The following is a 144,179-nucleotide window of genomic DNA, read 5'->3' as shown; positions in this document are numbered from 1 at the left end:
GATTGTGTCTAAATCAAAGAAAATATTGTTTGGAATTATTAAATGATTTTGGAATGCTTGCTTGTAAACCAGTTAAAACTCCTCTTGAAGCAAATTTAGTTATTAAAAGAGAGTCTGATTTGGATAGTTCTGATTTTATTGTTAATATAACTGAGTTTCAAAAGTTAATTGGCAAATTAATCTATCTAACTATGACTAGACCAGACATCTCTTATGTTGTTCAAATTTTGAGTCAGTATATGCATAAACCTTATAAATCTCATCTCAATATTGCTTTTAGACTCTTAAGGTATCTAAAAGATTGTCCAGGAAAGGGCATTCATATAACAAAAACTGATTGTCTAAATCTTAAAGCTTTTGTAGATGCAGATTGGGCAAAATGCTTATTTAGTCGTAGATCAGTTACTAGTTTTCTAATATATTTTGGAGGATCTCTTGTATCTTGGAAAATCAAGAAACAAAGTATTGTTTCTCGTTCTTCAACTGAATCTGAATATAGGGCTCTAGGATCTGTGGCTTGTGAAGTTTTGTGGATCTTGAAATTGCTATTTGATTTTGGAATAACAGGTTTAACTCCTGTGAATGTTTTTTGTGACAATGAATCTGCTATTAAGCTGGCTTTGAACCCTGTGTTTCATGAAAAAAAAAAACTAAACATTTTGAAGTTGATCTTCATTTTATTCGTGAAAAAATTGAAAAAGGTATTTTCAAAATAAATAAGATTGAGTCATCAAATCAAACTGCATATATTTTGACTAAAGCTTTGGGTGTTAGTCAACATGACTTTCTCTAGTCGACTTGGTCTTATTAATGTTTTTAAAAAACTAAGTGATTAATTTAATATAATTAATGTTTAGTTTGTGGGGGGTGTTGAAATATATATTCTCTTATTCAAACTTAACATTAATTAAGAAAAGGTAAGGTTTGTATTTTTTTTACTATTCTATAGGGTGTATTGTGAAATGTAGTGTGTAGGTGTGATCTTCGGATTTACACGCGGGCCTTATTCGGGTGTGGGTGCTCCATGGAGCTGCTTGCTCCGAGAGTATTTAATGTGTCAATCGTGTTCAGTTGCATAAGCTCTCTAGATATTAGTGTTCTCTCTTTCTCTCTAGATTAGGGTTTCTGTAAGGGTTTCTGTAAGAGTATTTAATGTGTTAAGGGTTTCGTTCCAGAGCTTTTGATCTGTAATAACTTGTTATCAGGTTTTTGTTTGAGTGTAAGAGAGTTTGATGTAGTGGGTTTTCTTTTGTATTTGTTTGATGTAAACCAACTGTTTCATAGTGAATGAAATGTTGATGTTGGGAAATTTTGAGTTTATCTTCTCGTACACAACTCCAGATCTTATCATCATAGTTGCAGTGTACGTAGATGATATACTGATCATAGATAATGATTTACAAGAACTTTCCTTATTAAAGGAGTTTCTTAATGATACTTTCAAAATTAAGGATTTGGGGAATATTGGTTATTTTCTTGGATTAGAATTCAATTATGTCCAAAATGAAATAGTTGTTTACCAACAAAAGTTCATAAGAAAGTTGTTATCTTCATATTTTATGACAGATTGTCACTCTGTACTCTCTTCGCTGCCTTCAAAGCTCTCTACTTCTAATGATCAAGATATCATTCTTCCCTATCCAACTGAATACAAAAAGCTCATTGGCAAACTAAACTATTTGGTACGTACTCGACCAGATTTATCATATTCAGTTCAACATCTTAGTCAGTTTAATCAAAAGCCAACTCAGTCACATTTTGATTCTATACTACATGTATTTCATATTCATATTTATCATATTCAGTTCAATATGTGCTAAATTGGCTTGGCTTACTCGAGTATTTCATGATCTACATGTCACAAATACCACTCCAATTTCATTAAAATGTGACAACCAAGCAACAATTTATATAGCAAAGAATCTAGTTTACCACGAGCGTACAAAGCACATCGAGATAGATAGCTATTATGTTTGACAAAAACTTCAAGAAGGATTAATATCTTTGACACGTGTTCCTACTACCAAGCAATTTGATGACGTTTTTACTAAACAACTCGTTGGTCAACATCATCTAGAGGTCATTCGCAATTTGTGTTTGCTTTCACACCCTCCAGGTCAAGGGGGTGTTAGAACTAACTAAGGGCAATGTTGCCATTTTGTATTTATAATTAATTGGTTAGTTATTAATCAGTTAGCCTTGGTAGTTAAAGAGTTAGTTACTCCGATTTTTTCTTTCTCTTGTATAAACATTTATTTGTTGATTCGAATAATGAGATTTGACATTTTGCGATCTTTCTCTCTATCATTTCATCTTTTTTTGTACTTCATGAAGCTGCAAACTCGAATCTTTTCCAGGAGGTGTCGAATCTCACTCGGTTAAGTTATTAGATGTTCCTATCAATTAGGTCTGTCAGAAATAGCATCATCAGTTAAAACCAACAACTCGAATGTTAAAGTGGCTGTTAGCTTGCGTGGCGATAGTGTTGTTCATGATAAAATAAGGTCTTTTTTTCTCCAAAATATATCAACTCATGTGTCCAAAATGCAGTTTCTTCATTAACGAGCATGATCAAGCAATATAATTTGGATGGTATCGACATCGACTATGAACACTTAAGGTCACATGATTAGAATTTGTTGAATGTATAGGAAGGCTTATAACAATTCTAAAGAAAAACTGGACCATCAAATTTGCTTCTATCGCCCCCTATGAACTATGAAGACGAAGGACCAGTTCAAAAAAATTACTTGGCTTTATGGAAGAAATATGGACATGTTATTGATTATGTGAATTTCCAGTTTTATGAGTACGTATTGTAATAAACTGGATCACAACATCATGACTTCTTCAGGTTTAAAAACATCATGTATTTCTACTAAACGATTCTACTCGTACTCCAATTAATTATATAGGATCCGATAAAAAAAAAATAATGGAAACTGACGATCAAGATAAATTCATCAATCTCTAGGTTTATAAATAATAAATAATATCATGAAGCAACAAAAGACAAGCAAAGACAATAATTGTAAAGGTCATGTTATGACAAAATTAAAACTTGGTGTTTGTGGCAATGTGGCGTTGACTACATGGTTTTTGTACTTTTAGGCGGAAGCTCAAACATGAATAAAACAAAAAAAACTTTCATCAACAAATGAATAGAAATTACATGGGATTTGGAATAGATTTTTAACCTATTATTCAAGACAGAAAATATATAATTAAACATATATAACAACAGTAGAAGCACACTTACGCCACGTTAATTAACATTAATTACTGAAAGAAAGCTCCTCTATATAACTGTTGGCTTCCTATTTCTGTTCAACAACCTGGAAGCTTCAACATAATCTGGTCTTTGAAGTTTGATCATTATGGGCTTCTCCAAACTTTTCATTGCTCTTCTAATGCTACAAGTGCTTTTAGCGGTGGCATCATCAACACAAGAAAATATTAATGCACCAAAATCAGACCTATTCCGTGAATATATCGGAGCAGAATTCAACGGTGTGAAATTTACAGACTTACCCATCAACCCGAATGTGGAATTCCATTATCTACTTGCATTTGCAATTGATTATACGACTTCATCTTCTTCATCCCCCACGGATGGTAAATTCAATGTGTTCTGGGATACAGATAATCTCAGCCCTTCTCAAGTCTCTTCAATCAAGAGTCAGCATAGCAATGTCAAAGTAGGTTTGAGCTTAGGAGGAGACAGTGTGGGAGGAGGAAGCTGTTACTTCAGCCCTTCATCGGTGGATTCATGGGTTTCAAATGCTGTTTCTTCCCTCACTAAGATCATCCAAGAGTATAACTTGGATGGGATTGATATCGACTACGAGCATTTTCATGCAGATCCTGATACCTTTGCTGAGTGCATCGGGAAGCTCATAACAACCCTCAAGAACAATGGAGTCATCTCTTTTGCATCTATAGCTCCATTTGATGATGATGAAGTTCAAAGCCACTACTTGGCTCTTTGGAAGAACTATGCTCACGTCATAGACTACGTCAATTTCCAGTTTTATGCATACGACCAGGGTACCACCATCTCACAGTTTATCAAGTACTTTCAGACACAAAGCTCAAACTATAAAGGTGGTAATATCTTGGCTAGTATGTCCACCGATGGAAGTGGAGGTTTATCACCAGAGAATGGCTTCTTCACTGCTTGTAATCGGCTAAAAAGTCAAGGGAAGCTTGGTGGGATCTTTGTATGGTCTGCAGATGATTCCAAGGCTTCAGGTTTTCGCTATGAGAAGCAATCACAAGCTTTGCTAGCAGCCCCTCGTTAGTATGTATGTATATATATTTTGTTGTGTTTCTATGTGGTTGTAAAAGCGTAGATGTATGTACGATATGATTATCTAATAGTGAAATTATACCAATTCATCTTCTCCATCACCAACAAATGGTGAATTCAGCGTGTTCTGGGATACTCATAATTTCAGGCCTTCTGGAGTCGATTTAATCAAGAGCCGGCATTCTAATGTCAGAGTAGCTTTAAGCTTAGGTGGGGAGCTGTAACTTTAAAAATCAATAAACTTTGGGAAAATATAAAAATCACTTTTCTGGTTTACATACAACTTGAAAAACATAAAATTTTCATTATCTTGGAAATTTTTCGAAAAATGAATCAACAAAACACATTTTCAAAATTTTCATTTTCGTTTGAAAATTTTCCACAGTCAAACTCACCCTTAGTGTTTTATTGAAAAACTATGTTTGGCATTTAGTAGTGTTGTTATTGGGTGTACCAGGTTATCAATGTTTTTTTAAGAAAAAACATTAAAATGATATATGATTAACTGTAAAAATAATAATAATAATTTTTAGGTAAAAGGTTAAAAACATAGTAATTTTTCTGGAATTTGTCATTTATTTGTTGTTAGTGTGCTGGTGAATCCAAAGCCTTTGTTTTCAGATATGAACAAGAATCTCAACTAGTGTGAATAAATATCACAACACTAGTGCCTCATACAATATTTAAGAGTTAAAGTAACAATCATCAAACAAGAAAAGACAAGTGAACACATTGGCACCTTCTGTATTCTTTTCTTGAGCAGATAGATATGACAAAATAACTTCGTTTTTTAGACAATGTGGAATCTTAAAAATGGTTTTTTCTTGTTTAAGACTGCAGCTGAGAACATTATTAAAACCAAAAAAAAACTCCTTCATTAACATCTAAACAGAACTTACAAGGGATACCCATTTGCCAGAAAGCTCTTCAAATCTGTTATTTGATAAAAATGGGCTTCTCTGAGCTTTTCATTCTTCTTTTCACTCTACACTCTCTTTTAGCAATGGCATCAAGACAACCTACTGCACCAAAATCATACCTGTTTAGTGAATATATAGGAGCAGAAGATAAAAATGTAAAATTTTCAGATGTACCCATCAACCCAAATGTGGAGTTCCATTACATACTTGCATTTGCAATTGATTATACAAATTCATCTTCTCCCTCACCAACAAATGGTGAATTCAAAATCTTCTGGGATACTCATAATCTCAGCCCTTCACAAGTCTCTTCAATCAAGACTCAGCATACAAATGTCAAAGTAGCATTAAGCCTAGGAGGGGACACTGTGAGAGGAAAAACTTGTAATTTTACGGTTTCATCAGTGGATTCATGGGTTTCTAATGCTGTATCTTCACTCACTAAGATCATCCAAGAGTATAATTTGGATGGGATTGACATAGACTATGAGCACTTCGTTTCAGATCAAGTTACATTTGTTGAATGCATTGGGAAGCTTATAACAGCTCTCAAGAACAATGGAGTCATTACATTTGCATCTATAGCTCCATTTGATGATGATGATGAAGTTAAAAGAAACTACATGGCTCTTTGGAAGAGTTATGCCCATGTCATAGACTATGTCAATTTCCAGTTTTATGCATATGACAAGGGGACAACTGTTTCTCAGTTTATGAGATACTTTCAGACACAAAGAGATAATTATGGAGGTGGAAATATCTTGGCTAGCATCACAACCGAAGGAAGTGGAGGTTTATCACCAAAAAATGGGTTCTTTACAGCTTGTAATATGCTTAAAAGTCAAGGGAAACTTGGTGGGGTCTTTGTATGGTCTGCAGATAATTCAAAAGCTTCAGGTTTTAAATATGAAAAGCAATCACAGGCTTTACTAGCAACACGCCACAAGAATTTTAGTGTGTGATCCTTCAGCTTACAGTTACATATATGAAATTATTATTTAAATGTAATGGTTATAAAAGTGTATTATGTTGATGTACCATTATCAAAGTTATTTGATTCAGATGGAGAAGATGAAGTTGCAAAAGTCCACCGAATGCAATTCTAAATTTGCCCAAAAAACATTTTGATTTTGGAAACATCGAGATAAGTAATCAGTCAAGTGCTTCTATTTTTTGGTAAAATGATTCGAGTCTTACACAGAGTACTAACAACATTTGATTTGAACAAGCAGTAGAAATCACTAACCTAACACCAATACCCACAGACTATTTTCGGACATTGAAAACCCTAACCACCGAATCCATACAGAGTTCGGCCTTGTCTCTTGAGCGCGTACACTACATCCATGGCAGTGACAGTTTTCCGGCGTGCGTGCTCTGTGTAGGTAACAGCATCTCTGATGACATTTTCTAGAAAGATCTTAAGAACTCCGCGAGTTTCCTCGTAGATCAAACCGCTGATACGTTTCACACCTCCTCTTCTCGCCAGACGTCGTATCGCCGGTTTTGTGATTCCCTGGATGTTGTCTCGTAGAACCTTACGATGACGCTTCGCACCTCCCTTTCCCAAACCCTTTCCTCCCTTTCCACGTCCTGACATCTTCAAATTACTCCAAAATCTGTGACATTTCGCGATCAAATAAAATTAAGAACTTCACAAACCGAAGCGAATGAATGTTGGAGGAACGGAAACTAATCTAACAATGTAATTAAGTTTTAATAGAATTAAAACGAAAAAATGGATAAGGATTCATCAAAAGTTGTTAATTAAGATCTGTACCTGAAACTTTGTTGATTCGAAGAAATGCAAATGGAAGTGGTGATGTCGCCAATTGGGGGGTTTTGTATATATAGTGTGCGAGTTGAGGAGTTGGATCCTGGATGTGCTTCTTACAAGCATTTCTAACCGTTGATGAATAGTAATCTACGACTATGATGATATGAATTTTCACGTGGATCGGTAACGTGACAACGGTGTTTAATTGCGGGAAAAATACGCGGGCCAAGGTTTTTAGTTTAATTATTTATGCTCTCTAAACATAATTACAAAAAAAAAAAAAATAACTTACGTATTTATTTAATGAAACATTTTACATGTAAAACAACTCAATTAAAAAATAACGGATAATGAAATTTGAAGGTAATGAAGTTCTTGAATTTCACATATTTAATTATTTTTTATATTAATCTGAATAACAAATTTATATAGATTTTTCAAAATAAATATTATGGTCTATAATTATAGTATCTTTGGTTTTGACAACCAATTATTATTATTATTACTAAGCTTGGTTGTCATAACTTCTTTGTTACCTATAGTTGTTGGATCTTTTCAACTTTCAATCAAAATCAATCTACTTGTTTTTAATGTTATAGCAATTGTCAGTTGTTCTTTCTCTCTCCATGGCGTTAGTTCTCCCCTCTCCTTCTCCGAGCGGTTGAATCTCATAGAGCGTTCACCATCTCACGCCCAACGAATTTAAATTCCGCATGCTAACTAAATTTCCCCTATAACCTCCTAATAATTTCTCATATTGAGTCATTTAAGAACTCCCTCGTCACATCCATTACCAATTACCGTTTTATGTGGGTACGGTTGTTGAATAGGAAAGAAAGAAACACAAACATTGTTGATTAGTGGTAGATAGAGTTATAGAGAATGGGATCGAGACAGGGATATGAATATCAAGAATTAGTGAGAGTATGTGGTTATGAAGGGAATAAAGGAGCACTAGGGGCGGTTTTGTGATGTTGCAACGGTGTTGAGACCGTGAACAACAAGAAGATCAAGTGCATACGTGTAACTTCCCATCATTTGTCACAAAACCACATCGAAATATCCATCCTTCCCAACAATATTAAAGGAAAAAATGAATTTAATATCTTATTAACATATTGTGCAAGTCATGAATGCATAGCTAATTTCCTCCCATCCCACGAACTCCTAATTAATATATTTTTCTTATGTCTATACTTCTGGTTACTCATGTATCCCACTCCTTCGACTCATCCTTTAGTTTGCTACTTAGTTATCCATTTCATTTTTTTATTTTTATTTTTTGTAGAGACCACCCAAAGAATATGGGGAAGTGTTGTATAGAGAGAACGCGTATATGTTCTAATATGTTTCACATAATAAGTTGCAATGTTTTCATTTCCTCATATATTACGAATTTCATTTCATGTTATCGATAGATGGTACGTGTTTTTCTTATCTTGTGGTATTCTATACTAGGTGTGAGACCCATGTATTACATGGGTTTATTTAAAAAAAAAATGAAATTTTAACAATTTGAGAAGTTTGAATTTATAAGAAAAATGAGAAAAAATTTGAATTATTAAAATTAATGAGACTTTAATACATTGAATACATTACATATATAAATCATTTCTAATAAATACTTTACATATATATTACCTTATATATTAAATGTGGAATTTTAATTTAATAAAATGAAAATTACAATAAAATGACAAGTGGAAAATAGAAAATTAAAAAATTCTAGAAAATGTCATGTGTCCAAATGAAGGAGAAGAGGACATGTGGCAAAAAAAACCTTCATTTATTAAGGAGGATGCATCATAACAATTTGCAATTGGAATACCCATTACCATGATTTTTTGAGGGGTAGAACGTGCTACCCCTACCAACCATGTAGTTATGCCCTTGTCTCACACCATAATCACACTGACTTGATCGTCGGAGCGTCCTCCCGGGATCTCCTCCTTGAGAACGGCTAATGATTCTTCTCTTGCCGGACGCGACCGGTAAGTGAAGACTCACCGGAGATACCAAATCCACTTCACATCATGTATAAAATGGAGAAGAAACGAAGAGGAAACAAATAAAAAAACGGTAGAATAGTGGAACACGATTGTAATGGTTTACGTGATAGGACGAGACGAAGTCGGAGCCTAAAGATCGTCGAAGTCAATGTCTAATACACGGTGTCAGTGCTTATGATCGTAGATTGTATTGTCGAAGTTTGATGCAAGTCGTCAGTGCTTATCGGACGAGAGGGACGAGGGTGGACGCCAAATGGAGACTAGGACTCGTAGCCACGAACATGAAGTGAGTGGAGAACGGTTTTACTTTTTTGAGTATCTTTATATTCCGCTACATTAAAACTTTACAATCCTCTTGTATAGTTCACACCAAACCTGAAAATGGTTTTTATCATTGTTCGGTTAAGGAATAGCGTTTGATCATATCAAATCACAATACTCCCTATACTTAAGTCCCAATGTGTATCTCAGGTATTAAGGATATAAATATAATAACTTATAATAAAGTGTCACTCATGAATGTGAACTATGAGTTGATCTTGATGCGGGTCAGTTCAATACCAGTTCTCTGACAAGTAGCTATGAAAGTTGGTTACAACCACCTACCTACTTTCATATATTAAGAGTCAACCAATCCAATTCATATTAGTCTTACTTCATAATTGCTCCCACAGTTACAACCGACTATGAACTTTTAGAATAATAATATTATTCATGGACTAAACATGTTAATATAGAACACAACAAGTATTAATGTGATGATCATATCCCAGTATATCAAAACATTATGTAATAGTTGTTGTTACAATGTTCCAAAATTCAAATACTAAATCCAAATCAAAATTCCATTTCTAGAATAATAAAGTGATGTGGTTGAAGTGTGATTACTCATACTTAGCTCAAAAGGAAATATTTTTTAATGGGTTTGACTAAATTTAATTTGTATAAATTCCACGAATACTATAATCTCTGTATTTAACTTTACTCTCAGTATAATTAAATATCTTGGAGTATATGATTGGTGTTTGTTAGGTGTGTCAAACCCAAAAAATGATAACGATACAATATATTCTAAAAGAACACTATTATATTGCACTAAAAGATAGTACAAGGCAAGCAAAGTCGAACCACCAAGACATGGGACAATCAGTCTATACCTCTTTGCACAATGTACTTTGGTCACCAAAAGTAAAAATGGGGTTTTGTAAACGATAATTCAAGTAAAATATTGAAGAAACAATAAAGATGTTAACTAATTGAAATAAATTCAAAATTTATGAAAAACTCCAACTCTATGTATGACAATCTAGCAATTGGTTCAAAGATGACATGAAATGCACTAAATTCTACCTAAACTAGTACTTGAAAGTGTTAATAAGCTCTAAAACTTCTCATTCACCAAGTTTTCAAATTCAATATAAGCTCTTTGAAAATAACCTAACCTTCTAATTTAATTCTAAACAAACTCTTAGATAAAAATCAAAATGTTGCAATAAGCTTTATGTGAATGTTCCCAACAACATTCGATAATCCTCATAAGCTCGGGAGCGTAAGGGTGTGTGAATAAGATTTAAACTAAATTCATTCAATGGAAATCAGTTTAGCGCTTGTTATTTGGTCAAATTTACAAAACAATTACGGAATTTACAATTAGATAACTAGAATGACCCAACCCTAATTCAAATGGTCAATAAGAATTATAATTAGAATCAAACATTCGATTAAGAAAAAATCAAATTCACTAGATAGAAATTGAAAGTAAACATCAAGTCATATGATTTAAATCACAACTAAAAAGTCAAAACATGAAGTTAGAAAAATTAGGGTTATAGCCACACATGACTAAAACAATCAACATGTCTAGAAAAGATGAAATAAACCACATACGAGACTTAAAAATCCAACGAAAAATGTTTCCAAAGTTATTACAATCGAATCCTTGCAAAGACCTTCGAAATTGCTCTTCTCTCATGCTCTGGAAAGTGAATTCCCCTTGTGTAATGTCCCCAATCCCGTAATATGAAAAATAGGAAAAACTGTCAAAAGTTATTTTTTGGGACGAACATGCCCCGTGTCGAAATAGAGTAAATCAACATGGGTCGTGTTGGGTGGGAGTATGCAAGTGGTCATCGAGTCCTCTACCAAAGTATAATGATAAAAAACGCTCAGTTGGGCCAACATGACCCGTGTCAAAATAGGTTAAACTGACATGGGTCATGGTCAACATTGTCAACAACTTCTTCTTGGTCAAACACGACTTGTGTTCACTTTTCAATGCAAATCCAACACGCCCCATGTTCACTTTGCTTCCAAATTCACTTCTGAAGCATATGGGACACGATTCATGATGTCTCACATAAAGACATGATATTAGACCAGTCTTTTGTTATCATATTTTTGTATCTATTTGCCATGTTCTCAAAATTCAGATTATGAAAAGGGATGTCGTAATCATAATCGAATTTTAGAATGCAAATAATGTAATTATGACTAAATTTGATTAAAAACTCAATCTAAGCTTGTATAATTGAAATGAAGTATAAATTCCTCTCTCTTAATTTTTCAACCCTTGAAACTTTGCAAATTGAAACTTTTGTTTTTTATAATTAACATTGCTAACTTGAAAACACCTAACATAATAATCATGCTCCCACTAACATGATAATTATTAACATAACACTTATGTTCCCACTAGCTTTGACATGTATCCAGAAATCAGTTGGACTTCTAGAAATCAATACTTTATTGACTTTCTTACCAAGGTTCAGATTTCTGATACGAGAAGCTTTGATAAGACTTTATAAAAATCATACACATTTCCTTAGATAGCTCACATGTGTGTCTAAACAATTTTTAGAACTATGAAAAGGGATGTCGTAATCATAGTCTCAATTGTTTAGACCTTTTCCACTTATCATAAGTCCATGTTAGTGTGCCGGTTAACCACACACGCTCCACTAACGACTTTAAGAATGCAAATATCACAATTTATATCTACTTCAAATCTACTTAGCGAAAGCGTTTCCTCACCATCATTTTCATGAATCGGAGAGAAACCTCATGACACTTATATTTTTATGGTGTATGTGTTCCTATCCATGGAAATTTGTCATAACCATAATCACGAGACAAGGTTAGTGGCAAATCCAAACTATATGGACTGAACTTGTTTAATCTTAACTTTTTGCCACCTGAGGCCTACCATTACTTCTAGGTAGTTATGCAAACAATTGAGAACTCATAGAACTCACATGTATAGTCAACTTTAAATGGAATGGACACATAAACAAGAATATCTCAACAAGATAGGTTACAAACCTCAAGTCGTGTGCCAGTGATAAATAACATGATTTATTCTTGATTAGTTATTGAAAATTTTCAAGATCTTTAAGACTCCCACTGACCTCTTGAGATATAAGACTCTCTTTTCAAGAACCATTCCTTGAAAAAACCAATATTCAAGAGTTAGTGCAGATTCTTATCTAGACAAACACTTCACACAATTGGCCTTAATTGGTCTTTGTTTTATCCAAAACATCACAACTTACAAATTTCAAATGTACAAGAGTAATAAAACATTTTATTCTACATTTGACAAGTGTTACAAACCTTCTTAAGATTATGTCACTCAAGTTACAATCTTGGAGTATGAATCTAAGACTTGTTTTGGAACAAAGTATGATTCATCTTTTTGATTTTAACCATTTAAACAATCCATTATTCCCCTTCTTAGCCAAACAAATGCACTAAGATGTCCTTAGAGAATCAATTGTGATATGGTCTCATAATCACTAAGATAATCATAAAACAAGATACTCAAATAATCTCCCATCTTTTTAGATTGGAGAAACTTTTATCTCTGTGCCAAATTTGATTCTTCTTATTTGTTATGCCTTACAATGAAACTTTTTCAATGCTTCATAATTACACTTAAACTTGTAAGTATAACCATATTCACTAAACTTTAGTAAATCATGACGAATAGCCTTATCAATCTTTTTGGTGGACCTGACCAGCGCATAACCAAGTGTACCGATCCTATAGTCCTTCACTTGACTCGCATATACATGTGAACAAGGAATTAGTCTTAATTTCCCAAAGATGAAAATTCTCATTCATCACACAAGTTGCATGAATCCAAGTTTCTATCCAACTGAAACTTGGGTGGGGAGAATCTTTCCTTATTTGGTAAATTATGACACTACCATAAACGAAAGAATCAAATCCATTTTCCAATATTGCTATCAATGGAATCATATAAACAACAGTTTTTCACAAATGCATTGTAAGGATACTTAAAATAAATAAAATCAAAACTTTTCTTTTATTTTAAAACTCACGGAAAAACTTATCCTTACAATGCAAATGCATATGAAAACTATGTTGTTATCTATTCCTAAGCAATCTATCATAACTCTTAAGCAGCAACTCAAAATTATGATCTTCACGATCAGAATCAGCTTACTTTTCTTTTAAGCTTCCTTTGATTCTCCAAAACATCAAAATGTAATTACATTACATCATGTATTAAGAATCTCCAAAGGAATTTAATAGAGTTAGATAGCGGACTCACCTGAAGTAGAGTCATACATTATGACTTTACCATCCTTATGATCTTTCATGTAAATAGGGCAGTTTCACAACCAATGCCCCTTCTCTTAGCAATAGAAACATATGGACTCTTTAGTAATGGTACATGGAACTATCTCAGACTTAGTCTCTCTCTTTACCACTGGGTCAATTCGACTTGACCATGGCCAATCCCTTTCCATTGGGAAGATAAAGCTTTTTTGGACTTCTAATGTCACCATTGTCAATGTCCATGGAAGTTTGGAAAGTAGATCTTCCAATCAAAATTGCTTTACCAAAGTTCAAAATCATTGTTGATTCAGCAGCAACAAGCAGATAAGTAAGATCATTAAAAGTCGTGTCGTGGTCTGTCACATAGTAGTCCTTAATGAACTCACTATATGACTCAAAAAGTGATTGAAGAACCCAATCAATAGTCAACTTCCTTGAGACATCGACACCCAACTCTCCCAGCTTGTCAATATGAGACTTCATCTCCAATATGTAAGCACATATAGACTTTGCTTGCCAATAGGGATTGAGTGACCTTGAACTTTTCAAGAAAGCTTGTTACAAGAGATTTGGGAAGATCATAGTTGTCTGAACTAGACATCTACAATGGGAGAAATTCAAGTTAGTTGATTTAAGTCCTTAATATAACACCCAATATGAAATATTAAGGCAAGGACCCAACACAATATTTTATAACTTGGAAAAGGGATGCCGTAATCCAAGCTATAAAATATTTGAAGGTAGGTAAATGACGATTTACCAATTTCCACCACGAAAAAGAATTTTAGATCTTAAGTGAATTGAAACTCCTAGATCCTTTGAGATTTATTGAACTATTCAATGGCATGTTTAAATCTCGATTGTGCCCTCTCAAGTTTGTGACTGAGATGTTGAGGATCACAAACAAGGTGTCAATAACCATGCAAACTGACTTGCTACCCTTAATTTTCATCACCAAATCGATGTGTCTGTTACCTACACGCACTCCGCCAATCTATGATAAACATTAAGTTACCCTTTGCCACTCTTACTAGTCCATGTTAGTGTGTCGGTTACCCACACACGCTCCACCAACGACTTGGTAAGGTACAAAGTGTAATTTCATGGGTTAGCACCAAATTCATATTTTCCTAAAGTAACGAAGATTGAGAATTTAATAAGGTTTAGTTACTTTATATTTATCATTATACTTTTAATGAAAGGATAATTAATGTCTTGTCAAACCCGTTCGGCTAACGACCCTCCACCAGTCAAGGAAGCGGTGGTTGAGAATGAACACCCATTAAATTGTCATTTTATAGGCAGTAACCTTATACCCCCTTATAGACCGGCTTCGTGAATGAGGCCTACTAACGATAAGACCGACTTTTGTTCTTATACATATATATATATATATATATATATATATATATATATATATATATATAACTATTAACTATTAATATTATAATAGTATAAGGATTGAATTTTAACTTTTAAAATTCTAAGGGTTTAACTTGGAATTAAAGTATTCATGGGGGGAAACTTTACAAATTCCAAAACTTGAGGGCAAGTTTTAAACAATTCAAAAACCTTTGGTTTCCATAACCTATGACTTTAAAATAGTTTTAATGGAAAAACTCTTCAAGTTCCATAACTTGAGGACAAATTATGGAAGACTTTAAAGCATTTAAAAATGAGACTCTTCATTTTCATAACTTATGGAAATCTTATGAATTTTAAAAATCATAAATGATACTTTTCATATAACTTGAGGACAAGTTACAAAAAACACATTTTATGAACAACTTTTAGATCAAATTGGATAGAAAACAAATTATCACATATTTTTTCTATTAATCTAAACTAACTCATAAGAACAAGATAATTTGTTGGATTAGTGTCTAAGTCCATAACTATTTTGGTATGTACTTGACCCGATTATGAGCATGGTCCTTTTGGGTTGCCTTCACCATAGCAATATGTAGGATGATTTAAGGAGAGAAAGGTTTAAATATGATTTATTAATATATTATGAGAATAATATATTAAAGGAGAAATCATATTGTTTAATTAATATTAGTCAAGAATTAATTGATAATTAATTTTGTGGCTAAAAGAGATTAATTAAATTTAGGGGACTGGACTGCAATTATTGGATAATTGAGTTATTGGGCTAAGGAATGCTAAAGGAACAAGGGGTGAACGAAATTATGATGGAAGCCCATCATATTTTCGTCCATGGCCTTATCCAGAAGGTTCCATGGGCTACTTAGAGTTTAAGCTGTCCATTAGGGTTTTGACTGAAACCCTAGCAGCCCACACAAGTATATAAAGGACCCCTTAGGCTCCAAAAACGTGGACAACTGATTCTCTAGGGTTTCTAGTCGTTTTCGGGCATCCTCTCTTCTTCTACTCTTCATCCAAGTTGCATAAGGTGTTTGTGACTCCATTAGAGGTGCAGCACTTGAGGCACTAAGATTTTGAAGCCAATCCAAGCAAGGAATTGATTGTTATTGCTATATAACAATCAAAGGTAATTCTATATACCCTAATTCAGTTTATAATATGTTAGATCTAAGTTTATTAGTATTGGATTCAAAGCATGTACAATAGAGAAACCTAGATCCAAGCATTAGGGTTTGTATGAGCACATAGGATTGTTCTTATGCATAAAACCCATCAATTCATATCATCAATCTTCAAGAAATTAGCATGAACATATAAACTAATACCAATCTTGAAGTTATGACAAGTATCTTTGAAATTGGATTAGCATGATCATTACCACATCAAAAACAGGTTTATAATTTCAAAAACAGTTTAGGGTAATGATCATAGTCCAATTCCAGCCTTAAAAGTCGAAAATCTTCCCTCTGGAGCACCAACTCGTCGAGTGCAGGAACCAGCTCGACGAGTTGGTTGAGTTTACACTTGGACTCAGCGAGTCCACAGTCCAGAAAGCCAAATTTTTCGATTTTCAAGCTATTGCATCAAGTATAATTGAAAACCAAGTCTAGGCTCTGATACCACTGATAGGTTTTGTATACTACAACATCCTATGGTGCACATACAACCTTAAATACCTTGGATCTATGTTTTCACAAATTATACATGCAAGTGGTTTACAAGGCATTAAACATATAACTAACATGCATTTGACATAACCCATATAAGATACTAGTTAGGGTAACATACCTTTTATGTAGCTTGAAGTCTTGATGTATTTGGCCTTAAGAGCTTAGCCCCAATAGTGTGGAAGCCTCAAATGAAGTCACAACACATCATGGACAAAGGTAGAACTTGAGAGAGAATTCCTTCCACACCAAAATCGACTCTATAAGCTCCTAGAACTAGAAGTGGCGATTTTGGCTATGGAGTGACCTATTTATATGTAGGATTCCAAGGGTCATGGGTATAACCCAAATCCATACCCATGGGTATTATGATCCATGGTTCATGTAGCCCAACTATTTATGTATCCATACATAAACTTGGTCCAACATGGATCATAATTCCAACACATATAAATATAACTAATTACCATAAATAGTCCCCATAGATTTAATTAGTCTCTTTTGATCAGTAAATTAATTCCAAATTAATTCTTGATCATTATTAATTAAAACATATGATTTAATATTAATATATTAGAATTTATAATATAGTAATAAGTCATACATAACCTTCTCTCAAGAGTCTATCCTAACAAATTGTCCTGATGATATGCAACCCAAATAGACCATGCTACTCTCGGGTCGAGTATATACCAATAATAGTTATGGGCTTAGACATCTAATCCAACACTCCCACCAGTCTTGGGATATGTCTTTTAAAATACATTGGTCAAAATCTCAATCTAAGCTTTTAGAATTGAAATGAAGCATAAATTACTCTCCCTTAATTATAGCAAAACAACATTTTCAAACCCTGCAACTTTGCGAATTGAAACTTTTGTTCTTTATAATTAACATTGATAACTTGAAACACTTACAATAATAACTATGCCCCCACTAGCATAATAATTATTAACTTACCAACATAATACTTATATTCCCACTACCTTTGACATGTATTCATAAATCAGTTGGACTTATAGAAATCAATACTTATTGCTTCCTGTCTTTTAAAAGACATATCCCAAGACTGGTGGGAGTGTTGGATTAGGTGTCTAAGCTCATAACTATTATTGGTATGTACTTGACCCGAGGGTAGCATGGTCCATTTGGGTTGCATGGCTTCAGAACAATTTGGATAGACATTTGTGAGAATAGTATATTTATGATTTATTAATATATTATAAGTTCTAATATATTAATATGAAATCATATTATTTAATTAGTATTGATCAAGAGTTAGTTTGGAGTTAATTTTGTGATCAAAAGAGACTAATTAAATAAATGAGGATTGATTTGGTAAATCATTCATTCTTATATAGTGGGCTTATGATCCATAGTTTTTCATGTTGGGCTAAACCCATGTGGTGACGCATGGATACTCCATTGAGGTTAAAACCCATGGATCACGAGGAATATGGAAAGTCATGAGTTACATGGTGTAACCCTAACGTGCACACTATATAAGAAGCATCATAGCTCATGAAATTGGCACTAAGGAGTGACTAGTGATAGACACACGAGGGATAGCCGATTTTGAGTGTAAATAATATTCTCTCAAGTTATTCCAATTATTGGTGGTGCTGTGTGAACCATTTGAGGTGCAACACATAGGGCACTAAGCTCTTAAGGTCCAAGGAATCAAGCTACAATAAAAGGTATGCCATTCAGCTATATTTCATATTGTATGTACTCTATAATATGCTAGTTAGGATGATACCTTGGAAAAATTGATATTTGCATGTATAATAGAGAAAACATAGATAAGAGGTATATAGGTTTGCATGTACACCATAGGAGTGTTAGAATGCTCAAAACCCAACAAGGAGGAGGTAGGACATGCCTTGGGAGGTGAGGTGATTGAGTCCATGACTTGGGAGGATTTTGTGACGAGATTTTGGGCCCAATTCGCACATGTGATTAAGGTCCAATAGTTGGCATGGGAGTTTCAAGATCTTTGCCAAAATACTGAGACGATGGTTGAGATCATCGCTATGTTCTGCGAGAGGGCATTGTTGGTTCCTTAGTATGTGGCGGACGAGGAGATGAAGAAGGCAAGATATCATGAGATGTTGAGGAGCGATATCCGGCAGTTTATGAGACGATCCGGTTGTAGGACATTGGACGATACGATTACGAGAGCTAGAGAGTGATTAATTTAGAGATGGAGAAGAAGATGAAGCCAGAACAGGCTTGAACAAGAGGTCGAAGGTTTTTGATTCGAGATCAAGAGGCCAGCAGGGCCGAAGTAGTTATGGAAAGTGCGACAAGATGCACGATGGGGCGTGAAAGGTGCGTGGTTCTGGCTACTTCAAGTGCAACAGGACGGAACATATTAGCAGGGATTGTACTGCCACCACCACCATCACCCAGACATCTGACCTAATTTGCTTCCATTTCAATCAGAGGGGTCATAAGAAGATCAATTGCTTGAGTTTGGTAGCAGCGAGACCAGTGGTAGCACCCGCTCCAGTGACTCTACGAACTACTGATGGCCGCCAGGGCAAGGCGGATGTGACTGTTGCGAGAAGCATGGCTTTTCAACTGACGGTCAAGGAGGTTCGTGCAGTACCTGATGTGGTGAAAGGTACATATCTTATCCTTATCTTATAATTTATGTTGATTCTCTGCCTTGGTATTGTTTGATTCGGGGCTATCCAATCTTTGTATCTCTTATGCTCAACTAGAGGTTTGATGGTGCTCCGGGTGAGCTAGATTATCCATTGGAGGTTGAGATTGCGGATGACCGTTCTGTCTAGGTATTGAGGGTTCATCGGGGTTATGTTTTAGAGATGTTCAACGAGTATTATCCGATTGATTTGGTTTTTATTCCTTTGCACGGGAACAAGGTTATTGTTGGGATTGACTGGTCGAGCCCAAATGGGGAGTGATTGATTGCGAGTATCATATGGTACGCACTCAGACCCCAAGTGCGTGGGGGGGGAGTAAGTAGTTTAAGGAAAGAGTGCTCGGCGTGGACTGATTTTATGTTCAATAGCTAGGTCCAGAATCTATCTTCAACATGCTTGCTCCAAATATGTTGCCTATGTTATGGATACCCGGAAAAAGGGTAAGGCGATTGTGGATGATGTGTCAGTTATCCATGTGCGATTCCGATAGCCAAAGCACCATATTGATTAGCTCCTCCGGAGATGCAGGAGTTGTCTACACAACTGAAAGAGCCATTAGAAAAGGGGTTCATCCGACCGAGCACTGATCTTGTTTGTGAAGAAGAAGGATTGGTCGCATCAGATGTGTATTGACTACTGGGAGCTGAATAAGCTAACGGTGAAGAACCATTATCCACTCCCGAGGATTAATGATTTGTTTGACTAACTTCAAGTTGCATCTTGGTTTGCCAAGATTGATCTACATTCGGGTTATCATGAGATGAGGGCCGGAGAGGAGGATGTGCAGAAGACGACCTTCTAGACTAGTTATGGTCATTACTAGTTCGTTGTGATGCCATTTGGGCTCACCAATGCTCCAACCGTGTTCATTGTAACATCCCCATCTGGCACGTATAACAATATTGTCCGCTTTGGGCCACTCGACACGAGGACTTCCCAGGGGGTCACCCATCCCGGTACTACTCTAGCCCGAGCACGCTTAACCGCAAAGTTCTTATGGGATTTTTTGCCCTCACGGCTTCAAAACGCGTTGTGACAAGGAAGATATCCACACCCTTTATAAGGAAATGTTTCGTTCTCCTTCCAAGCCGATGTGGGATTAGGAGCAACCCACCTTCACCCCCAATTATAGGGTTCGACGTCCCTGTCGAACACATCGACTCGTGCCCTAGCTCTTATACCATTTGTAACATCCCCCTTTGGCACGTATCACAATATTGTCCGCTTTGGGCCACTCGACACGAGGACTACTCAGGGGGTCACCCATTCCGGTACTACTCCCGCCTGAGCACACTTAACTATAGAGTTCTTATGGGATCCATTGCGATCATGGATTTAAAACGATTTTTGACAAGGAAGGTATCCACACCCTTTATAAAGAAATGTTTCGTTCTTCTTCCAAGCCGATGTAGGATCAGGAGCAACCCACATCGCACACATCATGTGTTTGATATGTATGGTATGTGATATTTTGGGGAACTCAGTAGGCTTTGTGCTTACGGTTTTCAGTTTATATTTCAGGTACTTCCGGATCCAAGGGGAAGAGCTTAGGGTGATCGTATCGCACACATCACGATGTTTCGTACTTTACTTTACTATGATGTATTTGATGTTTGATCATACTTGATTTTATTATGGTTTATGGATATGTTTTGAAGGATGGTTTTTATTATAGTTAAAAATGAAATTTTTGGCCTAAATTTTTGGGACGTCACACTTTATGATGTATTTCATAAGTTGTTATTTCTCAAATTAATATTATTTCCATAAATAATGAATTCCCAAATAGTAAAATATTATTTCCATGAAATAATAATTTTCCAATTAAATACAAATGTTGATATATTTATTAATAATCAGATTATACTAATAAATAATCAATTGATGATAACTTGCTATAAGGTGTGATTCTATAAGATAATATATTATTAGCAATATCATTCTATAATAACTCTTGGGCATACTAGATCTTCTAACAAGAAGATAAAGATATTCAAGATCAAGACAACACTTCGTCGAAGCTATCGGAGCCGTCAACCATCATAAGTAATCCTCGACTTTTTGATGAGAAGGGTTTTCGGATCTACAAACGCGATCTTTAGCTCCATCGTGGTCACCGCCACCGGAGAAGTCAAACCGAGATATGAAAATTTAGGGTTTTTTAGTGACTAGATGGCAACACATCGAGTTTTTCTCGTCATCACCTTGAGATCGTTGCTGCTCCAGTGAGAGTGTGCCTACTTTAAGCCAATGGTGGTACATAGAGAATAAAGAAACAAGTTTTGGAAAGGGATCGTTACTAAGGACGATGTTTTCTGAAAGAGATATGCAAATAGGTGCCTTCATCTAAAAGGATATGGAAATAAGATCTTCACAAATCCATAACTAGATCTGGAAATCAATGTAGTTTTTGTCATTTATGTCAGCTCTGAAAGCAAAGAACAGAGCTTCACTGGATTTGCCAAAACCATATTCAGAAAGATGTTGTATATTATCCTTGTGAGCTCTGAAGAAGACCAGATGGGATGACATTTTTTGTCAAATCTATCTTTTGAAAGAAATGAAGCCAATGCACTATGTATCTTTATTTATGTTTATGAGAAATGTAACTTTTAAATGTGATATATGTGTATAGGTTAGAGAGAGAGAGAGACATGGTGGACTTTTTTTAATTATTAAAATGAATAAATAATTATTAAACTTAAAAATAAAAAATAAATACGTATTAAAGTTATTTCAGTTTACGGAATAACTAAATTTTGTAAACAAAATATCTCAAAAAATACCATAAAACCAAAATATGTGAGGTTTTAACTAAACTTCATAAATACATACCACAAAGACCATTTTTACAAGTTTATATATATATATATATATATATATATATATATATATATATATATATATATATATATATATATATATATATATATTTCAATTATTGCGGTGCGGTTATACAACCTAAATCCGAACCGCACCTAAATTTGCAGTTTTTTTAAAAATTAAAAACCGGACCATCGGTCTTTCGGTCCAGGTTTTTGCTTAGCCCTATATTATATTATTGTAAAAAGTTAAGGATCTTACTATTTTTCAATGAACTACGTTGGGAAGTTGCCAATATATCCATTAATAAGGAACCGAGGTACTCGTTGAAATATGTGGGTAGGCTTCCAATTAATCATTTGCCGTTCCCAATAAAATAAGGAACCATTTTATCACATCCGTCTATTTGAATACAGGGTCATCTCTACTGCAGTGAAAAAAAAAAAAAAAAAACATGGCTGCAACAGCAACTATATTAATTTGAACTCTTGATTATACGCAAAGTGATATCTTCTTCTGAAAAACCAAGCATGTCGACAAGGATATGTAATTTTATTCGCTTACAAGTTGGATCTCAAGAGATTGCTACAGTTTCCATCAAAATACCCAAAAGGAATTAGACTGTGCGTCTCAACATCCTAACTCCTAAGCCAAAGTTTGATTTCAGAGGTAATCGATGAAGTAATTCTATTCGTAATAAGGTTGAATCCAAATACATCGCTACACTTTACATTAAGATAGTCAAAACGAAAAGAAATTAGATTGTGCATTTCATCATATGCTAGACCAGCCATTGATTTAAGAGAGAAAAATGAAATTGCTTAATTAGTCAACCGGACATGTATGACAGATTTATGCAAATCAGCAGAAATGTCATCCAAAACTGAATCCAATTAAACCAAATTACACAAATCCTTTACCACAATTATAAAGCAACCAATTTGATTTTGTTTTTGGCGAAACCGAAATAGGAAATCCGTCTATTACTTCTGGTTTGGTTTAAGAAATAGCATAAAACTTACAACAGTTGATTTCAACAAGTAGTAGAAATCACTAAAGAAACACCAACACTAGTAAAACCCTAACCACCGAATCCGTAGAGAGTTCGGCCTTGTCTCTTGAGCGCGTACACCACATCCATGGCGGTGACAGTTTTCCGGCGTGCGTGCTCGGTGTAGGTAACAGCATCTCTGATGACATTCTCTAGAAAGATCTTCAAAACTCCGCGAGTTTCCTCGTAGATCAACCCGCTGATACGTTTCACACCTCCTCTTCTCGCAAGACGTCTGATCGCCGGTTTTGTGATTCCCTGGATGTTGTCTCGGAGAACCTTACGATGACGCTTCGCACCTCCCTTTCCCAATCCCTTTCCTCCCTTCCCACGTCCAGACATCTTCAAATTGCTCCGAAATCTATGATATTTGAAGATCAAATAAAATTAGAAATTTCACAAAAGCAGATAAATTGAAATCAAAAGAATCGAGTAACAGTTCGAACTTCAAATTAAATCAAACGCAAAGAAATAAAATTTAAACCGAACGTAGATTCTATCGAAAGTTGTTAATCGAACTAAAGTACCTGACACTTTGCAAATCTAAAGAAATGTAGATGAAGTTTATGATGAGTGTGAATTGGTGGTTTTGTATATATAGTGGGTGAGCGGGGGATTTAAAACCTGAGGCTGCTACTTAGATGCATTTCTATCCGTTGATGAATGATGACTGACGATTACGATGTCGTGGGATATCATGCGGATCGGTGACTTGGCAACGGTGTTTATGGAGTAAAGTAAATTGAAAAGGTGCGTGGTTTTGTGTGGGAAATTTACGCGGGCTGAGGATTTTAGTTTAATTAGGTTGACTCAAAAATTATAAATCAAAGTTAAATAAATTATATATCGATCTGCCGTTGAAAGTTAAAACAAATTATATATAATAAAATGAATTATTTTTAAAATAAATAAAAATCACATTTATTTATCTATCGTCGATTTAATGATCAGGATTTTTTACACTACTTATCTGGTGAATTATCAGATTTTATTCTTACAGATGTCAAATTTTACTAAAATTAAAACACATTAAAATTAAATATATTTATATAAAAGAAAATCTTTATATAAAATGAACAACAATAAAAATACACATATATCAACCTATTATATATTTCTTGTCCTTGTGCTTCTGTGTCTTTTCCTCTGGTATTAGGCATGGCAAACATGTCGTGTTCGGGTTGGCGGGTCAGAATATACCAACCCCAACACGACCTGTTTAATTATATTGGTCATGGGTTGACATGTCACGAGTCGGCGGGTTTGGAACGTAAAACGTATACGAACCGTCAACTCGTTTACTTATACGGGTTGGTGGGTCAAATTGGGTTTCGTGTGTGAAATTGTAAATTTCTAAATAATTAACAGCTTAATATAAACAAATGATTTTGGAATGCAATATCTTCGTTCAAAGGGTATAAGTCACAGATATCTTAAACCTGAAAATCTGCAAGACGGAGTGTACAATCAAGTCTTCGCTTTTCCGTGATTATCTGAAGTATCTGAAACATATTTTAATCCACAACTGTAAACACAACCGTCATCCTCAAATACACATCTTGAATCAAAGTATTAACCACCCTGCGGGTCAACGAATCGGCCACCATGTGGGCCTTACCCATATGGTACAAAATCTCATAATCGCAGCCATTTACTACGTCAGGCCATCTACGTTGCCTCGTATTCAAGTTAGGTTGATCCATCAGATATCTCAAACTCTTGTGTACCGCATAAATTGTACATCAGACTCCATAAAGGTAGTGATGCTAGATCTTTAGGACAAAAACCATAGCCCCATCTCAAGATCATGTGTAGGATTGTTCGCCTCATGAGGCTTCCGCTTCCTTAGAGCATAGGTGATCACATACCCTCCCTGCATTAGCACCGCACCCAAACCCATGATCGATGCATCACAATATACAACAAAATCATCGACCCCCTATGCGAGGGTAAGCAGTGCCGCCTCGCATAGCTTCTGTTGAAAAGTCTCAAATGTTGTTTGTTGATCAGGCCCCTGATGGAAGGCGGCATCCTTCATAGTCATTCTAGTGAGAGGAACTGCAATCTTGGAAAAATCTCTGACAAATCTCCGATAATATCCTTTCATCCCTGAGGAAACTGCGAATCTCAAATAGAGACTTATAGTTACTGCATGCCCACACTGCATTCTTGATTTCATTGAGGGAGATAGGAGATTCAATATATTGCCTGACATCATATGCTATTTTCTTGAAGTGATGGCTTTTTAGTTTCGGTCTGACAGACCACATTTATTTGAATCTATCAGCAAAAAATGAACGTATCTTCTGTTTTATGATTTTTGGATTCGTACACCACTCACCATTTATTAAGAGGCCATCAATCATGCTCTTACAGTTGTTTTTATTTATATACCCATGGAAAAACTTGGTATTTTCGTCTCCATCAACTAACCATTTGATCCTATATTTTTGTCCAAGATCAAGAGCCTTGATTTTTTCCAACTCAACTATTGATTTGTACCCCCTAACATCTAGCCTCAATCTTATAATTTGTTAGTTGACTTATCTCAGCTTCTGAATTAAGGTGGCCTGCTAGCTTCTTGAGTCAATTCAACTCGTATTCCTCCTTAGGGTTATCAGATGCCCTCCGTTCTTTTAAAACCTTCTTGATGTGCTTAAGCTTATGGGAATGAAAAATAAAAAATAAAAACTAATTAATAAAAACGTAAGGTAAGAAAAAAAACCGATTAATAACACACATGATTGAAGGTGGGGATAATAATAATTAAACATTGTCTATGTAAAAGGATACTATAACTCCTTTATGAAGATGTACACGTATGATTTATTTATTACAAAAACATCATTATTAAAAAAACAAACAAACAAACAAAAAAAGTTACAATGCCAAGGATCGAACATAGGCCAAATTTAAAAGGTTGGAATACAAGCAACACCGTTTGACAGTTGAACTATAAGACAATTTAAAAAATTTATGTGTAATGGGATATATATATATATATATATATATATATATATATATATATATATATATATATATATATATATATATATCAACATATTTACTATATAAGTTAGCTAAAATTTAGGCCCTAGTTTTTTCAGGGACCTGTACAGGTGCACATGCGACACCTCCAAATTCACGGTCATTTTAAAAATTTTATTTATGTTAATTTGAAAATCAGAGTATTAATTTTAAAGACTAATATTGCGGAATTTGTTCCCAAAAAACATGATAAACATATTATCAAAACATTTCCAAATAAATGTATTTTGTTTATATTAAAACTTTGGGATGTCATCGTCAATATATAAACATAAGCATAAACAAACATTACATTCATTTATATTAGTGATATACATCTCCTTTAATCTCTCAGTGTAATGTAACTTCGTATCGACACTTATGATACAATTAAACTGAGCGGGTCAGGTTGGAAAACCTAGTGAGTACATAGGGATTTCAATCTCACAATGCTACACACACACACACACACACATATATATATATATATATATATATATATATATATATATATATATTAAAACTCACAATATATATAATTTCACCTCATATAAGCAATTTTACTCCACCCCGTTGATCCTCACAGTGACACAATCTATACTCTCATATCTAAAATTAACCACTTTACCTAATCCATACTCCCGAATCTAAAATTAACCTCCTTACCTAATCCATATTCCCCGATTCGGTATGTCTAATCCATGCTCTCGGATCAATAACAATGTCCATTCCATACTCTCGGACTATGGATAATTGACTATATCTAATCCATACTTCGGGATTAATGTAACATCCTGTTTCGAATCGATTCTTAGTATGAGTATGTGGCCCGAAGATCGGTCATCATAAGGATTATGACTTTCGAAAAGGTAAGATCTAGGGCCATTTGGGTGTGCGTGATGTGTTAGAAGTGATACGGGTGTTCGGTTCGTGTTTTGGAGCATAAGGGTATGTCGGTAAAGTGGCAGTTCGGGCTTTTGTGGAAAATGGACTTTTGTTCGGAAGGTCTTAAGGAAGGTACGATTTGATAGAATTGTAGTGTTTCTCTTCACCTTTCCATGGATATAAGGATCGTCGTAATCGGGCTTATAATGAAGAAGTTATGGCCTTCAGGAGTTTCGTGTTTTCAGGCTAAGCCGAGTACACGGGGTGTACACAAAGAGTACGTGGGGCGTACTAGTGAGGAAGGAAGTATGTTGGGAGTACCTTGGAGTATGTTAGGCGTACTTGATGGGTTTTAGGTAAAACAAATAAACTAGAAAACAATTCCTAAGTTCACATGCAACCTACTTTGGATCTATGTTTTATCTATTGAACATACAACTTTGAATTGCAAAACAAGAACCCTAGAGGAGAGAGGCTAATTTCAAAATTAACAAGCTAGGGTTTAGTAATTACATACCTTTCAATTGTTATAGTAAACAATTGATAATTCCCTTGATCTTGATCTTGATCTTCTTGGAAGCTTAGCACCACAAGTGTAATGCCTCTAATGGAATCACACCCAAACTAGCAAGAAGGAAAGTACAGGAGAAAGGGGAGAGGGAGTATGCAAAATTTCGGCCCTTAGGGTTTCTTCAAAAGAAAAGAGTGACCAAAACATGAACCAGGAGGCTCCTTATATACCTGAGGGATTTAGGGTTTAGGGGAAACCCTAGTTATCCTTTGCTTAGGGCCTAAGCAAACCCAAGGGCCTTATCCAAGCCCCTATGGACGAAATTATTAGGGTTTCCCCTAAAGATTTCGTCCACCCTTATCCAAGGGGGTTCTAGAGCCTTCCACTCAACTATTAGATAATTGCAAACTAGTCCCTACACTCTATAATTAATTCTTTTAACCCCAAAATTAATTCTAATTAATTTCTGGCTAACAATTAATTAAACAAAATGATTTCTTATTAATATATTAATCTTTTAACATATTAATAAATTCATTTATATTAATTTATTAATCTATTAATAAATTAATACCACTCCTTTCATAATTTCCTTGTCTGGTTGCTAGGTTTGAGGGCAACCCAAAAGGATTGTGCTGCTATCAATTCAAGTACATACCAATTATAGTTATGGGCTTAGACACCTAATCCAACAGTCTCCCATTTGGATAAGTCTGTAACTATAATTGCTAGTATGCCTTCTAAATTTGACCAGCAAATTGTAGCTTCCAAAAAGCTGCTGTCGAACTCTGACCCAGTCAGTTACGTGTCCTAAGATAAGTGATCATATAATCCTTCGTTCTGCTAGATATCCCTAGACAAAAGACATGGAATGCAATCAACCTCTTTGTCCAGAATCTATGTTTCCCGATTCCTGATTTGTGATGATGTAGGACTTCTAATTGAACACATCAATTTAGTCTTGGTTGGGCCCAACACACAAGTCAACACCAAATCATCGAGGGGCCCACAGATATCGCTTTTCCCGTTAGGGCAAAAGGAACGAATAAACATTGACTCATATGCTTGTATCTTTTACTCATCAAACCATACATGATAATACGTTTTATAACACCAAGTTACTGATGCGTTTTCATATCACCAATGCATAGCCGACTTGCAAATCACAACTCATATATCTCTGTTTCAAGATTATAAGATATTATCGTCTCAGTATTACTCGTGATGAATTCCATGAAGTAATACTCTGAGCGAGGGTTTATCTAATACTCAAATCTCAATTTCTGAGTACTCATGAACGTTGCAGCAAATACATTGCCATGTCTATCCTTAGACAATCTACAATCCAGTTCATGACAGTCTTGATTCACTACTTACTTCCAAAAGTACGAGCGACTGTGGAGTTTGAATAATCTCATTATTCGGGAAGTAAAACATGCAAAATGAAACACAATAATAAACAATTGACAAAAGGTAGAACCCAAACTTATAAATAATACTTTATTATTTAATCACCAAAAGTCAATTACATTTACTTTGTTACAAGTTTCAGAAAACTAATCTAACTACTAAAACTAATATCATCTTTCAGTCCTATGCTCCGAGCATGCTGAATATGCTTAGCCCTACTCAGACCCTTTGTGAGGGGATCTGCTGGGTTATCTTCATATGACACCCTCTTCACTATAAGATGGCCTTCTTCTACTCTATGTCTGATGAAATGGTACTTTCTGTCGATATGTCTGGTTTTACCATGATCTCTCGGTTCCTTTGTCAAGGCAACCGCTCCTTCATTATCGCAGAACAGTTCCATAGGCTCCTGGATGGTTGGAACAACTCCGAGATCCCCGATGAAGTTCCTCAACCAAGCTGCTTCTTTCAACGTTTCACTTGCTGCTATGTACTCTGATTCACAAGTAGAATCAGCCACCGTATCTTGCTTGGAACTCTTCCAAGTAACTGCTTTTCCATTTAATAAGAATACCCAGCCTGACTGAGAACGGAAGTTATCTCTATCCGTCTGAAAGCTGGCATCACTGTAACCATCTACTCTCAAAGTATCATTGCCACCAAGTACAAGGACCCAGTCCTTTGTTCTTCGCAAATACTTGAGTATATTCTTCACGGCTATCCAATGAGCTCTACCTGGGTTTCCCTGATAGCGACTGACCATGCTCAAAGCAAATGCCACGTCAGGGCGAGTACATGTCATAGCGTACATGATCGATCCGACAGCGGAAGCATAAGGTACACGACTCATGTCATCTATTTCCTCATTTGTACTCGAGCATTGAGTCTTACTCAATTTGGTATTACTCTGGATAGGTAGCTCTCCCTTCTTGGAATTTTCCATACTAAACCTCTTTAGTACCTTATCCAAGTATGTGCTTTGACTAATTCCAATTAGTCTCTTCTTTCTATCTCTCAATATTCTAATCCCAAGAATATAGGCGGCTTCTCCTAGGTCTTTCATGGCAAAACACTTTCCAAGCCAAGACTTAACTTCATTCAAGGTTGGAACGTCGTTACCAATGAGTAATATGTCATCGACATATAACACCAGAAAAGTTACTATACTCCCACTAGCCTTGATATACACACAAAACTCATCTTCACTTCTAGAGAAACCAAACTCTTTGACTTTCTCATGGAAGCAAAGATTCCAGCTGCGAGATGCTTGTTTCAATCCATAAATGGATTTCTCAAGCTTGCATACTCTATTGGGAAACTTTGCATCAACAAAAACCTCTGGCTGACTCATGTAAACATCCTCAGCCAACTTCCCGTTAAGGAAGGCAGTCTTGACATCCATCTGCCAGATTTCATAGTCATGAAAGGCAGCTATGGCGAGCAATATCCTAATAGATTTAATCTTAGCCACCGGCAAAAAAGTCTCATCATAGTCAACCCCTGGGGTTTGAGTGAAACCTTTTGCAACCATTCGAGCCTTGAACGTATGCACATTCCCATCCATGTATGTCTTCTTCTTGAAGATCCATTTGCACCCAACTGTCTTCCGACCTGGTGCACTATCAACCAAATTCCAAACTTGGTTGTCATACATGGACTTAATCTCGCTGTCCATTGCCTCTTTCCACTTGGAAGACTCTGGGCCTGCCATTGCTTCCTTATAAGTGACTGGTTCATCTAAGTTTACCAGTGTTCTGTCACTTATGAATGTGTCACCATCTGAAGTAATATGAAAACCATACAACTCAGGTGGCACACTCACCCTACTGGATCTTCGAAGAGGTAATGATTTATCAACCGATTCAACAGGAACTGTTTCCTCTGGTTGAGTGCTATTGTCATATAAGGTTCCTTCATTGGTTGACTCTTGAATCTCTTCAAGGTCAATGGTACTCCCACTGTCCTCTTTGAATATGAGCTCTCTTTCTAGAAAGACTCCTCTTCGAGCTACAAACACCACGTTTTCACTAGGTCTGTAGAACAAATATCCAAAAGACTGCTTTGGGTAACCAATGAAAACACATTTCTCACTTCTAGCTGCTAGCTTGTCGTGAGTCTCTTGTCTTACGAAAGCTTCACAACCCCAGACTTTAATATGTGCTAACGAGGGAACTTTCCCTGTCCACATTTCATGAGGTGTTTTGGCAACCTTCTTTGTAGGGACAAGATTGAGGATGTGGGCGGCTGTCTCTAAGGCATACCCTCAGAAGTGAATAGGAAGCGAGGCACGACTCATCATATAACGAACCATGTCTAACAAGGTTCGATTACGCCTCTCAGCTACACCATTTAACTGTGGTGTCCTAGGAGGAGTCAATTATGAGACTATCCCACATTCTTTCAGATAGTCGTTGAACTCGGTACTAAGATACTCCCCGCCTCTATCGGATCTAAGTATCTTGATCTTTCTGCCCAATTGATTTTCGACTTCATGCTTAAACTCTTTGAACTTTTCAAAGGTTTCTGACTTATGTTTGATAAAGTAGATGTAACCATATCTGCTATAATCGTCAGTGAAAGTCACATAGAATCGATTAGCATCCTTTGTGGTTGATCTGAAGGGCCCACACACATCTGTGTGTATGAGATCCAACAGACCTTCACCTCTTTCACAAGACCCTGTGAATGGTGATTTTGTCATCTTTCCCAAAATACATGATTCACACATATCATCTGATTTTAGGTCAAATGATTCCAACACTCCATCCTTTTGGAGTTGGGCTATGCGTTTCTTGTTAATGTGTCCAAGACGACAATGCCACAAGCATGCCTTGTCTACACTATTATACAATTCAATATTAAGTACACTATTTCCTAAGCTATCAACACAAGTCACTGTTTCATACATACCATCACAAGGTAAAGCTTCAAACACAAAAACACCATTCTTATAAACAGAAATTGAACCATTCAAATCATTAAAAGAATATTTAAAACCTTGTTTGAACAATGCATGAAATGAAATAATGTTTCTCGTCATCTCAGACGAATAGCAACAATTTATTAAATCTAATCTAACATCATTACTGAGCAAAAGTTGATAAACTCCGATCTTGGTAACTGGTGAAGACTTTCTGTTCCCCATGATCAAGTTTATTCTCCCATGCTCTATCTCCTCACTTTCCCTTAGCCCCTACAAATCAGAACAGATATGAAATCCACATCCTGTATCAAGGACCCATGAACGAGAAGATAATGAGTTATTAGCAGAAATAGTGTAAATACCTGCCGAGGATGGCTTCACTTTGCCATCCTTGATATCTTGCAAATATTGTGGGCAAGATCTCTTCCAATGCCCCTTTTGATTGCAGTAAAAGCAAATGGCCTCTTTTGGATCAGAAACATGGGGAGTGGAAGCATTGGGCTTAGCCTTCGGGCCATTACTAGATGACACAGCTTGAGCCTTGCTCTTCCAGTTTTGCTTGGGAGGACCTTTCCTCTTCTTCCCCTTTCCATGTCCAATGGCCAAGACAGGGGCACTTGCAGGTGTGGAGGGTATACTTTTACCCTTCATCCCTGCCTTAGCTGTCTGCAACAAGTTGTGCAATTGGGCCAAAGTCTGCTCAGTGTTGTTCAAATGGTAAGTTAAGATAAACTGACCATAACAACCAGGTAACGAGTTCAAGACCATGTCAATGGCCAATTCCTCATCGAAGTGAATGTTGAGCTTGACCAAACGCTCTATGTAGCGTTGCATTCTTTGCACATGAGATACAACCGATTCCCCCTCTTTCATCTTGCAAGCCATGAGTGACTTGACTACCTCAAACTTTTATTGACGAGCTCGCTTATGGTACTTTTCCATAAGGTCCTTGTTCATCTCAAAAGGCCAGTAGTCCTCATAGTACCTCTGCAATTCTGGGGACATGGTTGCAACCATGATGCATGCCACTTTGGTAGCATCATCATAGTGTTTCTTGTAGGCAGCATACTCTTCGGGAGTGGCTTTTGACTCATCAAGTTCTTTGAGCTCCTTTTCAAGGACATACTCTTTGTCCTTGAATCTAAGCGCCATCTTGATGTTACGCATCCAATCGTTATAGTTGGAGCCATCTATAACGACTTTGGAGCAGATGTTTAGTAGAGAGAAGTTGTGGCTGGAGGATGATGAAGCAGAAGTGTTTCCAGGAGTAGACATCTGAAAAGAAAGATAGTTTTAGTTAGATTTCAAGACACCTCAATATAATAACCCAAAGATATCATATCAAGGTTAGGACCCAACTATGACGATTTACAACTTAGAAATGGGATGCCGAGATCCAAGTTCAAATCTCATAAAGGTAGGTGAATGACGATTCACCAATTCCACCATTAGACAAAATAAACGAAGTGAAATTACTAATTCTTTTTGAGATACATTAAAACTATTTAATGGCATGTTTTAATCTCGGATTATGCTCTACTATTTGTGACTGGGATACCGAGGATCACAAACTAGATGTGAATAACCATGCAAATGTGCTTGGTAACCTTATTGTCTTTATCATTACCTATTGATGTGCCGGTAAACCACACAGGCTCCATCAAAATGATAATTATAAGATACCCATTACTACTCTTTATTAGTGCCTTTTAGTGTGCCGGTTAACCACACACGCTCCACTAACGACCAATAAAGCATAATGTGCAATTTCATGGATTAGCATACTTTTCACATTTTTCCTAAAGTAACTAGAGTTGGGATTTTGAAAAATAGTGTTCTAGTAATTTCTTTAATAGCATTATACTTTTAATGGGAAGTAGTTGTCCTATCAAATCCGTTCTGCTAACGACCCTCCACTAATCAAGAAAGCGGTGGGTGAGAGTGGACACCCATTCAACTACCATTTTATAGGCAGTTTCCTTATACCCCCCTTATAGACTAGCTTCGTGAATGAGGCATACTAGCGATTTGACTGACCATATTCTTATACATATATGATATTTAACTTGTAATTATAATATATATATATAAGGTGTGTTTTAATAACATTTTAAAACTTCAAGGGTTTATATAATTTTTTTTCGAAATTTAAACTATTAAATTTTAAATTTAAATAAACCAATTAATTAGATTTAATATTTATCTATTAATTAACTTTTAATTAATTTATTAAATCTTGTAAGGATTATCTAATTAAATTAAACAATTAATTTAATCCTAATCCATATCCCTTCTAGATTTCGAAAATATGGGGATAGGATAATTTCCTTATTTTTTTCAATTATCCAATAAGGCAACTATTATCCAAAACAAAGAAACCCTAATCTTTATAGCATATTTCGAAATTTTCAAGGGAGGAGGCTAGGGTTTTCAAAACCCTAACCCTAATTTCGATTAGGGTTCTTTGGAGGCTAGGGTTTTCAAAAACCCTTTGATCCACAACCCTAAAAATCGAAAAAAATGGCCTTTAGGGTTTAATAGCTATAAACCCTAATTTGCAATTCAACAATTATAACAATTCAATTTTAAACAAACAATGGCTCTGATACCACTGATGGGTTTTAGGTAAAACAAATAAACTAGAAAACAATTCCTAAGTTCACATGCAACCTACTTTGGATCTATGTTTTATCTATTGAACATACAAATTTGAATTGCAAAACAAGAACCCTAGAGGAGAGAGGCTAATTTCGAAATTAACAAGCTAGGGTTTATTAATTACATACCTTTCAATTGTTATAGTAAACAATTGATAATTCCCTTGATCTTGATCTTGATCTTGATCTTCTTGGAAGCTTAGCACCACAAGTGTAATGCCTCTAATGGAATCACACCCAAACTAGCAAGAAGGAAAGTACAGGAGAGAGGGGAGAGGGAGTATGCAAAATTTCGGCCCTTAGGGTTTCTTCAAAAGAAAAGAGTGACCAAAACATGAACCAGGAGGCTCCTTATATACCTGAGGGATTTAGGGTTTAGGGGAAACCCTAGTTATCCTTTGCTTAGGGCCTAAGCAAACCCAAGGGCCTTATCCAAGCCCCTATGGACGAAATTATTAGGGTTTCCCCTAAAGATTTCGTCCACCCTTATCCAAGGGGGTTCTAGAGCCTTCCACTCAACTATTAGATAATTGCAAACTAGTCCCTGCACTCTATAATTAATTCTTTTAACCCCAAAATTAATTCTAATTAATTTATGGCTAACAATTAATTAAACAAAATGATTTCTTATTAATATATTAATTTTTTAACATATTAATAAATTCATTTAAATTAATTTATTAATCTATTAATAAATTAATATCTCTCATTTCATAATTTCCTTGTCTGGTTGCTAGGTTTGAGGGCAACCCAAAAGGATTGTGCTGCTATCAATTCAAGTACATACCAATTATAGTTATGGACTTAGACACCTAATCCAACAATACTGACCAGGATGGTCGCGAATGTTCTTCGGAGTATGTTGGGCGTACCAGAATTACGCTGACGTACGCCAGTCAGATCATAACCTTATTTTAGGATCTTGGACCCTATTTAAGCTCCTTATGTCATAACCTAACCCTAATATCTTCAACATCCACCCTTTAAAACCCTATAAATTGTCTTTAACCATTCATGGTGGCATTATGAGCTTATGGAGTCCATTTTTGGAGTGTTTGGCCCATTTTCAATAAGATAGTGCTTGATGAAAATATGGGAATCAAGGAGGAGTTTATGGATCTGGCTTTTGGGACTCATTCTCAACTTGATGAAGGTATAAAGCTTTGAACTTGATCATTCATCTCTTAGATCTACCATTTGTGAGTTTTTGTTCATTTTGGTCCCAAGTATGAGATCTAGTAGTCTTGATTTCATTTCAGGAGCTTTGAGTTGCCCCTCTTAATGTTTATGAGGTTCAAGGTCCATAAAGTTGGCACCTTTAAAGTTTAAGACCGTCTATGTTGGAGTTTGAGCCATTTCCATGAAAGTATAATGTTATTGGTCTTATTGGGGGCATGCAAAGTCACCAAGTCGGTGACTTTATGGGTTTAGACATTATGTGGTACTCATATTTGTGGTTTGGACTTATGACTTAAAGCATTAAGTGCTTAATGGCAGAAGTGAGACTAGAGGGTAGTACGTTGGGCGTACAAGCCAGTACGCACAACATACAAGCCATTAAGCGAGTACGCCTTGCGTACTCAGCCTGGTTGGGTTTCGGACTTTGGGCTTTGGGTTTGGGCCATCTGTTTGGGGCCTAGATTCTTGGGCCTTAATGGACCATTAGAATGGTTGTGTTTTGGACTAATTGAAGGATTGGATCTTAGGTTAAGGCCCAACAAGGAGCGTGGGCCCAAATTGGAAACTTGGGCCATTCATGGGCCTTTATGGATTTTATGGTTTTGGGCCTTGTTGGGCCATCAGGTTTTGGGGTTGATATTTATTTGTGGAGGCCCATTATGGTTTTGAGGCCAAATTGGAAAATTGGGCCGTGGATTGGGTCTTAGAGAATTTTTAGTAATTAGGCCTCGTGGACTATTAGGTTTGGGCTGAATTTGGAAATTGGGTCGGTAAAGGACTTATGGACATTATAGTGCCGGGATTTTGTTTTGGGATTGGACCTTAGTTTTGGATTATACTGGGCCAGGGGTAGAATGGTTATTTTACCCCATGCATGGATTAAGGATTATGGATGGGACCCAATTGTTAATTGGGTATATTGTTTGGTAGTGACAACTCGGGAAGCTGGCAGGGCAGCAACTAAGGAATTCATGCGGGAAGCTTCTGCAGTGTGAGGTGAGTCTTCTCACCATACCAATGGGTTCAATGCACTAAGATCGGCTCATTTTATGTTATGTGGTACACTAGCTTTAGTAAAGATGTGTGGTATGATTGTTAGCTTTATGCTAAGTGGTATGCTAGTGATTATATGATATTTGCATGGAAGACCTCGGGGGAAGCCTGTGACAGTTAGATATAAGACCATGTGGGGGAGCTCATGGCATTCTAGGTAAAGACCATGTGGGGGAGCCCATGACATGATTATATAAGACCATGGGGGAGCCTACGACATACTTATATGTTTATGTATGTGTTATGTAGTATGATAGATACTTCTGTAGTTCTGTGATATATGATATGCTAGTTTATTATGTGGTTATTGCATGGAAGACCCCGGGGGGAGCCCGTGGCAGTTGGATATAAGACCATGTGGGGGAGCCCATGGCATTCCTAGGTAAAGACCATGGGGGGAGCTCATGACATGAAGGTATAAGACCATGGGGGAGCCCACAACATCTTTATATGTTAGTATGCATGACTTATGTGATATATGTAGCTTTTGTAGCTAATATGGTATGTGATATGTGGATTGTGCGTGGGGTATGCTATGGGGGGCTCACTAAGCTTTGTGCTTACAATTTACAATTTTGGTTTCTGATATAATCGATTTGGAAATGAAGGGCTCAGATTGATCGTAGTGCACACACCTATGATTTCCACAATTAATGATTTTGGGATGAACTCTGATAAATGTTTTACTTAATATTGATTTGAAATGTTTGAAATAAATGGTATCGATGTTTTAGCTATATTAAAAATGAAATTTTTACCCTTGATTTCTGGGTCATTACAATTAATGACAAATAATACTCACAGAATAAGGACAAATGACATGGTCTCACAAAATTAACATGGTGTTAAATGAACTTATATATATATATATATATATATATATATATATATATATATATATATTATATAAGTTAATTTGTTAAAATATGATGTATTCTAAACAGTAACACAAACTACAATGGAAATTTATATAAAACACGAGAAAGATAAGAATAGATTTATTTAAGTTAACAAAAAGTTTTCCGATAGCGGATTCAATTTATATTTTCTACGCTTAAAATAAGCCATCAAAATAAGCATAGATTCAAACTCTGATTGAGGAATGTGTTTTTTCTTATTAGATTTGAGCAAACTGGTTTTGGGTTTTAGATTTAACCAAACTAATTTTGCCTTAATTCTTAGTAGATTTGGGTTTATGGTTTTTCCAGGATTGTTTGAAGTGGGGATAGGGTGAGGCAGCGACGGACACAGAGTGTTTATAAAGGTATTTAATTAATGATTTTAAGTTATGTATTGCTGGATGAAATACACGCCTTATATAGGCTGATTACACTATTGTGGTCATCCACATTTACAGGATAAGTCATAGGAACTATTGACTATACAATTTGACTATGTATTAAACATTTACAATATGATTAAATCTATCTAGATGGGCTTAATGGATCGGATGATCCATTCATAGTAATACGCCCCCGCAAGATGGAGGCTCCATCAGAGACACCAATCTTGGACCTGTTTCGAAGAAAAGGAGCTCGAGAAAGAGGCTTGGTAAGCATGTCGGCTAGCTGATCTTGAGAGTGGACATGAAGGACTCGAAGATGACCAGCAGTTACTTGTTCACGTACAAAATGGTAGTCCAAAGCCACATGCTTCATGCGTGAGTGATAAACCGGGTTTGCACACACATATGTAGCACCTGTGTTGTCACAAAATAAAGTAGGTGTAGTGTTAATGATAATACCCAGTTCCTGCAGCAGATTTTTTAACCATGTTAGTTCAGCAGCAGCATTAGCAAGAGCCTTGTATTCTGCCTCAGTTGATGATATGGACACAGATTTTTGTCTAGTAGAGCGCCAGGAGACAATATTAGATCCAAGATAAAGAATATAGGCAGTATTAGAGCGACCTGCATCGTGCACTCCACCCCAATCGGAATCCAAAAAGGTTGTGAGAGTGATAGGAGAGTTACGGTTTAGGAAAAGACCATAGTGGATGGTACCTTTGAGGTAACGAAGTAGACGTTTAAGAGCTTTCCAATGAGATTGACGCGGAGCATGCATGAATTGGGAGAGTTTGTTGATAGCAAATGAGATGTCTGGACGGGTGAAAGCTAGGTATTGAAGAGATCCAACGAGTTTTCGATAAGGAGTAGCATCAACCGTTGGTGTTGAATCAAGAAGGGTTAAGGGATCTGAAGTGCTTAGAGGGGTTGTGACATCTTTAGCACCTTCCATGTGAAATGAGGTGAGAACATATTGGATATAACGATGTTGGGAGAGGAACAAACCGGATTTGGTGGGAATAACTTCAACACCAAGAAAATGATGAAGCATGCCTAGATCCTTGAGAGATAACTTATTGCTAAGAGTTGTGATAAAGGAGGATAAAAAGGCTGAATTATTGCAAGTAAGGACAATGTCATCAACGTAAACTAGGAAGTAGCAAATGATATTGTTGGAGTGATAGATAAAAAGTGAGGCATCGGCAGATGATTTTTTGAAACCGTAGGTGAGCAGAAAAGATGTAAGCTCATTGTACCAGGCTCTAGGTGCTTGTTTAAGGCCATAGATGGATTTCTTGAGTTTGCATAGGTGTTTTGGAAATTATGGATCAATATAGCCAGGTGGTTGGGTCATATAGACTTCCTCATGGAGAGTGCCTTGAAGAAAGGCATTATTGACATCAAGTTGTCGTAGTGGCCAGTTGTTGGATAAGGGAATGGATAGTATAGTACGAATGGTGACAGGTTTAGTGTGACATCCCCAAAATCACGGCCAGAAAAGACCGGTTTGTTTATGCTTTGTTTAAAAATTAGAGTTACATTTTAAATGAAAGTGTTGCGGAATTTGTCCCAAAACAAAAATAAGATAAAGATTTATCAAAAGCATTTCCATAGAAATGTATTTCATTAAAAGACTCGGGATGTCATGTTCGTACAGATCAAAAGCATAAACAGTACAATATAAGCCTTACTACATTATTTCATATCTACAGGCCTATATCCGTAATCCCTCGTCCAAAACATCACACCTATGCTCATGCGTCACTACCTATAATACATAAAACTGAGTGGGTCAGGCTTGGGAGCCTGGTGAGCACATAGGGTTTTTAATCCACAATAAATAAGTTTATTAATTTCATCGATCAACAATAACCCGATTACCCGTTCCCGTTATCCTCACTTTATGTCCCTAAACACCTATCATAAGGGACCTAGCCTAAGGATCATCATCGGGACGGACACTACTGCTAAGGGGATTCCTCAGCAATAAATGTCCTAAAGGCAACCATGTGGGGGATGGAGTACACCGGTGAACATATCGTTCACAAACACCTACAGGTTGCGAGCCTGCTAGTGTTCCACTGGACTGTCTAGAAGAGTCCGTGGTCGTCATCCATACTCCGTTAGATGACAGAATCAACAACATCAACATCGAGGCCTCTCATCATTTTATCACACATCACTTATTGCATCTACCCATGTTTTACCCCAACATTTTCGTAGATATAAAATACATATACAGTTTAAATCATTGAAAACATGTATAACAACGTTCATCTAGCATAGATAGCAAGTATTCAGATAATATGCACACATAGCACGTAATTTATATAAAATACTTCATATCTATGTGTAAGTTGAAAGTAACTATGCACTCACTTGTTAAGGTGATAATTCCAAAATCGGGCAGCGCTTGCTTCTAACGATTCTATTTTCCTTCGACGAAACCTAGCATTATTATCGCTAAATTTTAGTCTAATATTTACCGTGACCAACTATTAGTCTTATTATTATTATTATTATATAAGCGTTAAACAATATTTTCCAACCACTATGTACAGACAGGGGCCAGACATAAAACACCGGAGGGCAGGACCATTTTGGCATATAGCACTTCTGAAATCCAACAACCCTATGCGGCCCTTTAAACCAGATTCCCCGTACCGCGAGTAGTTAAAAAAAATATTATAACGACACTTATATAAGTTATAATAATAGCTCAAATATTTATTATAAGTTCATAATAACAATACTAATTTTAAATATAAGTTATGTTAAAATAAGGTAAGCATAACTTACTTACAAGGGGGTTTTAGCTAGGAGTCGGGATCTGCAGGGGCAGAACTTCGTCGCTGAATCTTTCTAAGAAAGATTCGTGCAGCGCTTCAGCGCTCACCTTACTATACTAAGCTACAGAAAGAGAAGTCGAATCACGAGGGACCGAAATGCTCGGGGGATAAGGAGAGAAAGACTCTTAAATCAAGAGAATGGTGCAAGAAATATGAGAGCCCAAGGCTCTTATTTATACTAATTGAATTTTCAAAAACTACCCTCCATAATTACTTAATGACCTTTTAGTTATATAAACAACTAAACACCCCTCTATAATACTATTATAAATGGATTTAATGATATTTGTACTAAACTAATGTCGAAAGAACTCAGCATTAGTCTTATAATGACCGCGTCGTCGATACCTTTCTAATGATATATACATATGTATATATATGTGTACGTATACATGATTTATACTTTATTTTAATACGTAAATATGCTATTATAATTTGTAACTCGTTCATACGAACTCCGTTTTTGACATTCTTTATATCCACGCGTAGGTGAAGACGTACTCTACAACTTTCGTTTAGACTCCGTCGGCTAATTTTGACTTTATTTTTAAAGTTATATTTTTAACAAGCCGGGACATGATTGGTCTGTTTAAAATCTCATAACTTCTTCATACGAAGTCAGATTTGGGCGTTCTTTTTATCGATGTTCTTAGTTTAACATATTCTACGACTTTCGTTTAGATCACTAAGGCTAAATCTCGCTCTATCGTAAATTCACTATTCACGCTTCCCGGTATCGTGCCGGTTCTGTCGTGAAACTTCGACGGGTCATAACTTCTTCGTTATAACTCGGATTTCGGCGTTCCTTATATGCACGGAAACCTTGAGACATATTCTACAACTTTATGTAGAGATATCGGGATTATCTCACACTTTAATTTTGACGCTCATTTTTATTCTTTATTAATTTTACATTTATAATTAAATAATAAACACATATAATTCACATAATACTCAAATATTTCATCTTTATTACTTCAAAAAGAGTTACAAGAGTTGACCTAGACTATTACATTGACAAAAATGCTTAGCCCTGAAACCCGGGCGTTACAGTATTATCTGTGAGGAAGTCATCAGCATTAGGTAACAGGGAGGGTGAGGTGGAGTGATACAGAAAGATTGATTCAATAAATTCTACGTGTCTGGAATGGTAAAGCTTGTGGATTGATGGGTCATAACACTTGAAGGCAAATTTGGATGGAGAGTATCCTAAGAATATACACTTGGCTGATCGGGGATGGAGTTTAGTGGAAGCATAGGGTCTTAACCATGGATAACACTGTTGGGTTTTGAGCATTCTAACACTCCTAAGTGTACATGCAACCCTAAATACCTTGGATCTATGTTTTCTCTATTATACATGCAAATAAGAACTTCCAAGGTATTATCCTAATCTAGCATACAAAACAATGACTATAGCAAGATAGAATACATACCTCTTGATGTAGAAAGTCTTCATGAAGCTTGAGTGCTTAGTGCCCCAAGTGTGACACCTCAAATGGAATCACAATCATCAAAACACTTGGAATGACTTGAGAGAATTCTACACTCATCAAAATCGGCTAGCCCTCTCTAGAATCATACTAGTGCCGATTTTGCCAAGAATAATATCTTTATATAGTGTTACAATTAGGGCAAACCCTAATTGTCATGGCTTTCCATTTCCTTGGATCCATGGGTACAAATACACCATGGAGCATCCATGGACCATCCTATGGGTTTTAGCCCAACTTGATTATCCATGGAGCATTAGCCCACTATACAAGTATGGATGATTTACACAATCAACCCATATATTTAATTAGTCTTCTTTTGATCACTTAATTAATCCTAGACTAATTCTTGATCAATACTAATTAAATAATCTTATTATTCTTATTATTAATATACTAGAACTTATAATATATTAATAACCATAAGTGTCTTATTTCTCTCATTCAAGTGCATGATGGTATGCAACCCAAATGGACCATGCCGGGTCGGGTCAAGTCTTACCAATTATAGTTATGGACTTAGACATTAATCCAACAGTCTCCCACTTGGATAAGTCTAAAACTATTATTGCGTATGACTTCAGGAACCAACTGGCAATCGTAGCTCTCAAAGCTTCTGTCAAACTCTGACCTTGTAGATGAACTCTGACCTTTGTCAGTGACTTGTCCATTAGATAAGGGATCATATATTCCTCCATTCTAGATATCATATGGACTGAGACATGGATTATAATCATTCTCTCTGTCCATCTGTTGTTTCCCGATTTCCGATTTATGACGACTGACTAATTGAACAAATCAAATCAGTCCTGGCCCGGCCGAGCACTTCCATTTGTCATCATCAAATCATCGAGGGGCCCACAGATATCGCTTTTATCCCGAAGGTAAAAGGAATGGATAAACTTCGACTCATATGGCTTGTTCTACTACTTGTTGAATCATACACAAAAGCACGTTTTATAGCACCGAGTTACCAAATGCATTTTTCATGCAATCAATGTACTATCAACTCATAGTAACAACTCATATCTCTAGGTTTGAAGAATATAAGATATTATCGTCTCATGATCACTCGTGATAAAATCCATGAAGTGATTCCAATGAGCGCGGGTTGAATCCAATACTCAGAACTTATGAGCACTCATGATTGTTGTAGCCTTGTCCAACACCTTAGACCTCTACAACCCATCATGACAGTCTTAATTCATATCTACTTCCAACATATGACCGAATGTGGATGGTTTGAATAACTTAGTCATTCCGGAAGAATAACCTAGTTTATTCGGGAAGTCAAAACATGCAAAGTGAAACACAATAATAATTGAATCTAATATGGTATCAACCCTTTGAACATAAATAAAACACCTTTTATTTATCACCATATGATTACACATTATTCATTGTATACTGTTTCAGCTATCAACTTTATTCTTGAATTTAAAACAACAGTTGTCCCATGCTCCAAGCATGTACACTATGTTTTCTTAAACACTAGTCATGCCACACACCAAGTATGCATACTATGTTTGTCTATGATCCTTACTTTGTGAACTAGATCAATTGAACATAACTTCAATGATTCTCTTTTCACACCCCCAAATCCTTACTGCAAATGCAAGAATTCCAAATTCATGCCATTTACTGAACTCTGTTAGATTCTAAACTTATATGCATTGATCCTCTTGTAATGATTATGCACAAAGTCAGAAAGACTTGACAACAATCATTACAGAGTATTCCAAAGGAGATCAGCTCCTTGGAAACATCCTTCTTGCATTAAGTTTCCTAATCTTAAACAGATTGAAAATTCTAACTTTGAAACATTTCCAGATTCCATTTTGACTATCACTTCTGAACAAGAGTTGCCTCCTTACAGACTATGTCAATATGGTCCTTCCAGAATTATCACTATACTTCCAATTGTCCTTGAGCAACCAATCTTTGGTAAACCTTAGATTGTCCTCGACAATTGTTTAATCCTTTTAGTCATATCCAGTTCTAAACCCTTTCCCTTCTTAATGCCCCAGGCATTTGGAAAATTTTAGAACGGATGAATATAGCACATGTAATCGATCCTATATCCGAAGCATATGGGACACGATTCATGATGTCTTACATAAAGACTAAACCAGTCTTTTGCTATAATATTTCCATTTCAATTTGCCAAGTTCTCATAATTCAGATTATGAAAAGGGATGCCGTAATCATAATCGAATTTTAGAACGCAAATAATGGACCCATATACAAAATTTCCTTATGTTGAGCCATTCCAACATGAAATTCATATATATCCTTGACTAAATGATTAAAACCTCACGATCTAAGCTTATAGATTTGAGATGAAGCATAATTTCCTCTCCCTTAATTATAGCAAAACAACTTTTTCCTAATTGAAACTTTTGTTTTCTATAATTAACATTGCTAGCTTGCAATACTTAACATAATTATCATGCTCCCACTATCATGATGATTATTAGCATAACACTTATGCTCCCACTAGCTTTGACATGTACTCAGAAATCAGCTGACTTTCTTACCAAAGTTCAGATTTCTGATACTAGATTGTTTTGATAAGACTTTATCAAAATCATACACCTTCCCTTAGATAGCACACTTGTGAGTCTAAACAATTATGAAGAGGTATGCCGTAATCATAATGGTTAGACCTTTTTGCCACTTCTCACAAGTCCATATTAGTGTGCCGGTTAACCACACGCGCTCCACTAACGACTTTGAGAATGCAAATATCACAATTGCTATCTAGATAAAATCTACTTAGTGAAAGTGTTTCCTCACCATCATTTTCATGAATCGGAGAGAAACCTTATGACACTTAGATTTACTGGTGTATGTGTTCTTATCCATGTGAATTGTCAAAATCATAGTCACAAGACAAGGATAATGACAAATCCAAACTCATATGGATTGAACTCAATCTTAACTTCTTGCCACCTGGCAGCTCAAGGGCCTGCCATTGCTTCCAAGTTGTTGTGCAACAAATTGAGAACTCTAAGAACTCATATGCAAAGCCAACTTTAACTGGAATGGGCACAGATATGTCAACACGATAGGTTATAAACCTCAAGTCGTGTGTTAGCGAAGAACTTCAGGTTTTATTCTTGATTATTTCTTGAGACTTTCAAGACCTTTAAGACTCCCACTGTCCTCTTGACCTATAAGACTCCCTTGTCAAACATCCAAGAGATAGTGCGGATTCTAATCAAGAAAAACACTTCACACAATTGGCCTAAGTTGGTCTTAGTTTTATCCAAACATCACAACTTACCAATTTCAAATGTACAAGAGTAGAAAACTTTTACTCTTACATTTGACAAGTGTTTTAAACCTTCTTTAAGACATGTCACTCAAATTACAATCTTGGAGTATGACTCTAAGACTTGTATTGGAACGAGGTATGACTCATCTTCTTGATTTAACCATTTCAACAATTCAAGATCCCTCTTCTTAGTCATAAGAATGCACTAAGATTTCCTTAGAGAACTAATTGTGATATGGTTTCTTAATCATTAAGATGATCACAAAAGCTGATACTAAAGTACTCTCCCATCTTTTCAGATTTGAGAAACTTTTATCCTTCTGCCTAAATTGATTCTTCTTATTCGCTCTGTCATACATTGAAACCATTTTCCAATGTATCAGAGTTACACTTAAGCTTGTAAGTATAATCATATTTACTGAACTTAAGTAAATCATGACGAATAGTCTTATCAAACTTTTGTGGTGGACTAAATCAGGGCACAAGACTATGTACTCGATCCCTTAGTCCATTGCTTGACTCACACATCCATGTGAACAAGTAATTAGTCTTAATTTTCCAAAACTTGAAAGTTCTCATTCATCATGCTATACAACTTGCATGATTCCAAGTTCCGGTCCAATTGAAACTTGGGTGATGAGAATCTTTCCTTATTTGGTAAATTTAGACATTACCACAAATGAAAGAATCAATTTCATATTTCTACTCTTGCTCTTAATGGAATCATATAAGCAACAATTTTTCCTCAAATGCCATTGTAAGGATATTTTTAAAATAAATAAAATCAAAAATTTTTCTTTTATTTTAAAACTTTGCGGAAAAAACTTATCCTTACAATCCATAAGCACATGAAAACTTGTTGTTATCTATTCCTAAGCAATATATCATAACTCCTAAGAAGTAGCTCAAGAATCCGATTTTTCCAAACTATGCGATAGAAATCCATCTATGCGATCAGATTCAACATATTCTTTCTTTAAGTTTCTTCACTTTTCTTTCATTCTTAACACATCACCATGTGACCCAGTCACATCATGTATCAAGAATCTCAGAATAGAAACTTAACAGAGTTAGATAGTGGAATTTACCTGAAGTAGAGTCAAACTAATTGACTTTAACATCCTTAGGTAAATTTGGCAGCTTCGCAACCAATGCCCCTTTCTTTGGCAATACAAACATATGGACCCTTTGATAATGGTACATAGGACTATCACAGACTTAGTTTTTCTCTTTACCATTTGGTCAACCGAGTTGACTATGGCCGATCCCTTTCCATCGGGAAGAGAATGCTTTACTAGATGTCCAATGTCATCATTGTTAATGTCCATAAAGTTTTAGGAAGTTGATCTTAGCAAATAGATAAGATCATTAAGGGTCTTGTCATAGTCGGTTTCATAGGTGTTCCAAAAGAACTCACTATGTGACTTAGAAAGTGATTGAACCACCAACTTTCTCAAGACTTTGACACCCAACTCTCCCGGCTTGTCAATATGTGACTACATCTCCAAGATGTGACCACACCTAGACCTTGCCTTGCCTAATAGGGCCTGAGTAACCTTAAACTTTTCAAGAACTTGTGGGTTAGGGAGAATAATTTGAAGAGGTGAAGAAGTATGATATCCATGGGACATCATCTTCATTAGGAAACCTTGTTTCAAGAGATTTGGGAAGATCATAAGTGTCTAAACCAGACATCTTTTGGGAGATATTCAAGATAGTTGATCTTAAGTCCTTAATATGACACCCAATATGAAATATTAAGGCTAGGACCCAACAAACTATTTTATAACTTAGAAGAGGTATGCCGTAATCCAAGCTATAAAATATTTGAAGGTAGGTGAATGACGATTCACCAATTTCCACCAAGATAAACGAAATGTATTATTAGGTTTTAATTGGTTTTGAAACTCCTAGATCTTTGAGATTCATTGAACTTTTCAAAGGCATGTTTCAATCTCGAGTGTGCCCTCCAAGTTTTGTGACTGGGATGCTGAGGATCACAAAACGAGGTGTGAAGTAACCATGCAAATCACTTGGTACCCTTAATAAATTACCCCTCAATCGATGTGCCGGTTAACCACACACGCTCCATCGATACTATGATAAATATTAAGTCACCCTTTACCTACCTTGTTAAGTCCAAGTTAGTGTGCCGGTTAACCACACACGCTCCACTAACGACTTAAACAAAGTGCAAAGTGTAATTTCATGGATTAGCACCTTATTCACATTTTTCCTAAGTAACTAAGATTGGGTATTATTAAGAGTTTAGTTACTTAGTATTATCATTAATACTTTTAATGAAGGGAGAATTCTAGTCCTGTCAAACCCGTTCGGCTAACGACCCTCCACCAGTCAAGCAAGCGGTGGGTGAGAGTGGACACCCATTAAGTTGCCATTTTATAGGCAACAACCTTATACCCACCTTATAGACCGGCTTCGTGAATGAGGCGTACTAGCGGTAAGACTGACTTTACTCTTATACATATATATATATTATTAACTTATAATATTATAAAGTATAAGGGTTGAATTTTAACTTTTAAAATTCTAAGGGCTAACTTGGAATTAAAGTATTCATACTTGAAAACTTTTCAAATTCCAAAACTTGAGGGCAAGTTTTGAAACTATTCAAAACTTTTCATTTCTTGTAACTTATGAGTTTAATAGAGTAATAAAATGAGAACTTTTCATTTTTCTAACTCTTGTGTTCTTTTAATGGTTTTTTTTTAATCCAAGAGACTTTTGGTTTTTCCATAACTTGAGGACAAGTTATGGACTCCATTAAAACACATTATGATCAAGAATTAAACTACCATATAGGTTACAAATAATTCCTATGATCATCTAAACTTCATATGAACAAGAACATGAATATGAACACTTTCAAGAATCAAAATCACATTAAACTTTGTAATTTTGATAACTAGTTGTTGTAAATGAATTAGCAAAAACATTACACCAGCTAAAACAAGTTTTCAAGTACCAAAACAGTTTAGGGTAACGTTTCCAATCCATTTCCAGCAACTAAAGTCGAAAATCTGCACTCTGTCGACCCTACTCGCCGAGTTGCATGAACCTACTCGCCGAGTAGGTTGAAGATACTCATGAACTCGCCGAGTCCCCCCCATGGACTCGCCGAGTCCATTCGTCAGACAACAAGTTTTCGACTTTTTTCAACTTTTAATTACATGTATAAGAGAAAGCAAGCCTAGGCTCTGATACCACTGTTGGGTTTTGAGCATTCTAACACTCCTAAGTGTACATGCAACCCTAAATACCTTGGATCTATGTTTTCTCTATTATACATGCAAATAAGAACTTCCAAGGTATTATCCTAATCTAGCATACAAAACAATGACTATAGCAAGATAGAATACATACCTCTTGATGTAGAAAGTCTTCATGAAGCTTGAGTGCTTAGTGCCCCAAGTGTGACACCTCAAATGGAATCACAATCATCAAAACACTTGGAATGACTTGAGAGAATTCTACACTCATCAAAATCGGCTAGCCCTCTCTAGAATCATACTAGTGCCGATTTTGCCAAGAATAATATCTTTATATAGTGTTACAATTAGGGCAAACCCTAATTGTCATGGCTTTCCATTTCCTTGGATCCATGGGTACAAATACACCATGGAGCATCCATGGACCATCCTATGGGTTTTAGCCCAACTTGATTATCCATGGAGCATTAGCCCACTATACAAGTATGGATGATTTACACAATCAACCCATATATTTAATTAGTCTTCTTTTGATCACTTAATTAATCCTAGACTAATTCTTGATCAATACTAATTAAATAATCTTATTATTCTTATTATTAATATACTAGAACTTATAATATATTAATAACCATAAGTGTCTTATTTCTCTCATTCAAGTGCATGATGGTATGCAACCCAAATGGACCATGCCGGGTCGGGTCAAGTCTTACCAATTATAGTTATGGACTTAGACATTAATCCAACAAACACAAGCAGCCAAAAGGTTTTAGTTTAGTGTAGGTGGGTGAGTTATTGTAGAGTTTTTCATAGGGAGATATGTGGTGAAGGATTGAAGTAGGTAAGCGATTTATTAGATAAACTGTTGTTTGGAAAGCATGAGACCAAAAGGTGAGGGGAAGTTGAGCATGGTGAAGAAGAGAAAGGCCAGTCTCGACAATATGACGGTGGCGTCTTTCTGCCACCCCATTTTGTTCCGGGGTGTGGGGAGGAGTAGTAAAGTGAGAAATGCCTTGATCTTGGAGATATTTTGTGAGAGCAATATATTCTCCCCCATTATCAGTAAATAGAGAGATGAGTGGTGTATTATGATATTTTTCAACAAGAGTCTTGAATTGAGGGAATAGAGTGGAAACATCTGATTTCTTTTTCATTGGGTAGAGCCATGTGTATTTAGAGTAAAAATCAACAAAAATAACATAATAGACATAACCATCATTTGATTTTTGAACAGGACCCCAAACATCATAATAGACAAGTTCTAATGGTTTCGAGACAGTGAAAGAATTGCTACCAAATGGTTGCTTATGACTTTTATTAACTGAACATGCATCACAATGAAAAGAACTATTGGATATTTTTGGAGACTCTAACTTCAAGCTTTTGAGAAGTAGCTGGAGGACTTTGATGGAGGGATGGCCAAGCTTGTGATGCCAAGAAAGAAGCGATCTAGATGAAGCTGAAACCGAGTTTATTTGAGGAAAACTTTGAAGAGATCGAATAGCTGCATAATAGACATCATTGACGTTCACCCCCCGCATGAGGCACGCCCCCGTGCGTAGATCCTTAACAACAAAGTGATTGGGAAAAAATTCAACAGAAACATGGTTAGTTTTACAGAGTTTAGCAATGGACACAAGATTACTACATAATTTAGGAACAAATAGGACATTTTGTAAGTTTAAAGGACGTGATTGGGTGGGAAGGAAGGATTGACCAGTGTGAGAGATAGAGAGACTTGTACCATTTCCTAACACTATCTCATCAGGTCCGCCGTATTCCGATAAGGTGTGGAACGATGCAGGGTTGGATGCCACATGGTGGGAGGCCCCTGAATCAAACATCCAAGGTGGCGTTGGGGCTGTAGTGCCAGCAGTAGTCATGTTGACTGTTGGAGAAGATGCATTCAGAGAAATAGTGATGTTGTTCTCTTTTAGGAACCTTGCTAACTTTCTGCACTCCTTTGTTTCATGACCTGAAATATTGCAATATTGGCAATAGGTAGAGTTCCTGTTGCCTCGAGGAGAAAAATTGTTACCATTGGGAGAACCTTGATAGCGATTGAACCTGTTACCAGAGGCATTGTTTGACCTGTTAAAGGAGCGATTATTATTGTTCTGTCTAGGAGTGAATCGAGATTGTTGTGTCTGGGTATTGTTGATTGTGGTGATGACCGATGGTTGTTGAGTATCTTTGAGGGTTCTTTCATGGTCCACAAGTTTGTCGAATAAACCAGGGAATGTAATGGATGTATCTCTGATTTTTAGGGCCGCGACAATGTGGGCATAATCTTCTCCGAGTTGGCCCAATATATGAACAATTAAGTCTTCTTCTTCTATTGGGCTTTGAGCTAGGGCCAGCTCATCAGAAATAGTCTTCATCTCGTTGAGGAATTCAGCAACTAGTCGAGAGCCTCATGGGTTATTGGAAAGGCGTGATTTGAGAGATATAATACGGGATCGAGAAACACTTGCGTAGCTGTCATTGAGTCTTTTGAATGCTTGACGAGGTGTTTCTGCGGAGGAAACAATAGGTTGAATCGTGTCAGTACAGCTTCCAAGAAGAGCACCAAGAAGAATCTGATCTTGGCGGTACCAAGGGTTGTAATCGGGATTGGTTTTTGTGACATCACCAGCGAGTGTTTTGGCTGGTGCTTCTTCTGAACCGTCGACATGTTTGTCGAGACCTAGGCCGATTAGAGTGGCCATAACCTGCTTTCTCCATACTGGGAAGTTTGTGGCATTGAGCTTAATTGGGAAGTGTGTTTGTGCTGTGACTTCGATGATAGGCATTGTGGATTATCGGAGCGGAAGGGGTTTGGATCAATTAGGGCTCAGAGGAGCTATTGGAGCTCTGATACCATATAAAGGTATTTAATTAATGATTTTAAGTTATGTATTGCTGGATGAAATACACGCCTTATATAGGCTGATTACACTGTTGTGGTCATCCACATTTATAGGAGAAGTCATAGGAACTATTGACTATACAATTTGACTATGTATTAAACATTTACAATATGATTAAATCTATCTAGATGGGCTTAATGGATCGGATGATCCATTCACAGTAATAGTGTTTTAGTAGAGATGTCCCTTGTACTTCAAGTCGGTGCACCTAATAGAAAAAAAAATTACACTACATTCCAGAAATTGAAAAGTAGCCCGAGACCCCAATGCTCCACTAAGGTCCACCATTGGGGTGAAGTGAGGGTAGATTTCCCTATACGTGAGTTTTCAGTGGAGGTCATTTTAGTAAATGATTGGATTTGATCGTGAGTTTTCAGTGGAGGTCATTTTAGTAAATGATTGGATTTGATCCATAGACTGTATATTTTTGCACGATGTGTGTATTTTTGTGTTTCTTTGTGCCGTCTGATAAGAAACACACATGGTGAGGAGTTATACGTTTCAGATTTGTGATTCACCATTATTGTAGTATATATTTCAAGTGTTCTGAAATGATTTCCAGTTTTTAGAATCATTTGGGTTACATGTTATAGGTTTCAGAAATTTTATTTTTGATTCTCGATTTCTAGAGAAGAACAAATAGAGAGAGGAAGATAATAAGTGGGTGCTGGTGGTTAGGTGTTCAACAAACGAAAAAGAGATACAAATATATTAGGTTTAAAGTTAGATAGACCCACAATTTAAATTAAAATATTTTTAATAATTAAAAATAATCAAAAATATTAAAAACAAATGAAAAATAAAAATGATATTATAGTCCTTTCATGTCTTGCAAAAAATTAAACATGTAAATATAAACTCGCAAAGGATTAAACATGTAAATTTAAACTAAGAAAGGACGAAACGAAACTTTAAAACCAAACAACGATCGAAGTAAAGTAGGACCAAACATTGAACGATTCATGTAATTTACTCTAGATATTGCTATTACTGTGGTATTGACAAATGGGTTCTCGTGAGATTTTGGTAACATTTTTATACAAAAGTTGTTTTATCGTGGGAGTAAATTACAACTTCGATTTTACCAAAGCATCTAGTTCGGATTAATAGGTGATATTTTAATTGAATGGTTTATCAAATCAAAAGACCATAGCTAAAAGGGTTTCTGCACCATCTTAAAAGAAAAAAAAACAACATGACCATTTTCACAACCCACCAACTGTTCGACGAAATGTTCCACAAAAACCACAGGCAGTTTTATAGCAAACAATCATGTAAACTTCCTAAATCTAAGAGCCTAATTGAATAAAAGTTCTTAATATCATAATTACTTGTACAGATTGTTAAACGCCAGTTGATCCAAACCCACCCGCACCTCTTACAGTTGAATCAAGATCATCAACCTCAACGACTTCAGGTGTGATTATCTTCTCAATAATCAACTGCGCAATTCTATCACCAGTTTTCACTTCAAAATCACTATCAGAATGGTTGAACAAGATTACCCCAACTGGACCTCTGTAGTCGGCATCAATCACACCAGCCCCAACATCAATTGAATGCTTCCATGTGAGACCAGATCTCGGAGCTATAAGCCAGATGAATTGTAATCTGTAAGTAACACAACCCTAGTATACTGTATAAAAATAAACCAAAGAAGGATCAAAATGTATACCGATTCGAGCATATGTCCCTTCTGGTACAGCTATGGATAAATCTGTGGGAACCAGTGCTTTACCCCTTGCTGGCACTTTGGTATCAATTGCACTGAACCAATAACAAATCAAAATCTTAAAAAGAATCGTATGATCGTCAATCGAATCCGACTTTCGTTAATTTTCGCAACTAGGGTTTGATTGTGGATTTTTATAAGGAAAAAAGGAGAGGGGATTTACATACCTTGAAAGATCGTAACCAGCGGCAAGAGACGAACCTCTTGCAGGCAAAATAGCTTTCTCAGATAGCTTCTTCACTCTGAAAAGAGGCTGGTCAGAGTTTCCATTTCTATCGTCAATTTTTTGAACCTTTGGGATCGGCCCTTCGATTTCAGGGCTGCCGTTGTTGTGGGACATGGCTGAAACTGGCCTAAGAAAGGATGGTTTTAACGAAAAGTTGAATAGAGAAAAACGAGACGTAGGATGACGATAATGGCGGTAGGGGTAGGGTTTATTAGGAATGAAATAGCCCGCCAAAGAGAGGGTGCGTGGTATGGCGCCAAGAGTTCCCGCCATCTTTTACCTTGGACAGTTGAACTCTTCTTCCAGGTGGTTTATCCACTCCTCCATAAATTTGTAAATAAAATATATAATTTTGTTAGTAAAATACATTTTGGAAAAAAAAATATTTATCTATTAATATTTTCTTCACTGCTTACAAATTGGGTTCAGGGCCGGTCCAATAAGTTTTGAGGCCTGGAGGCCAAAACAAAAAAATAGTCCCTTAAAACATCATAAAATATAATGAAAATTCATGTATGAAATAATGAAACAAAAATACTTACAAAAATTCATATGATTATTCATTCTTATTAGCGATATTTCCCTTTTTATAAATAATATTATGATTTTAGTCGGTTATATTACCATTCATGTGAGTGTTATTTCTATTTTCATTCGTGTGTTATAGATTAGCTTTTTTAAGTTTTCTTCCAACAAGTTGCTAGGTAACTTCTTATTATTTTAGTTATAATAATAATTTATATTAAACAATGTCAATTATAAAACTAGTATTATAAGGAAAACAATATGATATTGTGTCTTCTATAGTTGATTTTTCTCCTTGGAAAATTGAAATACACTTGCGATACTATGTATTTAGTTCTCTTTTGATTTTGCTGCTAATAAAACCCCATTACATAATTTAACTATAATAGATGTTAAAGGAAAACGATAAAACAAAGAACACACATAAACTTACAAATCAATAGTCTCACAAAAACTTGAAGACTGATCAATGCTAGACAAAAGAAATATAGTCTTTGAAGTAGTTATAAAAATATAGTATAAAATAATAACCAAAAACATGAATTCTAAGAGTAGGAATAAAGATCAAATCACATGTCTTGAACTCTAAAAGATTAAAGAAGTAATGTTAACCACAAAAGGACACACAAGAAAACTCATAAGTTACATTTTTGCTTGCAAGAGCACATGTATGAGATTTCACAATACAAGTATGTAAGAATCAAGAATCAGATGTTTTGCTTGCAAGTGCACAAGGCTTACATATTTCAGAGTAACATGATGGCACATCTTCGATTTCTCACTTACCTATTTATGCCTTAATTAACCTTATTTATGCTTCAACAATCTTGAAAATTGCCATTAAGTTGTGTATTACGAAGAGACATCAATATACATTTATTGTTAGGTTTTGAGCATTCTAACACTCCTAAGGTGTACATGCAACCCTAGAAACCTTGGTTCTATGTTTGACTTTCCAAGGTTCTTAACCTATCTAGCATACCATGGGGAACTTTTAAACATAAATGCTAGAAGAAGAACATACCTTTTGTAGTTTGGATTCCTTGAGAACCTTGTGAGCCTAGCACCTCAAGTGTGATGTCTCAAATGTCTCACACAACACTACAACTATTGGAATAGACTTGAGAGAAGCTCACTTACACCTCAAAATCGACTAGCCCTCTATCTTGTACAAGTAGTGCCGATTTTGCTAGACTAAGGGTCTTTATATAGTTGTGGCACAAGTAGGGTTACACCATGTAAACCCTAATTGTCATGACTTTTCATATTCCATGATCCATGGGTTTGTAACCTCCATGAATTATCCATGGAGCACCTTATGGGTTTTAGCCAAATCCATACAAACCATGGATCATTAGCCCACTATATAAGAATAGATTATTTACACAATCAACCTCATATATTTAATTAGTCTCTTTTTGATCACTTAATTAATTACAAATTAATTCTTTGTTCAATACTAATTAAATAATATTATTAATATATTATAACTTATAATATATTAATAATCTTTAAGTGTCATTTATCTCATTTAGTTTATCTAAGTATTGCAATGTCAAATGGACCATGTTAATCGGGTCAAGTACATCCCATAAATAGTTATGAACTTAGACACCCAATCCAACATTTACTTGCTTCTTGAAAAATGAAACGTCATCTCCTGGAAAGACACACAAAATATCTATGTTAAGTAAAATATGAAAAAATTCTAATGTTGCAAAATTCAAACTCAATACCTCAATAATCAAAAGTCTAAGGTCTCAACCATCTGAACTGCAACAATCTTTTGTTATGTATTGCATATTATATTTTATATCATCTAAAACTATATATATATATATATATATATACACACACACACACACAATAATCGTAACTCGAAGGGGTCCTAGTTTTGGTGAAAAGACCTTAGATCAATCAATTTATCAAACAATGACAGTAAACAAGAACAAATAAGGATTCACAAAGAAAAACTTTCACTAAGAAAGATAATCTCACAAAGAGATTATCGTGTGCACAAAGCGGCTATTAGGGTTTGTGAAAGGTGTTACCTTTCACAAACTGATACAAAAGATTATATATTACTATTCTAGACAATCCCTATAAATCAGGGATATGCCAGCTAACTAATTTACGCTAACTATGGAAACAAGATAAATACAAAATCTGTTACAATGCACTGAATAAATCTAAATACACTGAGCTGCTGAAATGTTGATGTTGATGCTGAGATATGCGCTGATGCTGAAAGATTTATTTCAAACATCATCATATTTCAAGGTTTGACCTTACAATATCCCCCAATATGATGATGTTCAAAACCAACTAAATTAGAACACCTCTGGACAAGAACTCTTCATACTCAGCTTCAGCTTCTATTTTTACTGGCCAGTAAGGACTATCCAGCAACTCCTGTCTTCTATTCAGCAGCTCCATAGCAATAAGGATGTGAAACTCTCCGGAGAGATCTTTATGACTCATGCACATTTGCCTTAATCCAACGAGATGAGTGGTTGGAGCCCTTGGAATCTCAACAGTTCGCTGAAAACACATTTTTCTGTTTTTGTCGAGATAGAACATCCCGTGTTCAGGAACTGAGATAAATTTATGTTGAACTGGGTCAACACCGATAGGAAGAGAGTTGTTTATTCCACCAGCACCAAAGTTCAGAACCAACACATCTTCACTGTCAACTTGAAATTTGGTTCTTAGAATTCTAGGAACAGATGACTTTGGCCTTTATGCTGTGGTCGTTCTTTAGGAACAAGGTCCAAATGCTGAACTTTCTTGATCAGCAGATGAAGAGCACATGTCAGTTCAGAGGAGTGAGTTGAGGTTTGCTTGGATGCTAATTCAAGTAATTCCATCCATTCAGAATATCCATATTTGATCAGCTCATCCCTCTTGACAACTTCAGTGTATGAATGTTGTGGACCTTGACGAGTAATCAGCAACGTAAGAATTTTCTCATTGCGTGGTTTGGAAGCTTTAACTTTGATGATTTTATAACTACACACTCATCGTCTAATAACATCTTCAAACCTCTTTCGATCAATCCTGTCTAGAACACTATCAGTCTTAGGCTTACTGTTGCTAGGAGGAGGCTGAGAAGATTGAGATTTGGACTGAAATTCCAAGAATTTCTGCATCTGAGCTTCAAAAGATCCTTTGGCCTGAAGTTTATGTTGAATGAGTGATTCATCAGCTTGAGCAATGTTCTTTAGAAGCTGACCTTGATTGGATTCATCAAGAATTTGTTTAACTTGATCAGGAGACATGTTCCATTCAACCGCCAAATTTGATATACTGACTATGGACTTGGGTTTCTTGCAAGACAAAGAAGTATCAGTGTGTGAAGGAGCCAAGTCAGTATCTGCTGCCTTGCGCTTGCGAGATAGCGGATGAGAATCTTCACTAGCAACGTCTGAATCTTCTCCTTGGACCGGAATAATGGAATCAACAATGGGATCAACGAATTTCATGTCTGGCCTTTGAGATTCATTATCAAGATCATATGAATCTTCTTCTTGGACTGGAATAAAGGGATCAATGAAGTTCATATCTAGTATTTGACATTCATCATCTTGTTCATCATCATGCTCACTATCTTCAACAAGCTTTTCAGTAGCTGCTGGACTATTAGGCTCCGCAGAGTCAGACTCATGCATCGGCTTTGGTGATTCAGTCTGAACAAAGGTGTTGTCAACATGTTCGGTGTCTCTCTCTTTTGGATCATCATCAACATTATCATCATCATCAGCATTATCATCATTATCAGCATTATCATCATCATCAACATTATCATCAGTATCATTATCATCATCATCAGCATTATCATCAGTATCAGTATCTCCCCCTTTTTGAGCATCATCAGTTTGGGGGCTAGAGGAAGGAGTATGCAAGAGAACTTTCTTTAGCTGATGAACATCAGCCTCAATGCGTAGAAGACGCTGACTCATGTCCCGAGTCAGTGTCAGAAGTTCATTAAATGTTGAGGCCGGAATTTGAAGGAATGAAGTACCTAGAGCTGCTTGTGAGTGTGGTTGCATCCCCTGAGAAGGTTGGTCCCCCTTGGGTAGATTCCCCCCTGGGAGGGATGCTCCCCCTGAAATGGTTGCTCCCCCAGAATCAGTGGTTCCTCTTGAGCGGAGTGAACTTTCTCAGTGGCAGAGACTGTATGATGAGAGAGTTGAGGGGAGAAATGACCACCATCATGCGGTTCAGCCTCTTGAACGGCATGATCTGCATGGTTACCATCAGCTCCTTCATCAGTATCAGCGGTGAGTGAAGGAACAGTGTATGGATTTGCAATCCATTCTCTCATCCTATCAGAGATGCCGATGTCAGTATCCAACGGATCATCTTGATACATTCGAATTGACATGCGAGGGCATTGGATGGGATTTCCAGGGTGTGAGAAGTAATCTGCAACAAAGAATTTATTGAGCACAAGAGCAATCTAACGTGGAAAGGGAACGTGATCAGCGCGTACATTTGCACGAAGAAGTTGAACAAGTTGATCAAAGAATAAACCCCCATAATCAAGTCTTTTATTGAGAAGAAGTGAGCAGACGACTTGTTGCTCATAAGTGCTCAGTTGATCAACACTTTGAGACTTATGACCCACACATTTGCACAGAGCACCAGTGAAGAATTTCCATCCTGGGGTCATACATTGACGCAGAATAAGAGCTGATTGAGCACCAGCCTTTGAGTGATCATATCCCAGTTGATCGAATAGACGTCGACAACGTTCAATAGGAGGAAGTTCAGAGAAGCGTTCAAAGATTGGTAACCTGAGTGCAACACTGAGGAGTTCAGTGGTAATAAAGACAGAGTGTCTTCCACGGCCAATAGTCTCGGTGATGACATTGTTTTCATCATTGACTGTTTGCGGTGTAGTAGAACTCACAAACTTGTTCAGGGAAGAACTCTGATGGAATGTCACTGATGGCGTATCGGAGGCGGCAGGAGGCTAAGAAATTAACGAAATCATCGAGTCCAAGACCTCGATGAACATCTGGAATATCAGGGTTGAAAACAACGTTGGTGGCTTTGATGTATATTGGAAGAGGAGGAGAGTTTAGGGCAGGGATTACCCTTCGTGAAGTAGAGGAGAAAGTGAATAGAGATGCCGCCATTAAGGAGTTTTAGGATTATAGGGTTTTGAATATAAGAGAAGGAAATTTAAATTGTGGAAGGAAAGTTTGAAATAGGGGTGGAAAGAAGTTTAAATATGGAACTAAACGGGCTTTTTAAAAGGCAATGATTATCTTCTTCAAAAATAACTGCGTATTGTAACAACCTGTCAAATCAGAAAATAGCCGTTGGGTAAAAAAGAGTCGTTGGACAGAAGATGAAACGACAATCAGTGTCTGCGGAAGCGCTGAGATCAGTGTCTCAAAAGTTACATGCTGAGGATGGGTCTCCGTCAATTCAAAGTACAACTTGCTTGATTAAGGCTAGCAAGGAGGTTGGTGCGTGTGATAGATACTAGTTGTATTATCTAACCATCGGCACAGAGTGTCGTGTCTTTATCAGTGAGTGGTTTATCTTACTGAATCATTAGATACTGAATGAGAAGAAGGCAAAGAGAGGATTGTTGCGTGTGATAAACCTTGGTGTTTTGGTCTAACCATCGGCAAAGATTGTTAAATTCTCATCAGCGTGTGTTTTGTCACACTGAATCACGAAATCAGTGTAAGATTGGTAAGAAGAGATAGTTGCGTGTGATAGATCTTGGTGTTTTGATCTAACCATCGGAAAAGATTGTTAGATTTTCATCAGCGTGTGTTTTGTCACACTGAATCACGGAATCAGTGTAAGATTGGTAAGAAGAGATAGTTGCGTGTGATAGATCTTGGTGTTTTGATCTAACCATCGGCAAAGATTGTTAGATTATCATCAGCGTGTGTTTTGTCACATTGAATCACGGAATCAGTGTAAGATTGGTGAGAAGAGATAGTTGCGTGTGATAGATCTTGGTGTTTTTGATCTAACCATCGGCAAAGAGTTTCAAGTTGTTATCAGTGTATGGTTTAATACAGTGAATCATTCAACTTTAGTTTAGAAGAGTTGAAGAAGAGAGAAAGATAGGAGATCAAACCAAGTACTCAGTATGCAAATATCACCAGCATGTCATCATCAGCACAATGTACATCAGCTTATAAGACAATACCAAACATTAGCAAAAATTAATCAGCAAAATTAATTACAAAGTAATCATTCCAAGTTCTCCAATAATGTAAGCAGTTGTTTGAGAATCCAGTGCCTTGGTGAAGATATCAGCTAATTGTTCTGAAGTCTTGACATGTTCAAGAACAACCTTGCCCTTCTCAACATTATCTCTGATGAAGTGATGTCTGATTTCGATATGCTTTGTCTTTGAGTGCTGGACAGGGTTTTGTGTGATTTGAATGGCACTGGTGTTATCACAATATATGGGAGTTTTTGAGAACTTGATCCCATAGTCTAGAAGCTGATTTTGAATCCATAAGAGCTGAGCACAACATTTCCCAGCTGCAACATACTCAGCTTCTGCAGTCGAGATGGCTACTGATGTTTGCTTCTTGCTAGACCAGCTGATGAGACGATTTCCAAGGAAATGACATCCACCTGACGTACTCTTTTTGTCTAAGTTGCATCCTGCATAGTCTGAATCAGTGTATCCAAAAAGTTCAAATGCTGAGTCGCGAGGATACCATAGTGCTAAGTTATGAGTCCCTTTCAAGTATCGAAAAATACGTTTGACGACCATGAGATGAGATTCCTTGGGATTAGCTTGGAATCGAGCACAGAGAATGGTTCCAAACATGATATCAGGACGACTTGCCGTGATATACAAAAGAGATCCAATCATTCCTCGATATAGAGAGTGATTGACATCAGTGCCAGTTGGATCAGCGTGCATCTTATCAGTCTTGGACACTGGAGTAGAGGCTGGTTTACAGTCACTGAGAGAATACTTAACAAGCAGGTCAGAAATATATTTACTTTGGCAGATAGAAATACCCGATCTTTGTTGCTGAACTTCAAGACCTAAGAAAAAGGTCATCTTCCCCATCATGCTCATTTCGAACCTTTGAGACATGATCTATGCAAATTCCTTGCTTAGTTTCTCATTTAGAGAACCAAAAATGATGTCATCGACATAGATTTGAACAAGAATCATGTATGAGCCTTTGTTTTTGATGAAGAGAGTATTGTTGATTGCTCCTCGTCTGTATCCATTTTCAAGAAGATACGTTGTCAGCATCTCATACCAAGCCCTGGGTGCTTGCTTCAGTCCATAAACAGCTTTGTCTAATCGGTACACATAATCCGGGTGATCTTTGTCAACGAAGCCTGGGGGCTGATTAAGGAATACTTCTTCTTCCAACACACCATGAAGAAATGCTGTTTTCACATCCATCTGATAAACAATGAAATTCATGTAGGATGCGTATGCGAGAAACAATCTGATTGCTTCAATGCGATCAACTGGAGCAAAGGTTTCCCCGTAGTCGATGGATTCAATTTGAGTAAACCCTTGAGCGACAAGCCTTGCCTTGTTGCGAGTAATGATTCCATCTTTATCAACCTTGTTGCGATAGACCCAGCGAGTTCCGGTGATGGTCTTTCCTGATGGTCTTGGAACAAGAGTCCAAACCTTGTGCCTTTCAAACTCATTCAGTTCTTCTTGCATGGCTTTAATCCAGTCAGCATCTTGAAGAGCTGAGTGTATCTTGTCAAGTAAGATCATTGAAACGAAATTAACATACATGCAAAAATTATTAGATACACGAGATCTGGTTCGGACACCATCATGAATATTCCCAATAATTTGATCAACATGGTGATATCGATGTTCAGAAACTGATCCTGATTCCAATGAATTTGACACCGAGGAGTTATCAGTTGCAGGAGAATCTTCAGCTTCAAGGGTTTCATCAGCACCTAATGAATTATTTGATGATCTGGTTGCAGTATCTTGATTCAAGGAACTTGGAACTGAAACGATAGAATCAGAAATAGTAGCTTCATCTTCAGCATGAGGAACTTCATCATATGGGCAAGAGAGAAGCTCTTGAAAAATAGAGGAAGAATGAGTGACTTTTTCATCAGTATATGATTCCTCATCAAACTTCACATGAATGGATTCTTCAATGCACTGCCTGTTCATATGAAAAACATGAAAAGCCTTTGAAATAGATGAGTACCCAACAAAAATACCTTTGTCAGCCTTAGGTTCAAATTTTGATCTTGGGTCACGCTGATTAAGAATATAACAAATACATCCGAACATGTGAAAAAAGGATACGTCTGGCATTCGACCTTTCAACATTTCATATGGTGTCTTCTTGTGCATCCTGTGAATTAGAGATCGATTCTGAGTAAAGCACGTTGTATTGACAGCTTCAGCCCAAAACGACATAGGAAGACCAACATGAATCATTAAGGTCCTTCCTGCCTCAATCAGTGTTCTATTTCTTCGTTCAGCAACTCCATTTTGTTGAGGAGTACGAGGAGCTGAGAAGTTTTGCCCAATGCCTTTATGATCACAAAATTCTTCAAGAGTTGAATTCCGGAACTCAGTGCCATGATCACTTCTTAGCTGCTTAACTTTGAGACCTGTCAGTGTCTCATTTTTACGAATCAGTGAGATGATTTCTTGTGCAACATGACTCTTCTTCTTTAGGAAAACCACCCATGTAAATCGAGTGAACTCATCCACAACCACTAGAGTATACTTGTTTCCACCTAGAGAACGGACAAGAATAGGTCCGAACAAGTCCATGTGGAGTAAATGAAGAGGAACAAATATACCGGAACATAACTTGGGTTTGAAAGATGACTTGGTTTGTTTTCCTTGTTCACAAGCTGAGCACATCTTGTCTTTAACAACGCTGAATTTTGGGAGACCTCTAACTAGATCTTGATTGGATATTTTGGATAGATTCTTGAAGTTCAGATGAGAAAACCTTTTGTGCCAAATCCAGTTGAGATTGGTTTGAGACTTTGTAAAGAAGCATTGCATCAGCGCCTTGTCACATGAGAACATATCAAGAACATATATATCATCTTTTCTACTTGCAGAAAGTACGATGTTCTTGTCAGTGTTGACAACTCTTCCTTCCTTCTTTGTAAAGTGAACTTCATAGTCAGCATCACACAATTGACTGATTGAGATGAGATTGTGTTTGAGACCCTTTACATATGAAACGTTTTGAAAAACTACGTTATTGCACTTGATATTTCCATATCCTTTAGTGAAACCCTTTCCATTGTCTCCGTATGTAACTGTAGGACTAGTTTTCTTGACATAGTCTTCCAGGAGAGACTTGGATCCTGTCATATGTCTTGAGCAACCACTATCTAAGTACCAAAGATGCTCCTGACCCTGCAGTGCTGAGAAACTAGTTAGAACATACTGACCCATTCGAGGATGGGTCATTCACAAAGTTATTTGATAATAGGTTATAACACTCCTTAGGAAGACAGTTTAAAGAATTTGACTTAAGAGTCCATTTTTCATTTCTAACTTTAATATTATCAGCTCTTAAAGATAATTTATCAAATGAACATTCACTGATCTTATGAGAGGTATCACCACATCTGTAACAAACTCTAGTACCAAAGTTCTTCTTGGTGAGCAATTTTTTGAACTTTACACATTTTGACTTGTAAGATTCACCAAGAGAGCTTTGTGTCCTTTTGTTTATCATTGAATCACAACTGAATTCAGTGTCAGACAAATTATGATCAGTGATAGATGATGAGCTATCATCAATGTCTGATTTGGACTTATTCACAAATGCATTGCAATCAGGAAAGTCCTTAAGTTGTTCATGAACAGCGTGAAACACTCCATTAGAGATAGGGAAGGCAATAATATTCTCAGTGAGAGGAGTTGGTCTTACAAGATGTGCAGGGTAAGAGGTTGGATCAATTCCAGTAATTTCAACATTGCACTCAGTGACACCATTAGAGTTAGTAACACAGTATTCATCAATTAGACTCTGATTAATAAAGGAGTTACTGACAAACTTGTTTTTGAAACTGTTTTTCATCTCATTCATGGAGTAAAATTCAGATTTTTTTTTCTTGAGATTTAAAAACCTTTTCAGTTTCTGCAAAATTACCCCCGAGAATTTTCTCACATGAATGTGGAATTTGAGCAGAAATAATATAATTAACATTTTTGTGAGATTTTGCCCAAGTTTGAAGCACAGTTTGTTCTTTGATCAAAAGATTTTTAACATTATCAATTTCAGCAGACAAAGATGAGTTTGACAAACTAGTGATTCTAAGATTTTCTTGAGTGGAGTCAATAATGTTATTTTTCATGGATATTTCAGTTTTAAGAAGATCAAGTTGATTTTGCAAATCCCTTATTGTTTGATTCTGCTTAGAATTAATAACACCCAAATACTCAAACATTCTGATTTTTTCATTCATTGAATAGGAAACAAAGTTTTTGACCTGATACATTGAAGGAGAGTCAGAGTTGTGCTTCCTGGAGTTTTCAACTGCATCAGACATATCAACATCAAATGTACTTGTGCCTTTTTCAGAAACATCAGTGTCTTCTATCTTTACCATCAGACACTTGACTTCATCATCTGATGACTCCTCATCAGTCTTCCATTTTTCTTCTTCAGCAACAAGAACTTTATGTTCCAAGTTCTCTGCTTTCAGTTTCTCAATCAGCTTGTTGTACTTCTGCTTCCAGTATTCATCCGAGCTTTGGGTTCTTTGTTTACATTCCTTTGCAAAATGACCAGTGCTTCCACAGTTAAAGCACTGAGCTTTCCCTTTCTTATCAGTACCATGCTTTTTATCAGCTTCTGATCTTTTTGAAAACTTTCCACCCATCTTCTTCTGAAACTTTGAGAAGTTTCGGCCTGATTTCTCAAAAGTCTTTACAATCAAAGCTGCACTAGCCACTACCTTTTCAAGATCATCAGTGTCGGTTTTAGAGGAATCAGTGTATGAATGGCTGTCAATGTCTGAATCTGACACCAGCTTTTTGTTTGAGAACAAAGCTACAGATGATTCATGCTGAGAATTCTTCATCAGCTCCTTTCTCTGAAGCTTGGATTCCTCATAGTATCGAAGGTTTCCATAGAGACTTTGTAAGTCCATAGTGTTGATCTTCTCACTATTTTTCAGCACATCAACATGGTTCTCCCAACCTGCACCCAGAGAATCCAAAAACTTCTGCACTAGAACAGTTCTATGCTTCAACTGATCTAATCTCCGCAGATCATTAACAAGAGTATTGAACCTGTTAAAGGTTTGAGTCAAAGTTTCACCTTACTTTGCAAAAAAATGTTCATACCTTCTGTTAAGATCATTTATTTGAGTAGCCTTGACTTCTTCAGTGCCTTCAAAAGATACAGTCAGAGTATCCATCATCTCTTTTGCTGAGATGCAATTTTGAACCAGCCCGAAGATATTGTATGGCAAAGCGTAGCTGATTGCAGCACGAGCACGAACATCTAGACCATTTTTTCTTTTGTCATCTGTCGTCCAGTTTTCTCTAGGCGTTTTCTTCATAGCACCATCAGGAACGTTGTTTTTCAAAGGCTGATACATCGGGACGTATGGACCCTTTTCGACGATGTCCAACATGTCTTCATCTATTGACTCTAAAGCATATAGAGCCTTTATTTTCCACATGACAAAATTTGTTTCATCAAAAGGAGGAATTTTAGCGGAAGGATGATTTGATGAGTTTGACGAAGAAGAAGATGAAGCCATTTGTTTGATAAAAGAAACCTGCTCTGATACCAATTGAAAAGACCTTTGATCAATCAATTTATCAAACAATGACAGTAAACAAGAACAAATAAGGATTCACAAAGAAAAACTTTCACTAAGAAAGATAATCTCACAAAGAGATTATCGTGTGCACAAAGCGGCTATTAGGGTTTGTGAAAGGTGTTACCTTTCACAAACTGGTACAAAAGATTATATACTACTATTCTAGACAATCCCTATAAATCAGGGATATGCCAGCTAACTAATTTACGCTAACTATGGAAACAAGATAAATACAAAATCTGTTACAATGCACTGAATAAATCTAAATACACTGAGCTGCTGAAATGCTGATGTTGATGCTGAGATATGCGCTGATGCTGAAAGATTTATTTCAAACATCATCATATTTCAAGGTTTGACCTTACATTTGGTGAGTCCCGGGGCGGTCGTCCAGCTTGCCCATGCCCTAAGGCTGGCCCTGATTGCGATGTTTTAACAAACTCATCTCATAATCATTTTCTACAGAAAATATCACAAAACAAACATTTTTTTTTCACTAAAAGTATTACGAATTTGCAAACTTTTTCAATATTTCCAACTCTTAAAACCAATATTTATTCTTCGCGTTTTTTTAGTGTAGTTCCTGAAAATTCACGAGTGGGTTATTCATATTTTCATTTTGTTGTGAAAAATGTATTTTCAGTTATTTGTAAAATGAATACCTTACACATATACATAAAGTCAATTTTAATGTGTTTGGTATAAAGGTGTTTGGCTTTCAGGTTCTATATTCAAATATCTTTGAATTTTTATTATATATATATATATATATATATATATATATATATATATATATATATATATATATATATATATATATATATATATATATATATATATATATATATATATATATATATATATATATATATATATATATAAGAAGGGCATGAGCAATCCCACTTCATTTTTGTTATTACAATATATATAGAGTTTAGAATATACTAATGTTACAACCAATTCTATTTTATCCTTTATAAATAGAGAAATTAATAGTCACACTCTAAATTTGAAATATAAGTTATATCATCTCACACATTCTATTTTTAGAGTGTACAATAAAATTTAAAGTGGGGTTGAAGAACCACTATAAACTCTATTTTATACTCTAAAAATTAGAACGTGGCTTTTAGGTTCTTATCTTTTAAAACATTTTTCATCAGCATATGCATTTACCCTTTGTATTTAATTTAGTTTGGTTTACATTACAAATCATTTATCGACTTCACGGTTTTATATCTGCAAAACAAATTATTTTTTCGCTAGCTAATATCACGTGTGAAAAACATGTTATGCTCATAAAAAAATTTAATTTGTGAGTTAAGGAGTCAGAAAAAAATAACAACGAATTCATGAGCCTTTTTTTTATTTTATTAATTAAATGGTTATTTTGTGATATTTTCTAAACGATGAGTCAAGGGGTGACATGATGGTTTCATATAAGGTGATTTTAGTAAATATTTAATAACATTATGATTAAGAAATGAGTTTCGAATAGGGTGGGCTTTTTCACATTAGAAATGTGTACGGCGTTTGATTTTCTTATCTTTCTTAAATTTTTTGCTTCTTAGTTTGGTTTAGAGTAGTTATAAGCTCAGATTTTGATTTTGGCGGGCTTTTAGTTTATTAGACGCACTATATAGAATTAGCATGGTATTCATTCCAGACGTTAATGCCTGCGTGAAACATATTATGTAAAATTAGCATTGTATTTATCCTAGAGGTCGAAGCCTGTATGATGAAATAATATATTATGTAAACACGTTTTAACTCATCTAAACATGAAATGTTGATTTTTGAAGACATGTTTAATTTGTTGAAATGACGTTTTACTGTAAAAAAAGTTTGAAATGCACGATGCCTCACAAATAACATGAATTTAAAGCATGAACTTATGATAGAAACCTGAAACAAGATGTTATAACAAAGAAAAAAAATGAGAAAATTACACAAATGGTCCCTATGGTTTGGGGTAATTTACGCGTTTGGTCCCTAACTTAATTTTTTAACTCGGAAGGTCCCTACTGTTTGTTTTTGATACACGCTTGGTCCCTGTCTTACTTAAAATGACTATTTTTCCCTTGATTTATTTATTTATTTAAATAAACACACCCAAAATTCCACCCCTCTCATCTTATCTTACCCACCTCAACATTTTTCTCTATTTAAATAATAGTATTTTTAGGTAGAACAGGGATCAAGTGCGTAACAAAAACAAATAGTAGGGACCAAATGTGTAACAAAAACAAACAATAGGGACCTTCCGAGTTAAAAAAACAAGTTAGGGACCAAACGCACAAATTACCCCAAACCATAGGGACCATTCGTGTAATTTACTAAAAAAAATAGTAATTTTCTTTTAAAGTTCTGAAATATTTCATAAAATGCAAAATAATCTAACACGTATAATATATTATTATTACAAGTTAAATTGTAATATTGCATCTTCAACAGTCTAGCCAGTGAGTATATATGAAAGCACAACGTTCAACTTAGAAATAATTCACATGTACAATGTTATAAGAAAAGATAATAAACATTTCAATGCTATAATAAATTAAAAATGAAAAGTATGCTAGCATTTCTTGCATTTGGCCCGATTTGTCCTTTACTCTTCAACTTATTATTATGGTTTCATTTGAATGTCATGATCTTTACTTTTATATAAATTCATAAACACTAAGTTTCATAAAGTGTTACATATTCTAACTGAGTTTTTCTATCACTGAAAGTTGCAACCAATGCAAAAAAGAAGAAAAGGGAAGCAACACACAAAGATTGCAACAAAGGAAGACATGATAGAACATGGTATTAATATGTTCCAGTTTTGTTTCAAAAACTAATACTGAAAACATAAAGAAAAATAGTTTTCTAATTCTATCAGAAATCAAAACTAGTATAATAAATCAATGCCACAATACCAGGTCTTAAAGATTGCGAGCATTATAAGAAATATCAGCAAGTTTTGTTTTCACTGACTGAACCAACCTTGTGGTATCACTCACTCTGCCTTGTGCTTAGACGATTTTGCCCTCGTTTGTGCCCCAATTGTCCACCTACCCACAAACTTAAGGACCTCATCGATCAAAATAACAGGCAAAGCAACCGCCAACACCAACAGCCACTCATTCAGACTTAAAGGCACAATCCCAAAAACTTGGGCAAGAAAAGGAACATATAGAATCAAGAAATGAAGCCCAAATGAGATTGACATTGCAAGAAGTAACCATGGGTTGACCCATGGTGGCATGGTCAACAGGCTCTCGTCTTCTGAAAGGGCGTTTAGGGAATTAAACATTTCGATTGCGACCAATACGGAAAGGGATAGGGTCATGGCTTTGACTTTTCCGGTATGGAAGTAGTCACAAGGGTTGGAATCGAAATTGAAAACTTGGTCACCGGCTTTGAAGGGCGAAACGGTAAAATTCTCCCATGATTTACACTGGTCCCAGTTTCTGAGCTGGGAGAAGGTGACTAGGCTGTGATTGTCTCCGCTGAGGTCGATGCCCAGGAAAGAGTTGTGAGTGAACCAAATGACGAAGACGCCCACGGTTGCTAACCCTACGTAAAGTCCAATCACCTACACAAACAAAGACATGGTAAATTACACAACATTTAATAATCTTCCGATTCGATTTTTATATCACAATTCCATTATTTTTCAAAATCAAATGCAGGCTTAGGGTTTTAAAAACTTACGAGATATCGGAATAAAATCCAAGGACTAATCAAGGAATCATCACTTCTGCGAGGGGCTTTTTTCATGATGTATTTGTCTGGTGGATTAAAACCCAAGGCTGTTGCAGGTGGGCCATCCGTAACCAGATTCACCCATAGAAGCTGAACTGGAATCAGACCTTCTGGAATCCCAATGGCAGCAGTTAGAAAGATGCTAGCAACCTCACCAATATTTGAAGAAATCATATACCTGTCAGACACAAGTGGGACAAAATGCAATTAGTTTCATTTCAGACTACGTTCAACTATGGTAGTGTTTGGTTAAGATAAACTAACCGGATAAAGGCTTTCATATTGTTGTAAATGGATCTGCCTTCTCCAACTGCAGCCACAATCGTGCTAAAATTATCATCAGCCAGAACCATGTCAGCAGCCTCCTTTGCAACCTGGAGAAAAAAAAAAAAACCAAAAAGATTGGCATTAAATTATGTCTACAATTAGATAATATTTCAAAGCAGATATACCTCAGTTCCAGCAATGCCCATTGCAATTCCAATATCAGCCAATTTCAAAGCAGGTGCATCATTCACACCATCACCAGTCATGGCAACCACTTCACCAGCATCCTTTAGCAGCCTTACAATCTCTTGCTTGTGACGTGGCTCAGCCCTAGAAAAAAGCAGTCCTCCTTTCTGTGCCAAATGACCTTTTTGGTCATGATGTTCCATAAACTGTCTCCCTGTTATACTTTTTGAACTTATATCCTCATTTGGACCAAATACACCTATCTCACGACAAATTGCTTCAGCTGTATTCTTGTTATCTCCTGTTATCACCATTACTTGAATCCCAGCTTCTCTGCAGTCTTCAATTGCTTGCCTCACCTCTTTACGAGGAGGATCCTGGGAAAATAAAACTTTAGAATTCTTTTCTTGTTTCTTTTTGACTTAATGGGTTAAACACTTAACCTGGAGATTTTTTTGTTAGAATATAAGGGTAAAATGGTCATTTGGACACGTATTCACTGCTTACCCGAAGTCCTGCTAAGCCAGCAAAGGTTAGATTACTTTCGATTAAAGGATAAGAGGCAGGATTGAGTAAAAGTTTATGAGCAGCATGTTCTTCATCCCCATTATATGTTGCAAACTCTGAAGGGTCATCTTTGTATGCAAAACCCAATACACGTAATGCACTTGAGGACAATTCATTAAGGCTGTCTAAGATTACTGATTTTGCCTTCTGGTCAAGTTCAACAACAGACCCATCTGACAACTGGATGTAGGAGCTTCTTTCTAACAAGTTCTCAACTGCACCCTGTCAAAAATTTATCACCTATTTCGTTAATACTTTCCATTTGGACAAACATTAGACTTTAAAATGAGAAAAAAACATATGAGATTGTTTCACCTTTACAAGCAGGGACTTTTTCCCATAGTTTGAGGATACAATAACCCCCATAGATTTCCTATCACGATCAAACTCAAGAGTGGCAATCCTGTGCTCGTTTTGGTTCCATGCGTGAGAACAACCTTTATTTCACAACATTACATAGGAACAAATTAGCTCATATCCATAAAAACATTAAAAAAGAAGAAGAAGAAGAGAAGAAAGCCATTGTGACATACCCATAAGGTCGTTGTAATTTTTAGATGAACCAGAATCCAAACCTGCAGGAAGTCCCATTTTCTCAACAAGAACCTGAAGAATAGAAACAGGTTATATATATTAAAAAAAGTGTGGGTTTAATTGGAATAAAGATCAAGACTTGTTAAAGTTACTGTTTACTGTACCTTTAGTGCTGCCTCAGTAGGCATTCCACCAGCAACATACCCTTTGTCAGATCGCTCAATGCTAGCATCATTAGCCAAAGCAGCAATCTTTGCAATTGTTTGAAGGTTAGCATCCATTTTGCCAGCTGGCCAATCTTGTATTTTTCCATCTAACGGATTATATGTGGAGCCTTCCACATTAAAAGATCTAACAGCATTTGCTCTAGGACCCATAGCAACAAGCTTAGCCACAGCCATTTGGTTGGTGGTAAGAGTGCCAGTTTTATCAGAACAAATCACTGTGGTACACCCAAGAGTCTCAACACTTGGTAATTTCCTGACAAGGGCATTCTTCTGGGCCATCTTACGGGTCCCAAGAGCCAAACAAGTAGTAATCACAGCTGGCAAACCTTCTGGGATAGCAGCAACTGCTAATGCTACAGCTATCTCAAAGTAATAAGTACACTTTTCAAATGAAAATTTGAAATTTGTTGGCCAACCATCAACATACTCCCATGTGAGAAAGTACTTCACGTTTATAAGCCAAACCAAAACACAGATTATCCCAATCAGCATGGTTAATTGGTCTCCAAACTCGTTCAACTTCTTCTTCAATGGTGTGTCTTCTTCACTCTGTGAGGCCTCATGGATCTGGGAATGCACTTTTCCTAATTCAGTATTCATCCCTGTTTCTGTAACCAAACAAATACAATTCCCATTTACAACTGTTGTCCCTGCAAATACTATGCACTTCTTCCCTTGGATATCAGTCTCTTCAGCAACAGGTTTGGTGGTTTTACTAACAGCTTCACTTTCTCCAGTTAAAGAGCCCTGTTCCATTCTAAGTGTTGAACTGATTAGATTTAAGACCCTCATATCAGCAGGGACTTTATCCCCTACACGAAGCTCCACAATATCACCTGGAACAAGTTCTTTTGCGGGTAAGCCTGTAACTTTTCTGCCATTACGTATGACAGTTGCGTGTTCTGATTGAATTTCTTTAAGGGCCTCTAAAGCTTTCTCAGCATTACTTTCTTGCCAAACACCAACAATCGCGTTAAGAATTAGTATCAAAAATATTACCAGAGGCTCTACGAATGCTGTGATCTCCATCTCTCCCCCTTCATCACCATCATACCAGGCAAGGACAAAAGAAATCACAGCAGCAACGAGTAAGATTCTAACTAGTGTGTCATTGAACTGATCTAAAATTAGACGGAAAACTGATGGTCCTTCATGCTTCTCAAGTTCATTCAACCCATGGATCTCTAATCGTTTCTCAACTTCTGCATCTGATAGACCATATTCTCTATCCACCTTATATTTCTCTTCACATTCACGTGTTTCTTTCGCCCAAGCAGCATAACTATTTGAATCGGAGGTTGAAGCTTTGCCTGTGTTGTCTTTCTTCCCATAGTTTTGGGCTCCTTTACCCATCACTATTTTCTGAGAAAAAAATATCAACTAAATCACCAAAACTTCCCACAAGCAAACCCCCTGTATGAAAACAAATTCACCAATACAATATGTCAAGCAACTGAAAGCAATTTTGAAAAATTATCAGAAACGATAGAAAAAGACGTCAGATCGCATACATGTAAACCAAGAAGAATTCAACTACTAAACAACATCTATCACATTTACGCTCAGATCACCTACTCCTAACAACTACGATAACCTAAAGATCTAGGCTTATGCCACCAAATTATCAACAAACGCTTATCAGAACTCAGGTATCCAAAACAATCATCGTATTCGTCTGTACCCCATTGTATTACCTAACGTTCTAATTCAATAATACTTTATATAAACATAAATGAAATCAAACAAACACTCAACTACTCAATCAACTTACAGTAATCAAAATCCAAAACCCTAACCGTTGCAAAAATCGAAAGATCTAGAATTTCTTTTAAACAACACCAAAATCACACGCGATTATACAAAAAAACAGGCATGTATAATCTGAAAAGTGATTATAAACGTGTAAAATGTTGATTGAATTACCGGTAGAAGATCGGCGGGTATGGGAGAGAGCGGTGAGCTTACGGTTTTGGCGTTGGGCTTCACTTCTCCTTTTGAAGAGTCTGCGTGAGAGAGACGGGGAGAGTGAGATAAGACGAGATCTAATGATAAAACTTTGTTGCTTCTCGTGATGGGCTTTTGATTAAATTTTGATTGATTATGATTTACGATTATTTGTTAGATTCATTTATCTCAAACAAAACAATTAGGGGAATAAGGTTTTATTTAGCAATATATATATATATATATATATATATATATATATATATATATATATATATATATATATATATATATATATATATATATATATATACACGCCTCTATAACAAAATGACTTATAAGAAAATTGGAAGATTTCATCTTTATATATATATATGTTTTTTTAATAAATTTTACTAGCTGTGAGATCCATATATTTTGTGAGTTACTTAAAAAAAAATATATAAATGTCTAAGTATTTAATAACTTTGAATTTATAAGAAAATAAGAAAAATAATTATTAAATATAAAAACTAATGGACTTTAATTTTGGAAGTTTTAAATTAGAAGGTAAGCTCATTAATTACTATAATTATTACATTAAAATATCATGTAAAATTTAATAAAATAGGAAAACCTTTAAAATTACATGTAAAAAGAAATTAATTCAAAATAACCATAAAATGATATTTGACAAAATAAATGAAAGTATGACATGTGCAAAAAAATTTTCATTTATTATATTAGAGAAGAGATATAACATTTCATAACTTAAGTTTTTATCCATAATAGGGTTATAGAAAAAAAAAAACTATTTCCCATTCTAGTGATTTATAAGAAAATTGGAAGATTTCATCTTTATATATATGTTTTTTTTAATAAATTTTACCAGCTGTGAGATCCATATATTTTGTGAGTTACTTAAAAAAATGTATAAATGTCTAAGTATTTAATAACTTTGAATTTATAAGAATATAAGAAAAATAATTATTAAATATAAAATGTCATTTTATCTTTTAAATTTAACCAAATAATTTAAATAAATAAACTAAAGAAACTCCTGGACTTTAATTTGAGAAGTTTTAAATTAGAAGGTAAGCTCATTGATTACTATAATTATTACATTAAAATATCATGTGAAATTTAATAAAATAGGAAAACCTTTAAAATGACATGTAAAAAGAAATTAATTCAAAATAACCATAAAATGATATTTGGCAAAATAAATGAAAGTGTGACATGTGCAAAAAAATCTTCATTTATTATAATAGAGAAGAGATATAACATTTCATAACTTAAGTTTTTATCCATAATAGGGTTATAGAAAAAAAACTATTTCCCATTCAAGTATACATTCAAAAATATTTAACTTATTAGTATTATTCTAAATTTAAAACTAATATTATTGTTTAAAAAAACGTTTGTCCATGCCTCCTTGAATGAAACATCGAACAGAAAAAAAAAAATGAAAACTAGGGCTTCAATCGTCGTTCCTCAGCCAGTGGCCTCCTCCGCCTATCACCAATCACTTGCGGACTCATCTACACGTCGTCGACCACCTACTGCCTCCCTAACTTGTCGCCGATTTCAAGGTATGCAACCTTTTTTCTTGGTCATTTTTTTTTGTTTAATTCTTTCTATTATGATTCTTTCTTGATTCTGATCCCTCTCCACCGAATTGACGATTTCGCTTTTGTGTTGCTTTTTCTGTAGATAGATTTTATCACAACTTGCTTTTTATATTTTTTTAGATGGAACTTCTTTCTTTATTCTTTCATTATTCTTTCATTATGTTTCTTTCTTGATCAATTTTTGTGTAACGCCCCGTTCTTGAAATATCTATTTATGGGTTCCCGAGATCAAGAGTAAGGGCGTTTCGATCCTTAATGTGGATATAGAGTTTGACGGGAACGGACTTATGATGGAGGAGATGTTGTAAATTAAAGATATTGGCAACAATGGTCCCTAAGGGGGAAGTTTAGCAAAGGGGTCCCATGCATGCCAAGCATGCATGCACGTGTTTGGCTGGGTACGCCCAGCATAAGCTGGATGTACGCCCAGCGTAATGGAGGAAAGGAACGCGGAGGTCTCTCGACGTACGCCCAACATACTGGATGTACGCCCATCGTACGTCTATCATCCAAAAACCTTAAATTTAAGGTCAGCCACTATATAAGGAACATAATGGTTCCCACCCTAGCCTCCATAAACACTCTCTTATCCTCAGAAAACCTAGATAACCGTCCCACCTCCATTGTTGGGTGTGTTTGACCTTGGAAAGCTTGTTTTGGCAAAGGAGGGTCTAGAAGAAGAAAGAGGAAGTTGTCAAAGAAGGAGTTGAGTGACTCGAGCTTGTAGATCTGGAAAGACATCATCTTCTGAGGCCCTTTTGAGGTAAAAAGTCTCTGGTTTGACAATCATATTGTGTAGATCTATGTGTTGTGAAGTTTTGACATCATTCTTGTCCCAAAAACCTCATCTTGATGCATGATTCGAGTTGGTTGAGATTAGCTGTCCTTTTAGACCTTAGGAGAGGTCTTGAGTAAGAAAAATGAGGTCCCAAGGGCTTTGGTTGTCTCATATGTGATATAGATAGGTCTTAATGGATTAAGACCTTGGATTAAGAGCTTTATGGACGTCCCAAGTAATAAAGTATGAGACTTTATGAATCCTAGGCATATTTGGTCTATGGATCTGAAGTTTGGGCTTAAGAGCTTAAGCCATTAAGATCTTACGAGAAGTTGTGGTTTAGCGGAGTTACGCCCCGTGTAAATGGGAGTACGCCCAACGTAGTGGGTCTGTGTCCTGATCCCAATCCACGAGCATCGTTGTACGCCCAGCGTACCAAGGAGGGTACGCCCAGCGTACCAAGGAGGGTACGCCCAGCGTACTCTCTCTGATGGGTTTTCATTTTGGGCCTTAAGAGATTGGGCTGTTATTGGGCTATTAGAGCTTGGGCCGTGACTGGACATTATGGATGGAGTATTTTGGACTCACTAATTATTATGGACCTTTGATCTAGGCCCATTTGGTGAGGTGGGCCCAATTTAGTAAATTGGGCCAATATTGGGTTTTGCTTCGGACTTTTGGTCTTTGGGTCATTAGTGGGCTTGAGAGCTTACCTAGTGTTGGGCCTTTTATATTTTGATTATGGGCCTTAGTCTTGGACCAGATTGAGTTAAGGGTAAATTGGTTAATTTACCCTTAGGAGGATGTTGTGCTTGGACTAATGATTGTTTTGCTGCTTTAGAGAGTTCGAGATTTTTGGTGAGGCGGTGGTTCGGGAATCTGCTTCTTCAGCTCAGAGTTTCGGCAGTTGCGAGGTGAGTTATCCTCACTATATCGACAGGGTCTACGGCACCAAGGCCGGCCCTTTATCGGATTGTAATCCGGGTATCGTTGTTATGTTGTTGCTTTGCTATGTTTGCATCCTGGTAGCTAGGATGGTATATGTTAGAGACCTGGTTAAGGTCGGTATCCTGGTATATAGGATGATGCTATGTTAGTGACCGGTTAGGTCGGTATCCTGGTTAGGATGATGTTATGTTATGTATGTGATCTGCTAGATCGGTTTGATTGGGTGTGAATTATTATATGATTGAATGTTTATGTGCACATGGTTGTTGGACTGGGGTTGGGTTGAGGCGGGTCCTGCTTTGTGTTGTAGGCCAACATACCCAGGGCGGACCGGTTATCCCGAAGGCCCAGCGAGTTGTCCGAATAGGCTGTAGGCCCCAAGAGGGCGGACCAGATGTGCCGAGGCTCGGAGAGTGGACCAGACCGACTGAAGGCTCGGTACGGGCGGACCAGTCATACTGTAGACTCGGAGAGTGGACCAGGTGGATTGAAGGCCCGGTGCGGGCGGACCAATCACACTGTAGACTTGATGTATATGGCTAGACTCGGAGGGTGGACCAGGTGGATTGTAGGCCGGTGCGGCGATCTAGTCATACAGTAGACCCGAAGTGCATGGTTGTTTTGTTCTGTGTTATAATATGTTATGAATTGTGTATGGTATTGTGGTTGGTATTTTGGGGGTATCTCACTAAGCTTTCGGGCTTACAGTTGTGGTTTAAATGTTTCAGGTACTTTTGGAGACCGTGGCAAGGCAAAGGCATGATCGTACCGCTCCTCGTGCCTTATGTGTTTATGATGTGGTCCTGGGAAATACTCTGATAATAAATGTATTGAAAACCTTTTTGTAATAACTTTATGAAGTTGGGTTGTTTTTGAAAAGTTTAAATTGGTTGGAATTTCTAGAGCGTTACATTTTGTTTTTTTATTTGTTTTGTAGATGAATTATATTATAGACATGATAGACAATGACGATTTTTCTATAATCTCCCAAGTTGCTATTGTAACTAATGTGATGAATATAGACAATGAATTTGAGTTAAATGAAAATTTGGAAGATGGAATTGGAGATGAAAATGATGAAGAAGCACCTTTTGACAAGAATGTTCAAGTACCTTCAACTTTTATTAATATGCAAGGAACAAATTTAAATATTGATGACAATCGGAATGTGTCGCAATCAACGAGTAAGAATGATTTTACGCGAGAGTTGGGAAAAAGATTCTTTCAAGGATAAAGAAGAACTTGTTAGAGCAATCAAGATCCATTGCATTAGGACACATAGACAATTTGAGGTCATCAACTCACGCCCAACTATTTGGACTCTAAGATGCAAGTTATACTTAGAATCTGGTTGCAAATGAAAACGTCATGCAAGTAAACGTAAACATAGTGGATATTTGAAATCATAACTTATATCGATCCACATACTTTTTTACACTATAAGCTTTATCAAGATCATCCGGACCTAGATGCAAGCTTGATTGCTATGGAAACTAGGCACCTTATAAAAGCACAACCTTTTATCAGTATTCCTGCTTTGAGAACATAAATTGTTGAAACACTAGGCTATACTCCTTCATATAAGAAGGTTTGGGTTGGAAAGCAAAAACCAATTGAACATGTGTTTGGAGGCTGGGAATAGTCTTATGTCGCTTTACCAAAATATTGTAACAACCAAAACACTCGGTAAAAATTTTTATTTTTAAAAATCAAAATACCATAATAACTTGTTCCCAAAAATTCATTACATCATATTATATCAAATATCATAGTATCAAAACAGATAAGTGAGGAAATTGTTGGAGAGTGAATGTTGTGCCATCAAGCTGAGTCTTTCCCTTTTGTATCGGAAGTACCTGAAACACCCAAATAAATTGTAAACAAAAAATTAGTGAGTTTCCCAGAATATCACATTACATTCAACCACATAATGTGACACAACAAATATAGTTGCCATGGGCTATGTAACGCCCGCAGATCCGGGCTAGTCAATTTAGAGACAATAAGTGTCGAAAATGACTTTTCGGCAAAAGATTATCTATAATAAATAGTCTTAACCAAGTTGTATAATATGTCTCAAGGTTTCCGTACATATAAAGAACGTCAAAATCCGAGTTATAATGAAGAAGTTATGGCCCGTCGAAGTTTTACGGCAAAACCGACATGACACCGGGAAGCATAAATAGTAAATTTACGATGGAGCGACTTTTAGCCTTATCAATCTAAACAAAAGTTGTAGTATATGTTAAACCGAGAACATACAAAAAAAGAACGCCCAAATCTGACTTCGTATGAGGAAGTTATGATTTAAGATTTGGCTTAGCAGTGCACGACCCGAAACTCGAATTTTAGTTCGAGCGGTTTTTGGCTTACGCGACCTAAATGAGAGTTGAAGATCTCATTAATAGGAACTCAACGGTAAAAATATAGACGAAAACGGAGTCCGTATGAAGGAGTTACAAATTCTTCGCAGTCATTTAACAGTCTAAACGTCTCCTACTGTTAAATTTGAGATCGGTCGAGAATTAGCCGACGGAGTCTAAATGAAAGTTGTAGATCTTGATTTTACCTACGTGTGGAAAAAAATAACGTCAAAAACGGAGCTCGTATGCGAGAGTTATGATTTTTCTAAGTTTGAAGGATGATACGCGATAGGGGTGACGTGGCACCACCAGAATTGGACACGTGGCACCACCAGAAGGCTGCCACATGCCCCAACTCAGCGAGTAGGTCCTCCTACTCGGCAAGTCCGTCAGGATTTCACCCTATAAATAGAAGTGTCGGGCTCTCTCATTTCTCACACCTTTCCCCACTTCTTTCTCTCTCTACACTCTCTCTCTAGCCTATCCTAACCCCCCTAAAGTCTAGGTAAACCCCCTAGCACCCGAAGCCTCGAGAAAAGAACCTTTCAGCTCGGGAACGCTGCTCCAGCGAAGTCCGATTTTACGAAAAAACTCGTTGTAAGTGAGCTACGCCTACGCTATTTTTAATACAACTTGTAATTAATTATAGTAACATTATTAGGACCTTAAAATAATTATTTGGGCTATTATTATGAGTTATATTGAGTGTTATTTAACGCTTATATAATAATAATAATAGCTAGACTATTAATTAGTCGCGGTTAACGTTAGACTAAACCCTAGTCATATTGATACTTGGTTTTGTCGAGGAAAATTGTGTTAAGAGTAACGAAGTGTTGTTCAAGCACCGAGTCACCATCTTCTCAGGTGAGTGCATGGTCCCTTTCATCTTACAAATTGTAACGACCCAATTTTCACGTCCAAAAATTTCGTTATAAAACATTACATAAAAGCATCAATAGTTAAAACATTGTTTGATTAAACCATTACACATCGAAAACCAAGTTGAAAACAACAACATTCGATCAATCAAATATCAGAGTATCAATCCCAGAATAAACTCGTAACTGCGGAAACAAGAGAGTGTGTGTGTGTGTGACATGCTGCTACCGCGCCGGCTCCTTTCCCCTAGCTGAGGAGGTACCTGAAACCAAAACTGAAAACCGTAAGCACAAAGCTTAGTGAGTTCCCCCAACCTACCACATACATTGCAAACACATAACACAATTACTGTCAGGCTATTATGGGATGCCTGACTACCTGGTACGGCCATTATGGGGCGCCGACTACCCGTGCGGCCATTCTGGGGTGCCGTCCTACCCGTGTCAAGCCATTCTGGGGTGCTGACTACCCGTCGGTCCTGACAACCGATCCTCGGGGACTAGTCCCCTCTTACTACCTCTATCGCATATAACATAACAAGTCAGCATGCAAACATATCATCATATATTGTCAGACAAATTATGGGGTGTCTGCACCACCCTTCGGTCCTAACAATCGATCCTCGTTCTATCACATAAAACAGGGCACGCTAGCACATAACATATCAGGTAGTAGCAAACCAAGATGATATCACAAAGACAATCATCTAACAACAACTCCTACTGGTGGGCCGGCATTGTGGCCGTAGACCCACCGCTACTGGAAGGTAACTCACCTCGAAGTAACTGCTGATCTGATCGGGAACTGATTGTCTACTGCTGTTGTTGCTGCTCCGGAAATCCTCCAGCTGCAATTCCCACAACATACTCAATCGAACACTGCTAACTGTCCTTTGGGTAAAATGACCATTTTACCCCTGATCATGCCCTAAGTCAAAGTCAGCATCAACTTTCAGTTGACCCGACTCGCCGAGTTGGCTTTCCAACTCGCCGAGTCCCTACCCAAACGATTGTCCTGAATCCCGTTTCTACTCGTCGAGTTAGGTGACGGCTCGACGAGTTCTCCTTCTAAACTGATATTCAAGTCCTTCATCCTACTCGCCGAGTTGTATGAACAACTCGTCGAGTTCATCTTCATCCGATGAACACTTATGCTAAGACTCGCCGAGTTGTATGAACAGCTCGCCGAGTCCATCTTCATCCGAAGAACACTTATGCTGCGACTCGCCGAGTTGTATAAACAACTCGCCGAGTCTGTTCTTGATCTAAGGAGATTGCCTTGAACTCGCTGAGTCAGGGCATTGACTCACCGAGTTCCTCCATAGATGAGTTCAGCTTCCGACTCACTCAGTCACACCCCGTGACTCACTGCTCACTCGACACTACGAAAAGGGGACAAACTCGGAGACTCGCGAACAGACTCGCCGAGTCGTTGCCATGCACCCACTAAATACACATATTTGCTCGATTCTAGTCCATGCCATTCACAGATCTGGACTCCTAGAACACGAATCACACGTAAAGTTTCCAACTTTACGTGTAGATATTCACCAATACGGATTTTAGGGTTCAAAATGTACTTAAAATGGTAGATCCAAGGTTTTCAAGCAATGAGGGTCCATAAAGGCTACAGATCCGAGCCCTTAGAGCCCAAACATGCCTAGATCCGAAGTCCCTCAACATTATAAGCTCATTACACAAAGGTCAAGACTAGAAGAAGCCTTGAAATGGCTATCACAAGCTCTCAATGAGATAATAATGAAGGGACAGAGAGGGTTTCGAGTCCAATACCTCTAGAAGTTCTGAAATGGCACAAAGATTCTGGATCTTCTTCCTCTCCTCTCGATCTACCTTCTTCTTCTCTCCAAAACTTCAAAGAAATGCACCAAAATCACCCAAATTACCAAAAGAGGAGTTAGAGCTTCGAGAGGGAGTGTTCTGGACGCAATGGGGGCGGATATGAGGCACAAAACATCGTTTAAATAGGGTGCAACCCCTGAAACTTAGGGTTTCATCCAACAGCGGTGACTCGCCGAGTCCAGAATATGGACTCGCCGAGTCGCCAACTTAAACATGTCCCGGGTCCCGTCCTTACTCGGCGAGTCGGACCTATGACTCGCCGAGTCCAAGGCTAAAAAGAAGGAAAATACTCAATAAGATTTACATACCAGGAACCATGTAACGTCCAAAATTTCAAAACAATTAAAACTTTTCAAAATCACCCATTTTATTAACGTTGTTACAAAAAGGTTTTCAATACATTATTTAATAGAGTATTTTCCCAGGTTCATATCATAAAACACCAACGCGAGGAACGGTACGATCACGCCTTTGCCTTGCCACAGACTCTTGAGAACCTGAAACATAAAACCACAACTGTAAGCCCGAAAGCTTAGTGAGATACCCCCAGAATACCAACCACATATACGCCTTTCCAGGCCCTGACCTTCCGGTCCATGTGTCCCAGGGGACTTTCGTCCCTACTGGGTAAACCTTCCGGTCCTACCCACGCCGACCTTCCGGTCCACCACACAACGCCTTCCGGCCCATAACATAATCGCCTTCCGACCCATAACATATTGCCTTCCGGCCCATAACATATTGCCTTCTGGCCCATAAGCATAAAATGCATATATAACATAACAAATAATCATATAGCAGTTCATAGACAACAATCGATCAACAGATCACATATCATAGCATTACACTAAACAAGATATCGGTCTAGCCGGTCACTAGCATAACATTACCCTACGAATCAGTCAACATACTAAATGCATACACACGCCTTTCCAGGCCATGACCTTCCGGTCCACATAGCAATGCCTTCCGGCCCATAACGTGTAATGCCTTCCGGCCTATATCATAACAATGACAACTACCCGGATTTCCATCCGATAAAAAGGGTCGGCCTTGGTGCCATAAACCCTAGCGATATAGTGAGGATAACTCACCTCGAAACTGTCGACTGAACAGATAGCTCAAGCTGCTCCGATCACTGATACGATCTCCACCTCTGGACAGCCACCAATGCACTGAACTCAAACAATAAACAACAATTACCAAAATACCCCTGGAACCACTGGTCAATCCTTAGCCAAAGACAAGGTCAAAGTCAACCCCTGACTGACCTTACTCGCCGAGTCAACCCTATGACTCGCCGAGTCCCCATACTCAGGACTTCACTCAACCCGCGATCTAACTCGCCAGTCACCCCAAGACTCGCCGAGTTCAACAACTCTGAGTCCACTCGCCCTTGACTCACCGATTCTCTAAGATTCCCTTTCTACACATCGAGTATCCCCCTTGACTCGACGGGTTCCTCCTGGACAAATCGCGGGGCCACCCCGACTCAACTCGCCGAGTCTGAAGAACAACTCGACGAGTCCCAGTAAATCTTCAAGCTACTCGCCGAGTCTGTTCATCGGACTCGGCGAGTCCATGCCATGCAACCGCTCAAACTGCTTCCTAAGGTCAGAACTGCTCCGACCATTCATAGGTCTGGCCTTCCTACACTGATTCATCACGTAAGGTCCTCATTTCGGTGCTCATAATACACCCCATGACTCATAATTACATTTTGACCTAAGGTATAAGGATTCCAATCCAAAACCTCCATTGATTCCCGAAATACTCAGGCATGGGACATTCTGGACTTCCAAAGGTCCCAATGAAAGGTTCCAATTGCTTGGGGAACTAAGGAGACACTCAATCTAGCCACACAAGGGTTCAATAAACCCTAAATCCATATACACATCAACATAGAAGGGATTAACTCGAAATTATTACCTGACTAATGTTGCTCTGTGTCCTCAATCCTCAGAATGTGGCTTCTCCTGTTGTTCCCTTAACCAAGCCTCCTTTTTCTTGCAAAATAACACTTCCAAGATCAATAATGGTCTTCTTCCTTGCTCCAGGTACTCACAATCGGATTAGGGTTTCACTCACAGAACTAGGGTGAACAATGACGGCCATAAAGTCCCTCATATACGTCCCAACCCTGAACGGTTAGGGTTTTCGCTAAACAGCGCAGACTCGCCGAGTCCATATCCGGACTCGTCGAGTCCAGTCGCGAACCCGCGACCAGATCCGCGATTCTACTCGGCGAGTCTAGGCTCCAACTCGCCGAGTCCCCTCTTAAAACACCCAAAATCATCAATATAACAATACCTGGAATTCCGGGCTGTTACAAACCAGGTGCTACACACATAGATATGAAGTATTTTAATATAAATTACGTGCTATGTGTACATATTGTCTGAATACTTGTTGTCTATGCTGGTGAAAGATTTTTATACATGCTTTAAATGATGTAAACTGTATAAAGTATTTTATATCTACAAAATATGTTGGGTAAAACATGGATAGATGAATGATGAGGGATAAAAGCTGAAATAGAGGAACATTAGTAGTACGGACCTAGTGCCCTATGTAACGCCCGTAGATTAGAGCTAGTCAATTTAGAGACGATAAGCATCAAAAATGACTTTTTTATGGAAGATTATTTATAAGGATTAATCTTAACCAAGTTGTAGTATATGTCACAAGGTTTCCGTGCATATAAAGAACGCCGAAATCCGAGTTATAACGAAGAAGTTATGACCTGTCGAAGTTTCGCGACAAAACCGGCACGACCTAGCGCGACCCAGCGAGACGTAAATAGTGAATTTAAGGTAGATAGATATCTATCCTTAGTGATATAAATGAGAATTGAAGATCTCATCGATAGTAGTGCAACGACGGAAAGACGGACGGAATCGGAGTTCAGATGAAGGAGTTATGAATTTTGAACGGAGTTTTCCTGTCCCGGCCTACTAAAGATAATATATAAGTAATATACTTATAATATATTAAAAATAAAGTCAAAATTAGCCAATGGAGTCTAAACGAGAGTTGTAGAGCATAATCTCACCTTCGCGGCGATATAAAGAACGTCGAAAACGGAGTTCGTATGCGAAGGTTATGAATTTTTGAAGTTCTGACGACCAAGCCCACGACGTGGAAAAAGGTTGCCACGACGTGGCAAGGGCCAAATTTGCCCTATAAATAGATTTGAAGGGCCATCCGTTTAGGGTTGCTATTTTCTCTCTTCTCTCTCCCGTTTTGCATCGATTTGCGTGCCAGAAATACCCCGAAGCCCCGGTATTGTTCTCGAGCCCCGAGGCAAGTCCCGAGATCCCGAAGATCCCGAGATGTGCGGTTCCTGAGCCGAAGCTCTACCCGCGAGAAGTTCGATTTTTGTGGAGATCTTCCAGATCTGCTGAGGATTACTACTTCTGCAAGTCGTAGTGCTGTCCGATCATCTTCTGATCAAGTGAGTGTATACTACCTTTCATAAACACGATAATAATACAAGTATGGTTTGAGTGTATTAAGTATATTGTTGTTTATATGCGTGAGTGTATAGTCACTTTCATCTTACACATAGATATGAAGTATTTTATAAAATACGTGCTATGTGTATATATATTGTTGTTTATATGTGTTAGTGTGTGGTTACTTTCTTCTAACACATAAATATAAAGTATTAGCTATGAAATACGTGCTATGTGTTATATATTATTTGTCTATTTGAAATGGGCATGGAATTGAAGTTTTATACAAGTGTTAAATGATTTAAACTGTGTAAGTATTTATATCTACGAAAATGTTGGGTAGAACATGGGTAGATGGGATAGTTGGTGACTATGGAGTTAGCGCCTATTGTATAAACCTTGGTGACTATGGAGTTAGCGCCTATTGTTAGATAAACCTTGGTGACTATGGAGTTAGCGCCTATTGTATAAACCTTGGTGACTATGGAGTTAGCGCCTATTGTTAGATAAACCTTGGTGACTATAGAGTTAGCGCCTACTGTTAGATAAACCTTGGTGACTATGGAGTTAGCGCCTATCGTATAAATCTTGGTGACTATGGAGTTAGCGCCTATCGTATAAATCTTGGTGACTATGGAGTTAGCGCCTATTGAGTAAACCTTGGTGACGATGTGACTTCGTGCCTGTTAAGTGAACCTTGGTGACTATGGAGTTAGCGTCGCTTGAGTAAACCCCGATGACTATGGAGTTAGCGCCTGATAACTATGGATTTAGTACCTGATAGATAAACTTTGGCAGCAATGGACTTCGTGTCAATTCCTTAGGTAAATCCTTAGGAATGAATGAATGAAGGATAGTGGATTCTTAGGGTAAACCCTTGAGAAAATAAAGTAGATATGGGGATGGGTATTTGGGTTGGTTGTTTGATAATTGAATATAATAATTGTATTATTGTGGGTTGAAAACCCTATATGCTCACCAGGCTCCCAAGCCTGACCCACTCAGTTTTCTTTGCATTACAGGTAATGACACAAGAGTATAAGTTGGTGGACTTGACGAGAGGTTTTGGATTATAGATCAGTAGTTATAAATAACTGTTGTAAGGTCTATTTTATATTGTTTATGCTTTTGGTCTGTATCGGAACATGACATCCCGAGGTTTTATTATTTAATGAAAATACATTCTCCTTGAGAAATTTTTTGATAAGTTTTTATCATATCTTATTTTGGGAACAAATTCCGCAACCTTTTTCTTTAAACGATCACTCTGATTTATAAAACAAAGCATAAACAAATCGGTCTTTTCTGGCCGTGAAATTGGGGATGTCACACCCTATAGGTATACATTGGCAGCAGTGGACCTAGTACCCTATAGATGAGCACTGGCAGCTGCGCCACAACCCGTAGATGATTTAGATCTATGGTAAACGTCGTAGCAGTTGTGCTCTAAGGACAGTATCGGCAGCTGCGCCTAATAGGGAGCCTTATGACCATGACAGTAGCATTTAAAGGTCAATACCGGCAGAAGCGCCTCATAGAAAATGTCCCAATTATGGCAGATGCGCCTAAGTGACAATATTAGCAGTTGCGCTTGACCAATGTGTCATTGGCAACAATGAACTTCATGTTGTTTCCTTAGGATGATCCTTAGGAATGAATGAATGAGAAATAGCTGATTCTTAGGGTAGATCCTTAAGAATAAAGAGGATAATGGGGATGGGTAATTGGGTTGATTGTTTGATTGTTTAAACATAATAATTATATTATTGTGGGTTGAAAACCCTATGTACTCACTAGGTTTTCCAACCTGACCCACTCAGTTTATTTATATCACATGTGTTTATATGAACTCACATTACACTGAGAGATTTAAAAGAGATGTAGATCACTAGTGTAAATGAATGTAAGTTCTGTTTATGCTTATGTTTCTGCATTGACGATGACATCCCAAATATTTTAAAAGTGAATAAAAAATATATTTCTTTAGAAATGCTTTGATAACGCGATTATCATGTTTTTCTGGGAACAAATTCCGCAACATTTTTTATTAAAAGAGATACTCTGATTTTTATAAAGCATAAACAAAATCGGTCTTTTATGGCCGTAAAAATGGGGATGTCACATGCTACCCCCATGGTCTTAAGTGTCGGAGTCCCCTCCCCCCTCCTCGTGGTCTGATATCCAAGTGTCATGGGCTCCCCCCCACGGTCTTACCCTGGAATGCCACGAGCTCCCCCCATGGTCTGATATCCAAGCGCCACAGACTACCCCGATGGTCTTCACACAAACAAACAATCACATAAAAACTATCCATCCTATCTGTCAAATAATGGGCCGACATTGGTGCCTTTGACCCATTGATATGGTGAGAGAACTTGAAACGTCCAAAAATGTGACAACCTGAAACTTTTATTCTGTACGCTTGTTCAAATTTATCAACATTGAACTCGATTTTGTTACCTTTTAACGCCGTTTAAGAGTTCGTTTAAGTGTTCTAAGCTTGAGTACAATCAGGAATGAGATTAGAAATGAGTCAACAAGTCGTATAGAGACAAAACCGGGCCATACACCCTCTTGAGAGGTGTGTACGGCCGCATACATGGGTGTACGGCCGCACACCCATCTTCCAGCCACACACTCACCCATATATATATATATATATATATATATATATATATATATAGGGTGACCCCCTTCACTCATTCCTTTCTTTTCGCTGCACTCTACTTTCTCTCTCTAGAAACTTCATCCAAGAACACTCTAAGGGCCTAAAAACGTGAAGTACTCCACCATTTAGCTTGTTATATTGGTAAGATACCTTGATTTAAACCTAAAAATCTTCATGTTCTTCGTCACTTGAAGGTGTACGGCCGCACACCTTCATAAGGTGGTCGTACACACCTCAAAGACCCTCTAAAGTGAAAGTTTGACCCCTATCTTTTAGTTGGACTTGGTTTGAGCCTTAAAACATTTAAAAATCGACTTTTGAAGCATAAATGGATTGTGTACGGTCGCGCACCCCTGTGTGCAACCGCACACACATCCTGGCCGCACATACACCAAAACCCTTGATTTTGTGGCCATACACCTCCCTCGTTCGATCATTTATGGCTCCGACATTTAGTTCAAGCATTTCCAAGTCTTTAGGGCGGTTTCCCGTCATGTTTTGTCATGGGATACCTTAATCTAATGCATGTATGTGTTACTATATGTTAATAGGATCCACTTGCGTACAAAACATCAGTTGACACTCAGCACTCATAACCGATCGTACACCCGAAACCTACGTTAAACCGTGAGTTCATACCCCTACTCTTTTATAAGATTTTATAATATTTTTAGGGGGGATACAAACCAAACATAAACGTTTTCACAAGTTAAAAACTGATGCAATTACAACAAGTTTCACGTTAAACATTTAGATACTTTATCCCTTTTGTAATATGCGGAGCATAAGGGACGTTTTCTAAACATAATTGCATAGTTTTCAGAACAGTACATGACACAACTTTCCAGTCAAACTATAATATGTATAGTTTGGGGATTTCATTACCGGTTTTACATAATCAAACTTCATGCAAAGTCAAACATATAAACTATGACATATTTATTTTATCCATACACATAACAAGAGTATCTTACTAAATAATTATTTTATGTATAATTATTTATACTCTGCATCAATTACTAACGATTTCGAACTCGAGAACAACCGAACTACACGTAAACTAGTTAATACTGGATTGTGAGACTTATCTTCGTTATGCCCTTGGGGGTACCAAATAAATCCTCTCCGTTAGTATAATCAGAGTCTCTTGGAGGGAGAGCGTGAAATTTATGGATAGATCTATTCGGGACTGACAATCCCACACCTGAACTGTTAGCTATAGTTAGGCGGGCACGCCTGAGGTGACAATTTTTGTAAATCGTACGACGCCTGAAGAAACATCAAGGAGGTCCATCTGTCATATTAGTATGGTTATACAAACTCATAATACTATCAACTAACCTTTGTTTATAGGATCTCTTCTTCCATAGTTTTATTTAATCAATAAGACTACCTATCTACTTACTGAAGGGTATTCCAGGGACACAATCTTGGTTTTATTTTAAGTAATAAAACTACTTTACTTACTGGCGGTAGCCAGGGTTTTCTAACGAAATATACCGTATCTACTGGTGGTAGCCAGGGTTTCAAACAGAATATACTTTACACACTGGTGGTAGCCAGGGTTTCAAACAGAACATACATTGCATACTGGTGGTAGCCAGGGTTTTCAAACGGAACATATCTTTATACAGTAACAAGCAAACATGTTAGAAAATATTGGATTTTCTTGGAAAGCATGCTTACATATTTCAAGACTCGATAACAATGGTTTCACTACAAACGACATTTTACTTATAATGAAAAGAAATCATTTGTACAAATTCAGTGACTAGCTTTCAATACGCACTCATGAGAGCCAAAACAACCGGTGATATTTGCATTGGAGGATTTGTCACCCTTTTAGCCCGCAGTCTTGACATTGAGCTTCCGGACGACTACACGCCCGTCGCCAGCAAAATTCTCTTGGATGAGCGGGTTCTCACAAACATGCATCACATCTGTCGTAGGAACAGGAGCAATTTTACATGGTATTGTCCTCAAGGGGACGGATATCTCATTCTTCCCGACCATCGAGTTGCCAACTTCACCTTCCACGATCGCACTCAGTGGAGACTCGCGAGGACCATCATTCAATCAGTCAATGAGGATGCGCTCCATGATCAAGATGATGACGAGATGCATGTGGATGACTAGCCTGATGATGAGCCCACCCATGGTCCATAACACGCTCAATCCCAAGCACCTCCCGGATATTACACGCTTCCCCCTAATTTTGCCGAACAGTTTGAGACTCATTGTGTCTCCAACCAAATCATGTCCCAACAGATGCACCATATGTGGGGGTGGCACCAATCACAAAACCATTTCGAGAATGTCCCACTTCCTCCTCCCTATCCATACCCTCCACCCACCCATCCTTATCCACCTCCACCTTACCCTTACCCCTACCCCCAATACCCATATCCTCCTCCCGATCCCCCGGTCTAGGTACTTTCGCCTCGCCCCAAGCATTGATGACAATGCTTATTTCTAAGCTTGGGTGGGGTATTCCTTTTTCTTTTTGATTTCTCATGCATTTTAATTAGGTTGCATAGCATTTAGCCTTAAATTACATTCATTTATTTTTATTTTTTTTAAATTCCAAAAAGATTTTATTTTCTTCCTTTTCACTTTTTATTTTTGCACGACATTTAGCTTAGGGCATAAGCACTCATGCATTTTTGTTATCTCTTTATTCTCATCTTCGAACATCTTTACTTGAAAGACACGACACGCCTTAATTACAATTCTTTTGGAAACTCACATAACAAATAAGAATCGCTCTTAGGGACTTTCAGTTGTTGCTTATTCTCTTACATATACGTGGGGAGAGAGTGCAAGTAGTTGTGCATATGAATCGACTCATGTCAAATGTGGCATAAGTAAGGGGACAACTTAGCTCCGTGCCGACTAGTCCCTCACATGAATTTTCCTCACAAGCCACAATCAAACCCCAAAGAAAGGAATAAAAGATAGATTTTGCTATTTTGAGATCTTCAGTGTCTAACAGCTACAATTCACATCATATCTCATTATTTTATGATTTAGACATATTTTTCCCACTTGATCTCGAATTAGCCTTAGTGTAGTTGTGCTCGTTTGGCCTCATGTTTGGGTTAGACTTAGATTCTGTTTCTAGTTGTATATAGTTTTGTATTTTTATTTTCAGGCTATACTTGTAAAACTCCTGTGGTAAACTAAAAAAGTGAGGCTAAGAAAAGACAACAACCTTTTTTTTCTTCCAATTTTGTTTTGTTTTGTGAGTTAAAGTAAATTGTTTCAAAAGTGTCATTCGAAAAATTTTGCGTCAATTTACCAAAAATTTCAATAAAGTCTAGTATTTAGTTTGTGTACGTGAAATTTCATATGTAACCAACTTATTTGGAGAAGTCAATTTTTAATCTTTCGTGAAATTTGAGCCTTATATTTGTTGGTTTGTTTTGTGAGTTAAAGTAAATTGTTTCAAAAGTGTCGTTTGAAAATTTTTGCGTCAATTTACCAAAAATTTCAATAAAGTCTAGTATTTAGTTTGTGTACGTGAAATTTCATATATAACCAACTTATTTGGAGAAGTCAATTTTTAATCTTTCATGAAATTTGAGCCTTATGTTTGTTGGTTATAGTCTTTTGAAGTCTAGTAAAAAAAGGTTTGAAAAGTCGGATATTATTGCAATCATAAAATGCGAATGTAATTATATATTTTTTAGTGTTTTCCTCTTTGTGTCTTAAGTTATTGTATTTGTAACATGTCCTTGGGGTTTTGTTGTCAAAAATAAATAAATAAAAATAAAATAAAATAAATATAATAATCAAAGAAAAGGTCGGGCCACAGAGTTGTATCTGTTAGGGTGCAAAGTCATGCTTGGATGTATTGTTTAGGCTTTCCTCTTTGTATGTGTAAATGAGTTGAGTCTTTTCCTATAAATAGGAAGTGAGTGACTCCCATTATGTAAGAGTCCATATGGAGTGTTAGACTAGAGAGAGAAACTTGTACAAACTCATTTGTATATTCTTTCTAGATCTAATATGAGCTTACAAAGAATTATTTACTCCTTGTGTTCTTGAATTTGTATGATGAATCACTAGATCTTTTCTTATTCCGCACATGCCATCAGAATCAACACCACTACAATTGGTATCAGAGCTTGGTTTTCACGATCAACGTGACTTTTGAAGAACGATTCTCGGTTTGGCAATTTTTGTCGCAACTTGAACAATTTTGGTGAGTCTCTCTCTATGATCTCTCTTAATTTCGTTGAAATCGTGCGTAACGTTTTTGATTTTTGATCGTTTTGATTCATTGGATCTAATTCGTTTCAAACCTCATTGTTGATCCAATCAATTTTTGTTTAGATCAAATCCAAACCAAAAATAAAATCAAAATTTGTTTACTATTCATTGTTCAAATGTCCAAGCCCAATCAAATTGTCGAATACTGTTCATTTCGTGATTTAGCCCAAAAAGTGGATCTTACTGTTCATTCTTTAATTGAGCCCAAATTGTAATATTCGATAGCTCAAATGTGGTTGATCCGATTCCTAAATGATTGAGTCTGTATCAAACTGACTTGTACACAAGCTTTACAAGTTGTACTATTGGATGTTCTGTTCTTCATCGTTTTTGATCTTGAATTCCGTTTTCGATTCAATGTTCCTCTTTATTGATTTGAAGTAATTGTTATTCAAAACCAGTGAATCGATTTTACTTTACTGATTATGATCTCAATCTTGAGAAATCGTCAACTGTTTCTTTGATTGCGATGAACACTCAAGAACATTATGAACAATGATGAAGAACAGGTTGAATGAGTTTTCTTTTTCGATTATGAAAATCAATCAACGATTTGTGATTTTGAACTTGTGAATCGACTGAATCTATTTTGGATAATTATCAGTCGATTATGATCGAGCTGTAATTGAGAACTCAATAATTTCGTTCTTGATTTTGATTTACTGAAAATTGGATTTGGAATCGATATTGAGGATCGATTGGGGTTCCTGTAATGAAATGGATGAAGAGCGAACAGATGAAGAGAATTGATTGTTGAATTCGAATATTTGGAATCTGTGTTCATTGATTGTCGATTTTGGAATACGTCTTGCTCATGAAAAGCGAAGGGCAAAGGATTGATTTTGGGAGTCGATATCGACTAAAATGGTTAACATTCGATTTTGGAACTCGATTTTGATTGAGTGTTGTTCGCATGATTGGAATCGATCGATTGAAGGAGGATGCGAAAAGATAAAAGAAATTGGGTTCGCATTTGTATGATTGTAGTCGATGGTGAACGATAGATGATTACCTGTTAAAGCAAGTCGATTACGAGTGTGTACACGAAATCGATTTTGAGATGTTCGCAAATTTGGGGTTGATCTTGACTGAAACGCGAAGGATCGATTGTCAATAGTCGATTTTTTTGAGAAGTCGATCGATTATGCGAAGTTGATTGATACTGCATTTTAGTTCGCATAAGGTTGATTTGGGATCAATAATAGATTGGCCTGTAAAAGCAAAGTCGACTGGGAAGAAAACTTAGATTGGGAATTAAGTTCGTATCTTAGTTGAGTTCGCATATAAATTTTTGGTTCGCATCTGCAAGGAGTGTTTAATTCGCATTTGGAGTTTTGTATTGGAATCAAAATGCGAATTCATCTCATTATGATTCGCATTTTGGCGATTGAAACATGCGAAGGGATGCGAAGGGTATAAGAATGAAAATGCGAAGTCTGTTATTACCAGTTCAATGAAGAAGAAAGCCAAGAGTTTCGCATTTGGTCCCTGCTCTTTTTAAGAAATGACAAAAATAATCCAACTTCGCAAGTTTGAACATTATGCAGAAATTATCAAAACGAATGCCTGTAGTTTCACATTTTTGACAGTTTGTACCCAACTTCGCAAATGGGGTCATAAAATGCTGAAATTGCAGAATTTTCAAATCTGGTCCCCGCAGTTTGTGTGAATTTACACATTTTACCCAGTTTCGCAAATGGGAGTGTGTTTCGCATATTTGGCTGTTTTTGGCGCAACGGGTCACTGCAGAATTTTGAAATTGACGATTTCTACCCATTTTTGAGAAACTTTGTCAAAGACAATCCGTGAACGAAGCTAAAAATTCAATATTTTTTGAATTTTTCGGATTGAAGCACAATGTTTATGCCACATGTTAAGGGGGAGTTTTAACATGAAAAATTCCAAATAGAGCACGTTCTTTTTCCTTGGAGTTTTATAATCAAATTTCGATTATAAAAAGGGGGAGAAGTTTTATATGGAAATTCGAACTTGAATTTTTCATATTACGCGGATTTGAAGACCGAAGTGATCTTGAAGTTTTTGAAGATTACGAGATGATGCAATTGGAAGTTCGGAAGTGATATATTCGAAATGGGTTTGGTTTATTGAAGATTTTTGGGGTGTGTTTTTATGCGCAACTTTGGGGTGATTATTTGGAGTTAATCATTCGTTGCTGCTTGGTTTGTATGGTCTCACATCCTAGAGCCCAAATTGAAGAGTCATGGAAGAATTGAAGATTGAAGATCATTTTGACATGTGTCACCTTTGAGGCTCGAACCGCGTAGTGCTTGATTTTGGAAGATTTTAAGTGGGTCATTCATTCCTAACTTTGAGGGGGAGAATGTTGGGGTGCAAAGTTATTCATTCATGACTTTGTAAATGTTTGACTTTTGTAAAACCCACTTGCATGTGGAGTATTTGCCTTTAGACCCATTTGTTAGAGAGTGAGAGAGACATGTAAACACCTCTATAAATAGTGGGTTCATACCACTTGTAGAGGTGTGCTTGAGAGATGTAAAAGTGAGTGTGTAAGTGTGTGTTAATTATGTAGTCTAGATCTAGATCCTTTTTTTGTAACACCATATACATTCAATATATCTCTTAAACACCCAAATCACCATGTTCAATTATGCAAGCTTTAATTCCGCATGTCAAACCATGTTCTTTGTCACTACAGTATCAATTTGTTGCTTTTGTAGATGTTTAGCCTTTCTCGGATTTTAGCTCATGTAATTTGTTTCTAGTTTGATGTTTTTCTAGTTAAATATCATTTTTGTTGGCAACTACGATGACACTCTTCACTCATCGCGTGCTCGACTCTTTGCTCTACATGGATCTTATTTTGGTGGAAGCACTTACTCTTCAAGATGATTGTAGTTTGCAAACTCTTGTACATAGCTCGTTCCTTACCATTTTTGGCCTAAGTTATCTTTTTCTAGGTTTTATTTATTGACGTGGGGTTGAAGTTGTGAGGAGTGAGGAACATTCTAACCGAGGGACACTTTCTTATGGCTAGTGGGCTAGATCATACCACGAAACCATGTCACATAAACTATACTAGTGAAGTATGTATGCTCGTTTTTGCATCTTGATCAACATGTATCCCTTGCTAGAAAGGTAACAAAGGCTCGTCCCTTAAAGCGATTCTTACCCTAAAAATGGATTATATGTTTTTATTTTTAGGGCGTGTCGTGAATTTCTACCTAAGATGTTCATTTATTTTTCTTTTTAGGATAGCTCATCTCAAGTTCATTTTAGTCTTGTCTTACTCGATGACAAGTAAGGTTCAAGCTTGGGGTGATTTGATAGTTTCATTTTATTTACTTCTTTTCATAGTTTATTTTTAGTTAAAATCATATCATTTTAGTTAAGCTTCATGCATATTTTCTCTTTTTATTATTTTTTCTTTTGTCGGGTGCTTTCTAGTCTTTTGAGCTTATTTTGCAGGATTTACTGAAGACTATTCGTTACTGGAGGTATTGAAGGAGTACGAGACAATTGGAGGCTTGTAGATTGCTTGTAAACTTGAGGTGGTGCAATTGGGCTCGGTGTCAATTTAAGCAATAAGCGCGTTGGACTTAATCTTTGGACGAGAACTCGAGCTACGGAAGATTGAAGGAGCGTTGGATCATCATTGGAGGCTTTGGAATAACACAATGAGGCTCCTAATAGTTGTGCATGTGGGCTAGTGCATAAATTAGAAGATTGGACTGGATTGTATTTTAATGGGCCAAGGCATGCAATCAACGAGACCCACGCGGTCCGCGTGGATCCATACGCGGTCCGTGTGAATGGTGTTGAGGTGATTCCGGGGGTTGACTTGTTGACTCTATTTTGGGAAGGTTGGTGGATGGCTTCTGTGCAACTTTTGAATCCGAGATTAGCACCTTTTTTGCTAGAGATTGGAGGCATTCTACACATGAACACTTGGAGGAACCACTCATTTTTCTCCCAATAAGGTTTTGGAAGATTTGAAGATTTTGAAGACTAGTGTTATTTCTTTCCATCTTGCACTTAGAACAATGTTTGGTATTTCTAAACTACCTTGTATTTCTTCTATCTTGGCCATGCTTGGCTAAATTATCATTTGGTTGATTAGGGTTTAATCCCATGGATGATTGGTTGTTTTGAAGACTATTATTACCTTGTGTTTGAAGTTTAGAGAAATGTTCTCTAGTTAAACATCTTTTTATGATGAGCTTAGAAGAATAAACATATATTTTTGTTGATCAATTTCTTGGTTAGGTAATGGACTTTGAGATTGGTAAGCAACAAATGGTTTCTATGTTTGTTTTCATTTCATTTAAACCATGGGAACGTTTCCTCCATAATGATAATGTAAGCATTTGATTATCTTATGGGCTTGGTAACTCTTAGAACTCAAAGCTAATTGATTTTCATAAGATTATATGCTTCATTGATTTTGTGACTTTAATTAAGGGAATGTGTTACACCTCCTCTAACCATTTTAATATCTAAGAAGAGTTGAGGTGATTTGTGCTTATGAATTACCATAGTCAAGTTAAACCAATTCACAAGTGTTGTTCCTTTTAATCTAATGATAAGTCAATTATATCATCCATGTGATGTATCCCAAAATCAACCAATTTCACTTCATTGATTTTAATCAGCTTTTTTTTACTTGTTTACTTGTCATAATTACATTCTAGCTAGTTTTAATTTTGTCAAATAATCAAAAAGAATTAAACCCCCCATTTTACTTTCACTTTGTTTTACAGATACTTGAACAAGTGATTTACATAGAGATTTAAATTGAACCAATCTCCATGGATACGATCCCTTTACCACTATATACTATTTTAGTGTGTAATATTTAGGGTATTAATTTTGTTGGCGTCGACAACCACCAGATGTCTAGGTTGTGATTTAGTGAGGTGTTTAAAGTGAGATTTTCAAATAGTATACTTCGTATACCAAACGGACTCTACCTCCTATATGATCCTACCTGGTTGTTCCTTACTTGATAGATCATGAAAGTATACTTTGAGTTAATGATGAATCTAGACTAATAATTAGTCACAATAAAGATTAGACTAAAACTTAGCGATAATAATGTTAGGTTTCGTCGAAGGAAAATAGAATCGTTAGAAGCGAAGCACTGCCCGAGTTTATAATCATCGTTTTAACAAGTGAGTGCATAGTTTCTTTCATGAACATGATTTTAATACAAGTATTAATTGAAGTATTAAATATATGTTTATGTGCGAGTTATTTGATGTTGCTTGAAATACGTGTTAAATAACGTACCTGATTATATATGATGATTTAGGATAAATAGTAAACCTAAATTAATTATGGGAAATATTGGGTAGTATCTTCTTATGAGTACGAGTGAGTTATACACATATAATAGAACTTTAAAATATGTCATTGATCTGGGAGCATGGATTAGACATAGTCATTGTCCCTAGTCCGAGAGTATGGATTGGACATAATCAATTGTCACTAATTCGAGAGTATGGGTTATGTAACAGCCCGGAATCTCAGGTATTGTTAAAATTATGTTTTTGGGGTGTTTTAAGAGGGGACTCGGCGAGTTGGAGCCTAGACTCGCCGAGTAGGATCGCAGACCTGGTCGCGGGTTCGCGACTGGACTCGACGAGTCCAGATATGGACTCGGCGAGTCTGCGCTGTTTAGCGAAAACCCTAACCGTTCAGGTTTGGGACGTATAAAAGGGACTTATTGGCCGTCATTGTTCATTTTAGCCTTCTGAGAAGAACCCTAAATCGATTGTGTGCATCTGGAGCAAGATTATAGGCCATTGTTGATTATAGAAGAGTTGTTGTGAAAGGAAGAGAAGGGCTTGGCTAAAGGAACAGCAAGGGAGTCACGTTCTGAGGATTGGGGACACAGAGAGTACATCATCCAGGTAAGAATTCGAGTATACTCTGCTATGTTGATGTGTTTATGGAATTAGGGTTTATGGAACCCTTTTATGGCTAGATTGAATGTTACCCTAGTCCCCTAAACGATTGTAACCCTGTATTGGGACCTTTGGAGGTCCAGAATGTCCCATGCCTGTACATTTCGGGAATTGATGAAGGTTTTGGATTGGAATCCTTATGCCTTAGGTCAAAATGTGAATTATGAATCATGGGGTGTATCATGAGCACTGAAATGAGGACCTTACGTGATGGATCAGCCTAGGAAGGCCAGACCTAGGAATGGTCGGAGCGGTTCTGACCTTAGGATGCAGTTTGAGCAGTTGCATGGCATGGACTCGCCGAGTTCGACGAACAGACTCGGCGAGTAGCTTGAAGATTTACTGGGACTCGTCGAGTTGTTCTTCAGACTCGGCGAGTTGAGTCGGGGTGGCCCCGCGATTCTTCCAGGAGTAACTCGTCGGGTCAAGGAGGATACTCGACGAGTAGAAAGGGAGTTTTAGAGAATTGGAGGACGTCTAGACTCGCCGAGTCGCCATGGCACTCGCCGAGTCCGGTCAAGTTGACCGTTGACCAGAGTTGACCTATGTGTGACTTCTTAGGGGCAGTTAAACTTAGAAGATAAAAGTGTTAATAAGAGATATATGATGTTATAGGGAGGTTGTAGCTCAGCGGATCGAGCACGAGTGATTTCAGGATTTGCTAGCTTTCAGTATTCACGAGGTGAGTCTTCTCACTATACTGTACCCGGAAGGGTTTGATTGTGTGACCGGATGGTCAGATATGCTATGTGATATGTATGCTATATGTGGTAAGTTATTTGTTATATGTGCTATGTATGTCATGGGCCGGAAGGCGAATATGTTATGGGCCGGAAGGCGATATGTTATGGGCCGGAAGGCAATATGTTGTGTTATGGACCGGAAGGTCGGCGTGGGTAGGACCGGAAGGTTTACCCAGCAGGGACGGAAGTCCCCTGAGACACATGGACCGGAAGGTCAGGGCCTGGAAAGGCGTATGTGCGTAAGTAGTATATTGGGGAACTCACTAAGCATTTATGCTTACAATTGTCATGTATGTGTTTCAGGTACTAGCGAGGACCGTGGGAAGGCGCCGGCATGATCGATACACACTGAAGAATGTTTTTATGATCTTGGGATTTAGACAATTTGTATTTGACATGACACTTAAATTATTTATGCCTTGTTTTGAATGGAAATACTTTATTTTTAAAATGAAAAATTTGTTTGAAAATTTGCGTTGTTACAATTGGTATCAGAGCCTTGGTTTGAGGGATTCGGGTGCACCTTCGGGAGTAACAGAACTCAAACCAAGGATTTGAGGAAAACTTTTAAATAAAGGCATAAACTTTTGTAAATGGTTTTGTGGTAAGCAAGAAAGAAGCAGTGTGTACGATCAGTCAGCGCCCGAACGGTAAAGATCCCCAAAATACCTTACAATATTATATGATATGAATTGTTATGCATGCTAGAAGACTAGGTATTCATGATAGGACTAGAGTGGCCTGATTTGTGATGCCTTAGTCTAGGGAAGTTGCCGATATGAGATGCTTTGCTAGTGTGCGGGTAGATAGTGCATAACAGAAGTAGAGTACTCACTATCCGGGGTTTGGGGAGGAAGATTTGGGATGAATGCTGATGCGGTGTGGTCGGTAGTATTGGGCCCGTACTACCGAAGACACCGGGTCAGTGGGAGACCCAAGTAAGAATCCCTGGATATCGGAGACTGAGTAGGGTTGCATTATCGAGTACGATTATACTCGATGGAGTCTCTGATAGTTTTATGTTGTATTTCAGAGACATCATGGTTAGACCACGCCACGGAGCGAGTTCGAGCGGTGTGAGTGACGAGGAGATTCGTCAGATGATTCACGAGGAGGTAGCTGCGGCGATCCGGGCCGAGATCCCGGAGATGTTTGGGTCTATTAAGACCACCCTGATGGAGACGTTCGAGGAGCGGTACGCCGCATTGACTGAAGCTGCAGCCGCTGCAGCTACCGCAGCTGTGGCCGCTGCCAGGCCACAGGGGGGTGACTCGTTGCTGTTCCGGGAGTTCAGCAACACGAAGCCACCAGAGTTCGATGGGACACAGGATCCGATTGCTGCGATGAGGTGGATCGCGGATATAGAGGGGTGCTTCTACACTTGTTCTTGCCCGGAGCACCTGAGGGTACGGTTCGCTTTGAACCAGCTCCGTCTGGGAGCGAAGGACTGGTGGAAGTTCGTGACGGCGAACTTCACTTTGGCAGAGATTATAGTAGTGACATGGGAGGGGTTTACTGCTATGTTCAGGGACGAGTACGTTCCCCCGGTGGAGAGGGAACGATTGGTTCAGGAGTTCTTAACCCTCAAGCAGGGTACTGATTCTGTTGCGGTGATCACGCGGAAGTTTCATGAGAGGGAGATGTTCTGCCCCGAGCTGGTGTCCACTGATCAGGCTCGGATGAGCCGGTACTTGGGTGTGTTGAGGAGGGATATCCGAGAGTTTGTGTCAAACTCCACCTACCATACTTTTGCTGAGCTTCAGGCGAATGCCAGGAAGCGCGAGATCGAGTTGGAGACCCAGGCCAGGGAGGAGGCCGAGTCTCAGCGGGTGGACCGGCGACCGGCTCACTCCCAGCCGGCAGCCAAGCGGATAAAGTCCGCCGATTCGAGGACAGGAGGTTCGAAGGGCCGCACTTGCGGAAAGTGCGGCAAGGGTCATGATGGGGCATGTCGATCTGGTGCTTGCTACAAGTGTGGCAAGGAGGGGCACATTGCTAGGGAGTGCCCCAAGGGGTTTACGGTTTGCTTTCATTGCAACCAGACAGGCCATCGGAAGGCCGAGTGCCCTCAGCTTCTTCAGGGATCTACACCTGCTGCCAGAGCTACTGCGACTCGACCGGTGAAGGCCGAGGCCCCGAGGGCTCGGGGGAGAGCCTTTCAGCTGACTGCGGAGGAGGTCCGCGCTGCGCCCGATGTTGTGGCAGGTATGCTGTAATTCATGTAATTATTTTAATGTCGAGATGTTATGCTTATGTTATTATATGCGTAGGTACTTTCCTTGTGAACTCTGTGCCTGCCTTAGTGTTATTTGACTCGGGTGCGAGTAGGTCCTTTGTGTCCTTAGCCTTTAGTCAGCATATCAGCGTTAGTCGTGAGTCGTTGAGTCGACCTTTGAGAGTTTCTATAGCTGACGAGAGAGTGATTTGTGCCACGGAGGTTCTTCGGGGATGCGTGCTAGAGATTTTCGGGGTTGAGTTCCCGATTGACCTGATTCCTATTGCGATGGGTGACGTCTGTGTCATCGTGGGCATGGACTGGTTGAGCCGATTCGGCGCTGTCATCGACTGTGAGCGTCAGCTGGTGACTATACGAGACCATAGTGGGGGAGTCCTTTCGGTGTACGGCGAGGGTACCCGTTCGGGATCAGCTTTTTGTTCGGCCGCTAGGGCGAGGCAATGTCTACAACAGGGCTGTAAGGGTTTTGTGGCGTATGTGATGGATACGCGGGAGGTTTCCGAGAGACCGAGGTCAGTTGAGGAGGTCCTAGTGGTGCGTGAGTTTCCAGATGTTTTCCCCGAGGAGCTGCCGGGAGTACCTCCTGTGAGGCAAGTAGAGTTTGGTATCGATCTGGTTCCGGGGGCCGCGCCTATTGCTAAGGTGCCTTATCGTCTTGCACCTCCAGAGATGCAAGAGTTGTCCTCGCAGCTCCAGGAGTTGCTGGGGAAGGGATTCATTCGGCCGAGCAGCTCGCCGTGGGGAGCACCTATTCTGTTCGTCAAGAAGAAGGATGGTTTACACCGGATGTGCATTGATTACCGGGAGTTGAACAAGTTGACGGTCAAGAACCGTTACCCGTTACCGAGGATCGATGATTTATTCGATCAGTTGCAGGGAGCATCTTGGTTTTCCAAGATCGATCTGAGGTCAGGGTACCATCAGGTGAGAGTGCGGGATGAGGACGTCCAGAAGACAGCGTTTAGGACGCGATATGGGCATTATGAGTTTGTGGTGATGCCTTTCGGGCTCACCAATGCCCCGGCTGTGTTCATGGATCTCATGAACAGGGTATGCAGGCCGACGTTGGATCGGTCAGTGATTGTATTTATCGACGACATTCTAGTGTATTCGAGATCTAGAGAGCAGCATGAGGAGCATTTGAGGGAGGTCCTTGAGGTATTGAGGTCGGAAAAGCTTTATGCAAAGTTCTCCAAATGTGACTTCTGGTTGCGGGAGGTCCAATTTCTAGGACATGCTGTTAATCAGGAAGGGATATTGGTCGATCCGGCCAAGGTTGAGGCGGTGATGAGTTGGGAGGTGCCGAAGTCACCCTCTGAGATCAGGAGTTTCCTTGGGTTGGCAGGGTACTATCGGAGATTTATTAAGGATTTCTCCAAGATCGCAGTGCCGCTCACCAGATTGACCCGGAAGGGTGTTGCATTCTCATGGGGACCCGAGCAGCAGACTTCCTTTGAGACACTTCGCCAGAGGTTGTGCGAAGCCCCGATATTAGCTCTCCCGGAAGGGATGGAAGATTTTGTAGTATATTGCGACGCATCGATTTCGGGACTGGGTGCAGTGTTGATGCAGAGGGGTCATGTGATAGCTTATGCGTCGAGGCAGCTGAAGCCTCATAAGGCGAGATATCCCACGCATGATTTAGAGTTGGGGGCAGTAGTGTTCGCTCTCAAGATTTGGCGTCACTACCTGTATGGGGTTCGATGTACGATATACACGGACCATAAGAGCTTGAAGTATTTGATGGATCAGCCCAACCTAAATATGCGTCAGAGGAGGTGGTTGGATGTGGTCAAGGATTATGATTGTGAGATCCTGTACCACCCAGGCAAGGCTAATGTGGTAGCCGATGCATTGAGCCGCAGGGCGGAGAGTACTCCATTGCGAGATGTATGTTTGAGACTGACTGTGATGACTCCAGTATTGGATGCTATTCGTGGGGCACAGGCCGAGGCGGTGCGACCAGAGATGCAGAAGAAAGAGCGGGTCGTTGGGTTAATTTCAGAGTTCGTTAAGGACGGACGAGGGCTTCTGACGTTTCAGGGTCGGATCTGGGTACCGTTCGTGGGCGGTGCGCGTATTACTTTGATGGAAGAGGCTCATAGATCGAAATTCTCGATCCATCCCGGTGCTACGAAGATGTATTTGGATTTGAGAAAAGAGTATTGGTGGCCCTATATGAAGAGGGACGTCGCATGGTTCGTTGAGAGGTGCTTGACCTGCCGTAGGGTTAAGGCCGAGCACCAGAGGCCGCATGGCAAGTTACAGCCATTGGAGATTCCCGAGTGGAAGTAGGAACAGATCACTATGAATTTCATCACCAAATTGCCGAGGACTGCCAGGGGAGTTGATGCAATTTGGGTGATTGTGGATAGGTTGACGAAGAGTGCACACTTCCTTGCCATCAGCGAGAGTTCTTCAGCGGAGAAGTTGGCGGAGATATATGTGAGAGAAGTGGTATCTTGGCATGGGGTGCCGATCTCGATTGTTTCAGACCGTGATGTACGCTTCACTTCCAGGTTCTGGAAGAAATTCCATGAGGAGCTAGGTACTAAATTGCATTTTAGTACCGCATACCATCCCCAGACAGATGGTCAGAGCGAGCGGACGATTCAGACGCTGGAGGACATGCTTCGAGCGTGTGTGTTAGACTTCGGGGGTAGCTGGGATGCGTATTTACCCTTGGCAGAGTTTTCCTACAACAACAGTCATCATTCGAGCATTGGTATGCCACCTTTTGAGCTGTTGTATGGTAGGAGGTGTCGGACCCCCATTTGTTGGGGAGAGGTGGGACAGAGAGTGATGGGCAGCACAAAGATCGTGCTTCAGACGACAGAGCAGATTCAGCAAGTTAGACAGAGGTTATTGACCGCCCAGAGCCGACAGAAGAGTTATGCAGACAGGCGCCGATCCGAGCTTGAGTTTCAAGTCGGCGACTTCGTTCTCCTGAAGGTCTCTCCTTGGAAAGAAGTGATTCGATTCAGGAAGAGAGGCAAGTTGGGGCCCCGGTATATTGGGCCATTTCGGGTGATTGCAAGGATAGGCCGGGTAGCCTATCGGTTGGAGTTGCCAGCGGAGTTGGGACAGATCCACGACACTTTTCATGTGTCGCAATTGAGGAAGTGCATAGCCGATGAGTCGGCAGTGGTTCCATTAGAGGATATTCAGGTGGATGCGAGCCTGAATTATGCTGAGAGACCAGTGGCCATCAGGGACCGGAAGATCAAGGTTCTGAGGAACAAGGAGGTACCTCTGGTGTTGGTTCAGTGGCAACACCGGAAGGGATCGGAAATGACTTGGGAGCCGGAACGTGAGATGCGGGAGCAGCATCCGGAACTATTTTCAGAGTGAGACTTCGAGGGCGAAGTCTGATCCTAGTGGGGGAGAATTGTAACAGCCCGGAATCTCAGGTATTGTTAAAATTATGTTTTTGGGGTGTTTTAAGAGGGGACTCGGCGAGTTGGAGCCTAGACTCGCCGAGTAGGATCGCAGACCTGGTCGCGGGTTCGCGACTGGACTCGACGAGTCCAGATATGGACTCGGCGAGTCTGCGCTGTTTAGCGAAAACCCTAACCGTTCAGGTTTGGGACGTATAAAAGGGACTTATTGGCCGTCATTGTTCATTTTAGCCTTCTGAGAAGAACCCTAAATCGATTGTGTGCATCTGGAGCAAGATTATAGGCCATTGTTGATTATGGAAGAGTTGTTGTGAAAGGAAGAGAAGGGCTTGGCTAAAGGAACAGCAAGGGAGTCACGTTCTGAGGATTGGGGACACAGAGAGTACATCATCCAGGTAAGAATTCGAGTATACTCTGCTATGTTGATGTGTTTATGGAATTAGGGTTTATGGAACCCTTTTATGGCTAGATTGAATGTTACCCTAGTCCCCTAAACGATTGTAACCCTGTATTGGGACCTTTGGAGGTCCAGAATGTCCCATGCCTGTACATTTCGGGAATTGATGAAGGTTTTGGATTGGAATCCTTATGCCTTAGGTCAAAATGTGAATTATGAATCATGGGGTGTATCATGAGCACTGAAATGAGGACCTTACGTGATGGATCAGCCTAGGAAGGCCAGACCTAGGAATGGTCGGAGCGGTTCTGACCTTAGGATGCAGTTTGAGCAGTTGCATGGCATGGACTCGCCGAGTTCGACGAACAGACTCGGCGAGTAGCTTGAAGATTTACTGGGACTCGTCGAGTTGTTCTTCAGACTCGGCGAGTTGAGTCGGGGTGGCCCCGCGATTCTTCCAGGAGTAACTCGTCGGGTCAAGGAGGATACTCGACGAGTAGAAAGGGAGTTTTAGAGAATTGGAGGACGTCTAGACTCGCTGAGTCGCCATGGCACTCGCCGAGTCCGGTCAAGTTGACCGTTGACCAGAGTTGACCTATGTGTGACTTCTTAGGGGCAGTTAAACTTAGAAGATAAAAGTGTTAATAAGAGATATATGATGTTATAGGGAGGTTGTAGCTCAGCGGATCGAGCACGAGTGATTTCAGGATTTGCTAGCTTTCAGTATTCACGAGGTGAGTCTTCTCACTATACTGTACCCGGAAGGGTTTGATTGTGTGACCGGATGGTCAGATATGCTATGTGATATGTATGCTATATGTGGTAAGTTATTTGTTATATGTGCTATGTATGTCATGGGCCGGAAGGCGAATATGTTATGGGCCGGAAGGCGATATGTTATGGGCCGGAAGGCAATATGTTGTGTTATGGACCGGAAGGTCGGCGTGGGTAGGACCGGAAGGTTTACCCAGCAGGGACGGAAGTCCCCTGAGACACATGGACCGGAAGGTCAGGGCCTGGAAAGGCGTATGTGCGTAAGTAGTATATTGGGGAACTCACTAAGCATTTATGCTTACAGTTGTCATGTATGTGTTTCAGGTACTAGTGAGGACCGTGGGAAGGCGCCGGCATGATCGATACACACTGAAGAATGTTTTTATGATCTTGGGATTTAGACAATTTGTATTTGACATGACACTTAAATTATTTATGCCTTGTTTTGAATGGAAATACTTTATTTTTAAAATGAAAAATTTGTTTGAAAATTTTTAAAATGATTGGTCCAGAATCAATCATACATGCACACAATAGATAGTGAAAACAAAATAACCTAACCATATATATATATATATATATATATATATATATATATATATATATATATATATATATATATATATATATATATATATATATATATAACATTGTGGGATTGAAACCCCTATGTACTCACCAGGCTTCACAACTTGACTCACTTAGTTTATTTGTATCACATGTGTCGATACGAAACTACATTAAACTGGGAGACTAAGGAGATGTAGATCACTAGTGGAAATGAATGTAAGGTCTGTTTATGCTTATGTTTATGTATTGACGATGACATCCCAATGTTTTAAAATGAATAAAATACATTTATTCGAAAATTCTTTGATAATATATTTATCATGTTTGTTCTAGGAACAAATTCCGCAAAAAATTTCTTTAAAAGATACTTTGATTTTCAAAATAAAGCATAAACAAATCGTTTTTTTTTTGCCGTGAAAATGAGAATGTCACAACATATATTTACATGGTATTAGAGCCGACGCCCCATACCCTCGTGGCTAAGCACATCCATGTTTATCCTCATCAAGGCTCCGAATCTAAGGGGGAGTGTTAGTGTATCCTACATCGGTACGACACGGTGTTATAAGTGACTATATATGTTGGAGTTTCCATTCTCTCAAAAAGAGCTCTTTTGGAGATACAATATTGGACTCCACATATATTTACACTATTTTGATCGGTGACTATTCTTGAAGAACAATGTTTTCTACTTGATGATAAAAAAAACCTAAAGTTAGTTATTTTAAAAACTAAAAGATATAACTTTTAATTTGACGTATAGTATTGTATATTTAATAGTAACAAAATCAAATCTATAATAACCGAAACCGGTCTAGAAAAAAACGATTTAAAAAAAAAACATTAAAAATAAACAGTTTATAAAAAACCAAACTGTGCCTCTACTAATTGTTACAATATTTAGGATTTTGAAACCATAAATAATTGAAATCTTGGAAGACTTTATCTGAAATACGAAAAATAATAGAAAAGTAAACATAACTTTGGTTTTTCAAGGCAATTAACTTTTCTAGTTTCGGAAAAAAAAGAGTAAATTACATGAATGATCCATATGGTTTAGGGTAATTTTTACGTTTGTAACTTACTTTTGTAATTCGGAAAATACCCGACATATGTTTTTGTTGCGTGGTTGGTCCCTGTCGGAATTATAAAGACTATATATATATATATATATATATATATATATATATATATATATATATATATATATATATATATAGACAAAATTGCAAAAATGGTCCTTGTGGTATACATTTTTTTGGAGTTTTAGTCCAAACCCCGACTTTTTTGGATTGATGGTCATTTTGAGCTAGTTTCTTTGTGTTTTTGGTCCCTCCGTAAACTGAAAAGACTATTATGCCCTTCTCATATATTTTTTAATGTCTTTTCTATTTAATTTAAATGAAAAATAAAGTAATTAATTAATTTGGGGCCCACATCTCTCTCTCTCTCTCTCTCCTGTTTCTTCTTCTCCAGCAAATAAACACACATAAGAATTAAAAATACAAAGCACACTCTGGAAGCTGAAGAGTAGAATCCCCACATATATAGTCGCGATTTAAAGAAGAACGAGGGACAGAGGCAGTGGATTTGAAGTGAGAGAAAAAAGATTTGGCTTCCTGTCGACAAATTTATTGGTTGTGATTAGGGCTATATTGAAGCTCTGTATTTCATCTGTTTTGGTCATCTGTTCATTCAACAACTTCTTACCACAGGTTTCTCTTTTCTCTTTTTAATGTTTTGATTCCTTTAAGGTTTCTTGCACCATAGCTGTATGGCTGTTTTGGAGTAGGAATCATTAAAAGCAGCATAACCGAAGTGAGTAGCAACAGATAATGGTTGTAGTAGAGCCCTATTATAAATGTTCTTGAAGAGTGAAAGGGCACAAATTCTTCAGCCATAGGATTTACGTTCGATAAGATTTCCTCCAAATCTCTCATATCTTTCTTAAAACCCTCTTTGTGGCTGTGGCGATCAACCCCATTCTTCAGCCTATGATTGTTATCATTTGACCCCGAAATCAAAATCGAAGACTGTAAATCGATTTTGGAGAAGAAGATTGGCTCTCAATTAGAACAGGCCACACTCGATGAGGTGTTTGGGTTTGTGACTGAGAAGAATAAAGACAACATTTGGGTGTGTATGTGTCTATGGATGTGTGTTTGCAGCTTTGGATTCGTTTTTTGACCGATTTATGAAATGGTTTTTTGAATTTGGGTTTTGATTTTTGATTTCTGTAATGATGTATTTCTTAAAAATGAAGAACATTAACTCAGAGATGAACACTTGTGTATTTGATTTCTGGGTTGAAGAACAAACAGAAAAATGGTTTCCTGAAGAACACACATTTGATTTCTGTTTTTTTTTGTTATTATTTCTGGAAATGTATATCTATTTGAAATTGGATTTTGGTTTTTGATTTTTGGAATGTTGGGTTTCCTGGAAAGCACGAACATGTCTGAGTTTTTTATTTTTGGAAGAGAGAGAGAGAGAGAGAGAGAGAGATGGGTCTTTTATTATTTTTTAATTGTTAAAATAAATAAATAAATATTAAATTAAAAAAATGAAAGAAAAATGAAAAATAAATACCCCAAGGGTATTATAGTCATTTCAATTTTCGGAGGGACTATTTTCACATACAAACCACTCCAAAAGAACTCGAGTTTGGACTAAAACCCCAAAATTTTGCATACCACAGGGACCATTTTTGCAATTTTGTCTATATATATATATATATATATATATATATATATATATATATATATATATTTTAATTTATTTATTATATTTTAACGCCTTTATTATTAAAATATGACAATGGGCCCACTAATTATCCCACCCTATCAAAACTACTCTACTTCATTTCTAGTACTTCTCCGACAACCATGATACTTCATATTCGGCAACCACCACTAATTCATGCCTGATTACCACCATTGTCTCATAACCGACGACCATGACAACCATCTTTCTCAATGTCACTGATTTCAAATATAAAAGTCCCAACGATTGCAAAGACATTGAACCTACAAATCCATGAAGCAATTCCAGAGAGACGAAAATATGAAGACGACGTTGAGTGAAGTGATCCTGTGTCACTGTGTGGAGTCGACAATGAGAGAATGAACTTCAAAATGGAATTAGAAGCCAACAGATAGCAATCCGGATTCAAACTACTTTTTATTGTGAATTCCAAACCAAATCCAAACCAAATCAAAACCAAAATCAAAATCAAATCAAAACCAAAAATCTAGAGCGTGGTCTGTTTTCGAGATCGATTCAAAATTCACATACATCTGTCAACCAATCGAGTTAAAAAAAACACAGAGAACATCGTCTACTCCTTCATCTGGCAACTAATCGACCCGTTTTTCACTACCACTTTCGAGATTTACAAGGGTCGTTTTTTTATATTACCGGTGTCTCAGGGGCAGTGGATTTGGGGTGGGAGTTTCAATGGCATCAAATAGGCTGTTGTGTTCGCCGAACGTGAGGTTGTGTTCGCTAGACGTGACTATTAGTTCGTCAAAAGTTGAGCAACGATGCAGAGCCCTAAACAATGGTTTACGGTGGAGATCTACAACGTCGTCGATAGAGGCAATCTACAACATCGTCAAGGGCAGAGATCTTCCGTGGTCTCTGGTGGCGGAGCCCTAAACAACCAACTCTACCTTCGTTCGTATACGAGTTGTGGAGAGCTGAAGACGGCGTCTATGTTTTTGAAGATGAGATGAAGTCATAAATGTTCCAGGAGAAATGGAGAACGAAGACGAGACTGCGGTGAAGGTGAGGTAAAAGTCAACATGTAATAAAATATATCTTAGGGACCAAACATGTAATAAATAAGGTTGGGACCCAACTTATTTATTAAACAATTTTTTTATAAATAAATGATAGATAAACAATAAATAAATAGAAAATGAAATAAAAAAGGTAATTTAGTATTTTCACATCTGATAGGGACCAAACATATAAAAAAAAATATATCTTAGGGACCATAGGAGTTAAAAGTCACCAAACATGTAATAAAATATATCTTAGGGACCATAGGAGTTAAAAAGTCACTTAAAACTATTTCTAGGGTGAAATACAAACAATCGTACTATAATGTAGGGTTATAAGTGAGCAATGCAGATTCCAACTTTCGCCTTTGGCCCTTGTCTCTCATGATTAGGGTTCAACATCGGAATTAGATATCTGCTTACAAAACCGAAACCGTTTTGGAACCGTCGGTACTGGTTTCTAAAGTTTTGGAACAATATTAAGCGGTTCAGGTTATTTTTTCGGAATCGTTACTTGTTATGTGTGCGTATGTTAAAGGAATATGTGGAAGGTTCACAGATGAAGAAGTAGGTATTTAGATGTAAATTTAATCAAACTATAAAACCACAACAATTGATTGCATATATATATATATATATATATATATATATATATATATATATATATATATATATATATATATATATATCGTAGATGATTCACTATTTGGTTATCTATTAAAAATGTCGATCTTTTTTTTTTTTTTTTTTTTTTTTTAAATTAAAACCACCTAAAAGTTAATATAACGATGAGTGGAGGTATAAAAGTAAAAAAATTACAACTTATGTTCGAGAAAATATATGCGAACGTTTTTAATTTTTGTTTTAAGGATTGTTAACAGAACTACAGTACTCATAATGTTTAATTCCAATATATTTACATAAAACACCTTTGTTTTTATGTATTCATAACTTAAAAAAAAAAAAAGTCTAAAAATTAGCTTAACATTTGGTTGTCCCTCCCACATTGGTGCCTAGAAAGAAAAAAAAAAGGAGGAGTTTCTCCTTTATAAAATAGTTTTGAGAGGGGAGCAAGGAATTTGACATTTTTTTTGTGTCCCACCGTTGTGGGATGCTGAGATATTGTTTATGACTTATTTTTATCAGTTTTTTGTGTTTTGCTTGTTGGGTGAAGGAAGCTCTTTAGCTTGGTTAAGTTTCGAATTTTTTGGTTTTAGACCGGATATAGAGTTGGTTTAAATTGTTTAGTTATTAGTTTTTGGAAATAATTATTTTGTAATTTTTTTGAAAGTATGTATTCGGTAAGGGAACTGGAACCGGCGGTTCCGGTTCCGATTCTAAAATATTGAGAACCGATACAATTGATTCCGGTTCCGGTTCTAATATTTTGGGAACCGCGCGCCGGTTCCGGTTCCGTGAAAATCAGACGGGTACCCGGTTATGCTCATCTGTACTCATGATCGGTCATCTTTGTGTATACACACATAACTTGTAAACTCGATTTGCCAATTGAAACAACATGCTAATGAAATATTTCTTTTAAGATATCAAAATTTCAGTCAAATGATCCTGATACCGCTAGACGCATATCTTTTATCTACAACAAGATTTGAACCCTTAACCTCTGATACCGACTATAAACACTTTGGTCAAAAGCATAAGTGATTATTTTTGCTCAAAGTATTCCAATTATATTTTTCATGATATCAGAGTCGACCTCAAAGTGATTATTTTTGCTCAAAGTATTCCAAGTATATTTTTCATGATATCAGAGTCGACCTCAACATCAAGTTTCAAAGCTACAAATATGGTGCATATGGTCATTTTGACGTAGTTTTGTTGTGAATTTGGTATCCTCGAACCTAGAAGGACTATAATACACTCAATATAATATATATATATATTTTCAAATTCTAATCTCTCGTTGGAATTTTTTTTGGCTATTTTGTTGATTCACATATGATATATGGTTATTTTGGTGATTAAAAACATCTTTATAGTACAATAACATAATAAAACAACGAGATACATTAGGAGTGACCGGTGTAATAAATAGGAGAATCAATGTCAATCTTTATATCCATAAGATGCTTAGATCTTCGTTTTCTACAGAGACTGTAAGTGACGAGGATCATTCCAGCTAGACCTCCAGTAAAAACAATGAATCAACATGCAAAGTTGGCAAGTTGATAAAAATCCATTATTTATAATGTCGCAATCAAAACATATGTAAAATGTGTGCAAAGCCTATGTCCGCATTCAAAGAAGTATGTGATAATCGTAATCGAGATATTTATATCCGGAGCCGGCGATGGTTGCAAAATAAGTTTACATTATGTTAGGTTGTTAATTAGTAAGCTAGCTATTGATAATTGTTGAAGTTAATTACTTTTAGTCTTGCTCCATATATCTTTCTAGGACAAATTATCAGTGAATCAACATACTTTCAATGAGTATTATTATTTAAAAAGTCATTTCATTTTTTTTTTTCAGAATTCGTGTTGACTTTCAATCAATTTTTATTATTTAAAATGTAATTTTTTCTCTTAGAATCCATATTGTAAGTTTACTGTTTATATAACACAGCCAACTAACTAAAGCTTTGTGTTCTTTTCTGTCCAGAACGCTAGTTTGGCTGTAACCCCTCAATTAGATTTAAGAAAAAAGATATATACTTGCAACATAATTTTTAGATGTCTTGAAAATATTTTTATTAAGATAGAATACAATAAAGAATATCTTTTATATAATTATCGTTCTTTTATTTAGTTCGAGGCGTCGACTGGGTCTGGTACAGCGCGTATATTCCTATAGTTGACTCCCATATACGTACAAAGTAAACGTTAACTCATCCACTAATGTCAACGTGATTGATTGACTAAAATTTTACGACCCATAACCAATCGAATATCAACACGTGTAATTACCTTAAAAAGAAACGTCCAAAAAAGGAACAATCTCACTTGTCATTCGACAGCGAATACCACATATACAAACGAGAGTAAGCAAATTTAAGGTTTTCCTCTAACCAACTTGTTCAAAAATAAACTGAAGAATATTAGTTGTCATTTAACAGCGAATACCACACACAAAAACGATGATAAGCAAAATTTAGGTCCTCCAAAGTCTTCCCTTTTAAAGTCAACTTATGAAATCGACTATATAAACCTCACAAATATAATCAAAGCTTCGAACTCTCATAACCATGGCTGAACATTTCATTTTGTTTTCGGTTTTGCTGTCCCTACTTGCATCTTCGGTTTCTGGTCAGGGTAAGTATCACGTAGTCTTTTTTGGGTGATAAATAAACAAAGTTACATACCCACACCACTTAAGGTTTAAAATTCTTGTTTCATGTTTACCTTTCAACGTTAAAATGTGTTTTAATTTTCTGATGTGATTTTAGTGTTTTGGAGCGTAAATTGCGGGGAATCGGAGATCTACACTGATGGTAACCTAATGGTTTGGACGCCCGATGAAACTTTAGTTTCAAATGGGTTTGCTCGAGTAGTTCAGTCAAGTAACTCGATATCTACTGTGTTAGACTCTCTTAGAGTTTTCACTACCCGAAAAAAGAACTGTTATTCTACCCCGGTTACAAAAGGCGAAAAAGTGCTAGTTCGGGCAAGTTTCAATTATGGAAACTACGACCGATTGTCAAGTCCACCAACTTTTGATCTCCACTTTGATGGGAACTTTTGGACAACTGTGGAGACTACGAATAGTGGACTACAAATGTACGAAGCCACTTATGTTACAAAAGGAGACACCGTTAGTGTGTGTGTGGCTCAAACAAAGTCCGGTCAATTCCCTTTTATGTCCGCTCTTGAAGTCCGTAGTATTGACTCTGACGTTTATAGTATACTCGATGAAAATCGGGCTTTGTTCTTGATCAATAGGGTTTCTTATGGTGCAAGTGGAACCTTAAGGTACGTTTTTGAAGAACTTATATACTTTTTAAGTAATTAACTTCTCAATCTAAAGAAAAGATATACGTCACATCATCATATAAACATGTCCTACTCACAACATGGAGGAGGTAATCCGACTATTTTTGACTTGTAGCAACATTGATATTTCAGATTTCCGCAAGATCCATATGACCGAATATGGATACCCGCCCTTGGGGGAACCAAGGCGGTTACCAATGATGCAATTTTTGTTGACTCGACCGGAACCAATAATCCCCCATCGGGAATTTTTGATAACGCGATTGTAGCAGACAGTACAGCCGAGAGTTTGCTTTTGGCAACAGTTTCCCCTTCGAATACTCTCGTCTACATAACAACATACTTCTCTGAAGTAAACAACCTCGACATTACTGGTGAATCGAGGTCATTTAGGTTTTACGAGACGACAACTTCATCAAGTAGTTCAATATCAGATCCGATTTCACCACCTTATGGGAGTATGTTCGAACGCCACCTTTATAATTACTCGGTCGATTCCATCACCAACATATCTTTAATAGCTACCACTACTTCTGATCTCCCTCCTCTCATAAACGCCATTGAGGGATTCAATATTAGTGGACTTTTAACCGATGGGACCGATAGCAACGATGGTGAGTAGTATTTTTGAATGTTTTCTTTTTCTAGATCTATATATTGGATGTTGTTTGATTTGATTTTTTGATGTGTTATAAATGAAAACCATAACAGTGGAGGCTTTATATTTGTTACAAAACACATTCGACGTGTTGGGAGAATGGAGCGGTGACCCGTGTCTTCCCGCACCATACTCATGGGACTGGCTCAATTGCAGCAACGAGACACCACCTCGTATAACCTCATTGTAAATGTCTTTTCGCGAGTATCTCTTGCAATATTAATTTGCGATGGATTTATTCCGTCACAAAAGAATCTTAATTGATTGAGTTATAAGAAAATTTTATATTTTACAGGTTTCTTGATGGCTTCGAGCTTTCGGGCGAACTTCCAGACATTAGTTCCATGGATGCGCTCCAGACAATGTAAGTCTAACAATCGGATTTTGATAGTTTTTTAATCAACATTTGAAAATTCGACCTAATGTAATTACCTGTTAATTAAATTATTGATAATGCTTAAAAAAATTCCATTTAAAAAACCGATATCTCACTTAAACAATAGAATCGGAAAACCTATATTAAAATGCAGAATTTATCGCGCGTCTTACTTTTATTTGTCTTTTTTGGTTTGTAGTGACTTGCACAATAACAGCTTGGATGGAGAAATTCCTAGTTTCTTTGGTACCATGACTAATCTCCAACAACTGTAAGTATATTTTGTGAATTCATTAATTATCGGTTAGAATTGATTTCAATATAATAGAATCGCATATGATTTCGTGACAACAAATGATGCATGCCAAGAAAATATCTCATTATGATGTTAATTCTTCTTTATAGGAATTTGGCAGATAATGACTTTAGTGGACCCATACCCACTTCGTTATCAAAGAACAACAAACTGAAATTAACGTAAGTTGGATTGTTGTTTGTTATTTCTTCATATTACTTACACTGTAAATAATTTTTAATTTTCCATTTTCTTTTTCGGATTATGAACAGTGTGACTGGAAACCCTTCTGTGTGTACATCCGGTAAGTCATGTTCGACTTCTCCGGGGACTGTGAATTCATCTCCGGGGAGCACCACCTTAACTCGCAGCAAGAAAAAGAAAAGCAGCATGTTACCAGTAGTACTCGGCATTACGATCCCGATATTCTTTCTCATCTGGGTAGCTGTGGGTGTGTTTGTCATTTTGCGAAAGAAAAAGAAACCAATGATCAAGGCCATTAATATTATGCCAGTTGCTTCAGGTTAATTAGATCTCTTTTCTAAATCGCAATCTGACATGCAAAGCGAGGCTTTTGGGGAATTTTGTGACGATTTGTGTTATTGATTTTAATTTGTTAATTATGATAATTCGTTTCAGGGTATACAGCCGGCGGAGCAAATGGGAAACCAAGTGGCGGAGCAAATGGGAATTCCGATGAGTTGCATAAAAACAGTGAAGAAGTGATGAATAATGAGACAGTAGAACATGGGGTGCAAACAACTATGGGATCGCCTTCACCATTACTTGATAATTCTGGTCAAACTAGCGATATGTATGGACACACAGGAGTACATAACCACGAAGAATCGTAGATCTTAATGTCTTTTTATTTCTATAAAGTGGAAATAGCATTATTCTTCTTATTTTGGTGGTGTGTTATAGGGCATATATGTGTGTTGTGGGATTATGAGGTCGTTTGTGTTTGAGCAATTGTTTCAATGGTTATATGAGAAAGAGGAACCATTCATTCTTTTAACGTTCATGACATGTCTTGCATAACTTGATATTTTTTTTGGGAAAATGGCTTAAAAGCCCAACAAAGTTTTTAAACTATTCAAAAAATCTCAATCATGTTTTGTCTGTTAAAAAAACCCTACAAACTTAATTTTTTGTCTAAAAAGTCCAACAAAGTTCCAAACCATTCAAAAAATCCCAAGTTTGTTTTGTTTAAGTTCATTGGGGTTATTTTTGAACAGTCAAAACATGATTGGAGTTTTTTAAACGTTTTGGAAACTTTATTGGTCTAACAAATCATTTTCCCGATACAGTAATAAGCCACGTCATCCATTTCTCTTATTTGACTTTCAGGAAAATATAACTTAGTTGGGCTTTTTAGACAAAGTGTTAAGTTCGTTGGGTTTTTTTTTGACAGACAAAACATGATTGAGGTTTTTTGAACAGTTTGAAAACTTCGTTGGGCTTTTAAGTCATTTCCCTACTTTTTTTTGGAGTGGCAAATTCTATTATAAGCAACTATCAAGACACTAGAGCAATGAACACTAGTTGATAAAATTAAGTGATAGCTTTGAAAATTGATTTAAACTTTATCTTTTATTTGTATAGAATTGTTTGGCAAAAGCTTTTGAGAGGTGCTTTTAGTTGCATATAACTAGCCACAACACCGAAAAGATTAATACTTCGAGCAACTTTTGCTTCACCAGAAGAAGCAACCTAAAACTCCGATGAAAATCATGGAGGCCAACCGGAATCATCCGACATCAAGGTGAAGCAAAAGTCAGTACACTCGCCTGTAATGTCACAAAATTTAAAAATACTTGATTAGTAACACCATCCCGTCTAAAAGATAATAATTAAAATGTGAAAGGTTAGTACACCTTAAAACATTGAGTGAAATGTTAGTACACCTCCGGTCTAAAAGATAATAATTAAAATCAGGGCCGGTCCAAAAGTATATAGGTCCCGGGGCGAAAAGAAAAAAAAGGCCCCTTAAAGACAACTATTATAAAGATTAAAAAAAAATATCATTTATTCTTCACTATAAACACGTTCAATTAGCAATAACAAGCAAGCCAAATTGTTTATCTTTTGAACTAGTTTGAGTTTGAACCAACTTTAAGCCCTAAAAATTATCTAAGTAATAACTTATATATATATATATATATATATATATATATATATATATATATATATATATATATATATATATATATATATAGACACACACTACATAGCCATAAATTTTGGGCACCCTGGAGACATGGTCCTTGGGCGGTTGTCCAGGTTGCCCACCGTTTGGACCGGCCCTGATTAAAATGTTAATTATCTCATACATCAACATAAAATATGATGTTAAAATTTACTTTCATTAAATATAATTTAATGTTTTGGAGCCAAAACTATAAGGCATCATACTAATATAGTCTCAAATGGGGTTGTTCTAGTGATTTAGTCAAGTAAAGCGATATCTTCGGAGCTAGGACGTTTTCACTACTCAAAACAATAACTTTTATTCTAACCAAGTTACAAAAGACAAAAATCTGCTAAGACAAGTTTTAATTTTGAAAACTACCATCGATTGTCAAGTCCTTAAATATTAGATCTCCATGTTATGGGAGCTTTTAGTCCTTTTATATATTAGGGCTAATGTCATAAAAATCCTTAAGTTTTCAGGGTTTTGTCGGTTTTGCCCAAAGTTGAATTTTATGTCCGTTTTTACCATAACATTTTCCAAAAAATATTCAGTTTTACCTTTTTACCGGTGATAATAAGTTACCATTATATTAACTTCGCAAAAAAACCCTTAAGTTTATAGTTTTTTTTACGTTTTTACCCTTAAGGGTAAAAGTGTAAAAAAAATTATAAACTTAAGGGTAAAAACGCAAATAAATGGTAAACTTAAGGGTTTTTTTGCGAATTTAATATACTGGTAACCTGGAAAACCTGTTATCACCGCTAAAAGGGTAAAACCAAATATTTTTTCGAAATGTTTGGGTAAAAATGGACATAAATTTCAACTTTGGGTAAAACCGACAAAACAATGAAAACTTGATAGGTTTTCATGACATTAACCCTATATATTAATTAGGGTTTTTAAATTTGCAATTTTACCGGCAAATTAGTTATAGAATCTGACATTAATTAGTTAGACACAAATTTTGTTGGGAATTAGTCACTAAACGCGGCCATCAAGAAATATGTCACAAATGATTTCCGTCGGCAATCCATTAGAAACATCACAAAATCATCCCAAACAATTTCCTTCACAAAAGTCATGAAAACTTGTCCAGTGCAATATCATCGGGAAGTACCAAAGTAAATTTTTGGATAGGGTGTCACATATTCTATAGAAAATCTGTCACAAAAAATCATACAAAGATTCATTCCGATGGGAGTTTTTTATTTTTCGAAATGTAAAAGTGAAAAGTCTTATATTGATTTATTTTAAATAACTTAATATTTATTTATCTTAAAATTAAAATAAACACTTAAATGATTTCAACACAATGATAAATAATATTAAATTAAAAGCCAACAGGAAACTACATCGAAAAGCATAATGATTAATAAAAACGAACAAACACTTTAAAGATTTTAACAATACTAATGCAAATCGATAGTAAACTTCTTAGCATTATACTTCCTTCGTTTTTATAGGAGGTATTATCAATTTCTTGAATAGCGTTACAATTCATGCTTTCCAAACATAACAAAATACAACATTTGTTAGATATAATAGACGCCTATTACGAGAACTCACCAATAAGTTGATTGGATTTGGATCCTATTTCAAATAATGCAAATTTTGTTTTTCAGTTTCCATTAATTAAAAAGAAAAATTACATAATATGTATTATAAACTAGATATTTCATTAATTATATAAATATATTAATAACTAACACACTTATAAACAATGCACAGTTTGGCCTATTATCCGTTTCTCTACGGCTGTGTTGGATCTTCTTTGTGTATGTTGATTGGCTTAGAGCCAATTTTGTTGCATGCTTCAACTCACCGCTATTATCAACCAATCAATGTTCTCTACCTATTGTTAGGGGTGGTCAAAAATATCCGCATCCGAACATTCGATCCGAAAAATCCGAAAATACCCGAAAAATCGGATATCCGAAAATTCGGATACCCGAAAATTCGGATATCCGGTTTTTCGGATTCGGATACGGATATTAAAAGGTGAAAATTTCGGATATCCGAAATCCGAAATATATAATATAAAAAATTATTAAAAATAGTTTTAATGCATTGGGTTTTTTCATTTGAAATTCAAAAAGACAAATTATTAACATTTTGGTATAAATGTTACCTTTTTATGTTGATTTTAGTAATTTGAGTTTGATTTCTCAAGATCTTTAGGTATCATGAGGTAACTTGCATTTAACCGGACCAAATGAAGTCTTATTATACCTAACAAATGTACGGAAACGTTCTTGTTCTTCGAGAGTTTATTTTCTTTATTTAAAACTAATGAAATTCGGATATCCGGTTTAATATCCGAATCCGTATCCGAAATTTCGGATATGGATTCGGATATCAATAATCAACTATCCGAATTTTCGGATATCCGGTTTTGAACACCCCTACCTGTTGTGCTCTTCACCATCTTCTTTTTTCTTCTATATCCAAATGTATGTATATAGAGATGCTTATAGATTTCAAGCGACTCCTTGGTTTACTCTCTTCTCAACTCTCTTTTCGCAATTACTACAATTTTGAGTTGGATGAATCATTTGTAAAATTGTGATTTATCTCTAACCATTTACACTATTTTTTACACAAAAAAGATATTCTAATTATATGCATTTCATCTTACTTAAATAGATTTACAATAATATCCTTATATTTATCAACTTTTTACAAATTTGACTCGCATCTTTTTTTTTCCTTACAAAACCATCTGTAAAATCGTCTTCAACACCCATCAAAACACAATATTTTCTCAATAACCAAAATCTTGCAATGGCGGAGCTAGTAGGGGGCAGCATCGATGCTGCGCCCCCTCCAACCCTTTTAACCTTTTACTAATAATATTATAAATAGTTCAATTCATAATTAATTTTAAGCCCACTTCAGTAAACTAAAACCTAAAGCCCCCTCAATCTATTTTACTTTTTGAAAGTCATTACCTCTTTTATTTAATTACGACTATTTGTTCTAGTTTAGAAGACGTTTAATTTAATATACAACACAATTCCATTCTCCATCTAATAATAGGTAAACTCTAAATCTTATAACATATTTAATTCTTGTAATTTATAATTAGTAATTTAATTATGATTGATAATTTGGTTTTTAAAATCATAGGGTATAATAAACACGGAAAGAAGATGTTCGATTCTTTTTCAAACGAAAACAAAATGTTCATAATAAATATCGATGAACCAATTTTTGTTGACAAATTTAGGACATGTAAAATTTGATTTTTGATTCGTTATCCCGAAGAACAATTTTCAATCTTAAACAATTTTAGTAACCAATAATTTGTTATTGTTTTATTACTATGTAAGCCCTTTTATTCTTAAATCCTGGCTCCGCACTTGAACCCATATATCTACCATCCAAACTTTTGATTTCATTTGTTTTTGATGTTGAAACAATTGTGTGGTTGTGTTTAGTCGACATCATATTGATGGGCTTTACCTTACCTCCAATCTGTTTTTATATATGATGTGTTGATAATAAAATGCTTTTATTTATCCATGCTTTTTAATATATATCATTATTTGCCGTTCAAAAAAAAAATCATGCTTTTCTGATTAGTATTCCTAATATCATTAATATGCTCCCAAGGTAACCTTTTTCAATATATAGTAAAGACCACTTCAAACAAGAGAAAAAAAAATATGAAAGAGCATTTACGAACATCAACAATAACAATTCATACTTTTTTAGATTAGAATTCAAAATGTGTCCAACTCCCAACCCACTTCAAACAAGAGAAAAAAAAAGATCGAACATTTATCAACATCAAGAATAAAAATACGGGCCTAACAATAAAGCCCACTTCAAAATAGAAAAAAAACAAAAAAAGAACCAACATGGATATACTAGAATTACTTTATTAAGGGCTTTGTATGTTGTAAAACGGAAGGCTTCCTTGGACCTCGACAAAACTCTACAATATATTAGAATTGATTACTTTACTCTTCCTTCATATCTCCAATCAGTTTTTCTATACAAAGTATAATGTTCAATTAATTTCTAAAAGTCGACACTTTAAATTTATCATCTGTGTGGGTTTCTTCTTCTTTTTTATTTTATTTTATTTAATTAATTTTTATTTTTAACATTAACTTGGCAGTAACCCTCAATAAGATTATAGTAGATTAAATAACTTTTTAAATCTTTTGAAAATAATTGTTTCAAATAATTTTTTTTTCATATATATTCAGTTCATCCTTTTTCATTTTTGTCAAAGAGTCGCCTGGCAAAAGCGTATTTTTCCGATAGTTGACTCATCAAAGTAAACGTTAACGATGCCACTAAAGTCAACATCATTGATTTACTAGAACTTACAGCCAATAAACAATTAGATTTTCATAGAGACAATATCTTTGAAAGAAATATCAGTATCATTAAGGAACAACCTCACTTGTCATTTAAGTTTAACAGCGAATACCACATACAAAACGACAATAATTAAGCAAATATGAGGTTCTCCTTTAATCAAGTTATTCAAAAATAGACATACGAATATTCTTTAATTGTTATAAACTATATAGTTTATTTGTTACTAGTTCTCATCTACGAGAATACCACACATGCATGCATAAAACCGATATAAAGGCCCTCCAAGTCCAAAATCTTCCTTGTTAAATTAAGTCAACAAATGAGTTCCGGTATATAAACCTCACAAATCAAGCTTCAAAATCTCATAAGTCATAATCATGGCTACACGTTTCATTTTGTTTTCGGTTCTTCTCCTATCTCAACTTGCACTTCCCGTTTCGGGTCAAGGTAATCCTCACCAGAATTTATTGTTTAACATTTGATTAATTCATTGATATATAATTAAAAAATCACACATGCACCACTTGAGGTTTGAAATCTGGCTTCATATTTACCTTTTAACACTGATCTGTTTTTTCTGAATGTGATTTTAGTGTTTTGGAGCGTAAATTGTGGGGAATCAGTGATCTACACCGATGGTAACCTAATGGTTTGGATGCCAGATGCAACTTTAATCTCAAATGGGTTTGCTCGAGTGGTTCAGTCAAGTAACTCGATATCTACCGTGTTAGACTCTCTTAGAGTTTTCACTACCCGAAAAAAAAACTGTTATTCTACCCCGGTTACAAAAGGCGAAAAAGTGCTAGTTCGGGCAAGTTTCAATTATGGAAACTATGACCGATTGTCAAGTCCTCCAACTTTTGATCTTCATTTTGATGGCAACTTTTGGACCACGGTTGAAACTTCAAATAGTGGGGTAAATGTGTACGAAGCGACTTATGTTACAAAAGGAGACACCGTTAGTGTGTGCGTGGCTCAAACAAAGTCCGGTCAATTCCCATTTATGTCGGCTCTTGAAGTTCGTAGTGTCAACTCAGATGTTTATAGCGAAGTTGATGTAGATCGGGCTTTGTTCTTGATTAACAGGTTTTCTTACGGTGCAAGTGGAATCATAAGGTACGATTTGCAGTAGTTAAGTTTTCAAATTAAAAAAGGTAAATTTAATCTTATATATACTACCAACATGAGAGCCATAAATCAAAATGTCCATAAAAACAATATATGTCATCTCCAATTGTGAAAACTTTTGACTTTAAACAACGTACGTTTATATTTCAGATTCCCACAAGATCCTTATGACCGAATATGGAGACCCGCCCTTGGTGGAACCAAGGCAAAGACAGTCACAAACGACGCAATTCTTATTGACCCCACCGGAGCCAATGACCCCCCATCGGGAATATTTGAAAACGCAATTACAGTAAACAGCACGTCCGATAGTTTGTATTTGGGCACAATTTCCCCTTTGAATACTCCCGTGTCTATGACAATGTACTTCTCAGAAGTTAGCAATCTCAACCTCACTGGTCAAATGAGGTCATTTAGGTTTTACGAGACGACATCTTCTTCAAGTAGTTCAATATCAGATCCAATTTCACCACCCTACAGGACCATGATTGTACGCTACCTTTATAATTACACAGTGGATTCCATCACAGACATTTCTTTAATTGCTACTACTAATTCTGACCTCCCACCTATCATAAACGCCATCGAGACGTTTAATATTAGTGAAGTTTTAACCGAAGGAACAGACAGCAATGATGGTCGGTAGTATTTCCGAAAATTTTCTTTTTGGATTTGTTAAGATAAAGTTTATTTATGATTATTTTTTATTTGATTCGTTTTAAACGAAAAACAGTTGCGGCTTTAGCTTTGTTACAAACCACATTTGATGTGTTGGGAGAATGGAGCGGCGACCCGTGTCTTCCAGCACCGTATTCGTGGGACTGGCTAAAGTGCAGTAATGAGACGCCACCTCGCATAACCTCGTTGTAAATGTTCTCAATTTTGACTGGTTTTGTATTACAATAATAAAAAAAAAAGATAATCACATACGCTTCTAAAAGGGTTTATTTGCGAGAGGGATACTATTTTCAGAGATATGCCTTGCTATGTTTGAGACGGATTTATTTCTGTCACATTTGACTGAATCAAATGAACATTTTAAATTTTATAGGTATCTTAATGGCTACGAGCTTTCGGGTGAACTTCCGGACATTAGTTCCATGGACGCGCTCGAGATAATGTGAGTCTAACAATCAGATTTTGTTAGCTTTTAACCAACATTTGAAACCCGACCTAATCTAACCTGTTATATTGATTTGACTTTAATTTAAGCATTTTTTAAAATATTTGTCTTCTCTGGTTTGCAGTGACTTGCACAATAATACATTGGATGGAGAAATTCCTAGATTTCTTGGCACCATGACTAATCTCCAACAACTGTAAGTATATTTTATTATTTATAATCGATTACTGTACTGATCGATAATTATATCTTTTATTATTATAAATCTAAGGAAATGACTTATAAGAAAATTATGTTAACTTTTATTTATAGGAATTTGGCAAATAATGAGTTTAGTGGACCCATACCCACTTCATTATCAGATAACACCAAATTGAAATTGACGTAAGTTGGATAATTCTTTTAATTAACTTATCATCTGTTAATTCTCTTATTTTACATGCATGCACTGTAAATAAACTTTCATCTTCAATTTTTCCGGATTATGAACAGTGTCACCGGAAATCCTTCAGTGTGTACATCTGGTAAGTCATGTTCGACTTCTCCGGGGACTGTCAATTCATCTCCGGGGACTGTGAGTTCATCTCCGGGGAGCACCTCCATATCTCGCAGCAAGAAGAAGAAGAAAAGCAGCTCGTTACCAGCAGTACTCGGCACTTCAATCCCGACATTCTTTCTCATCTGGATTGCTGTTGGTGTGTTCGTTATTTTGCGTAAGAAAAGAAAAGCAGTCAAAGACACTAATAAGACAGCTGCTACAGGTTAGCGTTGCTTATATATAGTATTAATAATATATATATTTGGCCACATCCCTCGTTCATCATTTCTTCATCCATATTTTTTACGATTTATGCTAGTAGTTTTGATTGTTAGTTAATCATAATAATTCGTTTTATGGCATGCTACAGCCGGTGGAGTAAATGAGAATTCCAATTGGATGCATAAAATCGGTGAAGAAATGATGAATGGAGTGCCACAAACTTTCGGATCATCACCTTCACCCTTACTTGATGATTCTGGTAAAAGTAGCGATGTGAACGGACAAACAGGAGCTCAAAATCACGATCAACCGTAGATCATAGTTTTTTTTTTTTTTTTTTTTTTTTTTTTTTTTTTTTTTTTTTGTAACTTTTATATATATATATATATATATATATATATATATATATATATATATATATATATATATAAAGAGAGAGAGAGAGAAAGAAAGACAAAGGGGGAGAGAGACGTGTGTTCAAATAGGAACATTTTTTAATTTTGAGAACAAATCTAAACCATTAGTTTTTTAATTTAAGATTAATTAAACAAATGATTTCATTATTAAAATTTAAATATATTATTGTTTAATAATCATATCAGTATATCAAACTTTTTTGTATCCCTTTCTCTCTCTAGATCTCTCTCTCTCTCATAGGTAAGTCTGGAGTCTGGACCAAGACCGTAATGGGAACCACCGTAATGTCGTCGAAACTGTCGTCTGACAACCTCTTCAATCCCAACGAATTTGCTTGTTCGCCGTGTAACGCCCGTGTGTCTGGGCTTGCCATTTTTAGCAATGTAATAGTCTAGGTTAACCTTTGTAACCAAAATTTGAAATAATAAGAATGTATTATTTTGTGAATTATGTGTTTATTTTATTAATTATTATAATTTGAGGAATTAAGAATAAAATAAGCGTCAAAATAAAGTGTGGGATATGCCCGGTATCTTTGCACAAAGATGTAGTGGTTGGGGCGAGGTTTCCGAAAATATTAAGAATGCTGAAATCCGAGTTATAACGAAGAAGTTATGACCTGTCGAAGTTTCGCGACAAAACCGATGTGGCACAACGTGATGTAAATAGTGAATTTACGAAGGAGTGATATTTAGCCTTAGTGATCAACACGAAAGACGTAGATAATATTGAACCGAGAGCGTGCATAAAAAGAACGCCTAAATCTGACTTCATATGAGTAAGTTATGATTTTTCGAAGTTTCAACTTAGCAGTAGACAGCCCAAAAGTTCGAATTAAGATCGAGCGAGTTTTAGCTGAAACTTTTTAAACGAGAATCGAAGATCTCGTTGATAGTAGTGCATTGGCGAAAAAAACAGACGAAAACGGACGTCAGACGAAGAAGTTATGAATTTCTAACGAAGTTTTTCTGTCCCGGCCTACTAAAAATAAATAATAAAAAAATAAACTCAAAATTAGCCGACGGAGTCTAAACGAAAGTTGTAGAACATAATCTCACCTACACGTGGATATAAAGAACGTTGAAAACGGAGCTTGTATGCGAAAGTTACAAATTTTTGAAGATCGTGGCACACATACCAAAGCTTATCCGAAGCGTACGCCCAGCATAAACAAAATTACGCCCAACGTACTTGGAAATTACGCCCAGCGTACTGAGTACGCACAACGTAATTAAAAATTACGCCCAACGTAATCCCAGAACCAACAACCTATAAATAGAACTCGAGATCAGCCATTTTCCTTGCGATTTTTCTTACTTTCTCTCTAAGTTTTGCATCGTTTTGTGTGCCAATCATATCCTGAAGCCCCGGTATCATTCCCGAGCCCCGAAGCAAGTTCCGAAGCCCCGAGGATCCCGAAAAGTGGGATTTCCGAGCCGAAGCTCTGCCCGCGAGGAGCCCGGTTTTTTGTGAAGATCTTCCAGATCTACGGAGAAACACTATTTCTACAAGCCGTAGTGCTACCCGATCATCTTTTGATCAAGTGAGTGTATAGTCCCTTTCAATACACGATATTATACAAGTAATCGTTGAATGTATTTAAGAATACGGGTTGTGTGAGGGTATTATTCAGAGCCGGCCCAATACCTGGGCGAGTTGGGCGGAGGCCCAGGGCATCAAACAGAAAAGGGGCATAAATTTAGTCCATCATCTCAATTTTGTAGGGATTTGGCCCAAATGAGTTAAGGGTGTCGCTTATTCGTTTCGTTTCGATCTCCTTTCGTTTCCATATGGTTCCGTTTTCCTAATCGTCGCCTAGAATGACGAAACGTTAAGATGTAGAAGGTCGAAGAGTCAATTGGTTTTATAATCACCGATTGGTCAAGAGGCTATTATTCAGATACTCAATTGATACCCTCTACAATCATAATTTCTATAACTCTCCTCTCTTCTCTCTCGGTTTCCTTAAACTCTCATCCATTATCTCTCGAATTATGTCAAGGACACACGAAGAACTTTTTTTGGATACCGTTTCTTCTTCCATTTTTTGCGACTGCCGATATCATGCCCCTAATATGCCTCTAATAGCCCGGTTTTCAATTTGTTGCTAAGTCTTTCTAGATGTTTCTTCCTTGTTATGTTTTTGGCTTTGGAATTTTACCAAAGGTGTTATGTGTTCCAGTTTTTAGTTGGTTTTTGGCTTTGGAATTTGTTGTGCGGTAATGTTTGCCTGGCTTACTTTTTACGGTGTTCATTAAATTTTTTCAATCTAGACGGTTCTGCCTTTGATGTTCTAGAGGTGTATATTAATTGTCAAACTGAAATCCTCTCAACTTTGGTTTCAAAGCTTATTGAAGAGCTTGGGTTAACAATTATGCCCTTGGAGTTGATGGCCCTTTGAGGTTGATTGTCTTTATTGTGTGCTGCGCCAATTTTAAAAATGTTTTGATGTTGCTGTTAAAATTCCCTGTTCTCAATTTGACAATGAATTTAAAAAATATTTGTTTCAATTTTGAGATTATATTACAAACGAATGAAGATTTTAGAGTTTTTTTGTTTTCTGATTTTGATATTATATTGACAATTAAGGTAATAACAATTGGGGTAGTGTGTTTGTCATATTTTAATGTATCAATTTTTTTCCTACATAATAGTTTAAAGTTTTACTAAGACATCGCTATAGTGAAGTTTGCATGTTTTAGTTATATGGATAAAATTTTGTTTGAATAAACACCAGTTGCATTTTTGTGTTATAAATTTATAAAGTTTATGGATTTAATATGAATTGGGGCATTATTTAGTTTTTTCGCCCAGGGTATTAAAAAATTATGGACCGGCCCTGGTATTATTATTACCTTCTAACACATAGACTTATATGACTCTCCTTGAAATTTCTTGTTGTGTGTTTACGTATTACTTGCTATTTGAATGGAGTATTGAAAGAGCATAGTTTTTCTTTTAAAAATTTTGTATAAAACATGTATATTTTTATCTACTAATATGTTGGGTAGAACATGGGTAGACAGTTGGTGTGCAATGAAATAAATTGATGAAAGGCCTCGTTGTTGGTGTTATTCTAATCATTCAGCAGAGTATGGATGACGACCACGGACTATTCTAGACAGTCCTGTGGAACACTAGCAGACTCATAACCTGTAGGTGTTGTGAACGATGTGTTCACCGGTGTACTCTATCCCCCACATGGTTGCCTTTAGGACACTTATTGTTGAGGAAGCCCCTCTGCCGTAATGTCCGTCCCGACGAAAATCCTAAATTAGGTTCCTTATAATAGATGTTGTTTTTAGGGACATAAAGTGAGGATAACGGGAATGGGTAATCGGGTTATTGTTGATTGTTGAAATTAAATATAATTATTTATTGTGGGTTGAAAACCCTATATGCTCACCAGGCCTCCAAGCCTGACCCACTCAGTTTATTTGTATTACAGGAAGTGGCGCAAGAGCTTAAGATGGATGAATCATCAAGTTGTTTTGTTTACAAGTCTGTATTTATTTGTTAAACGACTTGTAATGTTATCGTTTATGCTTTATGGTGTGTATCGGAACATGAAATCCCGACTTTTGATTATGAAATGAAATTATATTTCTTTATGAAATGTTTTGATAAAAATCTATTTTATCATGTTTTGTTTTTGGGGACAAATTCCGCATCTCTTTTAAAATCAAAAGGATTTACTTTGAAAATGTTTAAAAAGCATAAATGAAATCGGTCTTTTCTGGCTGAGATTTTGGGGATGTCACACGCCGCCTCCCTCTCCCTTCAACCGTTGGAAACCACATTCTCCGCCCCTCCTCTTCAATTCTTAAATTGTCACCGGATCTCATTTTACTGGCCATAAGATCGTGTTTTCAGATCTCGTTTCATCTGTTACAAGATCTCGTTTCCCAATTTAGAATTAGAGTCCTCCGACCTCCGACAATAGCTCACCGACAAAGACCTTTCATCTCCGACCTTCACTCTGAAATTGGTTCCAGATCCCGTTTCTTCGGCCACCTACCGTTGCAACATTAGAGGTAATAAACTATAGATTGTTTATACGATCAGAGACAAACAGAGGTAACTAGTAAGTAAATTGAATTAATTTTATAAAAAGATAACAGAAGGCTTCCTTGGAGATCAGACAACTCAAATCGAATAACAAAGCATCTACATATAGTGAAGACAACATGGAATGGAGGTGTGACCTAGGGTTTTACTCGACTGTTGGTATGTCGGAGGTGCAAAGGAAGTCAAGAAGTTGTACAAGACCATTGAGCTAAAGAAATTTGTGGAGTGTTTGAGTCAGCAGCTTCGTCATTTTCTGCTTACTCGAAATTGTATTGCTGCTGAAACATGGATTTGAGCACAAGGTTTCATCCGGGAGGAAAGATTAGTGTGAGGAGGAAGCCACCGGAGAGGAACAGGTCGCCGAATATTTGGATGAAACATCATTTTTTTTGATGCGTTAAGTTGAGATCTCATGTTGTTTGTTTCATCGGGAAATAGAATATGTAAAAACAAATTTGATTGAGAGTGTTAAGAGAGAGAGAGACAGAGAAGCAGATCTAGATCTAGACTCATATCCATTTGAACAAGTCGATGTAATTATTTCAAACGAGGTAAGAGCAACTCCAACCATAAATCACTAAATTGGTGATTTGTTAAGTGTTTGCATTCCAACCAATCACTAAAGTTGTGATTTTTAGAGGCCAAGTCGTTTGGTCTTCATATTTGGTGTGTGAAGTTATCCCAAACATTAAAATGATGTTTTTAAAGGTTGATTGGAACGAAAACACCACTTTATTGACCTTTATAATTGTGTTTTAGTGGTTGATAGGAATTGGTCTAAGTGGCTTCTCTTTCTCTCTCTAAAAATTCAACGATAGGCAGGGTCGGAGCTTCAACATTTTATGTGTGTGTGGGGGGGGGGGGGGGGGGAGGGGGGCGAAAATATAATATGTGTAAAAATCGGTGAGCAGGGGGGGCCACAACCAAAATTTTATATTTTTGGGCCTAATATATATAAAATTAAAAGTATAAGGACTAATTGTAATAAAAAAAATCAGGGGGGACACCGCCCTTAGCCCTAATAAAGATCCGCCCTTGACGATAGGTTCTCTTCTTTAATTGACTAAAAATTTTATAGCAGACATAAATTTATTAGTTTATTGGGAAGCTAGAATGTCGAGCATAATAAACGGTAAAACACTCAAACTTAAAGAATTTGTTGATTATAAGCATGTTTCTTCAAAATCATATTTCTTATCCCATCCTATCCATAATTTAGTATAACTTTTTCTGTTTATAAAATATATTAGACAAAACTTCAAAAATGGTCCATGTGGTTTTTAAAAATATCAAGTTTAATCCCTAAGTTCAAAAAACCTTACAAATGGTCCCTGTGGTTTCAAAATTTTTAACAAATGGTCATTTTCGCTAACTCCGTTAACTTTTGGCCGTTAAGTAACGGACATTCCGTCAATTCACAAAAGAGGGACCATTTATGAAGTTTTTTGTTATTTAAAAAAATAAAAAGTATATATATATATATATATATATATATATATATATATATATATATATAATTATTTAAATAAAGGGTCTCTCTCTCTCTCTCTATCTCATCGAACTGAAGAACATATATCACTCTCTTCTGCAACCTCTATCGGACCAACATAGACATACACATACATTGATGATTCACTCTCCCTCCCTTTCATATACACACATTAATGATTCATTCTATCTAGTTCAATCGATGGATTAGGATCTAGCTCCACCTCTAAAGTCGTCGCTATCACAGCCAGATTTGGCTTTCCATTAAGAACCTGTTATGTGAAAGAAATACCCAACTCCCATTTATATGAAAGAAAAGTATCGACATCTTAATTACATCAAGAAAATATATAACAGAAGAAGAAATTAAAGCATGTATCCCCTTTTTATCCCCCTAATTGAATCACATACAGCCACCCCCAAATCAATACAAGAAACATATAGCAGGCGGTTGCAATTCAAACGGTGGTCAATTCACAATGTCTACAAATTCAAGCTTCGAAGGAAACAAGTTATGCGATTACACTTGCTAGAAATCAAACGAACTCTTTCCACAATCCCAAAATAGGAAATCCAGGTAAAGCAAAGGTGCGATTGCAGGTATAGAAATCGGAATCATAATGGAACATTATTCATTCTTCTACTCATGTTCTTGATCGTTTTTCGCGTAACAACCAGACAAGAAGTCGATCAAGAAAAAGAAGATAAAACCGATAACAACAAAGAAGAACACGAATCGAGACTTGTCATTCTTTTCTAGATTTCGAACGAAAACAACAAAGATCTTTCCCTCAATGATCTTTTGAAATCAACTAACAGTTTCGATCTAGAAAACATAATTAATTATGGACGATTTGGTCTCGTCTTCAAAGCCACCCTCGCAGACGGTCGGAAAGTACCTATTAAATGGTTGCCCGATAACGTTGGTCAAGTCGATCGCGAATTCCAAGCAGAAATGGAAACCCTTTTGCTTCTATGAAAGAACTGAGAGATGTTAAGAGAGGGTCGACAACAGACTGTAACTGGTAGTTTGAATTCGAGATTGATGGTTTAAGCGATTCGACGCCTGAAAGAAGAGAACAGAGGTCATCGAAAGCCATTATGAAGTCCTGATAATGGACCTTGCATACTTCTTCGATCTTAACCTCTTTGGATATGCAAAATGACAGAGGTGGTGGAGTCAGGTTGCGGGCTTACCCGAGGTGAAGGTTTTGATGATGAAAGGGGGTAAGTCTTCTTCGATTGATATGATGGAAGATGAGTTCATCGATGAATTGAAGATCCAGTTTAAGATAGGTGTGTGTGAGAGCGAGAGAGAGATGACCCTTTGTTAAATAATTATATATTTTTATTTTTTTTAAATAATAAAAAACTTCATAAATGGTCCCTCTTTTGTGAATTGATGGAAATGCCCTTTACTTAACGACCAAAAGTTAACGGAGTTAGCAAAAAGGACAATTTGTTAAAAGTTTTGAAACGATAGGGACCATCTGTGAGGTTTTTTGAACTTAGGGATTAAACTTGATATTTTTGAAAACCATAGGGACCATTTTTGAAGTTTTGTCAATATATTATGAATATCTTTTTCCCAACATATTCTGATAATATAGATATAATCTTGGTGCTTGGACTGGTGCCTTATGATTCTGTAGTTTTAGCTTGGACCTTATAACTATTTTATTCTCGTCACATTTGTACAACTTCCAGCTATGCGCTGAATTTAATATATATATATATATATATATATATATATATATATATATATATATATATATATATATATATATATATATATTGTCGTTTCAAAAAAAAATTTTGGTGGTATTTTCAATGGAGTTACGTGTTGCTATCATAGCTATAAAATAGGTTATCATTGTTTTCTTTTACGGATGAGCATATGGACCGGGGAACCGGCCGGAACCGGCATCGAACCGGAACCCGATAGAATCGGTCGGGCCGGGACTGGGATGTTATTTTTGTGGATTTTTAGAACCGGTAGAAACCGGAACCGATATAACCGGAACCGGTAGAACCGGCAAAAACTGGAACCATATGATGCTATTTTTCGAGGACCGGTTCCAACATCTGAAGATACAACAAGAACCGGTAGAACCGCCGGGCCGGTTCGGTTCTTGATTTTGGCCGAAGCCGATTCCCGGTTCCGGTCCGGTTCCGGCCAGTTCGGTCTTTTTGTTCATCCCTATTTTCTTTTCTTGAAAATCAATTTTTCCATGTTACTTTTAAAAATCTGTCCTATCGTTTCTTTTTGCTAGCATCTATAAATTACATCATGTTACTTTTAAAAATTTGTCTTATCGTTTCTTTTTGCCATTGACTAATATTATAAAAGTCCTAAATTTTTAACGTGTAATTGGAAAAAACCATAATATTTTTTTTATTATTGCTCTGGTCATAATTTTCTTGCAGAATTATCACTCTAGCCCACTTAACAAGTTTCATGGTTAACTTGGTTTTTTTTTTTTTTTTTTTTTTTTTTTTTTTTTTTTTTTTTTTTTTGCAAAATAAGTCCTAAAAAGTTCAAATTTGGTCCTTGAGGTTTGCAAAAAATTTCACCACATGGTTTGTTAAGTTTATTTTTCGTTTTTTGTAAACTTTATTATTTTCGGTTTTTTTTATAAATATATACATTTTTTATTTCTTTTTTATATACTTTATTTATTTTCATTTTTTAACTTTATTTTTCAACAATTTGTTTGTTTGTTTGTTTGTTTTACCTTTTTTTTTTTTTTTTTTTTTTCTATTTTAGTTATTTATGGTTTTTATAATGTTTTTATTTATTTTGATTCAAGTAAATGAACTTGAATTTAATTTAAATTACTATAACAAGTTTTTTTAATAGAGATCGACTATTATTATATTTTTAGTTCTTTATTTTAGTCTATTATCAAATTGAAAAATATTATCTTGAATTTAAACTATTGATATCACATATAGAAATATGATTTAATTTGCAAGTTATACAGCACATTGAAACACTAATTCTCAATAAACAAGCTAATTTTTTTTTTTAATTTTCATTTTGTCGTAACATAAATATAAGAACAGTAAAGAAAAAAAAGAATAAAAAGAAAATAAGTTGGACCGAAATTACAAATATAAACATAACTATTTTATTTACTTGAAAAAAATAAAAAAAATTACAAAAACAATAAATTATCAAAATTGTAATATACTCTAGTATATTAATACATTTTATATTTCAAAAAAGGTTAATAAAAAAGTTAAAAATCCAAAACAAAAAAAATAATTGGAAAACAAATAAGAAAAAAATTAAATGAAAAGATGAAAAAAATTAAAAATATAATATGAAAAGAAAAAAGAAAAAAAGAAAAAAAAAACTCTAATATACTCTATATATACACTAAAAAAATAGAAAACAAAAGGTAAAAAAATCAAATTATTGAAATGTTAAAAAAATGAAAATAAATAAAGTATATATAAAAAAAGAAAATAAAAAATGTATATATATTTATAAAAAATCCCGAAAATAAATAAAGTATACATAAACGAAAAATAAAGTTAGAAAATCATATGATGTCATTTTTTGCAAACATTAGGGACCAAATTTAAACATTTTAGGACTGATTTTGCAAAAAAGTTAACAAAGTTAACCATGAAATTTGTTAAATGGGCTAGTGTGATAATTCTGCGAGAAAGTTGTAGACAGAACAATAATAAAAAAAATCAAGGCCTTTCCAATTACACGTTAAAAATTTAGGGCTTTTATAATATTAGTGCAATGTAGCATCTATAAATCACATTAATAATATGATATTACTTTTTCATTCTTTGCGTTTGACATATATTATATGGTTGATATGTAATATTTAATATATAATAATAGTTATTTAGAATTGTTAATTAAAAATTATTATTAGGATTTGATTTTGAAAGTCCCACTCTCGGTTAATCTTTTGAAGCGATGTGTCTCGGTCACTTCGACTAGTGTGGTTTATGTGACAGAAAAGAAGAAACAATGGATCATGAATTTTTGGTTGTGACTTTGCTAAATTGGTTTGGAGGTGGATTGTTTCATAGTCTCTACTTTTACTTTGATTCCAAATAATCTCCTTGACTTTAAATGATCTGCTCTTTAACAAGAAACAAGTTTTTTTAGATGCTCACTTGTTTACATAGTTTTTTTTAGGAACAGTCGTTTTTTTATAAGAAAATTAGAACTACTCTTTTGAAGATGACGAGTGATGCTCAGTTTATTGCTTTTAACTGGATCAATATTAAATCCAAGTACAAACTTCTAGATTGGTCATTATGGTCTTGTTCTTTATTAAATTGTTTCTTGTTTTTTGCTTGATCTAACGTTTTAGTAGCTTTTGTTGGTTATAATATTCCTCTATTAAAAAAAAAGTTAAGCTTCTCCTCTAACCAACTTGTTGAAAAAAAAAGTAGATAGAGGGGTATTCATATATTGTTATATAAGCGGGAGGTCTTACAAGGTACCCACTATTTTACTTTTTTATTTGCCACTACTTATTAGATAACCAGTTATAATATTAAATATTTTGGTCATCAAATATAATATTGTTGGAAATTTCGTCTAAGAAAGTCATTTTGCTATATATGTTGTCAAATAAATTCAGTTACACAATTTACAATTGATAATATTCAAACGTTTTGCTTGTGTTTCGTATCACACAAGGGCGATTCTCCCTTATACCTATATGTATTTATAGACACCACACCACTTTGTTAATTGGTTATATAATGGACACCTTATATACTTTTAGATGGACAATGCAAGCAACGCACAAGAGAACAATAACAGGTTTTTATAGATTTTGAATCTGTTTGACAAAAATAACTTATGGTGTTAGCTTAAAACTGACAGTTGAAAGTTGGGACTTACATATTTTATTTATATAAAAATATTAAACAAAAATAGTCGTAAATTAACATTAAGTTGTATATTTTAACTAAATTGATTTTTTTTTTCTAGTTTCTGGTTTTGGCTTAACATTTTTAGAGTGAATTAACATAAAACCACAATACAAAATATAATTTAAATTAGACAAATTAAACCAACAAAATGTCAGATAGTTTATCATTATTATTTAATTATTCACAAAAGTCATTCACGTTTTAGGCTCAAATTACTATTATTTTGGATTTGACAAAAAAAATAACCCTCCAAACGAAAGTCTTCCCGTAAAAGTCAACAAATGAGATCGACTATATAAAGCTTACAAATTAAGCTTCAAACACTCATAACAATGGCTCGCCATGTCATTTTGGTTTCAGTTCTGCTCTCGCCTCTACTAACATTTTTGGTTTCTGGTCAAGGTAGTAGCTTTTTCTTGATTTTGTCAATCCATGTTTGACATTTAATTTGTTCATTGATTGTGATCTGCCTTTATATGTTATTTTGATGTTAAATTTTACTATCGTTGGATATAATTTTAGTGTTTTGGAGCGTAAATTGTGGGGCATCAGATTTCTACGTTGATGGTAACGCAATATCTTGGATGCCGGACACAGCTCTAGTCTCAAATGGGGTTGCTCAAGTAGTTCAATCAAGTAACTCGATATCTACGGTGCTAGACACCCTCAGGGTTTTCACTAGTCGTAAAAAGAACTGTTATTCTAACCCGGTTACAAGAGGGGAAAAGTTGCTAGTTCGAGCAAGTTTTAATTATGGAAACTACGACCGATTATCAAGTCCTCCAACATTTGATCTCCACTTTGATGGCAACTTTTGGACCACTGTCAAGACTTCGATTAGTGGGCTAAATATGTATGAAGCCACTTATGTTGCAAAAGGAAACTCCATTAGCGTGTGTGTGGCTCAAACAAAGCCCGACCAATTCCCTTTTATGTCTGCTCTTGAAGTTCGTAGTGTCGACTCAAATGTTTATAAAGTAGTCGATGAGAGTCGAGCGTTGTTCTTGCTTAGCAGGTTTTCTTATGGTGCAAGTGGAATTTTAAGGTACGCTTTCCATAACTTTCTCAAAACTTCTCATACTAAAAGAAAAGGTACCTATGTGTTCCAAACATGAGAGAGTCATTTCACAATATATTCATAATCGGATTTACACATTCTTAAAGCCAATGCAAAGAAAAGTTTGATGCATTAAACACAGCCATAAAGATATATCAAACTGGCACACAATAAATTTGGAGTTGAATGTGCATGATACAGTAAAATCCACGTTGAACTTTATAGAGTTGAAGATACTTTAGAAATTAAATGGCATATGGAAAGTAGAATGTTGATGTGACTTTTGATTTGGAACAATGCAATGTAATTAATTTTAGATTCCCCCAAGATCGTTATGACCGAATATGGATACCTGCCCTAGCTGGAACCAAGAAGCTCACAAACAATGCAATTTTTATAGACCCAACAGGAACCAATAATCCCCCATCGGGAATATTTGAAAATGCAATCACAGTAGATAGCACAGCCGATATATTGCTTTTGGGCACAGTTTCCCCATCAAAAACTCCAGTCTATATAACAACTTACTTCTCAGAAGTTACAAACCTCGACATTACCGGTGAAAAGAGGTCATTTCAATTTTACGAGACAACGGCCTTAAAAAGTGTTTCAATGTCGGATCCAGTTTTACCACCTTATGGGAGCATGACTGTACGCTACCTTTATAATTATACGGTCTATTCCATCACCAACATTTCTCTAATGTCTACTATGAGTTCTGATCTCCCCCCTCTCATAAACGCTATTGAGGCTTTCAATGTTAGTGAAGTTTTAACCGATGGGACCCATAGCAATGATGGTCGGTAGTATTTTTCACATGTTTTTTTTCCATTAGTTAAGATATAATGTATTGTTTTTATATTTTGTTGTTTGCTTTTTTAAATGAAAAACAGTCGGGGGTTTAGCTTTGTTACAAAAAGCATTCAACGTGCTGGGAGAATGGAAAGGTGACCCGTGCCTTCCCGCACCGTATTCATGGGATTGGCTCAATTGCAGTAACAGCACGCCACCTCGCGTAACGTCATTGTAAATCATCTCTCAGTTTTGCGGTATTTTATTACAAAATGCGAGAGAAATATTAAAGATTGAGTTGATAATCCACTCATATTCAATATTGGTGACTATTTATATTTCCATCACGAAAAGGAAGCTTGATTGAATTTATTAAAAAGTTTTAAATTTTGCAGGTTCCTTGATGGCTTCGAGCTTTCGGGTTCCCTTCCGGACCTTAGATACATGGATGCTCTCGAGATAATGTGAGTCTAACAAGTAACAATCAAATTTTGTTCGTTTAATAAAAGATCGTTCTCAACCTATTAGACTGGTTCAGATTTAGTCAGAAATTCACTCTTTAAAAAATCGTTTATATATCTTATCCCTGGAAAAATTAAGTTTAAATGATTAACACAAAAGAGTTAGAAACTTTGAGAACGGAATATCACATTTGAATAATCATATTCTGTAACACCTTTTTTTTAAGACATTTCAAGATTGATAATTTTTTATTCTTTAAGTTAAATATTAATGTAGATATATTTTAAGACAAAACAAATTTATGTACAATGTAAAATTTACAACTGGATGGAAGACTATTGTCATTCAAGTGTAAGAGTTGTAAGATAATTTTTTTTTGTCTTAAAATGTATGGATATTTTTTCACAGGTGGATGATAAAGTTATTAATATTGATATACATATTTGGTTAATTTTTTGAGTAAATTACACGAATGGTCCCTATGGTTTGGGGTAATTTGCGCATTTAGTTTCTAACTTATTTTTTAACTCAGAAAGTCCCTATTATTCGTTTTTGTTACGTGTTTGGTGTCTGTCTTATCTAAAAAGACTATTATTTAAATAAAGGAAAATAGTGAATAGATAAAGTAAGAAGAAAGGGATGAGATTGAGGGTGTGTTTATTTAAATAAATTTTAAAAAATCAAGAGCAGAATAGTTTTTTAGGTAATATTTGGACCAAGCGCGTAACAAAAATAAATAGTAGGGACCTTACGAGTTAAAAAATAAGTTAGAGATCAAACATGCAAATTACCTTAAACCATAGGGACCATTCATGTAATTTACTCTAATTTTTTTAGAAAAAACAAGTTTAAAAAATTATTTTAAAAAATCAATTATCTATAAATTACCTGTTTTCATAATTTATAATTTTTTAATGGCGTTCATTTGAACAATTACTCAACAATACACATTAAGGAAATCTATAATAAGATGCAAATTTTACTATATCTTATTTTAATTTGTTTCTTTTGGTTGTAGTGATTTGCACAATAATAGCTTGACTGGAACAATTCCTGAATTTCTTGGCACCATGCCTAATCTCCAACAATTGTAAGTATTGTTTTTAAACTAAAAGCTGGTTCAAAATATATTTCTTGCAATTTGCTCAATATGATTTTTTTTTTTAAATCCATATATTTCTTTGATTTGGTCTATAACAAGAATTGATTTCCAACCGAATCAAATATTAATGGCTCATGATCAGCTGAACAAAAGTCTATAAATTTTTATATTTGATCAAGTTTGTTTTTTTTCTTTTTTAACAAGTCCTAATCTAATCATAAATTATACAAATATTTCAAACAATACTTAAACCATCAACCTTTCAAGAAAATCCAGAGATATACTTTTTCCAACTTAAGATATCGCTAAGCTTTAAATCTTTATATTAGAGTCTTTTGGTAAAAATAAATAATAATAATAATAATAATAATAATAATAATAATAATAATAATAATAATAATAATAAATCGCCCTACCCTATCCGATTTTGATGTTATGATGTATGACTCTTATTTGTAGGAATTTGGCAGATAATCAGTTTAGTGGACCCATACCCACTTCATTATCGAATAACAACAAATTGAAGTTGACGTAAGTTGGCTCTATGTACTTTTCATATTAATTATTTGCTTATAGCTTTTACGAGACATTCCAATAACAACGTTTTATGTAATATAATTAGTTTTTCATATTGTTTTGGTCAATTATGAATAGTGTTACCGGAAATCCTTCTGTGTGTGCATCTGGTGAGTCATGCTCGAGTTCTCCGGGGAGCACCACCAACGTATCTGGCAGCAAGAAAAAGAAAAGCAGCAAGCTTCCGGTAATACTCGGCATCACAATCCCGACGTTCTTTCTCATCTGGGTTGCCGTTGGTATTGTTATCATTATTCAGAAGAAAAACAAGCCAGCAGCCAATGCCAATCTGCCATCTACTACAGGTTAATTAGGTCTTGCTTATAGTATACATCTGGCTACACGTGTCTCGTTGCTAAATTTGAATGATAATCATAATAATTTGTTGTTGGATGTACAGTCAGTGGAACAAATGAGAATTCCGGTGGTGGAGCAAACGGGGATTCCACCGGAGTGCATAATACCGGTGAAGAAATAATAAATGAGAACAATATTGTAGTAGTGCAATAGACTTTCGGATCACCTTCACGGCTTCACCATTACTTGATAATTCTGGTCAAACTACTCGATATGGACAAATTAACATGAGTACTAAACCACGATGAACCGTAGATCTTAATGTAACCTTTTTTTTTCATTCTTTGTAAAATGTGACAAAAGCATTATTCTGTTTGTTTTGGTGGTGAGAAACTTAGGGTATATTTTATTGTTGGATAATAAGTTCATCGGTGTTTGAGCGATTGTTTCAATGGTTATATGAGAAAGATGAGCCATTCATTCTTTTTACCTTGATGAGATGGCCTGAAGTTATATCAAAAGTAACTAAGTAAGATACTCGAACAAAAATAGAAATATATTACATAGAAAAGAAAGAAAAAAAAAAGGATTAATATAATAGAGGTGAAATGGGGATTGGGGAAGGAGGGAAAAAAAGGGAATTAAATGGGCTAATTAATAACACAATTTATGGGCTACAAGTATAAATATAAATGGGCTAACTAATAACATACAACATATGGGCTGCAGTAAGAATAAGAATTAAGAATACACTATTCCCTCCGTTTCAAAATTATTATCCGCACACAAAAAATACATAGATTAAGGAAACATTAATTACCACTAACTTTATACAATAAAATGACAGTTTTGTCGTTACTTTGCATTAAATGTTTAGTTGGTTAAGTAATATTGAGGGGGTATTTTGGTAAAAATATTATTTATTTTTATAAGTGAATTATTATTTTGAGACAAACCAAAAAGGAAATATGGACTATAATTTTAAGACGGAGGAAGTAATAAATAAGAGGCATCTAAGTGTCTAACAGGTTACATCTTCATTTCTACCTTGCCTTTTTGCATCTATTTTTAACCCAAGGATATGACAATACCCGAATGTCTTCAATAATCTTAGGAGGCGACCAAACATTTCCATGTTCCGAGAGTTCCAATAAGTTAGATTAACGTCTCGAGCTTCTTTTGCTTTTCGATGTTGAAGTCGAAAGAAACAAATCTCAAAAACATGTGGAAAGTGTTTAAACCTACGTACTCACCCATTGGTAAATCAGCTACAAACCTTTTTTTTGTACGGAAAATTTTTGATCAACAACTAGCAAACTAGAGAAGAAATGGAAATAGTCATCAATAGCTTTTGTAACCATCCACTTCAATTAATTTGTCGAGGCGTGGGTTTCTTTCCCAAAATGATCCCCTTCAATTCACTTTTATATTAGCACTTCTATTCAATAACTAAAAGTAATTAAAGATTGAGTCACATTTCTATAAAAAATGATATTTTTTCTTGGTTTTGTAGCAAAAAAATCCATGAATCTGAAAACTCCAAATAACCCATAGAGTAGTAATAACAACCACATCCAAACACTTTCTTTTAAGGCGTGTTTGGCACGAAGCTTTTGGAAGCGTTTGGAAGCTTCTAGCTTTTAGCTTTTGACAAAACGCTCTAGTTTAAACAAAAAGTTTCGTTTGGCAGTACGAGCGTTTAGCTTTTAGTTTTAACAAAACGCTCCGATTCTAAAAGCTACTTCATGTAGCTTTTAACAAAACGCTCCGGAGCTTTTGAAATCAATTTCCATAATTACCCTTAAAATATATATTTATATATTTTTTTATTTTTAATCAATTGTCCTTTTATGTAATTTTATATATTTCAAAAGTTTCCAGCTACTTTTGCCAAACATTCATATAACAAATAAAAGCTACAGCTTCCCGCTACCAGCTACCAGTTACCCGCTACCAGCTAACCGCTACCCGCTTCCAGCTAACAGCTACTTTTGCCAAACACGCCCTTAGCCTCTTCAAGTCATGTCCATCAAACTGATCGATTCTCTAACCGTGACAATGCTAAGCATATCATGATATCAATGTTCACCAATATCCAGTTTGTTGCCAAACGGAGGATGCTACACAACAATCGATAAATAAGTGTTCATTACTCTTTATATGGAAATTACTTATAGGACATGAAGTCGAATTTAAGTCAATTTCTCTATTATATGAGTTTACTATGGTCGCTACTCTATCAAATACAAGACGTTAAACCAAAATATTATTTTTAATAGGCACCAATCTATTTCATCTAGTAGCATTCTCTCTCGTAACCTGAGTATCATTGTCTATAAACTTTCCAACCGACTTAACCCATAATTCGCCTTTTGTTTCAAGATGCCACTTCCATCTATATTTTCATTTAAAACAACAAAATCTAATAAGTCACGATCAATTATGTTTCCTCCATTCCCCTTCATGGTTATCAATGCCAACTCAAACCCAATATGCATTGGCCACATCTACCATACATTTTTTTTGTCGGTTTCCAATGCAAATAATGTTGGACATTTAGAAGGCTTTTTCTTTTGTTTAGACTTCAAAGGATTTAGTGAAGATTGAGGGTTGGTTCAAGCCTATACATGACATGATGTTCGTGAAATGGTGTGATTTTGTCGCACTTTGTACGCTATTGAGGAACTTATATTTGTGGCTAGTGCAGATTGGACCAGCATGATCAGCGTTGACCACACACTGACTCTGTGGATAAACGCATACTTCCAAAAAAAGTGTCGCTTAAATAGAAATCAGCCTCATGTATGATGACGAGTTGTTTAAGTGTGTCGTCGTCATTGACCCATTCTTTTTATACTTCCAAAAAAAGTGTTGCTTAAATAGAAACCAGCCGCATGTATGACATATGGTGAGTTGTATAAGTGTGTCGTCGTCATTGACCCATTCTTTTTGGAGTCTCCATGGGTTTCTACAAATATAAATATGGATCTCTTACAGCCGTATTTCTCACCCTAAAATTCAAGATATGTATTATTTTCTCTCTGCAAACATCAAGCGTCATTTTTTCCGTTTCTAGGGTATTCAGTTTGTATTTATCGGTTCTTCCATAGTTTATGGAAAGAACAATAATATGCATTAAATAATAAGGTTTTACTCTTAAACTTATAGCCTTAGAGCCACGTAAAAACATTTATGGACAAGAGTCATTTTGTGACGTTTACTCTATATCGTATTTTAATTTGTTCGGCAATGTGACAACCTTCATCTACCTAACTTTATTACAGTTGATTCGATATTAGTTCACAATACTAATCGTGAGATTATTTATTATTTTGTCTGAAATACAACAAATAATCTATGAAAGTTGTTGCAAAAGACTTCACCAAACCAAAGATCTTCCAAAATTTTGATAAACGACCATTGCCCACTTTTTCTTTGGATATTACAAAAGTTCATTGCAAGATATAATAATAGTACTTCTACATACCTTTGTTTTTATTTGAATAAAAATTGTCCCAAATCACCTTCATATTCAAATAAAGACCTTATTACGAAATCCATAAGAGAATCTGATTGAGAAAGATATATCCACCTATATTCATCAACTAATGAATGATTGAAAGCAAAAAGGCATCCAAGTTAAGCTACTTGCCCTTTTTATTTTCCTAAACTTTTTCCATTTTAACTTACATTTTATTTTTTTCCCCATAAAAATCGATATCTTAGAGAAGTTTTTCTTTCTATGACAAGGTAAAGATCACCAAAGTTGTTAAATACGAGGAGGATTTGTCAAGTTTGGTAATCCTCCATAGAGAAACCAAACTACTCAAATTTAGTAGAACATGTATTTATGTAAGTAAA

At 36.4% G+C, this 144,179-nt stretch overlaps 8 protein-coding genes and 1 pseudogene across 8 annotated transcripts; 5 read left to right on the top strand and 4 right to left on the bottom strand.

Annotated features, from left to right (window-relative positions):
- Positions 1 to 3,353: 3,353 nt before the first annotated feature.
- Positions 3,354 to 4,328, top strand: LOC145066449 (chitinase 2-like). The gene has a single exon (XM_079013705.1). The coding sequence runs from the start codon at positions 3,378 to 3,380 to the stop codon at positions 4,299 to 4,301; it is 924 nt and encodes a 307-aa protein (XP_078869831.1). The 5' UTR covers positions 3,354 to 3,377; the 3' UTR covers positions 4,302 to 4,328.
- A 930-nt stretch (positions 4,329 to 5,258) lies between these two features.
- LOC145066448 (chitinase 2 pseudogene) lies at positions 5,259 to 6,193 on the top strand (annotated as a pseudogene).
- A 181-nt stretch (positions 6,194 to 6,374) lies between these two features.
- LOC145066450 (histone H4) lies at positions 6,375 to 7,134 on the bottom strand. The gene is made up of 2 exons (XM_079013706.1): positions 7,010 to 7,134; positions 6,375 to 6,848 (listed from the first exon to the last, which is right to left on the bottom strand). Exon 2 carries the CDS (start codon positions 6,827 to 6,829, stop codon positions 6,518 to 6,520), a length of 312 nt encoding a protein of 103 aa, XP_078869832.1. The 5' UTR covers positions 6,830 to 6,848; positions 7,010 to 7,134; the 3' UTR covers positions 6,375 to 6,517.
- A 15,978-nt stretch (positions 7,135 to 23,112) lies between these two features.
- LOC145070629 (histone H4) lies at positions 23,113 to 23,808 on the bottom strand. Its single transcript, XM_079017586.1, has 2 exons — positions 23,723 to 23,808; positions 23,113 to 23,556 (listed from the first exon to the last, which is right to left on the bottom strand). Exon 2 carries the CDS (start codon positions 23,535 to 23,537, stop codon positions 23,226 to 23,228), a length of 312 nt encoding a protein of 103 aa, XP_078873712.1. The 5' UTR covers positions 23,538 to 23,556; positions 23,723 to 23,808; the 3' UTR covers positions 23,113 to 23,225.
- Positions 23,809 to 53,058: 29,250 nt separating this feature from the next.
- Positions 53,059 to 54,151, bottom strand: LOC145070940 (deoxyuridine 5'-triphosphate nucleotidohydrolase-like). Its single transcript, XM_079017889.1, has 3 exons — positions 53,783 to 54,151; positions 53,559 to 53,650; positions 53,059 to 53,471 (listed from the first exon to the last, which is right to left on the bottom strand). Exons 1-3 carry the CDS (start codon positions 54,112 to 54,114, stop codon positions 53,227 to 53,229), a joined length of 669 nt encoding a protein of 222 aa, XP_078874015.1. The 5' UTR covers positions 54,115 to 54,151; the 3' UTR covers positions 53,059 to 53,226.
- A 14,798-nt stretch (positions 54,152 to 68,949) lies between these two features.
- Positions 68,950 to 73,779, bottom strand: LOC145070255 (calcium-transporting ATPase 4, endoplasmic reticulum-type-like). Its single transcript, XM_079017192.1, has 9 exons — positions 73,626 to 73,779; positions 71,640 to 73,115; positions 71,475 to 71,547; positions 71,257 to 71,378; positions 70,882 to 71,163; positions 70,374 to 70,751; positions 70,186 to 70,295; positions 69,871 to 70,099; positions 68,950 to 69,751 (listed from the first exon to the last, which is right to left on the bottom strand). Exons 2-9 carry the CDS (start codon positions 73,053 to 73,055, stop codon positions 69,173 to 69,175), a joined length of 3,189 nt encoding a protein of 1,062 aa, XP_078873318.1. The 5' UTR covers positions 73,056 to 73,115; positions 73,626 to 73,779; the 3' UTR covers positions 68,950 to 69,172.
- Positions 73,780 to 113,514: 39,735 nt separating this feature from the next.
- LOC145070725 (uncharacterized protein At1g24485-like) lies at positions 113,515 to 116,629 on the top strand. The gene is made up of 9 exons (XM_079017682.1): positions 113,515 to 113,598; positions 113,733 to 114,255; positions 114,409 to 114,890; positions 114,988 to 115,120; positions 115,230 to 115,298; positions 115,510 to 115,581; positions 115,716 to 115,787; positions 115,878 to 116,128; positions 116,245 to 116,629. Exons 1-9 carry the CDS (start codon positions 113,532 to 113,534, stop codon positions 116,457 to 116,459), a joined length of 1,884 nt encoding a protein of 627 aa, XP_078873808.1. The 5' UTR covers positions 113,515 to 113,531; the 3' UTR covers positions 116,460 to 116,629.
- Positions 116,630 to 122,444: 5,815 nt separating this feature from the next.
- On the top strand, positions 122,445 to 125,458 carry LOC145069015 (putative leucine-rich repeat receptor-like serine/threonine-protein kinase At2g19230). Its single transcript, XM_079015985.1, has 9 exons — positions 122,445 to 122,578; positions 122,725 to 123,247; positions 123,410 to 123,897; positions 123,993 to 124,125; positions 124,311 to 124,379; positions 124,507 to 124,578; positions 124,695 to 124,766; positions 124,875 to 125,143; positions 125,291 to 125,458. The coding sequence occupies exons 1-9, from the start codon at positions 122,509 to 122,511 to the stop codon at positions 125,455 to 125,457; spliced, it is 1,863 nt and encodes a 620-aa protein (XP_078872111.1). The 5' UTR covers positions 122,445 to 122,508; the 3' UTR covers position 125,458.
- Positions 125,459 to 136,364: 10,906 nt separating this feature from the next.
- Positions 136,365 to 140,807, top strand: LOC145067312 (putative LRR receptor-like serine/threonine-protein kinase At1g51820). The gene is made up of 9 exons (XM_079014481.1): positions 136,365 to 136,434; positions 136,555 to 137,077; positions 137,407 to 137,888; positions 137,983 to 138,115; positions 138,277 to 138,345; positions 139,362 to 139,433; positions 139,905 to 139,976; positions 140,100 to 140,326; positions 140,422 to 140,807. Exons 1-9 carry the CDS (start codon positions 136,365 to 136,367, stop codon positions 140,529 to 140,531), a joined length of 1,758 nt encoding a protein of 585 aa, XP_078870607.1. The 3' UTR covers positions 140,532 to 140,807.
- Positions 140,808 to 144,179: the final 3,372 nt, after the last annotated feature.

The sequence above is a fragment of the Lactuca serriola genome, chromosome 8, assembly GCF_051521515.1.
Source record: "Lactuca serriola cultivar US96UC23 chromosome 8, Lser_US96UC23_V15, whole genome shotgun sequence".
NCBI classification, from domain to species: domain Eukaryota; kingdom Viridiplantae; phylum Streptophyta; class Magnoliopsida; order Asterales; family Asteraceae; genus Lactuca; species Lactuca serriola.
This window is presented reverse-complemented; position numbering and strand designations above follow the sequence as displayed.

What these genes read in the sequence shown, in the direction of transcription:
- LOC145066449 (XM_079013705.1), top strand. Translation starts at nt 3,378, where the DNA reads ATGGGCTTCTCCAAACTTTTCATTGCTCTTCTAATGCTACAAGTGCTT.
- LOC145066450 (XM_079013706.1), bottom strand. Translation starts at nt 6,829, where the DNA reads ATGTCAGGACGTGGAAAGGGAGGAAAGGGTTTGGGAAAGGGAGGTGCG.
- LOC145070629 (XM_079017586.1), bottom strand. Translation starts at nt 23,537, where the DNA reads ATGTCTGGACGTGGGAAGGGAGGAAAGGGATTGGGAAAGGGAGGTGCG.
- LOC145070940 (XM_079017889.1), bottom strand. Translation starts at nt 54,114, where the DNA reads ATGGCGGGAACTCTTGGCGCCATACCACGCACCCTCTCTTTGGCGGGC. An exon ending in GCTGGTTACGATCTTTCAAG is followed by an intron (nt 53,651 to 53,782) that starts GTATGTAAATCC and finishes TTATTGGTTCAG; the next exon opens with TGCAATTGATACCAAAGTGC. An exon ending in AGGGACATATGCTCGAATCG is followed by an intron (nt 53,472 to 53,558) that starts GTATACATTTTG and finishes TCTGGCTTATAG; the next exon opens with CTCCGAGATCTGGTCTCACA.
- LOC145070255 (XM_079017192.1), bottom strand. Translation starts at nt 73,055, where the DNA reads ATGGGTAAAGGAGCCCAAAACTATGGGAAGAAAGACAACACAGGCAAA. An exon ending in AAATTACAACGACCTTATGG is followed by an intron (nt 71,379 to 71,474) that starts GTATGTCACAAT and finishes TGTGAAATAAAG; the next exon opens with GTTGTTCTCACGCATGGAAC. An exon ending in AAAAGTCCCTGCTTGTAAAG is followed by an intron (nt 71,164 to 71,256) that starts GTGAAACAATCT and finishes AATTTTTGACAG; the next exon opens with GGTGCAGTTGAGAACTTGTT.
- LOC145070725 (XM_079017682.1), top strand. Translation starts at nt 113,532, where the DNA reads ATGGCTGAACATTTCATTTTGTTTTCGGTTTTGCTGTCCCTACTTGCA. An exon ending in ATCTTCGGTTTCTGGTCAGG is followed by an intron (nt 113,599 to 113,732) that starts GTAAGTATCACG and finishes ATGTGATTTTAG; the next exon opens with TGTTTTGGAGCGTAAATTGC. An exon ending in TATTATGCCAGTTGCTTCAG is followed by an intron (nt 116,129 to 116,244) that starts GTTAATTAGATC and finishes AATTCGTTTCAG; the next exon opens with GGTATACAGCCGGCGGAGCA.
- LOC145069015 (XM_079015985.1), top strand. Translation starts at nt 122,509, where the DNA reads ATGGCTACACGTTTCATTTTGTTTTCGGTTCTTCTCCTATCTCAACTT. An exon ending in ACTTCCCGTTTCGGGTCAAG is followed by an intron (nt 122,579 to 122,724) that starts GTAATCCTCACC and finishes ATGTGATTTTAG; the next exon opens with TGTTTTGGAGCGTAAATTGT. An exon ending in TAATAAGACAGCTGCTACAG is followed by an intron (nt 125,144 to 125,290) that starts GTTAGCGTTGCT and finishes GGCATGCTACAG; the next exon opens with CCGGTGGAGTAAATGAGAAT.
- LOC145067312 (XM_079014481.1), top strand. Translation starts at nt 136,365, where the DNA reads ATGGCTCGCCATGTCATTTTGGTTTCAGTTCTGCTCTCGCCTCTACTA. An exon ending in GGTGCAAGTGGAATTTTAAG is followed by an intron (nt 137,078 to 137,406) that starts GTACGCTTTCCA and finishes AATTAATTTTAG; the next exon opens with ATTCCCCCAAGATCGTTATG. An exon ending in ATGCCTAATCTCCAACAATT is followed by an intron (nt 139,434 to 139,904) that starts GTAAGTATTGTT and finishes TCTTATTTGTAG; the next exon opens with GAATTTGGCAGATAATCAGT.